The sequence below is a fragment of the Hermetia illucens genome, chromosome 4, assembly GCF_905115235.1.
Source record: "Hermetia illucens chromosome 4, iHerIll2.2.curated.20191125, whole genome shotgun sequence".
Taxonomy (NCBI): Eukaryota; Metazoa; Arthropoda; class Insecta; order Diptera; family Stratiomyidae; genus Hermetia; species Hermetia illucens.
In genome coordinates, this window is record NC_051852.1 from 159200618 (window position 1) to 159315792 (window position 115175).

At 42.8% G+C, this 115175-nt stretch overlaps 1 protein-coding gene across 3 annotated transcripts; it reads right to left on the reverse strand.

Annotated features, from left to right (window-relative positions):
- Positions 1 to 16974: 16974 nt before the first annotated feature.
- On the reverse strand, positions 16975 to 104119 carry LOC119653603 (KN motif and ankyrin repeat domain-containing protein 2). Of its 3 annotated transcripts, none has more exons than XM_038058357.1 (11): positions 103255 to 104119; positions 69186 to 69229; positions 55861 to 56084; positions 44571 to 44889; positions 40364 to 40575; positions 29694 to 31075; positions 28580 to 28978; positions 28282 to 28516; positions 18629 to 18841; positions 18366 to 18566; positions 16975 to 18306 (listed from the first exon to the last, which is right to left on the reverse strand). In XM_038058357.1, coding segments are annotated over exons 1-11 (3426 nt in total). In that variant the 5' UTR covers positions 103257 to 104119; the 3' UTR covers positions 16975 to 18111. The 3 variants fall into 3 exon arrangements, with proteins under 3 accessions (XP_037914285.1, XP_037914286.1, XP_037914287.1); XM_038058358.1 differs by lacking the exon at positions 103255 to 104119 and adding an exon at positions 85377 to 85933; XM_038058359.1 differs by lacking the exons at positions 44571 to 44889; positions 55861 to 56084; positions 69186 to 69229; positions 103255 to 104119 and adding an exon at positions 40640 to 41317.
- Between the last annotated feature and the right edge of the window lie 11056 nt (positions 104120 to 115175).

A 115175-nucleotide genomic window follows, 5' to 3' on the forward strand; every position in this document is an offset into this window, starting at 1 on the left:
TGTCGCCCTATATGGTTTCCAGTGTTGGCCGACTACAAAAGTCAATGAATAGCGCCTCATAGTAATGGGCTCGAAGATGTTACGTTGGACTAGTGGCGTCACAAACCATGATCACATCGGAGATGAGGATATAAGCGATCGATGTAGGGTTGTATCGACAGTGGAAAAATGCAGGAGAGGCATCTCCGATGATATGGTTGAAAGCTTTGCCCCTTATCCATATCAAGTAAAATTGTGCAACCGATCAAGAAGATGTTGCAAATCGTCCCCTTGACTTGCCTACCCAGACCGGACTTTCCACATAAATGTAATTTGAACTGAAATCAACATCGTCGGTCCATCTAGACTTCGTGAAAACAAATAAATCAGGTTCATTAACACTTAATACCGATATGTAACTTCGTCCTGATAAACTTTTACAACCTGTTTTTACTGTACATTAAGAGCGCATTTCCCTCCTTCTAACCCTGATATCCAACAACTGTGCCGAAGAGTAGTGCTCTCTAGTCCTTGGAAAACAGGACATTATTTCCATACTACCGCCCCCCATTTCTCCTCGCTTGCTTCAAAAGTTCTGGATGGATATATCAGCGACTGGTTAACCGCGCACTATGAGGAGCTCATACACAAAAAAGGTTTTGTAAAATATTGGTTTGCTGTTTCCAATCGATTTTATCAATTTTGTTGGTAAATGTCTAAATTCGCAGCAGAAGGTCTTTGTCATTTCCACCTATTTTTCAACCAAAAGATACTTTCAGCAAGAGTTGTCTCCATCCGCCTATCTAGAAAAGTACCTTCGTGCAAATCCTTACTAAAAATGGTAAATAAGTGAAGAGGGATGGAATTTTAAGATTATTTAAGGAATTATTTATTCATAAGAAAAATGAAAAATGCACGGCTTGAGAGAGGATCAAGAGTCAGAAAAAAAGAAAGAGCATAAACCGAGAAAAAATGATCACCGAGAAGCTCACAAATCCACGTAACACTTTCAAGTGGTTTTGAATGAAGCTATAGGACGAACCGGTATTGTTGTTCTTCATCAGCTTCGTACGAGCAAAAAGATTGACAAATATCCCAGTTCTCATTTAACGTACATTGAAAGGACATCAGTTGAGTTGTTGATCGCCAACCTCTTGACAAGTGGTTGTTTGGGGGCAGTACCACGGTTAAATGTGGATCAGCTACAGACCGTAAGACCAAGATGATCTATCTTTTGAATTTATCCGAATCAATAAGGCAGAGGCAGTAAAAACTGTGTTTCTATAACTAAGCTGCTGGTAGCTCAGTCATCAGACTTTGGATGGAATCGTCCAAAGGTAACTCTCCTCAAAGAGTCCGTTGGATTGAAAGTACAGCAAAAGTAAAGATGACACTTTTCAACCCGGTTGGAGCTGGATCCAATAAGTACCATATCGTAAGGTGCTAAGGATGGAACAGTTTGGAAGATACTCTGAAAAGCAGCGTAAATCCACAAAATATTCTCGAGCAGATGCTGTTCTCTATCTAGCGCTGTATGAACTTCTTAATAATGGAGATGCACGCGGAAGATGTAGCAAAAACGCGAAGCGGAAAACAAGGTTTCTTAAATACTTTTGGGGAGTTCCGAGAGGAAAGAGTTTTAATAGCTGTCAGTCCTACACACTGCTCCAACCTAAGGCAACAGGATAACTGAAGAAAGATTAATCTCTTGGTTTACCCTGCGTACATCATGCCGCATTCTGAGCAGGTTATTTTATAGATCCGAGTTTCCCCTTCCTTCTCCAGGATTTATCCTGGATTATAGTTTCGCTAGTATTAGATACTGTCTACTGGTTGTTGGGCCCCTCAACCAACAATTCCTCAGTATGTAGTTGTTGCCTTGAATATGATGATCTCCTAATGTATGACTGCAACCCGTTTTTTGGATGTCCATTTGGATCCAGTCATTTTGAGAAAAGGTAACATTGATGATACAGTCCTGCTACCCAAGGTTTGAATTTGTCCTCATAGCAAATCATAAAAGTACAGCACAAACACCAGCCTACGTGATGAATATGGATCCTGGCGCTAAGACTTTAAAGACTAACATTTACCCAAGTCGGCCAGCCAAAGGATAATCTCAATTGAGATCCAAATTGCCAACATAAATTATATAATAATCGAAATTTACGAAGCTTCATCCGATTTATTAGTTCCACAACGTCCATTACAAAATCAATCTACGCAATGGCCTTAATCGATTAGTTCAAATAGAGAAACATGATATACCCATGTCAGCAGATAGTCTTAGAAGTACTAAATCATATCTCCCATTTGTAATCCATAAAGGAGTCCTGCCGATTATTTTATCAGCAATCTTCGTCACATTGCTCCCACAGAATGATATAAGGATGTCGTCTGACGTATGGCTCCTTGGCTTTCTGTCTTCAGCTTAAAGATGCTGACAACCGTTTAACATATTATGCAGCTTAACGCACTCATATCACGTAGTCCAGCAGTGGCAGCATATGATTCTCCATGTTACATGGAACGTGATGAGTATCGTAGTTTTTGATTTATAGCCAGAAATAAGGAAGAAAAATTTGCACTCTTGTGACGGAAATGACCGTAATGTAGAGCTCTGTAATTAGGTAATTAACCAAGTAGCGGAAAAAGCATGAATATAAGAAAAGTTCAACTTGTTATCCAACATTCCTGGAGTTACGGACGAATGGATTCGCGGAGCCAACATGTATATAATTAGCTCTTAATTGCTGAGATATTCCCTCAAACTTTTTTCGAGTCTTTATTAATATGTAGTGGACAATTAACGCTCTGAACTTAGGCGGACTGATTGTGGACCTAGACCTCCTAAAACTCAATGCCGCCAACATAACGTAACGTAGTAGACGTTACCCTAAGCTGTTTCTGATTCTTGATTAAGAATCAACTTTTTTGGGGACTTTCTACTTTCAACAGGTTGATTGCAAATACATTACTCAGACCTGAGTAATTTGAGTATCTTGAGCCGATGCACTCAGTCAACTGTGAACTGTGCCATGTTTCCTGGTACTAGATAACCACGAAAAGCAATGAACCCTGCCTCGCAGTTATAGGAACGTGGCTGTTGCGCTAGATCAGGGCTGCAACCCGTTATGATTACATAAATGAAATATGACATTGCATCTAGCATCATTCTCACTGATGATAACTTGTTAGCCAAAATTGTCGATGGTCGGATCGTAACAGCAATGGTGGGAGATTTATGAATTTCTACAGCTTCCGCCGCCTCGCCTCTTAATTGGTGACATATTGTTCGAGTACAGAACCTGCCATAAGGGACAGGATTTCAACTGACCGACGCCGTAGGAGCAATCACACTTCACGATCAGCAGTAGATTCAGGAGTTGTCTTCTGGATGTGTGTAATAGAAGAGGTACCTTCATCGGTCTCGAAGGGGATTAACATTTGATAATCGCCTAAGTTCGCTTGTGTGTTGCACCCGCCACTTCTTGTACGATTGGAGAGCTGCAACTCCCAAGTTCAATGTCGATGACTTGCACGAACCAACTATAATACGACAGCGGAGTCGTTCTACTAACCACTGCGAGCGTTGGCGGGTGTGATGCGCTCGAACTCCGATACCGATCGAAATCACGAGAAGTTCAGCGTAGTGCATGCCGTGACAAGAGGGAGTGTACTATTGCGCTGGTCAAATAAGCGGAAGATGCCGCACATCGCAATGATTTCAGAACTGCATACCGCATCACGAAAGGGACTGCATATGGTTACATATTTTTCGATGGTCCTGTGAAGGACGTCAACAGTCAACTTCCCATCCACGATGATGAAGAGCTGATTAAGTGGAAAGAGCACTTCACCACGATTCTTAACCGTATCACATTCGGTGAAGTTCCTCCTCTCGTGGCTGAAATGGCTAGTCGCCGCATCATGCGGATACGGACTGTTCCTGCAAGTAGAAGAGAAGGCTTGACGGTCTGCCCGCAGAGTTATTTATCACTACACGTACGGTTACTGCAAATCTGCTGCTTCGATTTGTACAGAAATCTTGAGAAAGAGAGAGACATTTCAAAGAGAGTGGAAGGATTATCGTTAAGCTTCCAAAGGGGATTATCGTTAAAATTCTAAAGAAGGACACTAGTTTTGACCGTAACAATTGGAGGGGAATCTGGGTGCTCGTGCTGTCGTTGCAAATATAATAGCTACAAAAAACCTGGAACGCTTCAAAGAACATCTCGAAAGCTTGATCGACAGCAAGTAGGCTAGTTTCTGGTGCGTATGCTCTTGCATTGAACACATCAACACCTTACTGATCATTTTGGAACAGCGCGCCGAGATCTTCGCTGTACCTACACTTCATCGATTTCGAGGAAGCTTTCGTTAACGTGAACAGGAAGTATATCTGGAGTATTTTAAGCAGGAGAGCCATGCCGGAGAAATTGCTATTAACACAGCATGCTGGTTCCAAGCCTCGGTAAAGGGGGAGGATTTGAGGCAACGTACTTTGTACTACCCTCAGTAAAATAAAAATAAAATGCTGGGATCATGGAAAGAGATAAATAAAATATTGTTGGAATTATTCCACTGTACTAAATCCAACTTCATATCTCTTGGTGCACGGTCCCGCAAGGGGCCGACGAAGAAAATGCATCCAATCTCGTTAGAAACAATATGATCGTATCGAGTAACTATCCTCGGAGAAATGCTAGGGCGTCCATCACAGTCGACACGGCAGGATAGGCCTTTGTCTTGTCGAGAAATGGACAAGGGTTCTTGACGCGTGGACGGCGTTAGGACCTAAGTAAGTTATTCCGAGCAAAACAAATACGTGTCTGTACGCTAAATGTTGGCACACTAACTGGAAAAACCGATGAACTCTCAAAAGCCCTTCGGAAAAGGCGCATAGATATCAGTGCTCTGCAAGAAACCTGATGGTCTGGTGCCAAAATAATAATAATTGCCGTTGGCACAACAATCCATATTGGATCAGGGTCTTGAAGTGTATTAGAGCACTTAATTCAAGATCGTAACAGTACACTACCGGATTACAGTACCCTATAAGAGGCAATGTGGTCAGCATTGCGCTCTGCCGAGATTATTACCCTGATTTGACTCATCCACAGTTGAGTCGACCGATATCTGACATCCAGTCACGATAACAAATCTCTGTGCCACCGGTGAGATTTGAACCGCAACATTCCGCTACGACAGCCCAGCGCTCTAACCACTTGAGCCATCCGGACACATAATGCCAAAAGCTGCAACAAATAACTCTACTTTGGTAGAACACACACCTAATATAGTGTTGACATTGACATCTCAGAGGGTTTCTGTGATGCCATTGAAGAAGTCGAATAATTTGATGATCGCTGATGAAGCTCACCATTATATCAGCTGATCGTACTATTCACTTCTTCACACCGTATGCACCCCGAACAGGTCGACCTCATTCCGAGGAAAATGCAGCAATAATGCAATGCAATAATAAAACGCAAATCGATTATATTCTCATAAGACGCCAACATGCACAGCCGCTCCCTATGAGACCATCGCACCTCAGCATCGCTCGTTGATTGCTGTCTTGCGAATCAATAATATAATAATAATCGTTGGCGCAACAATCCATGTTGGATCGGGGCCTTGAAGTGTGTTAGAGCACTTCATTCAAGACCGTAACGGTACACTAGGAGGCAATGTGGTTAGCATTGCGCTCGCCCGAGATTATTACCCTGATTTGACCCAGGTACTCATTCACAGCTGAGTCGACTGGTATCCGAGTTCAAATCACGATACAAATTCCACTGCCACCAGTGAGATTTGAACCGCGACCTTCCGTACGACAGCCTTGTGCTCTAACCACTCAGCTATCCGGACACGCGAATCAAGACACCGATAAAATAGCGTGGGGAACGCCCTGGCCTTAAATTGTGGCAATTTCGTAAGAAGAAAATAGAAATGGTCTCACTAAATTAACAACAATTATGAATGAGGAAGAATCATGAAACAAAGCGGCGTCTGCAACCCTCGGAGTCACCAAGCCTGGTACATCAACCGAGATACTTGGCTTTGGAATGACAATGTTGAAATAAAGGTCCGTGAAAAAAAACGCCTTTACCACAACGACAAAAAGCTCGCCAATTGGAAAATTTATAGGAATGCCAACCGGGAAACAAAAAAATCGATCGCTGTCACCGGAGCGGTGCATTACAAAGATCTTTACGATAAACTGGACACACGGAATGACGAGATAGTTCTGTATCGAATTCCCAAAAGGCCAGGACACGAACGCACTCAGGATTTGGATCACTTTTGCTGCGTCAATGACATGAACGGTACTTTACTTACCGACCGTCGAGCTGCAACGGATAGATGATGGAAATATTTCGAGCAGATTTAAACTGAAGAATTTGTTCATCCCCCATATCCACAATCATTGCCGACATTTGGACCAGTTCCACTTGTCAGCGCGACTGAGTTAAAGTCGAAGAAACAATAAAACTAATGAAATCGAGGAAAGCCACAGGACCTGATGACGCCGCATCTGAGCTCTGGAAATCAAAGAGCTGGGACCCAACACTGTGGCTCAATGAATTCTTTAATTAGGTTATCCCGGAAGGTAGAACACCATCTGACTGGCAAGAAAGTACCACACTTCCAATATGGAAAAGAAAGCTAGTTTAGCAGAATGTTCAAATTACCTTCCGATCCGGTTACTTTCCCATACCATGAAGATTTTTCGATGCATTCATAATAACAGTATTCGCGAAATCCCTCAAATAAGCGTGAATCAAGTCGGATTTGTCAAGAACTACGGAGCTACTGACGCAATACATGCTGCACAGTTACTCATGGAAAAACACCGTGAGAAGAATCGCCCTCTTTACATTGCATTTCTGGATCTAGAGAAAGGGTTTGACCGTGTACCACATGAACTCATCTAATATGCTCTATGCCAATACTTAGTGCAAGAACTCGTGCGCTGGGTTCAATTGCTCTACCATGATCCGAAAAATAAAGTTCGAAATGTGGCGGGTGTATCAAAACGGATTCGTGTCTCTGTTGGTGTTCATCAAGGAAACGACCTCTCTCCACTCTCCTTTGTTCTTTGTTGATCGCCGTATGCAACACGGTCTCAGATTGAATCTGAATAAAACTGAGTTTTTGACGACCGATCTCATGAAATAGGCGCAAGTACAGTCAGCGGCAGTGACCTGCCCAGAACTGTGCGATTTGAATATCTCGGGAGAACTGCGTCATGAGGTTTCTTCACGCAATAGCGCAACCTGGATGAAGTGGCGTTCCACAACTGCTGTTCTTTGTGATTGACGTATTAGCAAAAGTATCAAATCTAGAATTCACAGCAATGTTGTCTGTCCTTTCGCCCTATATGGACCTGAGTGTTGGCCGACTATAAAATCCAATGAACGACATCTTGCGGTAATAGACACTAAGATGTTGCGTTGGACAAGTGGCGTGACACGTTTTAATCACATCCGAAATGAGGATATCCGCAATCGACATGGGGTTGCACCGATCGTGGAAAAACTGCGAGAGAGACGTGTTCGATGGTATGGTCACGTAGTTCGCGCCAACGATAATTCGCTTGCCAAGATTGATCCAAAGGACGACTGAACAACGGTGGCTTTATATGCTGGATTTGAAAGCCTCGCGATTGCATTCAGATCAGGCATTTGATATAACCAAATGGCGAAACCGATCACAAGGTGCCGACCCCGCTTGTGAATGGGACAAAGGCTTAAGAAAAAGAAAGAAAGAAAGAATAAACCTTGACATGAGGCACAATACTAGAAAGTTTGGTTGAAATGCTACTATTATTAAGGTAGTTATAGCTGACGAAAATTGTTTCTTTCTATCTAGCAGAGGTTCTACATATGATACTCCACATTAAAGTGAATAATTAGACGTACTTAATACGTACATATTACAGTTACAAAGAATTGTTTCACCTGTAGTGCCGGGCTTCCGGTTTTCAATTTCTCTTTAAAACGAGAATTACGCGTAGTTTTAACCGTTTGATTAAATGCATTTGTTATTTGCTGGCAATATCTGAATAAAAGGTTATTATCACGTAAAATCGGTATAGGACCATAATCGCAAACATTAAAGTTATATTATATCAACTTTGGATACGCTTGTGCTCAAAATATTGAATCCCTGTTTACATGATTCGCTTAATTTCAAGTCATTCAATCCATTAACATTCACCAGATCAAAAGTTTAGAGCTCTCTTTCAAAGAATGAATCCAAAGGATTTAACGCAACACGAGCAACTGGTCGAAGTAAAACGAGACAATTCCAGAAGCTACGCGTGGTCACGTAACGCTCCATTGAAATTCAGCTTCCAGGTCAACTCCCTCCAACTTTTTCTATCAAATCTAATTCACCTCATCACCCACCCCTTGACCTCCAATAACCTACCGCTATCGGTCCCCACCTCTTCGGAAACTGAGTTTGAATTAGATTTGGCAAAGGAGGATATTACAATAATTCCATCATGGAGGACTGTTACAATAATGTTAATGGTTCGATCAACGCAACTTTTCCAATTATAAGCTCTTAAATTCACTCTAAAGCGTAGAAGTGTTTATCAAGACGAACACTACAGAAATTGGGCAACTGTCAAAGGGCATTTGTGAAGGAGATTTACTTTGAACAGGAAAATAGACGACGACGTCAAGCGGGACATGAAACTTTCCCCATTTAGCGTACAGCTAATTGGATTTTCCGTAATTCTCCTTTTCGCAGGACAACATCTCATTTCAATATAAATTGCCGCTTTTAAACGTTTATCTATGCAAAACCAAAGTACTTTTCCCTCAAGTTTGATGTCCTTTATTGGTAATTGTTAGGTGCTAAAAATATGGCAGTTTACTTTCTGCAAGGAGAGAAAAATTATGATAAAAGTCAACTTCGAGAATAGTCACATGAAACTACAGTTATGTATCTTATAGAAAAGAATTGATTGTACAATTTTGGGGAAAAAAATGCAGATATTGAAGCAACCTACAACTACGGAAATTCGACTGTTGCCTATGCTTCTCCTCAAACTACTACTGGATACCCTTCATAAACTTACATTGAAGTTTTTCGTGACAAATCTCAGTACATTTCTGTCACACATGACCCCAACCCCAATATCCTTTAACGTATACGTTGCCCACATTACCAAAGTTGATAACAGATTGCCCAATTTCCAAACTACTTTTCCAGGAAATATTCTCAAAAAAAAAATCGACCTCTATTTGTGCCATCTCTTGATCAGTATCTTATTATGGTGAACAACCACTAGCTAAGTTTCTTAAACCGATTCGATACCCTGCGTCCTAGGTACCGGCAGCGATACTCAAACTGTGATGGATTACCCGGGATTGTTCTCGGATACTCAACTTTGGTTGCGTTCTTTAATAGGGAAATTATTTTTTAGAATTCAGCGGGAATGAAGGATATGAAAATGTGGGAAATTAACGTGTAGATGGCACGCTGCGAGTACTAAAAATATGAACGAATAAAAATTCGAATTTTGACGCTAATGAAACTTTATTCGTCTACTACCACGAACACGAAAAATTACCATTTTTTTCAAACCTCTAAATAAGAATTAAAATCAAAACAGAGAGCGTTGTCATTATAAACGACACTTTCGGTTTTGATAACATTTAATAAAACGCAGTCTTCAACTTCATAAGTCTATTTGCGTTTCTATAACCTAACGTTCTTTATAAGCTTTATATCTGACTAACTAAATCAACTATTAACTGCAAGTAGGATGCTTCAGGTATGAAAGGTTTTGTGTATTTCTTTTATAGAGACATTTGAGTGTGGATTTGTCCCATTAGTACGTAGCACGTAATATATGAATATATTATGTGAAAATATCCACTCTCAAGTGATATTGACATTCAAAGTCTTGAATTTTCAAAAATAACTTTTTTGGCGGTCGAAGGGCTGAACCAACACTAACAACTCTACTACCAAATCCTATCTCCACCTTCACGTGGTGATCGCTGGGAGTTCCTTTTTAATGAAAAACTGCAGACGGAGAAGGAACCCTACACGGAAAACCGAACTTACGAAGCCACAACAGGAGCCTCGGACTGGACGAATTACGCAACAACGAACAAGGAAAGGACAAAGGAATAACAATTTGCGCATTTTCTCATGGAACGTGCGCTCCCTGTACAGAGATGGAGCTGCCAAGCAGCTAGCCGAAACTCTGTCCCAATATAAGGCTGATGTAACAGCATTGCAGGAGATGCGTTGGACAGGGACCGGTTTCCTGGAGAAGAGCCACTACACCATATACTATAGCGGTCAACCAAAAAATGAAACCTGTTGTTATCGGCTTTGAAAACATAAGAGAACGGCTATGCACTCTACGCTTGCGAGGCAAATTCAGAAATATAAGCCTCATAAACGTTCACACCCCTACAGAAGAGACTGCAGGATGATTTCTACGAGACAATTGAGCGGACCCTCGAAGCCTGTCAGAAGTATGTAATCAAAATCGTACCGTTTTCAGGCGATACGTTGATTCCCATAGCTTACATAGGGATACCAATGATAAAGGATTGCGGATTATTCAATTAGCAGTGTCACACGAAATGCTTGTTGGAAATACCTAGTTTGCTCGGAAAGCGGTCCACAAACATACGTGGGCCTACCCAGACGGGACCACTTTCAACCAAATTGACCACGTGCTTATTGAACACCACCACCTCGCCACAGCTGTGTACATCCAGTGAACCACCTTCGGCCAGAGACCGCATTTCTTTGCAAAGCCTCTCTTGTAGGCATAGAAGGTTATACAGGCCTTGTCAACCCTCAGTTCTATCTTCAATCTCCAATTTAGTTTCGGATCCGGGATTACACCCAGATACTCTACATTGGAGGAAAGAACCATTCTTTGTTTATTCAGCATCGATGGGTCGAATTCAGCTTCCCTTACTTGGTGGTGAATATCATCAGTTCCGTTTTGGTCTGATTTTTGCCGAGTTCGCATTTTGCGGACCACAGGCACACCTTTCGCCACGCTCCTTCCACGGCCACGGCACAACCCTTAGCAGTTGCTTCTGCAGCATGACTGGCATTATGCAATCTGGACTCGGAAATTTATATACGGAGGAGCTGCTTATAGCCCAGCCGGTCTTCTGGGAAAATACGTCTGAACAAGGAGCTGTTTGTATGGCTGCCATATGTATGCCTGTGGCAGATGTTGATAATCTCCCTTGTCAGTTTTCTGAGGCTGGAAAAATCTTCATTCCACCACCGTGGCAAGAAGACTCTTCTTGCGATATTTATCAAGACACGAGACTTTAAAGGCGACAAAAAATGCCCTTTCCAGAGGCTATCTGAAGGGTTTGGGGGGGGGGGGGGACTGAACGGTATCCAACTATGATCTGAGAAGGATCTATGATCAGATACTCTCCAGTTGTCCATCCTAAGAATCACATTGTCGGTTAGTAGGGTAATATCAAGGACCTCCTCCCTACCGTCACAATTCCCCGAGCTCGGAAAATGAAAGGTTGATGTACTGCCCCTGTTACATACCGAAGGGTATGAAGTAAAAAATCAACGGATGACTCACCTCTCTCGTTGATTTGCGAGCTGCCCCAGAGCGTATGCTTTGCATTGACGACACAGCCTATCAACCGGTTGGCTTTCTTTATTGCTACGGTAGTTGTCAAATGCTGTAGTTCTTCTGTCGGAGCTGATCAGTCGTGAGCAATGTAGGTCGAGTAAATATATATATATGTTCTCCGCTCCCGCTTGCTCTAGTTTGACCACGACTAGATCGCTGGAACTAAGGTCCGGACACAGAAAAGCGTGCACAATCTTCCTTACGTCTCCGGTGCTGTGGAATAAATTATAATACTTGCTTTAGAGCCCTTTGATGGTTCGGTCGCATCCGATCCAAGGCTCAAAGCGATATCGATGTCTTTCTCTAGCAGAAAGACAAGCAAATTAGCTGAGACAAACTTTGACTGCAGATTTATCTGAGTTTCCCTCAGCATGATCTCCTTGCGTGGGAGGTTCATCAGTCTCTGTTGGAACGTCGATCTTCATCTCCTCCAACAGCTATTTAGCGCGTCGATTGGATCCAGGTCATCGTCTGGTTTTGCAGAGCGGAAAACTTTCATATTTGCGTGCCTGACTCCAAACCGCACTTTATAGTCGACTTTTTCCAGTGCCTCCAGGCACTCTACGTTTATATGAAGCAAAAAAGTTTGGTTGTTTGTCTGGGGCTCCTACTCCTTCATAACTACCCAATTGTCCATGGGAATCCTGGGGTTTTGAAGGCGCAAGGATTGGACGAGCTTGTCCCTATCAATGCAGACCTTTGGCAACCAGATGCAGCCGACCGGTCTCTTGGGAATCTCGTCGTAAGGGATGACTTTGAACTTTACCCCCTCCCAGGTATCGCTGATCTTAGCAACGCATGAACCAAGAAAGGAGGATTGGTGCTCGCAAACTGTAACGTGGAAACCACGGACCACCTGAGAAGAATCAAAGCAGGGAATGTATCCCATGTATTCGTCTTTGGCGTCCAGGAGGCCCTCAATGACCATGTCCGACAGCCTAACCTCAACGCTGGTCCACACCTCCGGCGATAGTTTGCTGCTAGCCACACGTAAATGGCTCCTGGCCACGTCGCTAAAGGGTTTCACAGTTCGTGGTTCGTCAGCTGGCTAGAAGTAGGCAGGTAAGCAGTACCTTTCTCCAGAGGTCGCTTAGCGTCGCAGTTCTTGCCCACTCTCCTCCTCTTTTGTTTTTGTTCGACCTTGTCTTGAGATCGATTGCGTTTGAAGGCGGTAGGCTTCCCCTTCTACTCATCTATAAGGCGTTTGCTGTTATATTTCTCAACATTCACCCCACTCCTCGACAGTACCGGTCTTGAGAATATACATGGCTTTCTGGTACTGGCTATTGAGAAGGACTCCAGGAGACCTTCGCTTCTTTGCCGGTTTCCGGTGACCGACGTTCTTGTCGGTTTTTACTTCTGAGGAATCCCCCGACGTCAACGTTTTCGAGTTAGGACTACTATATGTCTGCTACTCGCTCCACCCAGCTTGATGACATTCAAGCTGGAAATCACGAGTCCGTCGCTCCGGGAGGTCACTGCGGTTGGTTTCAGCACAGCAGTGCTACGGCTGGCTCCGATTGTACTGTTCTCGACGGCTACCGTCTCCTAGCTTGATGCCAGCAGCTCGTCCTTCAATGATGCGCCTGATATCACCGTCTCTTCTTCTCTTGTTAGTTTGTTATTTTGTTTTTTATTATTAATTGAACCCTTGGTCGGTCCGGGAAGAATGTCAAGCAAAACACATTCGAAAAATATTTTTTAGAATTTGCTCTAAGCACTCAATACCTTTCTTCAGCATTTCCGGATAGATGCCATAAATGCCAAATGCTTTGAAACTAACAATCAGGCCAACGAAAGACACCATCGTCACCCCGCCTAAAAAAAATATCGTCAGATCGAGGCAAATATTATTGCGAATTTGCTTTGTGGCAGACAGGAGATTGGACCATTTCTGTTTTTGACTAAAAGTGGCATGATTTCGTTGTCCAACGCACATTACTCACCTAACCGGGCGAAATTTTAAAAGTAGCCCTTAGACTGCAAAGCGTATCCCTTTTAACTCCTATTTGAGATATATATACATACAATGCAAAACTTGTTTCACGCCCTAAAATCAAAAGTTGATTCCAATGGCAAATTCCACTGGACAACGAAAAGCCGGCACCATTTCTCAGCCCAATAACCGGAGCATCCTGTTTCCCTTGATGATTGTAACCTTAAATATTGATGTATTATTTATATATATATATATATATATATATATACATATCAAGCCGAAATGCGCTTCAGCTCTCCCCTACGACTTCCCAAGACGCTCACACTCACTGTTCTGCGCCAAGTGTCCTTGAGACGACCCACTCGTCCGCCATCTTAGGAGAGTGGATTCCACTACATGGCGTAGTCCGCAATGCAGTTCCCATCCCTCCTTAAAGTGTGACCTATCCTACCTATCCTGCCACTTACGTCTTTGGATTGCAGTGCATATAAGTTCTTCGCTTGAGACAGTGTCTGGCCAGCGTACGGTGGCCATTGTCAATCGAATTAACAACATTCGAAATACGAACCCAAGGCTACCAAATGACCCGGTCTTCGACGAGAGATCAAGTCTCACAGACTCTGGATTGCTGCGTCTGCTGAAAGACAACCTCCACCGTCTTAAAACCACACCTCCCACCCGATACACATCCGTACCTGCCTGCGCTCCCAAGGAACTGGACTCGTACACCCACGTCCTGGTCAGGACGGATGCTGTCCCGAAGCCGCTTCAGCCTCCATACGAAGGCCCGTACCGTGTTCTCGAGCGAGGAGAACATTTCTTCCAGCTCCAGGTCGAGGGACACAGAAAGGCTGTCTCCTTGTCCAGCTGAAGCCCGTTTTCGCCCAAAATCAACGTCGCGTTTGCTTCGCCGAATGATGGGAAACGTAGTTCCGGGTTCAGTTGCTGGAACCCCTAGGTTTCATCTGGGGGTAGAGTGATGTGGCGCGGCATGGTTAACAACATTGGAAATTTATTTCGAATGTTGTTAATTCGAGTGACAGATGCCACCACCGGTGTCCTCCGTGGCGTAGTAACCATGGCAAACCAATTTAGATTAAGAAAAAAATAATTGAATATGATAATGAAGTTACTATCGACTGGACTGGTCGTATTATTACATTTTCTTTCTCTTGTCATTTTATTCCGTTTGCCTTAATAATAAATTTTAATTTTGTAACATATTATTTAAGTAATTTCAATTACCTATAAGACGTTGGAAGCTGCAGAGATCCAAGAACCTCCCAACATTACCGTTGCGGTCGCCAAGACCGTGTTTCCTACATCATATGTCCGAGCAAAGCGTTGTCAGATCCCACTTTAGCATTCAGATCACCCATTACGATCATAACATCACCTCTAAAAAGCTTCCCCTGAACTAAACGTAGTAGCTCGTAGAATACATCCTTTTCCACTATATCGAAGTCTCCGCTGGTGTGTTGCATTTTACAATTGTGTTGCGTCTTAAGCTGGACCGAAATCTTGCAGTTAGAAGTCTGTCAGAAACCGGCGCCAGGAACAACCTGATACCGCATTCCCGTCTGCTACTACTTAGCTTCCCAGACTCCCACCATCTTGCATCAGATCATATGCAAATTCCGCTCAAATTGGAGAAACCGAGCATTCAGAGGGCCCTCGCTACCATTATCGAGGAGCTTGCGTGCAGTCCAAAAATCAATCATAGTCCGTTTTTGATAACCAATGATCGTTACCGTAAGGTCAGTTCCTATTGGAGGCATTGTTGACGTTTTGATAGCAGTAGAGTTTCAAAAATTGCAAGTTGCTAGTCAACAAATTATATCCTTTTTAGCCGCCTCTTACGACAAGAAATACTTTTAGTGTATTCTTAAGCCCATGAGGCTATGGGCCTTCCTGAAGAGAGCATTCATAAGGCCTTCTTTTTCTTCTTCAGCCTTTGGTCCCATTCAGAAGGGAGATTGGCTCGCCTTGATCGAGCGCGTCATTTTGTTCTGCGGCTCCCTCACATTTTTTTTCACAATCGGTCCAACCCACATCAATCGCGAATGTCTTCATTTAGAATGTTATCTTCTTCTTTTTCTTCAGCCTTTGTCCCGTTCACAAGCAGGGTCGGCTCGTCGTGATCGGCTTCGCCATTTGGCTCTATCGAATGCCTGATCTGGGTGCAATCTCGAGGCTTTCAAATCCCCATCCAGCGTATCAAGCCACCGTTGCTTAGGTCTGCCTTTTGGTCGTTTACCATCGACTTCGATGTTCAGACCAATCTTGGGAAGTGAATTCTCGTTTGCACGAATTGCGTGACCATACCATCGAAGACGCCTCTCTCGCATCTTTTCCACGATCGGTGCAACCCCATAACGATCGCGGATATCCTCATTTCGGATGTGATCTAAACGTGTGACGCCACTAGTCCAACGTAGCATCTTCGTCTCCATTACCGCAAGACGCCGTTCATTGTCTTTTATAGTCGGCCAACACTCAGAACCATAGATAGCGACTGGACAGACGACATTGCGGTAAATTTTAGATTTGAGACGTTCGTTGATACGTCGATCACAAAGGACACCAGTTGTGGAACGCCACTTCATCCAGGTTGCGTCAATGCGTGAAGCAATTTCATAACGCAGTTCTCCATTGGCTGATAGCGTTGACCCGAGGTATTTAAATCGCTCAGTTCTGGGCAGATCACTGCCGCTGACAGTGATTGTGCCTGTTTCATGGGGATCGGTCGTCAAAAATTCAGTTTTGTTTAAATTCAATCTGAGACCGTGTTGCATGAGGCGATCATTCCATTTTTGAACAAGTTGCTCGAGATCATTTTTGCTATCAGATGCTAGGAAAACATCATCTGCATAAAGCAGTGTGTAGGGCGCTGGACGTTGGATATCCCGTGTGACGGTGTCCATAACAAGAACAAAGAGGTGAGAGGGCACTTTAGAATGTTATCATGGCGTGTTAAACCATTACTCCAATGCAACATCTTCGTCTACATTATCTCGAGACGATGTTCGTTGTCTTTTGTGGTTGGTCAACAGTCAGAACCATGGAGGGCGACAGAGCGGACGACACCGCAGTTAATTTTAGGTTTGAGACGTTCGTTCATTCGTCGATCAAAAAGAAGACCATTTGTAGAACGCCGTTTCATCCTGGTTAGGCTAATGCGTGAAGGAATTTCACATCACAGTTCTCCATTGGCTGATAGCATTGACCCAAGACCCGGCTTGATTCATTATTTGAACAATCTTACGAACACGGTTGTCAAGAATGAGGTCAAAAATCTTTATGCTATGGTACAGTAACCGGATCGGACGATAGTTTGAACATTGGTGATAGTGACCCTAAATATTAAAGTATAATTTTCGAAATAAAAAAGACCAAATTTCAATTATATCCACTCATTCTATTATTTCAAATCTTCCTACGATTCAAACTTATAAATGTGTGCTAACAAGATAATGTCCATTTCGATAATGATTAGATACACTCTAGCCTCCATGTAAAACTAGGTGCACACAATTACGAAATATGTAAATAATTTCCCAACGATATGTTCCTAGACACTCCAAAAATCTCTATCAATTGTAGTAAATAATTTTTTACATTTTTTTTTATCTTTTTCAAAACATAACAGCGTTCACAATTTCTACATCTTACTTTCATTTACGGGTTACAGGGGTAAAGGCACAGTCTAAGTTTCTTTTACAAGTGACATAAGTACTTCTTCTAAAATTCATAAAAAAACGAACACGAAACTTTCAAGTCAATAAACTCATTATGTACAAGATACAACCATGTTTACAATTTGCCTGTTTTGCGGAGATATCCTTGTGAACTTTCAAGGAGGTTTCCATCCTACAAAACAGGCACTGGTCATTACGCTAATAGTATACAATACAGGGCAAAAAATTTGCGCAGGGAATCAATCAGTAAGTAAAAGTCTGAAATTAGTTCGTGTTGTCATTTTGTCCTTCTGCAATATGACGCTGATATGGAATGTTCTGCATTTCGATTAATGTTAGTTCGTAAATGCACAAAAGTGTGTCGTAAGTCCGATAGTTTGCCTAACACTCTAGTGACTACCCCAATCTGAGGTCTGATATGATACAAAATTTTATTTGCCTTTAAGAGCAAGCCATGAGGGTCACTGCGGGAGTCACTGAGGAATTAGGCCTGTGCTCAGTGCTCAGTTTCAAAGATATCCCTAAATTCAATTGTAACAAAAAGATTGTTAGAAGACGTATACATCCTTGGCTTAGTTCGTTCCCTGAGACGGCAGTCGTTCTAAGCCTCGTTAATGCAAATAATCCTCCTTCCTTCTAAACTACATGAGGAACAGCGAGTTCTTTCAACTAATTGACCGAAAGGTTCTCAACGTCCTGATATGCCTCAAACGGACATCATTCCAAGCAAACAGATGCAAGGTTACTTTCATCTAAATTTTCAAAATCTGAGCACTGAGCTCTTTTTCCGTAGCAACGTACTGAAACCATGTTTCGAATTCTTATAATATTGATCCCTATTTTTGTTGATTTGGAGGACTCTGCTGTTGTTGGCTCTGCTGTTTCGGTGTCCTAGGAATTGCAGCAGGCGACCGAGGAGGTTCTGCACGACTAGGCATTTTGCTTCGTAGCATTTGTTCGTGAACATATAAAAGTAGGCCAATATCACGATGCTGTGCTTGCCACGCAATTTTAAATGCCGTACTGCCATCCTGCAAAAGGAAACAAACTCAAATCCTGATTTAACTCCTTAAAATTGACCAAAACTTACAACATCCTGAATCAAAGAATCACAATCAGGCTGTGATAGCAGATGCTTAACAATATCAATTCTCCCGTGCTCCGCGGCGCACATCAGGGCCGTGCTACCATCCTCATCCTGAATGTTGATATCAGCACCAGCTGCCAAGAGCATCTCCACCATGTCCAAATTTCCATGTGATACTGCAAGCATGAGGGCAGTTTGGCAGTGCTGGAAAAATGAAAGATACAAGATGCATTATTGGTAACAAAAAGGAAGATATCGGGGCTCACTTTTTTCGCTCGTATGTTGACGTCAGCCATTTGAAATAATCGTTGTACGACCGTTCGATGTGCCGAGTTCTTTAACTTAGCTAAAGAAACTAGCATGACCGATGTGTATCCCGCATTATTCATCTGATTTACATCGCAAACCTTTGAATCTAACAGTATGGATACAACATCGAAATTGCCATGAGAAACTGCATAATGCATTGCGGTGTTACCCTGGAATGGAAGAAAAAGGGTTAATATCACGAAATATCCAAACAGAAGTGTTTTGCAATAATGTTTGTAAACTATCTTAAGTTAGAAAAGGAAAACGACATGCACTATCCACTTTTTTTTCTTTTTTAGCTTGTTGCATCCCTGGTTCAACAACACATCTTTGCATCCATCACCGCGAGGCGCAGTTCATCGTCTTTGATAGTCGGCCAGCACTTAGAACTATAGAGGCCGATTGAGCGCATGGCCTGCGGTAAATTTTAGGTTCCAAACACTCGTTGGCCTGTGGTAAATTTTAGGTTCCAAACACTCGTCGATGGTAAAAAACTCCAGTTATGGGACGTCACTTCATCCAAGTTGCACCAATGCGTGAAGAAATTTTATAATGCAGCTCACCAGTTCAGCATTGATCCCAGCTATTCAAATGACTCAATTCTTGGCAGGTCGCTGCGACAGCTGACAGTGATAATACCTGTTCTATCCGGATCGGTTGTCAAAATTTCTGTTTTATTCAAAATTAGTCTGAGACCTTCTTGCATGAGGCGACCATTCCACTTTTGGACAAATTGCTCGAGACCAGCGCCTGGAAAATATAATCTGCATATTTCGGTGTATAGGCTATCAGACATTGGATGTCCCGTGGGACCCATAAGAAAAACAGGGAGAAGCAACAACAGGCCAGGCAACAGAGACACCTAGCAGTTTGGTATCGCTGCAACACTTCGAACTATTCTCTTCGGATCGTGGTAAAGGAATTTAACCCAGCGCACATATTCCTCTGGCACTAGGTGTTGCCGCTGAACATTGCATTTGAGTACAAAGAAAGCTTTATCCGGGACAGAGGCAACCCATCAGACGCTGCCTCACATCGCCCTCGGAGCAGCCTGACCGAAAGTGGACAACAAGTCAGCTCTTCTTTCTTGCACCATCTACCCCATCACGTCGTGAGCAGTTGCAGTCCTATGCATGTTTGCTTGCAGGAAGTGGATCATGGTGCTTTTCACTTTCTGTAACTCTTCTTTCAAGGCCTGGGAACGCCCATAACTGGGAACACGAGCCACATTTTCTATCTGCAGACCGCGGTCCTTTTCAAGGGTACAACACTTCGCCGATTCACAAGTTTTTGCTTTGTGTCCGGGTTCCCAACATTTGTAACACAAAATGCTTCTGTCCTGCCCTTGCATGCTCCTGCTATATACCCGTACCCCCAGCACTTAAAACAAGCGGATTGGAATTGCCCTTCGCCTTATTCTTCAAATAATCTACCCGTTGGCTCGCTGTTTTCTCAGGGACAGTGACAATGGCCAATTTTCGTCCTCTGGAGTCAGGCAGACGTAACTCCCACCTTGGTTGTTCACATCTGGGTAATCCCTTTTTATCGGCTCCTTCATCTCTTCCGTATTAGTGAGACAACCCGGATCCCTTACCACTGCTTTATTGCGTAGAATGATCTGGACTATCTCGCAGAATGTACTCTTCTTATCGGTGTTCGAGTCAAGCTCAACAAATATATCCCCGGTTCGAGTGCATCGGATTGATTTGACCGCGGTTTGTTCCTTGTAACTAATGTCTTACAAATAAGTTGATATCCAGCAACTTCCCCAAAAATGGAATGACTCGACGGAATTTGAGTGTAGCACAATTTTCGAGAATTGACCTCAATTAAATAGGCCCTATTATTGCCAGTGCCAGATGTGCCGGACATCGCTCCTTTTCTTACAACCGCAAACACGACAAGGGTGCAGATTATCATCATCATCATCAACGGCGCAACAACCGGTATCCGGTCTAGGCCTGCCTTAATAAGGAACTCCAGACATCCCGGTTTTGCGCCGAGGTCCACCAATTCGATATCCCTAAAAGCTGTCTGGCGTCCTGGCTCACGCCATCGCTCCATCTTAGGCAGGGTCTGCCTCGTCTTCTTTTCCTACCATAGATATTGCCCTTATAGACTTTCCGGGTGGGATCATCTTCATCCATACGGATTAAGTGACCCGCCCACCGTAACCTATTGAGCCGGATTTTATCCACAACCGGACGGTCATGGTATCGCTCATAGATTTTGTCATTGTGTAGGCTACGGAATCGTCCATCCTCATGTAGGGGGCCAAAAATTCTTCGGAGGATTCTTCTCTCGAACGCGGCCAAGAGTTCGCAATTTTTCTTGCTAAGAACCCAAGTTTCCGAGGAATACATGAGGACTGGCAAGATCATAGTCTTGTACAGTAAGAGCTTTGACCCTATGGTGAGACGTTTCGAGCGGAACAGTCTTTGTAAGCTGAAGTAGGCTCTGTTGGCTGACAACAACCGTGCGCGGATTTCATCATCGTAGTTGTTATCGGTTGTGATTTTCGACCCTAGATAAGAGAAATTGTCAACGGTCTCAAAGTTGTATTCCCCTATCCTTATTCTTGTTCGTGTTTGACCAGTGCGGTTTGATGTTGTTGGTTGATTCGTCTTCGGTGCTGACGTTGCCACCATGTATTTTGTCTTGCCTTCATTGATGTGCAGCCCAAGATCTCGCGCCGCCTGCTCGATCTGGATGAAGGCAGTTTGAACGTCTCGGGTGGTTCTTCCCATGATGTCAATATCGTCAGCATAGGCCAGTAGTTGGGTGGACTTGAAGAGGATCGTACCTCTTGCATTCACCTCAGCATCACGGATCACCTTCTCGAGGGCCAGGTTAAAGAGGACGCATGATAGCGCATCCCCTTGTCGTAGACCGTTGTTGATGTCGAATGGTCTTGAGAGTGATCCTGCTGCTTTTATCTGGCCTCGCACATTGGTCAGGGTCAGCCTAGTCAGTCTTATTAATTTCGTCGGGATACCGAATTCCCTCATGGCCGTGTACAGTTTTACCCTGGTTATGCTATCATAGGCGGCTTTAAAGTCGATGAACAGATGGTGCAACTGTTGTCCATATTCCAACAGTTTTTCCATCGCTTGCCGCAGAGAGAAAATCTGATCTGTTGCTGATTTGCCTGGAGTGAAGCCTCTTTGGTATGGGCCAATGATGTTCTGGGCGTATGGGGCTATCCGGCCTAGCAAGATAGTGGAGAATATCTTATAGATGGTACTCAGCAACGTGATACCTCTATAATTGCTGCACTGTGTGATATCTCCCTTTTTATGTGTGAGACAGATTATGCCTCGCTGCCAATCGTCAGGCATTGATTCGCTGTCCCATACCTTGAGCACAAGTTGATGAACCACTTGGTGTAACTGGTCGCCTCCATATTTAACCAATTCGGCTGTAATTCCATCGGCTCCTGGCGACTTATGATTTTTTAGCCGATGAATTGCACGGACTGTTTCTCCTAAACAGATTATATCCAACTTAAAGCCGCCAGTTTTTGAAGCCTAAGCCAGGCTAAAACTAAATTTTTTGCTTGGGACATGAGAGATCCTAAGTCTACATCTACTTGATGTTGGATTGGTCCAGATGGAGAGCAACTTATTCTCGCTTGTCCGGTCCACAGACCCCTCATTTCAGAGAGGCAGAGGCAACCCATCAGACGCTGCCCAGGATCCCTCATATGCTAAACAAAAAATTTAATTCGCACCCTTGTTGTGTTTGCCATGGTATAAAAAGGAGCGATTTTCATTTGTTCCCAGGGCAGATGTGAGGCAGCGTCAGGTTGGTTGCCTCTAGCCTGGATCAAACCGTTAGTCATCTTTATTTCTATTTATTGAATACTTGAGTGCTATGTCCGTGGACCAAAAAAACAAGAATAAATTGCTCTCCATTTGGTCTGGTCCAACATCAAGTATATGTGGACATAGCAGATGAGTTTGTGTGGCACATTGTCAGACGCCTCCTCTAGAAGCAGAAAAGCAAAGTAGGTACTCCCCCAGAACCCACAGCATGCAGCTGCGTTAGTCCTCCATAAGGCAATTGAAGAACTCACTAAAACACAGTGTTGGGTTTAACTGTTCATGGCTTGTCAGTTTTTGACAAAGCCAAGTATTTCGTTTGATGGACTTACCTAGCTTAGTGCTCCCCAAAATTATGGACCATGTTTTTAGTTTGATTCAATGTTTCTACGACGTCCATAATGGTCGGCAATCGCGTAATCTTTTCTAACGAAATCACCACCATTTAATTGGCGCTAGTGCTAATTCTTTATGTTGTTTTAATAGTAGTATGATTGGCAAGACAACAATCAAGGGCCAATGTTAAAGCGCGGTGGTCTCATAGGTCTCGGTTTCGTAGTCAGCAGCGATTAGAAATGCCACAGAATAAAAGGTTGGCAATAAATTGTTTCATAGGGGTATAATGGGACGGTTCAGTGGACTTAACGAAACCGATAACTATAGTCAAAAATTAACTGCCTACGTCAACAGTAAACGGTAAACAGTTAACAGCCATCCACTCCACCCACTTTGATACATACAGAAAGGAACATCAAGATGGCTAAAGTCAACCGAAATTATCATATTCTCACCGAAAAAAAGGTCTACAATATACTAGGGTAGCGGGAGTAATTCTATGGTGCGAAATACCTCTCCTTACACCATAATAAAGAGAAAACCTTAGGCAAATTCGGGGTCACATTAAAACTACACACGGAAATACTGTGTGAATTCCAAGCAGTAAGGGAGATACCTGAGATCACAGTTGATGGTCTACTGGGAAATGACTTCCCTTCTGCACACTCTAATGCAGAGGGTCCTCTGCGACAACTGGTATTCCCAAGAACTAGGACCACTGTTGATTTATCCAAGTACCACTCGAGCAAGTAGATTCGGCATGTTGCACTCTGGAGAGGTAGGATTCCAACGACCCGAAAATATCACGCAGGTGCGGCACTCCTAGGAATGCCATTGTCTGGCTACATGTATGCTAATGCGCAGGCCAGACGACCCGTGGATACCCGTGGCTATACGAAGAACACCCAGAAATTAAACCAAATATGGTGGACGGGAAAAGTAGTTTATTTACGGTGCAGGGCTCCTGAAATCCAGTATCGACGGTTTTTGGGAGTGGGCAAGCGGGCTCCCGGCCGTCGATATCCAGCTACCGCAATGCCGCAGTAGTGGGAAACTTGGCTACTTTGTAATCGGAAATGAGATCTCCACCGGATCCTTTTCGCAAAAACTCAAAGCTTGGAAAGTCGCCACCGACGGCAACATTACCCCTAGGCAGTCGGGATTCGTCGCAGGTTTCAGAAAGGAAATTGGATATTCCCCGGATCGACACAATTACTGGTGCTGTAAAAGACGATCATTGAAGGCAGCAAACTGCAACAGCGTTTCTTTCACTAGGAGAACTCTGTGAGTTCATCAAGGTGAGGCAGAGTATCCACCAAAACATCGGGGCTTTGACACGGAGCATTAAATTGTCCTATATGAGGGCGGTGGAGGGGAAAACTCCTAAACGTCTGGTGTCAAAACCACGCGAGAGACCCAGGTGACGCCTCCTCAGCATAAGGTAGATGAGAATGATTGCAAATGGAGCAGGGGTGGAATAAGTGCCTAACAAACGGCCCAGAAGAAAAAAGCCCCTTCGCTGAAGAAAGCTGAGCCGGCGAAAATCCCAGGTAGTTTTTCGATTGCGGCACCAACTTTGACAAAAAGGGAAGAGCCTAGAGCCCATAAACTCGAAGAATGTACAAAGGTGGGCGGCAAAAAGTTATAGAAGGAGAAAAAAAAGATTCGTCCGGAAATAATCATTATTTCCAAGAAAGGAGATATGCCTATGCCGATATCCTTCGGAAAGTCAAAGCTGATCCAGAATTGGCAGACCTGGGCGGTAGTGTGAGTCATATCAGGCGCACGCAAAAGAGGGGATCTGTTGCTTGAGCTAAACAAATCCTGCGAAAAGACAATGGATAGTTTCCGCGATCAGGTGGAAAAGGTACTAGGTAAGCATGCAGACGTGAAATCTCGAAAGCAGCAGATAGTTATCGAGTGCAAAGGCAAAGACAAGGTCACATCACGAAACGATATCTGTGCTGTGCTAAGGGAACAATTCAACCTTAGCGGAATAGAAGAAAGTACTATCAAAAGGATGCAGAGGGCATATGGAGGCCTAGATTTCGGTTACTTTGCAGCAGCCTGTACTAGTGAGCACGATAGGTCGAAAAGGTACAGGAAGTGTGAAGAAAAGTGGCACTTTATCATAGACTGCAATGAAGACCCACAAAGCAAAGGGAAAATGGGAGTAAACGACCAGAACGTTGCAGGTGGTGGCAGCTGCCCGGCATATAGAAGGGAGCTGCATCGTAAGATTAAATAAGGTTGATACAAGTCAACCTCAACCATTGCCAGGCAGCTTAAGACTTGCTCTCGCAAATCATCCCAGATTCGAATGTGGACATGGCGGTGATATGTGAACCTCACCGAAATTGCGTTAGTGCTACGTAAGTGAAAAAATCACCGGCAAACGCTGTGATATGGGCATGTGGACGGCAAGCCATTCAAGAAACAATGGCATTCCTGAGAGCCGGCTTTGTACGGGCAAAAGTCAACGACGTCCGTATCTACAGTTGTTTGCTCCACCTAGCGCAAAATTGTTGCACAATATGAGAAGATGCTAAACAGCTTGATAGTGGACGCTAAAGACACAGACCCCAAAATCATTGCCGGTGATTTCAATGCGCGGGCCTTGGACTGGGGATCAAATCATGCTTGCAACCTTCGCGGAGCTGGACATAGTACTAGCCAACGTTGGATGAATGCCCACCTTCCGAGGCAGAGGGCTAGGTTCAATCTCGATCTGACTTACCTCAGTACCTCATTGGCGAAAGGGATGATCCGGCGGGTGAGTGAACACTTCACCCACAGTGACCATCAGGACATCTTTGTCAACATCAGGGACGGGGAAAAACCAAGATAGATGGATGGTCCATTGGAGTGTTCGAGGTAGAGAAATGTCTGGCAGTTTTAGAAGGAGGTAACGACCCGAAGGGAAGAGCATTAGAAAAAGTGAGCCAGTTATGTCAGCGGGTAACTGAGGCATGCGACGGAAGTTCCACCACAGTAGAAGACCAAACTATTGATGGAACCAAGAAATCTTGCCCGTGAGAGCATGGTCTCTGCGAGCGAAGAGGCTTTGCCAAACAACTAGAGGGAAGCCAAAACATTGGCAGTCGAAGAAGGAATACCGCGATCTTCGACGTAGCCTTAAGAAGGCTATACGGGATACTAAGCGGAATTGCTACAGCAGTTGCGCCTTGAGGCAAATATGAACCCGTGGGGCACTGCTTACAAGGTTGTAATGAACAATATTCGTGAAGAAAAATCACCTCAGGTGACGTGCGCACAAATTTTATTCAAAATAATCGAAATCCTTTTCCCACAAGAGGAATAAAGTGGACTTCAACCAATGGTTCAACAGGACGTCTTCTCAATCCCCGGGATGACCGAGAAGGAACTACGAGAGATCTGTGGACGAATTGTAGATAATAGGGCTCCGGGATTGGACGGGATTCCGAGCAGAGCCCTGAAGTTGGCTGTTAAAACCTACTCCGCATCGCTCATAAGTACAATTGAATCGTGCATGGTCGAGGAAGTGTTTCCCGTTCAGTGGAAAAAGCAGAGGTTTGCTCTGCTACCGAAGCCTTGGACACTGTAGGGAAGATATTGGAGATGTTGATATACAACAGGCTGCTTCCGTTCATCGAGCTAGCGGGTGGCCTATCGAAGTGGCAGTATGGGTTTCGCAGAGCGCGGTCCACGGCCGATGCCATTGCAAGGGTCGTAGACTGGGCCGGGAGGCGTCGGTCACTGTGCTGCGCGGGGGTGACGCTGGATGTCAGAAATGCCTTTAACTCAGCCAACTGAAGTTCGATTAAGGGCACCCTGGCTAAACTGAGTATCCCTGATTGCTTAGCTTGGATAATCGAGATTTACCTCTCGGAGAGACTTCTTTGGTACGTGACGGACGGCGGGCCGAAGGAATATGTTGTGACAGCAGGTGTTCCCCAAGGCTCCGTATTGAGGCTCTTGCTGTGGAACATAATGTATAACGGACGGCTCGGCCTGCGCGTGCCAAAGGAAACAACATTGATTGGTTTTGCAGACTACCTGGCAGTGGTAGTAGTTGCGAAACACCACCAGGACGTGGAACTGAATGCAAAGGAAACCATTCATGCATCAAAGCATGGCGGAAGATAAGACGGAGGCGGTCCTTATGTCCAATCGCAGCAAAAACTGTTAAAATCCGGGTTGGTAATCACGAGGACGTTTCATCGATAGATCATTAGATACCTGGGGGTAATGGTCGATGGACTATGCGCGCGAAAAGGCAGCAAAGGCTAACTCATTTCCAGCAAGGATGATGCCTAATATTGGAGGGCCAAAATCTAGTCACTGGCTGCTTATCGCAGGCGTTGTGAAATCCATCCTGTTATTCGCGGCTCCTGTGGGCGTGCGCCCTGGATAACACAGTGAACCAGGGAAGAGTAAATTCGGTATACCGGCCAATCGCGCTGAAGGAGTGCAGTGTTCCCTTGGATCTTCTAGCGAATTAGGCACACTGTCCCTACCGGAGAAGGAGGGTGAATCCGACCGAAGTGACTGCGAGCTTCCGAAAAGCCACTAGGAAGGAGCTATCCAGGAGATGTCAGCCAGCCCGCTTGACCCACACATTGATCCCGTGTATTAAGAGATGGATCTAGCGAAAACAAGGTGAATTGAATTACCACTAAAGACAGTTTTTTACGGGAAACGGTGGATAAACGAAGTACTTGAATCGCTTCGGATTGGATGAGTCCCTAGACTGTCTCGGATGCGCCGCTACACCCCTCAACGTAGTTATCGGACCCCATAATTTAGTTGAGCATATGTTGAGCTTCGCAGCAAATTAGAGTGCAACAGTAACTGCGATACAGGAAAAGCTGCAGGAACTGGGACGAGCCCGGAAAGCGCAACAGACACGCGACTTAGTTGTGCTGGTGTATATCAGAGCTTTTCCCGCGAAGTAACACTTGACGGTGGTCCCGCGGGGATATGGGTGGAGAAATAGGGGTGGTTTTAGTGAGTGAGAATCCCACACACTGCAGCAACCCGGCGCAGCAGCATCTTTTTAAGATTTCCACCTCCACCCATTAAAACAAAAAAAAAATAATAGCCCATCATGGGGGCAGCAAGAGGGCTTACTATCCAGAGGAAAGACAGGGAATGACAAAGGACAAGTACGAAGGCAAGGGAGAACATAACATCTTGTAGCTGCTTTCGGTCTGAAGAGTTGCCTCTACCCTGGATGAGTCGTCCTTTTTTGAATAAATTGTGGATTAGTTCACTAATCGTTTCGACAGAAAAGAAATCACTCGCTCTTTTACAATAATATCGAAATTTCTGATAATGTCCTTAATAAACTTCCCTCTCTAAAACTTCTGATTGGTAAATGCACTCAATGCCACTACAACGGAGGGTTCACATTGGAATGACCTCCTCATTGAATTTGATCGCCTAAGACAACATATAAGCTTGATACTTACATTTCCATCCTTCAAATTAACAATATACTTGAGCAAGCCATTGGAGAACTCCTCGAAGCAATCCAAATAATCCTCAACATCCAGTGGATTAGCACTATCCGTACTGGATATTTGAAACCATTCCCGCTGAACAATTCCGTTGGCATTCTTCAAATTACTCTGCTTCGTGGAGGATTTCTGCAGGGAATCGTTGATCACTTTCATAGCTGCTCGCATTTCCTTCGAAGGCGTCACTCTGCAAATGGCATCAGATTATAAGATATCGATAAACTTTCCGAAAATCAAAGAGATTACTAACTTATTTCGCGGTGCTGAAGTTGATGTCGCTATCTGCGTGAGAAGCATATTATTATGACTAGAGGATGCTGCCACGGCACAGCTAATGGTTGGCTGGGTGTCTTCCTTGACGTCGTCCTCTTCGACACTTTCACCCCCATTCAGGTTTGGCTTGGGGTCGGCGGTGTCTTGTTTCCATGACGTTGTCGGTGACGACAGCGAAACCGTCACTTCACCCGGCGGCGGCGGTAGTTCCTTTTGACCAGCACCAACCGAGGTTCCACTGCCGAGTGACTCATCACCTATACCACCGGTGCGACTGTTGCGTTCGGTGTTCTGTTTGCTGGAAATACCTGTTGGTCCTCGGAGTGCACTAATCGAATCCAGGCTGCTTGAAAGGGATCTCGATGGCGGCGTCACACTAAAAAAGGATACAATGAAACACAGATTTCCCGACAAATACATGCTTAGTGAAAAGCAGTTCCAAACGTACATAATTGAACGGGATTGCCCAATTTTTCTAAGCACAAAAGAAATGACCACAACAAAAACTTTCTACACTCCCTCGACAATTTATTGCGGCGACATTGAATTAAGGTCATACCCACTCGCGGGTGGTCAATTACTACACAATGACGGCGACAATATTATAAATCGAATATGTACGTGAGCAAACCATAAGGAAAAGTGTCCGATGCCTGTACACATGTGAAATACTCCAAACATCTGACTGAGATTTCCCCTACGTCATTCATCTAGGAAAACGCGTATCACGATACAACACCTCAACATGTACAGCTCAACCAAGGACGACACAGGCCTATGACTTGAGATTTTCCCGCCTTGTAATGATTTATTGTCGGGACACAGCGCATGCGAGGAAATTACGACCCCTTTCAGAGAAGTCACCCTAATAAGAATTGTTTTGGTTTTTGTCTTAGTCATTCAGAGATTGGATTTTCATAGGGTGGTTGTGAAAACGTGAAAATCCGGAAAATTCACATATTTCATAGAGCAATCTTTCCCTGTCCCCGTTTAAAATTTAAGTAGGGAAAAATCCTTCTACTGTGAATTGTGACAAGTAGCACCCTCTCTTGATGAATAAAAAGGATCAAAGCAAACTTCCAACAACTTACCTGGCTGAACGACGTTCACCCACAGGACTAGGACTAGGCGACTGTTGAACCGTGTATGTGTTCTGCCGCATGAACTTCTTTCGAACTGGACGTGGACTGGTTAGTGTCGTGGGTCGAGGTATCCTGGAGTGCTCGACGGAGCTACCCAATGTTGGTGATCCGAGCACTTTTGAGAATTCCTTCGCAAGATTCTTTATAGCGTCCTTGCATGAATCACAGTAATTGTCAGCACAAGCTATTGATATGTGCGGCTTTATAACATCACCGCAACCAACATCTTTATGCGAAACCTTATCCGTGTTCGAGGACATATGTTGTAACCTTGCTGGCGGAAGGGTATTGGTTCCATAGTCCTTTGTACGAATTTGATCAGTATTCGATGCTTGGTTATACGTTATAACCTTTTCCGGTATGATTTTATCAGTGTTAGTAAAGTGGTCAACTAGTTGAATCAAACCAAGAGTATCCGTAGTTTTCTGGGCGCTATCCGCGAAATGTTGGCAAGACTTTGTTGCGTAAGTTGGAACGTTCTGAACCCCCACGGAATCTGTAGCAACCGAGCTTTGCACGGCAGCATGCTTTGTAGATATTTGATACTGAGTTCCGATCGTTTTTCGTTTTATATTAAGCTTTTCAGTCTCTCCAAGATGGAATGACAGGCTTCGCGGTGGCATGTCCATTTGCTTCAGTGATAGATATTGCTTCGATTCCTCACTGTCAGGACCACATGCGACTGTTCTTCTTGGCACTCCGCATCTTTCACATAAAATATCAGTTGTTTTATGCTCGGATGATCCAACAGTTCGAGTTTCAGGCTTATGAAGAGCATAGGCATCCTTTCGCATCGGAGTAATCATGGAAGCTTGTTCCTTCGTTGGAGGTTTCTCCACAGTCGCTTGTGTTGAGCAGGTTTTCTTTTCAGGTTGTGCCTTCGGTACCATTTGTGTTCCAATCGAAACTAAGTTCCTATGTTTCTCCTTTCGCTTTCTCACTTCGTATTCAACAATAGACTTTTTGAGTATATCGTCAAGCTGACTCCTCGTGAAGATATCATCATGAATACTATCGGTCATCGTTGGATTAACTCCGATTGATCGTACCATTGTTGGGCTGACCAATGTCCCCACATCTTTAGTGTGTTGCGTACACATGATACCAACATCTCGCTTCAGTGTTTTCTTTGTCGTAAGCTCCGATTGGGAGTGTGACCGGATTCTGGATCCGAGACTCTCCAAGGCTACCGGGCTAATTCGTTGTGGCGTGAATGATATTACCTGAATCATTTTCTGACTAGATGATGCAGCTGAGGGTGATGTTGCCTCGTCTTTACGAAGTTGAATTTGTAATTGACGCTTCTCTTCTTTCAGAGTCGATAACTGCTTCTGTTGGCAAAAGATAGGAAATAAATGCTTTTTACATTAAAAATCAACGAAAATACGCCAAAAGTAAGTCAGACGCAGTGGTAACTACAATAGTATATTTAAATAAGGACAAATGATTACAAGATCAAATCATATCGCTAAACACTAATCTAAGCTAAGTCTATCGCAGGTAATATGTAACAGAACGGGGATCCACAAGAGTGACTTTGGAAGTGTTCAACTTAACTAGGTGTTGTGCTTTCACCTCTAACAGGTCCGGCAGATTATAAACCAATTCCTAAAAGGCAGGCAGTCCGAGCTCCAGCCTTCACAGAACCTGGAAGTCTCAGCGATATAGCTGAACGTACTCAAGGCGCTCCCTCAATTTTAATCTCATCTCTCTTTCGGATGATATCAAGCAAAACATCTACTACAGGAAAACCCTACAGCGGTGACTATTTAGAAATAGATATGCTCCGGAGAACTCCTTAGTAAAGAACGAGACCCATGATCTCGATACTTCAATCCGTAAAAGGATTTTGATCTTTATACTAACCATCTCCATCACCGCCTCTCTAACATTGAGCTGAACTCAGAGACATACAGGACACTCAAGCAAATATCACGGTGGTTTGGCACAACTACCAGCTGTCATGAGATCCTTCCACAAAACGTAACACCGCCTAAAAAATCAAACATCCTTGCGAACCACTTCATAGCCCACCACTTCACTCTTCACGTGCTTGAACAAAGCTTTGAAGCTGGAATCGATACTTAATGTAATGTCATGAGATAATTCAAGAAAACGTAGCCCCGCCTAAAAAAGTAAACATCCTTGCAAACCACTTCATAGTCCACCACTGCATATGCTTCATCAAAACTTTGAAGCTGAAATCAATGCATTAATTAACTCTCTTTGATCCGCGCAGTCCTCGAACAATTAGCCAGACGGGACTGTTTCAATACCCCAAATAGACTTACTAGTTCAATCCCACCAAGATGGTCACAATTTCGATCAAACAGAACAAGAGCAAAAAGTCAACCGGGTTTGACAAAATCCCTTCCATAATCCTTAAAAATGCTATGTATCCATCAGTCCTTTTCTATTGATATTATTCAACCATTGTTTGCTGAAAGTCCATTTCCTTCGAACTAAAAGTGTTCTCAAATCACATTCATCTAGAAGATAGACGGAAACCTTTTCTCCCGGATAGCTACAGGGCTCTCTCAACACTTTCAACCCATGCCAAAATTTTCGGGCGGATCGTCAAATCAATGATCAACTCTATCCCAAACTTCCAGTTCGCCAACTGAACGGGTTGTTTGCTTCAGCATGAACCCTCTTAATCCTGAAAACCAACGTGCTGCCGAGAATTAACCGCAAGACACCCAAAATAGCCTGCCTTCTTGACATAAGAAAATCGTTTGACCCCTCATGGCAATACGGACTCGTTTATAAGCTAAGCAGCATCTTTAGGCATTCATCCATCGCCACCATTGCAGGCTAATCTTTAGCTCTCTAGAATAGGATGACGGCAATTCCAACTAAAAGTTCGAAAGCAACATCTTCTCCGCCTATCCAGTTGGAATACCACGGGAGCCAGTCCTCTCCGCAACCTTTTTCTCCCTTTTCCCAATTCAATTCAATTCAACCCAATCAAGATCCTCCAATATACCGATGAGCTAATTGTTTACACTATCACAAGGGACATAAACCTTGTCAGTAGGTCTTGCTTAAACCAAGTTATCTACGTTGATTTTCCACCATTGTACTGGCATATTCAACAACGACGAAACATCCAAAACATGAAACACGATACCTTTCTGACCGGATATGTGGTCAAATTCATTCAAAGTTGTCTGTCATCCCCCAATCCATTAGTTGCTGAGTATCTGCGGATTGAAATCTGCGAGGAAACCCACCTCGGCTCGAACCAATTCCTCCAAATCCTCCTTCCTGTAAATGTCAAAATCGTCATTTCGACAAGGAAGACAGAGTAGTCCTCTGTACAGGTTGTCCAATACATTCTTCTATCCAAGATAAAGTCTCACGCCGTTCATGAAGCTCCTTCCCTCCTTAATTCTATTATCGTGCATATTATTTGGTATACCAAGTCTAGCGTCGCGTCATGTTTATCTATTGGCTAGTATCGCGAGCAAACCACTGTGGTCCTGCTAGCATCGAATGAAGTATGGCTAGCTAACATGACACCTTCTTCTTTTTTGGTTTATTCACACTAGTAGATCCGTTTTTCCTATTCCTCCTAACTCCGCGTCCCGTCTCACAAAATAGGTGGATTTGCAAGCACAATTGTCGGGAGATGCCGAGGTAGGAAGGCGGGCCCAAAGGATCCCGTCATATTAATATCTTGAATCCTCAGTGTATCTTTAAGCCTCGATCACGGATCAGCTTTCGCTGAAGCAGTGATTTTTTTGTTTTCCCAATTACTTCCAGGTATATTCCTTCTTTTATCTTTTTTATTCAATTTCACATTCCGATGGGCTCCCAACGCATCATGCATATTACTCGCAGGTTTTGTACATGAAGTTAAAAGGACTTATGTTTTCAAAAGAATCGGATCACATTCCCGAGCCTAGGTAACACAAAGTAGCAATGAGAAACTTCAGCGGAACTGTAACGCAAAATCAATGAAATGAAGTCAAAGGCACGTGAAGCTTAGCCGGGAACAAAAATAAGACAGCTAAGTAGCGTTGCACTTATGTGCTGACGGACCTGCACGGCCAAGGACGCATTACGGTCCTGTATGGACAATCAAATATCGATTACGCAAAACTTGCAGCGTCTCAGTCAGCAGACGAAAAGCTCAAATTGCAACACCAAGGAAACACAGGGCTTCGATTAAAGCAATTCTAGGTTCCAGAGGGCAGCTGCAAGCCTGCAAGCTATGGTGTGATGTATTTACTGGTACCATCCGACCATACATTACTCACCCATTCCGAAAAACCGTTTTCAATAACTTAAACTACGTATCCCACCCAGGAACAAACGCCACCGTTAAACTGGTAACAGAGAGGTATAGTCGGCTATCTGCTAAAACTGATTACAGGAATTGGACGCGTGGCTGCATATCATGTGACTGCTCCAGTCGGGACCTTTGTGCCTCAATCATCTAAATTCGAGCACGCTCATCAGGATCTTATCATTATGCCTTATTGCGAGGGGCAACACTACTGCATGACCATAGTGGACCGTTTCTCACGTTGGCCGGAAGTAACACCAACCCTCGATCAAGAAGGCATCACAGTTGCCAGAGCATTCCTTGACGCATGGATCTCCAGGTTCGGCATAACACTTCGGATCACCACAGATTGGCACAACTACAACAGAAACGGTATATGGTCAGCATTGCGCGACGAAACCGGGCAGATGGGTTAGATTTCCTGGTCATCACAAGGCAGACCAGAACAATAACAAAACCACAGGTTCACACCTAGAGTCACGACAGAGCCAGCTGAACCCTCCTTACAATCAATCACTAGCAGGGGAGTGCTGTGGCGGTGTTTGCAAACACTTGTCTCCATGGAACGTGCGCTCCCTATACAGACCGAATGCCGTTCAGCAGCTGTCCCAAAAAAAGGGCTGATGTAACAGCGCTGCAAGAGATGCGTTGGACAGGGACCGGTTTCCTGGAGAAAAGCTACAACACCAGATATTACAGTGGCCATCCAGTAAACCATGTGCACGGAGTAGGTTTCTTAGTCAGCCAAAAAATGAAACCTGTTGTTATCGGCTTTGAAAACAATTTGCGAGGCAAATTTAGAAATATAAGCCACATGAACGTTCACGCCCCTACAGAAAAGACTGCAGAATCGGAGAAGGATACCTTCTACGAGGCAGTTGAGCGGACCCTCGAAGTCTGCCACAAATATGATATCAAAATCATACTTGAAGATTTTAACAGCCAAGTAGGGACGTTGTCCGTATTCAGGCGACACGCCGCCACCCATAGCTCACATGGGGATACCAGTGATAACGGACTGCAGATTATTCAGTTAGCAGTATCGCACGAAATGGTTGGAAGTACCCAGTTTGCGCGGAAATCGGTCTAAAAATATACGTCAGCCTCTCCAGACGGAACCACTCTAAACCAAATTGACCACGTGCTGATTGAACGCCGCCACCTTTCAGCCTCTGACAATCAGGTAAGTGAATACTGAAGCCATTAACAACACTGCCCTCTGTAACACCTGTAAGAGATCCAGGAGATGGAGCATCGACAAATGATCTTCACATTCACCTGAACAACGTAATCATAAATACGACCACGAAAATACTTGGCCCCAGCCGCGAAAAGAGTCGGAAGGGCTGGTTTGACGATGAATTTAAGCTAGCAACGGAACGGAAGAATGCTGCATACCGAGTAATGTTACATTCTCAAAGAACGTGGGCACGCGCGGAGACTTATCACGAACTCCGGTGAACGCAGAAGTGACTTCACAGACGTAAAAGGAAACCTGGGAGAACCAATAGGTCTGTGAACTAGAAAAGTACAGGGAGCAACCGAACCAGACACGGAAGTTTCACCAACAAGTCAGCAGGATGAAGCCTTATACACCTCGATGCTCATCTTGCCGAGACAAAGAGGGAAATCTGATTTCCGACAGAATGGACATATTGAAGCGATGGGTTGAGTACTTTGATGAAGTGCTCAACAACGAAAATATCGGCGAGTTTGAGGTCCCGCCAACTAAAGACGACGGACAAATATTGCCACCACCAACTATAGAAGAAACAGTCCGTACAATCCACCGGCTTAAAAACCATAAGTCGCCAGGAGCCGATGGAATTACAGCCGAATTGGTTAAATATGGAGGCGACCAATTACATCAAGCGGTTCATCAGCTGATGCTCAAAGTATGGGACAGCGAATCAATGCCTGACGACTAGCAACGTGGCATTATCTGTCTCATATATAAAAAGGGGGATATCACGCAATGCAGCAATTATAGAGGTATCATATTGCTGAGTATCATCTATAAGATATTCTCCGCTGTCTTGTTAAGCCGGATAGTCCCTACGGCCAGAACATCATTGGCCCATCCACTCCAGGCAAATCAGCAACAGATCAGATTTGGATCAGATAGAAAAACTGTTGGAATATGGACATAAGTTGCACCATCTTTACATCGACTTTAAAAGCGCCTATGACAGCATAGCCAGAGTAAAACTGAGAGAATTTCGTATCCCGACGAAATTGATAAGACTGACTAGGCTGAACCTGCCCAATGTAAAAGGCCAGATCAAAGCAACAGGATCACTCTCGAGACTATTCACCATCAACAACGGTCTAAGACAAGGGGATGCCCTATCATGCGTCCTCTTTAAGCTGGCCCTGGAGAAAGTGATCCGCGATGCAGATGTTAATGCAAGAGGCACCATCCTCTTCAAATCCACCCAACTACTGGAATACACTGACGATATGGACAACTGTACAGTCTACCTTCATCCAGATCAAGCGGACGGCGCGAGATCTTGGGCAGCACATTAATGAAGGCGAAACGAAATACATGGTGGCAAGTCACGGCCAAAAACCAAAGAACGAACAACATCGAATTGCGCTGGCCAAACGAAAACGATAAACAATAGGAGACTACAACTTTGAGACCGTTGAAAACGCTCCTATCTAGGGTCGAAAATCACAACCGATAACAACTATGACGATGAAATCCGCGTACGGTTGTTGGCTGGCATTTCAGTTTACAAACACTGTTTCGCTCAAAAAGTCTCACCATAGGGTCAAAGACTATGATCTTGCCAGTCCGTAAGTACTCCTCGGAGACCTGGGTTCCTAACAACAAAAATTGCGAAGTGTTGCCGCGTTCGACGACGGTCTAGTTGTGGACAAAACCCGGCTCAACAGGTTGCGGTGGGCGGGTCACTTAATATGTACGGATGTGAATGATCCAGCCCGGAAAGTCTATAAGAGCAATATCTATGGTAGAAAAAAAAGACGTGGCGACCCTGTCTCAGATGAAGCAATGGCGTATGCCAGACAGCTTTTAGGGATATCGAATTGGTGGACCTCGGCGCAAACCCGGAATGTCTGAAGTTCTTTCCTAAAGCAGACCTAGACCGGATGCGCCATTCCCCAATAGAAGACCAAACTACTCACCGAGCCAGAAGAGCGGCTCAGAGGACGGTAGGCAAAAGCGACCAAGACTGCTATTATGAAGAAACCAGTAAAACCCTCAAGTTCGTCATTAAACGAAGCAAGAGGGAATGCTCAGTTCGGAAGCGGACGTAAATCCGTGGAAGAGCACCTATAGAATCGTGATGAGGCGATTAAAAAGCACTTCATCTCTACAGATTACGTGTCCTTCTCCCTTGTTGAAAATCATCCAAGAATAATTTCTTCCTTCCAGAAAACTTTTTTTTTTTTGCGCGTACACGGAGGTGGAAAATCTTAGAAAGACACGTCCGCCGCAGCTCCGCCGCCCGAACGACGGAACTACAGCGGGCGCGTGTGGGATTCACACCCACTAAAAACCGCCCCCGGTCTCTCCAGCCCCAGCCCCGCGGGACCACCATTGAGGTATTACTTGGCGGGGTAGGTTTGCTCTCGGGCACTTATCCTTCTCCTATTTGCAGCTTTCCTCCTTATTTGTTCCTTCAGCAACTCCTCCTGCATTTGGATGATTGCGGAGCCAACCGCAAGCCACTTCTCCTCGGACTCCAGCATCTCAGTAACCAAGCTCTCCGGGGTCCCGCTCCTGCCCAGCACCTGGTTTAAGCTCCTTCTCTCCATCGCAAATCATGGGCAGTGAAACATCACATGCTCTGGATCCTCCGGTATGCCATCGCATCTGGGTCAGTTCGGAGAATCATCCAACCCAAAGCGGTGCAGATACTGCCTGTAGCAACCACCGTGCCCTGTGAGGAACTGGGTAATGTGGTAGTTGGTCTCCCCATGTTTTCGCTCAAGCCACACCCTAATGTTGGGAATGAGCCTGTGCGTCCACCGACCTTTCGCAGACTCGTCCCATCTGCGTTGCCAGAGATCAAGCGACTCTGACCTTGCCGCATTTCTACGCTGTGCATGCCCCTCCATATGTCTTGCATTGTACAGGACACTCATTTCTTTGGCCAGAATGTCAACCGGGATCATGCCTGCCACCACCAATACTGCCTCATCTGATGTGGTTCTAAAAGCACTGCAAACCCTCAAAGCCATCCGCCGGTAAACAGAGTTCACCTGCTTCCGTCTCTGAGAGCCTGCAAGCGCCTCTGCCCACACAGGCGACGAGTAGAGCAGGATGGAGCGCACCACTCCGGCTAGCACCAACCTCCGACAATGTTTCGGCCCACTAATATTTGCCAACGTTTTTGCACGTGCCGTGGTGGCACTGGCTGCCTTTTGGCATGCATACTCTAGGTGCTCCCTAAAACTCAATTTGGTGTCAATTATTACTCCCAGGTATTTGATAGCCGACTTTGATACGACCGTATGTCCACCGACCTCCACTTTTACAGTGTTATTTTTCCTGCGTTTTGTTATTAAGGCCGTTTCCGTTTTCGCACCCGCCAAAGTCAGCCCGGCCTTTTCTAGCCAGGACTTTACCGCTCTCACTGTTTCTGTTGCGTAAACCTCCACATCTTCTGAGTGTTTTGCTGCAACAACCACAGCTAGGTCATCAGCAAAGCCGACAATCGTAGTCCCCTCTGGGACGGGAAGAGCAAGCACCCCATTATACATGATATTCTACAACAGGAGACCAAGTACCGATCCCTGTGGTATCCCGGCTGTGACAATGTACTCTTTGGGGCCCTCATCCGTCCCGTATCAGAGAGTCCTCTCTGAGAGGTAGTTTTCCACCAAATTCGCTAAGTATCCGGGGACACCTATGTCAGCCAACGCCCGTTTAATTCTATTCCAGTTGGCCTAGTTGAATGCGTTTTTGACATCCAACGCCACCACGGCACAGCAGCCGCCAGAAATCAGTGCACCTTTTGCCAGGTTTACCACCATGCCAATTACGTCCACCGTAAAGTGGGCGCGTCGGAAACCAAACTGGCGTTCCGACAAACCATTGCTGGCTTCGACAATGGGTAGGAGTCTATTGTAGATGACTCTCTCCATCATCTTCCCCATTGTATCCAACAGGCAGATAGGACGCTAAGACGCTGGGTTTCCAGGTGGCTTGCCAGGCTTCGGAAGCAACACCAACTTTTGCTTTTTCCACTGGGCAGGGAATATTCCTTCTTTTAGGCACGCCTCGAAGGTGTTGGCGAAAAGTTCGGGCCTAGTCTTCACTGCCAGTTTCAAAGCTCGGTTGGGGATGCCATCCAAACCTGGGGCCTTGTTGTCACCGAACCTACCACATATTTCCCGCAGCTCCTCCACAGTTACAGGCGGAATTATGCCGTCATTTAGCTAGACAAAAATTTGCTTTCCCCTATTTTCGTGGTGAGGGAACAGAGTGGTAACAATCTGTTTCAGGAGGCGCGGGCAGGTCATCTGGGGTGATTTCCGAAGCCTTTTCATCACCACTCCGTAAGCCTCGCCCCAAGGGTTTATGTCGGCATGGTCGCACAGCTGTTTGAAGCAGTTCCTTCAGCGAACTCTGAATGTAACGGTAATACCGCCAGTGACCAGTGAAGGAGCTGCTTTATATATAATGCAAAGTCTATCTCCTCTTTATCACAGACGAAGAACCTCGAGAGAAATAGATCTCTAAATAGAAGCCAAGAGCTTCGGGAACATTCGGGGAAGGGTCGGTGGACACACATGCTCATCCCTGCCATAAAGAAGTGGCTGAAGAGACGGGACGGTGAGATTAATTAGAAAAGACTCTAGAAGAGGCGCTGATACCAGAAAATATGGTGCGAAGAATGCTAACATGTCAGGAAGACTGGGACGCGATCAAACTGCGAAAGACCGAGGGGAGGAGACGAAATTATTTTCTCTGCGTATGGAAATACTTCTTGTTATAAATGGGGTATGGGGTCAACAAAATCTACCAAAATGTACATTCTAGATATGCTTGGCCCACATCTAGACAATGTTTATAAGGCAATTAGGAATCCAAAGAAATATAGACTTCGGGCAAAAATTGATATTTACTCATCATGTTCCCTCTCCTTTATCATTATTTAGACACACAAAATAAAGACCAAAATTGCGATAAACCAGAACACAACTTGCATTTATCAAATTCTGGGATAATCTTGACATTATCGCCTTAACAGCTACCCCAAATTTGGCACTGGCCTTATCAGAGCCAACAAAATATTTGTGTTGAAATTGTTATGATTGCACTGAATGACTAGTTAGTTCTGCATAGTCTTACCTTGAGCACAGGGATTAGTTTCACTTGTTCTTCCAAATCTTTCATGCGTCTTAGGCTGATGGCCATTTGATCCCTAATACTGTAAAGAGTATTAGGGCTCAAATCGACCGCATTGCTACGTATGAATTCGATTTCGTCCTTTGCGTCCAAGGTTGGCGGAGTTTTGTCGTGGCTCGCTGATCGTTGACTGCTCTCCGCTGAGACGCATGATTCTGAAAAGGAAATCATTTTGAGTAATAGTTCCATGATTTGAAGGGATGGGGGTGGGATACTAACTTATTTGAAATTTCGATTTAAGTCGTTTCATTATTCTATTCATTGCGAAAAAGTCGTTGTAAATTAAAGTAAAGGTTGTTAGTCTAGGATCTAGAACGGCAGATAGTGCTGTACGTCATCGCAACATTTCGGAAATATTGCCAAAAAAATTTTGGCAAATTTCAAAAACAAAAAAAAAGATTGCGAAAAGTCAATTTTGAGACATGGTTGCACGAAACAATGTTATGCTACTACTAGCTTGCTTGCACTCGAAAGCTAGTCAACCGCACTCACGCAATGATCTTATCGCGCTTTTTGATAAGGTCTGAAAGCCTTTTTGGCAGCTTTAAAAACGTTATCAATAAAATACGTATGTCGTTTTCGTTAATAACAATTAAAAGTCGAATAAAACTTTTTGAAAAAAATAAATCAAACAAAGATAGCACAATCGCAAACCGTCAATGTCGGCGCCTCGGAAAGTATTTTCCCTTCCAAACGTCGCGATCGTGTTCGTTAGTTTCGCGCGAGTTAGTAAATAAATCGATTTTCTTCACGCTATCTTGTAGATTACGACGAAGAATCTGTTTATTTAAATTTTAGATTTTTTTTTCCCCTTTTTTGTTTTAAATTTTTATCACTTTCTCATTATCGCTGTGCATTCGTTTTTGCTCTCTAAAACTACGTGCGAAGTCGATTGTGCTATGGCTAACGTGAAACTGTTTGCATGTGAAGCTTGTCCGAGTTTTCCTCGCCGTTGAAGAAAATCAAGAAAAAAATTATTAAATTTTCCCCATCTTTTAACTCTGCACCTAGTGTTCAACAAACCAAAATAACTAAAGCGTGTAAATAAATATATATCTGTATCTTATGAGTGAATTTATTTCGGGTGAAAGATTTTTCATTGTCGATTTTCGCAATTTATTATGCCTAAGTGTGTCCTGAAAAAATTAGGCACTCGAAATGCTATAAGAAAATCTAATGTGAAGCCGGAAAATGTTGTGCTAATGTAACCCAGAAACGGTATAAATTGGCAAAATTCAAAAATATCCCGTCTTCGCTTTATGTGAGCTCTTAAAATAGATTTCTGTTGGATGAATATCTGGCAAGTGGTTGAAGATGAAAACCATAAGAATATAGGAGAAAGTGGTCAAACATGAAGAAAATTACACAGGTCCAACTTGAGGGCACTTAATTAAATATGGGAAAACATATGTTACGTATGTAACCTGAACTGAGCGATTCAAATTCGTTAATTTATTGAAACGAGGAGCACGAACAGAGGGCATCAGCAACAACTACATCCCCCCTATCCCCACTTGGCTTTAACCAGCAATGCATGGATAATACAGTATTATCTTGACAAATTCGCTGCTTGGGCTCCCAAGCCCTTTGTAAGTCTGTCAACTTTCAGTATCAGATTTATTTTTATGAGAAAAATCTTTCAATCAGTGTGTAATCTCATGAGAAAATCTGAGTATCTTACGATCTTCCCCTACTTACATAAGTACTTCTTCACTTGAAAACGCCCAGCCTACCTTATATTATTGCATATAAACGATGCAATTAGCGTCTTCAAAGATATAATGAAAGAAATATGGGGTGACTCCCGACCATAGGATAAGATTATGTTTCAAAAGAAACTGCCAACTAATTTAGAATAATATCATGGGATTCGCTCCATGGAAGTGGAAATGGTTATGAAGATTGAATTGACATGTTTATATTTTTCCTAGGGAAATAGAATGGGAAAATATCAACTTGTGCAGTCTTACGAGGGAACTGCAATAATGAAGACTCATTAGAATACGATTATGCTCAAAATGGCTATGCAAATGCCCTTTGACTTTCGTTTAATTGCATGCAATTAATTTTAGATAATAAAAAGTAATGCAATTACTTTACGATCATGTGAAACGCTGGGGATACAATTAACTTTATAAGTGGAAAGCGCAGATTCAGATCCATATTTAATAATTTCGAATCCATCATCATCAACGGTGCAGCAACCGGTATCCAGTCTAGGCCTGCCTTAATAAGGAACTCCGGACACCACGGTTTTGGGCCAAGATCCACCAATTCGTTCCATCTCAGGTAGGGTTTGCCTCGTCTTCTTTTTCTACCAAAGATATTGACTTTATAGACTTTCCGGGTGGGATCATCCTCATCCATACGGATTAAGTGACCCGCCCACCGTAACCTATTGGGCCGAATTTTATCCATAATTTGACGGTCATGGTATCACTCATAGATTTCGTCGTTATGTATGCTACGGAATTGTCCATCCTCATGCAGGGGGCCAAAAATTCTTCGGAGGATCCTTCTTTCGAACACGGCCAAGAATTTGCAATTTTTCTTGCTAAGAACCCAGGTCTCCGAGGAATACATGAGGACTGACAAGATCATAGTCTTGTACAGTAAGAAGCCTTTCTCTAAATCCCTGCATGCCTACCTCAAATCCAAAGAAACCGCCCTCCACGAGGTAATTGGCACGGTTGAACGATCGCTGCAGTACAAGCAATATACCCTCGCCGCCTTCTTGGATATAGAGGGAGCTTTTAACAACGTCAGTACCAACGCCATCAAGGAAGCCTTGACCGGTATTCGATTGGAGGGATATCTCACGCATGGGATTATATCCATGCTAAGTACCAGGGTAATCCAGTCCGATTTGGGAGGCAACCACTTGACCAGCGCTGTGAACAGAGGCACGCCCCAGGGTGGCGCCATCTCACCGGTGCTCTGGTTAATAGCAATGGGCAAATTTTACATACATTGGACAGCAGCGGGGTGAAGGTGATGGCGTATGACGACGACTTTGTAATATTAATATCAGGAATGTTTTTGTCCATAATGAACGACATCATAGAAGGAGCGTTGCGAAAGGTGTGCCTGTGAGCTGCAAGATGCAGACTCAGCACAAACCCAACCAAAACGCAACTGATGCTGTTCACCACCAAGACAAGGATACCTGAATTCCATCTACCACGGCTGAATGAACAAAGATTGGTTCTTTCCTCTAATGTAAAGCATGTGGATGTAATCCTGGATCTTAAGCTAAATTGGAGATTGAAGATAGAACTGAGGGTTAAGAAGGCCTGTATAGCCTTCTATGCCTGTAAGAGAACCTTTGCGAAGAAATGGGGTCTCCGGCCGAGGATGGTTCTCTGGATGTACACCGCTGTAGTGCGTCCGATCCTCACGTACGGATCTATTGCATTGTGGCAGGCTTTGAAGAAGAAATACAATAGAACGAAGCTTAATAGGATTCAGAGAACCGCGTGTGCGGGTGCTACGGGGGCTCTGCAGTCCTGCCCGGCAGATGCTCTCAATGTACTCCTGCATCTCCTCCCCCTAGACCTCCACATCAAATATATTGCAGCGTGCAGTGCCGTCAGACTACGTGAGTCCGGATCCTGGGCAACGAAGTCCTATGGCCACAGCAACATTCTAGATGAAATACCTCGGGAAATCTGGGCATCCCCACGGACTATGCCAACTAATTTAGAATAATATCATGGGATTCGCTCCATGGAAGTGGAAATGGTTATGAAGATTGAATTGACATGTTTATATTTTTCCTAGGGAAATAGAATGGAAAAATAACAATTTGTGCAGTCTTAAGGGGGAACTGCAATAATGAAGACTCATTAGAATACGATTATACTCAAAATAGCTATGCAAATGCCCTTTGACTTTCGTTTAATTGCATGCAATTAATTTTAGATCAACGAAAGCAATCGCTTTACGACCATGTGAAACGCCTCGGATACAATTAGCATTCTAAGTGGACAATGCGGATTTAGATACATATTTGATACCTTCTCTAATAATTTTAAAGATAGCAAATTCTATGCAGAACTCATGAAATCAGCAAAACTACTTCACTCTTCTTAATTCTACTGAAAATATCTTATCCAAGCACAATACACCTGAAAAACATTAATAATCTCACCTGCAGGGTCAAAATATCGATTTTTCCAATCCGTATCTGAAAGCTTAATTTTCGACTTTTTCTTAGTGCGTTCGAGCGTCCTTTCAAAGTCACTGACTACTTCGTCAAGTGCGTCACGCACAAAGGCCGTTGCCTCGATTGCGCTGTGTGCGCTATGTGTAGATGCTGGTGACGCAGCTGCTGATTTTAACGCCAGGCCAGCAGTGGGTGATTCATCGTATGGGAAACAGGAGGGAAAATCGGAAAATATGTCTCTTGCATTTCGATGTGGAACAGCTGCTATCACCCTCGGAGAATCCGGCTCATATTCGTTCTGGACCTGTGGATTCACGGGAGAAACCATTAAAATTACTACATCGCTGTTGGGCTGAAAATAATATAGAAAACAAGCAATCGATGGAGAGTTTTTCCCCCAATTTTCTTTTCCTAAGGCATGTTCAAGCAATGAACAAGTTGAAAAATTTATATTTCATTACAAAATGGCCAATTGATATAGTCACTTACCATCATAAGTATACTACCTACAAGTAACGAATATCAGACCTCAATAAACACTTTTCCCGGAATTTTCATATTAGGATATCCCCCATATTCCAAAGACTAAGTTCATGAAAATTGCAGGAAAATTTCAACGTACAATTAACGCAAAACCTACTTAATTCAGATACATAGTTCAAAAATAATCGAAATCCTTCTACGTTTTATGACCATCTTAAACTGGAAAATTCGCATTTTCCCTTTAGCTTCTTTGAATCTTTCACTCAAAGGAACGAAATTTCGCGGTCTGAATAGCAAATTTAAAAAGAATTTCTGTTGCAGCTGTTGTATAGTCTAAACGCACCATAAAAACCATGCGGTGGTGCAGATACTAATGATGGAGATAAATTAAGAAAATGCTTTGAACCATATTAACTTCACGTAATACCAGACGTGATATGAAGCATTAGGGAAGTCTATATATGTAGAACACTTTTCTTTTTCAAATTTTTATTATCCTTCTATACGTTGACATTATGGGAGTGCCTGTAAATGTGGCAGAAACACAAGATTGTCTAGCGGTAATAAAAGATATTTTCTTGGGTATGAAGGAGGATCCCTTATCTTATACATATGAGATAGCTGTGCGAATTTCCCACTACCTAGCGCCTTTTATCATATCCAACGTCCCATTTCCAATCCACAAAATTCCTTCGCAACTCTGCCTTAATAAAAATTACCATATTTTCGGGAAATACTTTGAAGAATTATTCAAATTTTTCTTTTCAATTTCTTAATCAAAACCTGTCACCCACCCGTGAAATCCCCCATACCCTAAATCCCTTCTTAATCATTACATAGTTATCATTTTAAAACATAAAATTATCATTACTTATTCACCCTCGCAATGTTATGTACTTTTTATTGCTAGCATACAATAGAATGCATTTTTAACCAGCGAATCCATACCGACAATAGACTGCTTACTTACGGACTGCTTTTTGATTTTAATTTTATTTTTGAATAGTATGTTACCTTTAAAAATGGTCACTTATATGTAGTTTGGCTTATCCAGCGTTTACCCTGTGAGATAAGGCTTACGAATACACATAAAGTCTTCCCTGCTTGTCGTAAGAGTCAACTAAAAGCGATAGAAATTAGTAGCCACTCGCCTGCAAATCTTAAAACTTTATTGCTACCGAAACGTCATCAACGCCTGGAATAGTGACTGACCTCCCGCCGAAGACCTTTCGCTATCGAGAATGGACTATGATTGGTTTCTGGAATGTGCGCACGCTCCTCGACAATGGTAGCGAGGATCCTCAGAATGCTCGCTTTCTCCAACTTGAGCGTTAATTCCAGCGATATAAACTGGAGATTCTCGGCCTAAGCATAGTAAGATGGTGGAACTTTGGAGAGAACTCCTTCTTTTCCTTCCTTCTTTTCTCACACTTAGGGCAATGTGCTTTTGTACTCTGAAAAGCCATGTGGTAGCAAACGCGAATCCGGTGTCGGGTTATTTCGGATATCTACTGAAAGGCGCGCTCTCTTGACTCGGGGGACGGTTTCTGAAAGACTTCTAACTGCAAGACTTCGGTCCGGGTTAAGGAGTATCACAATCCTACAATATTATGCACCAACGAAAACTTCCGATATAGTGGAGAAGGATGCTTTCTACAAGCAATTAAACGTGGTTCGGGGCAAGCTTCCTAAAGGTGACATTGTGATCGTGATGGGTGATCAGAATGCCAAGGTGGGCTCCCAAAACACTTTGTTCAGCCATTTGATGCAAAAACACGGTTTTGATGACAGGAATGATAATGGTGGGAGGTTCCTGGATTTCTGCAACTTTCACCGCCTCGTAATTGGTGGCCCATTGTTAGAGCACAGAGCCTGGCTTAAGGTCAGTTGGGCTTCAACTGCCCGACGCTGTACGAGCAATCAGATCGACCACTTCGCGATCAACAGTAGATTTAGGAGTTGTCTTCTGAATGTGCGTAACAAGAGAGGTTTTGTCATCGGCCTCGAAAGGGATCACCACCGGACGGTCACTTATGTTCGTTTGCGTGTTTTTTTCGCCAATTCTCGCAGGTTTGAGAGGCTGCGACCTTCCCCAACATCGATCACTTGTACGACCAGCTGTCGCTCGACAGTGGGGAAGCTATCTTGCTAATCTGGAAATAAATTATGTGCTAGTGGTCTTTCTGTGTTGCTATAGTGAAAGTGAACTCTACTGTTAATTAAAAACTCCAAGCTTCCATCAATACCTGTTTGCGTTGTGTCATCGGAGTACGCTGGCCTGACACTCAGCTTTGGAACTAAGGATCTCAGTCTCCGTGATTGTAGAAAATTACAGAAACTCAGATCATAAAATGGAATGACCGCATTATTAACTAAAACTAACAGTTGCGGCGGGTTACTGCCTGAAAATATTATTATTATTGGGCCGCCATTAAAAATGCTTTTTCTCGGATGGTACACAGGTCGCCGGCTACGTCCCAAAAGAGCGTCATAAGATCTGGCAGACTGCGGAATCGTGGAAGCGGATCGATGAATATATTGAGTTGAAGGTTCTACTGACTCCGATACCCAGCAAAGTCTCCAGAAGTTCAGCATAGTATACGTCGTGGCAAGAAAGAATTTGCGCTGATCAAGGAAGCAGAGTATGCCGCAGATCGCAATGATTTTAGAACTACTACTGCATCACGAAACAGTTTGGATATAATCGCAAATCTCTCGTTGGTCCTGCGAAGGAAGTCAACGGTCAATTTCTCATTTAAGATGATGAACAACTGAAGAGGTGGAAAGAACACTTCACTACGGTTCCTAACTGTATCACATGCAGTGAGGTTTCTCCTCGTCTGGATGAAATGGCTAGTCACTATAGCATACGGATTATTCCTCCCAGCTGAAGAGAAACCACTTCGACTATCAATGCACTCAAAAGGGGTAAAGCAGCTGGGCTTGATGGTCTCCCCGCAGATTGATTTGTCACTGCACCTGCAGTTACTGCAGATCTTTTACTTCCACTCGTACGGAAGACTTGGGAAATAGAGACCTTTCCCAGATAGTGGATGAAGGGAATGATCGTTAAGATTTCAAAGAAGTGGACCCGTTTTAAGTGGGACAATTGGAGGGGTATCTGCCTGCTCACTGCCATTGCAAAGATAATGGCTAAAATAACACTTGAACGTATCAAAGAGAATCTCGAAACCTTGACCGACAGAAAGCAGGTTGTTTCCACCTTCCTCCTGCATTGACCGCATCAACACCCTACGGATCATTTTGGAACACTGCCCCAAAGTTAATCTTCGCTGCCCCTAGATTTCGAGAAAGCTTAAGATAACATGAATAGGCAGGGCATCTGGAGTGCTCTACTTTGGAGAGGCATTCCGGAAAACACTGATCGCTATTATCAGAGCAGCATATGATGGCATAAAAAGTCACGTGCTGTGCCGAGCTAAAATTTCGGAGAATTTTGAGGTCCTAAGCGGAATCCGCCAGGGCTGCATCCTGCCACCGATATTATTTCTTCTTGTTACCCATGACGTTCTTCATGCTGCCTTGTCTGGAGGACGAGGAGAAATTCAATGCACGATGACATCTTTCCTCAAACACCTTGACTACGCTGATGACATATGTTTGCTGTTTGCTAACTATCTCATCGTTGACAATAGTTTCCTCCCCCTAATCGTTCCGTCCAAATCGTTGGCGTCGTCGGACTCTCCGTGTATAGTCATCGTCGAGTCTATCGCTCGCTGATGCACCCTCGTAATTGGACTACATTTCTTCAGAAGCCTGAAGCCAGAAGCTTGGCATCATTTTGACGGCGTTTCTTTTCAGTAACCAATTGAAAACCGCCCGATGAATTTATTCTGAGTGCACTCCTTGACTAAAGGGATCAGCCTATAGGTCCACTGGTCCAGTTTCATGTTTAGCGTTCTTCATTTCCAATCCTACGGATTTAAACTTTCCGTTACGAAACCTGACATCATCGCAGCATGTTCGAATTCTAAACTGAATTTCAACAACTTTACGAGTTCCAGTGAATTCATAGAGAAGAACCCCCTTTTTTAATCGCACTTAATTATGTAACATTTAATTACACCTGAACCATGTATATAACCGACGCGTATCGTTCGAGCTCTGAAACTGGATCAACTCGAAAGGCGCTATCCTGCTAAAGGGAAAACGATGCGAATCCTTTGCTAGGAAACTGCGTTGTCACTTTGATATCAAACTTGATAGCATAGCTGCCCTAAATCGTTATTAGGTTTTATTTGTTTCCTACGAACTCTCAAGCACAAATCATCTAGTAGTTTAGGCCTAATCAAGCCGAAGCAAAATCAATTTTTGTTTTGGGATTGAAGTAGCCAGTCAGTCATCCACTTGCTGCAGCAGACCAAATGGGCCAGCGTCCTAAAACAGTGACCCCCAGCCCCGACTTTGCTTAATAGTCTTGTAAGAAAAAGGAGAACGGGGGAAGGGTAGTTTCCCCTGATGTGAACCACATATATATGACACTCGAAATGGCCACCTTTTTATTTCAGACTTAAATTGAATAAAAACTTCCATCTAAATAGGGGAACCTGGAATAGGTTCTAAATATTATAATAAATTATATTTTATACCTGCCTAACATAGTATGCTGGTCCCAAGCCCAGGTAAAGGAGGAGGGTTTGAGGCAACGTACTCTGTACTATCCTCAGTAAAACAAAAATAAAATGCTGAGATCAGGGAAAGAGATAAATAGAGTATAGTTGGAGTTATTCTACTATGCTAAATCCTACCTGATCTCTCTTGGTGACAGGCCCCGCGACAGGTCGACCAAGAAAATGCATAGAATGTCGTTACAAACATGATGATCGGATTAAGTCAGAGGCCTCGGAGAAATGCTAGGGCGTCCACCTCAGTCGACGCGGCAGGACGGGCCCCGGTCCTGTCGAGAAATGGGCAAGGGTTCTTGACGCATAAACGGCGTCAGGACGTAAGCAAGTTAGTCCGCATACAACGAACAAAACAAATACGTGTCTGCACGCTAAATGTTGGTACCCTAACTGGAAAGACCGAGGAACTCGCAAGAGCCCTTCGGAAAAGGTGCATTGACATCTGCGCTCTCCAAGAGACCCGATGGTCTGGTTCCAAAAGCTGCGACATTGAACGTGAACGCGGTAAAAATGGCTACAAACTTCTCTATTTTGGTAACCCACACACTCAATATGGTGTTGGCATTGCTATCTCAGAGGGTTTCCGTGATGCCATTAAAGAAGTCGAACGATTTGATGATTGGCTGATGAAGCTCACCATTATATCAGCTGATCGCACTATTCACTTCTTCACCGCGTATGCACCACAGACAGGCCGACCTGATGCCGAGAAAGATGCCTTCTGGCAACTTCTCGATGAAAAGACTTGTCACGTGCCTGCTGACGATTACATAATCATTGCCGGCGACCTTAATGGTCATGTGGGTGAAAAGGCAGACGGTAACAGGTGCCATGGGGGAAAGGGGTTCGGAGCGCGCAACGATGTTGGCGAGCGTATAATCGATTTTGCGGACACCCATGACCTTGTACTTATGAGTACATGGTTCATCAAACGATTGTCTCATCTTCCCACATTTTATAGTGGGAACAATAAAACGCAAATCGACTATATTCTCATAAGACGTCAACATTTTACCACTGTCACTGATTGCAAAGTCGTTCCCTATGAGACCATCGCACCTCAACATCGGCCGTTGATTGCTGTCCTGCGAATTAAGCCACCGATAAAACGGCGTGAGGAACGCACTGGCCCGCCGCGCATTAAATGGTGGCGATTTGGTGAGAAGAACGAAGAAACGGTCTCACTCATACGATTGCCAACCATTACGAATGTGGAAGAATCATGGAACCAAATGAAAGACACGATCCACAAAGCGGCCTCTGCAACCCTCGGGGTCACCAAGCCGGGTAAGCGGTACATCAACCGAGATACTTGGCTTTGGAATGATGATGTTGAAATGAAGGTCCATGAAAAGAAACGCCTCTACCACAAATTTCTCGACGATAAAACGCCTGCTAATTGGCAAATTTATAAGAATGCCAACCGGGAAGCAAAGAGAGCGGTCGCTGTCACCCGAGCGAACCATTTCCAAAATCTTTACGATAAACTGGACACTCGGGATGGCGAGAGAGATCTGTATCGACTTGCTAAAAGCCGTGATGAACGCACACAGGATATCGAACACTTCTGTTGTGTTAATGACAAGAACGGTACTTTGCTTACTGATCGTCGAGCCGCGACGGATAGATGGCGAGAATACTTCGAGCAGATTTCAACTGAAGAATTTGCTCATCCTCCACTTCCACAATCATTGCCGACATTTGGAGCAGTTCCACCAGTCAGCGCAACTGAAGTCGAGGAGGCAATAAAACAAATGAAATCGGGGAAAGCAACAGGACCTGACGACATCGCATCTGAGCTCTGGAAAGCAAAGAGCTGGGACCCAACACTGTGGCTGAGTGAATTCTTTAACCGGGTTATTCAGGAAGGAAGAACACCATCTGACTGGCAAGAAAGTACCACTGTTCCAATATGGAAAAAGAAAGGTAGCCCAGCAGAATGTTCAAATTACTGTCCGATCCGGTTACTTTCCCATACCATGAAGATTTTTGAACGCATTCTTGACAACCGTATTCGCGAATTCGTTGAAATAACCGTGAATCAAGCCGGATTTGTCAAGAACTGCGGAACTACTGACGCAATACACGCTGCGCGGTTACTCATGGAGAAACACCGTGAGAAGCATCGCCCTCTTTACATTGCCTTTCTGGATCTAGAGAAAGCGTTTGACCGTGTACCACACGAACTCATCTGGTATGCTTTACGACAACACTTCGTGCCAGAAGAACTCGTGCGCTGGGTTCAATTGCTCTACCACGATCCGAAAAGTAAAGTTCGAAGTATGGCGGGTGTATCAAAACCGCTTCGTGTCTCTGTTGGAGTTCATCAAGGAAGTGCCCTCTCACCACTCCTCTTTGTCCTCGTTATGGACACCGTCACACGGGATATCCAACGTCCAGCGCCCTACACACTGGTTTATGCAGATGATGTTTTCCTAGCATCTGATAGCAAAAATGATCTCGAGCAACTTGTTCAAAAATGGAATGATCGCCTCATGCAACACGGTCTCAGATTGAATTTAAACAAAACTGAATTTTTGACGACCGATCCCCATGAAACAGGCACAATCACTGTCAGCGGCAGTGATCTGCCCAGATCTGAGCGATTTAAATACCTCGGGCAACGCTATCAGCCAATGGAGAGCTGCGTTATGAAATTGCTTCACGCATTAACGCAACCTGGATGAAGTGGCGTTCCACAACTGGTGTCCTTTGTGATCGACGTATCAACGAACGTCTCAAATCTAAAATTTACCGCAATGTTGTCCGTCCAGTCGCTCTCTATGGTTCTGAGTGTTGGCCGACCATAAAAGACAATGAACGGCGTCTCGCGGTAATGGAGACGAAGATGCTACGTTGGACTAGTGGCGTCACACGTTTAGATCACATCCGAAATGAGGATATCCGCGATCGTTATGCGAGAGAGGCGTCTTCGATGGTATGGTCACACAATTCGTGCAAACGAGAATTCACTTGCAAAGATTGGTCTGAACATCAAAGTCGATGGTAAACGACCAAAGGGCAGACCTAAACAACGGTGGCTTGATACGCTGGATGGGGATTTGAAAGCCTCGAGATTGCATCCAGATCAGGCATTCGATAGAGCCAAATGGCGAAGCCGATCACGACGAGCCGACCCCGCTTGTGAACGGGACAAAGGCTGAAGAAAAAGAAAGATATTTTATACCTGCCTCTTCCAAATGATACTTTAATTTTTATTTTTTATTTTAAAAAATATTTTTTTAGCTCTTTTAGTAATGTACAGTTGATGGGGGTTTTTACCTAATACTAGCACAAAGAGCGAGTTAGACTTAGGCAAAATAGAACCGCTTTCGTTGTGGTGATTGGTGGTAAGTTATTACGAAAATCTGCTGATATGCCCCTCCCCCTTCGCATAATTAGGTACGCATTCAGAATGATATATTTATGCATAGCCAAAACCAGACCGTGCGAGGCTTTCAGGATACCTAGTGAAGAATATAGATATAATATCCGTAGCTGGAAATATTCGTCTTCTATAGATCCGATGCTGACAGACTGTCAAAGACGAAGAATGACGCCTCGCGTTAATGGAAATTAAGGTATTATGTTCACATAACAAGCCAAACGAGGACATCCGTGATCGATATGGGGTTGTACTGATCGTGGAAAATTTACGAGAGAGGCATCTTCGATGGTATAGATATATAGTTCAATCAAAACTCATTAACTAAGGTTGGTTGACGCATCGAACTTAATGGAGATTGTCCTTCTTTTCCACTCATTGACCCGGTCCGACTTCGCCCAACCTGAGAATTGAAGTATCGGTCCTTCAAGTTAAGTGGAATCACTCTGCACTCTGCAACAACTTTCCACTGTTTCCACTGTTGCAATAAGGATGAGTCGCAGAGCGCTTCATAATTAAATTTATCTCACTGCAGTGTAAATTTTGTGGATCTTTATCAGTTGAGGAAAAATGAAAGTACTCTACAAAGAATCATCGCAAATTCGCTGAAGCTGGTGAACGCAGTCCATCATATATTTGTCAGAGCGCAAACTCGGAATGCTTCAATTGGTCTGAAAACAAAAAAACACCTTTACGGACAAACCTGAAGCTAAAATTTCTGTAAGTATTTTATCTTACATATTTGAGACAAATGCAGCTAGCTTGAAGCATGGTTTTATGTATTATTCTGAAATTTTCTCTCCATTCATATGAATGGAGGGTGCAACGTTTTTTTCACAGAATGTGGCTATGTCATCAAGTGATCAAATGAAAGGACTCAATTAGTGCTTTTCGAAACTGGTCCCAAACTTGATATCAGGTGAAATTGAGGGCTCAAAACATGACCCTCAAAGAGTGTAACAGACCTCGTTCTCAGAACCTACCTAACCGAAAAATCTGAAAAAAAAACTCTTCAGACGCTACCTCACTTTTGCGCTGGAAGCAGGACGAAACCGTTACTCCTTTTTTGGTTTTTGAATGCTTGAGTGCCCCATACTAGGGATCCGTGGACCAAAAAGTGTAGGAGTAAGTTGCTCCCCATCACGTGGATGTGGACCTTCATATCCTAAACAATTACCCAGCTTTAGTTTAGTTTAGACTCAAACAACTGGCGGTTTAACTTTAATATAATTCGCAACCTTGTCGTGCCTTTGTGATTATATAAAGGAGCGTTTTTCCACCTGTTGCCACTTTCGGCCACGCTGCTCCCAGGGCAGAGGTGAGGCAGCATCTGAAGAGTTGCCTCTGCCCTGGAAAGAACCGTTACTCCGTTTTTGTTTTTGTTTTGGTTTTTCAAGGATCTATTTTCAGAAAGTACCCAACCCAATTACCTTAATAAAAATTAAGGTGATCCATACATATGATATCTAGGCTCCGGAATACTCTCCGTTACGATATCTGCTAAAATAAAGTTATTAACAATACGTGATAGGTTTTAATATGAAGCAGAATTCTGGAAAATTTGAGGGAAATCCTATCATTACTAACAAAATTATATTAGTTCGAAGTTTGCCTCTTTCGCTACAATATAGAAATGGAATCATCGTGTACCCAAATATTCTTACATAAAAATTAACAAAACCTTTTTTACCTGAAACGCCGTGCTTCCGATTTTCGATTAGTTATATAATAGGTTATTTAAGAAGGTAGACATGGTAACTTTAGTAGGGCTTTTAACAGGATACTGCTCCCTAAACTACCGCATGGGAAAAATCGGGTTGTTGGTCTCGATTATATGTCTGTAGCCAATGTGAGGGAGGGAGAAGGAGACCGCCCTATATTTCATGCACAACTGCCAGACCCCCAGACCTTAGACTAAGTAAACCTGTAAAGGTTTTCTTCAACCAGGAATCTATACACTCTTTGCCTTTGAAGGACGTTCTCAAATTCGCAGAAGCTGATGAACACCGTTTATATCAAGTTTTTCAAAGTGGCAATTGCTTCCGAATTCGGAATACTATAATTTTTTTATGGAGGTATTATACAGACAAAATCTAAATTAAATTGATCTGAAAACATGAAAAAACTTCACAAAAAGAAAGGCATGAAGCTAAAATTTCTAAAATTTGTATGTTATTTCAGATAAATGTAGCTAACTTAGCGCATGGTTTTAAGTTTTTTATAGCAATTTTCTAATATGCTAATACGAACTTTTCCAGCCTGGATCATGAATCCCTGAAGAAGCCTCTTGGACCTGCTATTATTAGTGCAAATCATATTATTTTTGCACGTCTTCGTGAGTTTCAAAGCCGATCCCATTGAAAATTTCTCCGATCGATATGGCATTCATTGGCATTGCCCGATTCCACTTGAATTAAGTTTGTATGGTAGAGCTGAACATGGCCATAATTTATATATTTTTCATTCATGAACGATATTTTGTGTAATAATACGCGCTAATGTGCAATTAAATGCAGATTGATATTTGCAATTTATAAATTAGTTTTCCATGATCACAAAAATCGCTTTCGTACTCGAAAGGAGGATATTTTTTTGGGTGAATTGAACCTCTTGTCTTTATTTATGTGGCATGTCTGTTATTTAGAAAACAGATTCTACCAGAGGTTAATCTGTGCTCACACAATAATCACTATTTTAAATTTAGGGACTGTGTAATACATACAATATCTATCATGCATAGATATGTAGAAATTTATCTTACCTCTTTAACTGGATGCACTTTTTCCGTTGGTTGCCATTGATAAAAATCTTCCAGACCAAGCATCACCTCCAATGACTTACGAGATCGGCGCTTGTCTCTGCGCAAAAGTTGCTCCTTGGAAGGTTTCCAATTTGCCAGAGACTCGCAATATTGGATGAAGTCCAGATCGATATGATAGCCATAAGGGCAACAATTGCATCTTTGGAGATTCGGGTAGAGATATCCTGAAGAGAATAAGATATTCGATTAGATTCGCGACTTTTAAACTGGAGAACTTTCACTTTCATTGAATACTCTAAAAATCTAATCTAAAACTATAATTAATATTTTTAAAGGAAAATTTGGTGTGCTAAACTATTGTTATCTTAAAATTTTACGAAAATTTCAGTTTTCCAATAACTTCCGGATGTACTTTGTTGTCAATTGTACTCAATATGACTATTTTTTATTTTCATAGTACAATTTCAGCTATCTGTATGTACACAAGATCCACCAATAATATAATGGGTTGGTCTCCTACGTCAAATACTTTTTTCAAACACATCTGCAATTTCAGATACTGAAACAATGCAGAGTAAACAATAACGTAGCAATGTCACTATATGATCTGAATATTAAATTGAAATCTAAATTATGCATTCACTGCGGTTCCATTCCTGGCCTTCAGAATTTTAAGATATAGTATATTCAGTATAGCCGCTGAGAAAAAGAAAGTTTTCATCACTAAAATGAACAGTTATGGATAGATTTTCAGACGAATAAAAAAAGCTAGCATGTCTGCTATTATCAAGTAACTATCATATTCGGGGGAAATATATATGCCATGAACCACATTCACCCAGGGCACATAGGAAATGTATTTCTTGTATTGTAAATTTAGAAGATAAAAATTAATTTCGAAAGATATCGAGCGGACAAGCTGGCTATACAACACAACGTAACTAGCGCTAATAATAATGGTAGACAGATCCAACTTAATAGTAGAGTTAAATTTAACCTCGAAGAAGGAAGATATCACTTTTGTCCTGCTGTTTGCTAGAACTGCAACCCCCTGGAAACAAATATGTAACCGTGGTGCATAGTTATCAAATGACCAAACTTGACATTTGATAATAAATGGCAATGAATCAGCTCCTTAAAACGAGGGGTAATATGTTTGTCATTTCCGCAAGTGAAGAAATAAAATCAGATGAGTTACCTTTTACGCTTTCTAATTCGAATTTTCGCTCATGATTTTGTGGAGGTATTTTTCCTGTGATTGCATGATGCACACGAAACTGAACAACATGAAATAGGCATAGTGTGGGCGAATGAAAAACCTACTCAAATATTAGTTCAAATATCCAAAAATGATCATTAACCTTTTTTGTTGGTATTTGCTTATGCATTACATTACAAGTCGAATGCTGCGAGAGCAGTTGATGATATGGCCTGAAATTCTGGATGTATTCGCGGAAAGTACCGCAGATTACTTTTCGGAGAAAAAAAAAGCTTGTATCTGTTAAATTTGAGGAATTGTTGGACAACGATTACGAAGTTGAGTTAGTTTACACTGCAGCCAGCGAAGACGATTTTCATTGTTTTTCTAGCACTTTTTGTGATTCCGGGAGGAAAAGTCTTAAACCATGAAAGGCCCATTGGTACTTTTCTTTGTGGATCTGTGAGAATTTTCAATGAGAAGGCTGTTAAATTCGTAGAGTTGCCCATATTATCCGGATTCTTCAAGTGCTGATTTCTTACGAAGGAAGATATGGGGAGACTAAGGAATGCCAGAACAGCGAGGTTGGGTTAAATGTCGCACAAAATTTGGAGCTGCAACGGAGGACCAACAAAGAAATCGAAATTAGCATGTCTTCGGACAATAAGTATATTTTTCCTTATTTTTGTTTTACTATACTTGGGATTCATATATGTTGATTGCGTCTTTTCGCCGAAGACGCAAAAAAGATTTCCAGATCCAGTAATATACAATTTCTACTCTACACAAATAGCTACTACGTAAAGTGGATGAATGGATCTAGATACAAGATTTTGTGATCAAATAATTCTTCTATCTTCAAATTTATCACTTTTCGTGTCTTGGCCGTTCGCTTATCTATTAATCGAATCATCTGGATTTGTTTTCATGTTTCAAGGAAGGAATTTTATGCAAATCTTGTGAACTTGTGACTTGTATTATCAGCATTATTCGATTTCAAAAGAAGCGAATTATTAAGCTTTCTAAATCTACCAATAATTGGGGGAAGGTAATCAGTTTTCATTTTAAACACACATATATTATAACAACCCCAAGAACTCCTTCTTTCTATTCCTACTCGTAACTACCACAAACTCGCACTAAATAAGGGGTATCCTTCCTTTCTGGTCGCCTGGCGAGGAAGGGTAGATACCCCTTATGCTGCGCCTCCTCGTATGAGGCAGAAAAAACATCCATTGAACCTATCCTCTCGACCACAAGTTTTCCCGGCTCCACTCCATTTCTTTTATTTGAGCTTGGCGTCCGTTTCGGTTCTAAAATTACGCAATATTTAGCATTTCAGGTTCGATACACTAAAGCATACATGAAATTTTCGTTAACGACATTTGAATGACTAAAGCGCCCTTCATACCTACGTGGGTGGTAAAGTTTCTTCTGATGCATCGCCGTTTGGCTATTATGAATTGGGCAGATCGGTTGGATATCAGGAAGAAAAGGAGCAACAGATACTTGAATGTAGGCAACAGAAGAAACGAAGCAATGCAAAAGAAAATGATTCATGGATCTCAAAGAGGGAAAGCCAATGGGGCCTCAATGGCCCTCTCGAACAGATATGCTAAATTCAATAAAATTCCATGCACGTTTAACGTACTTGCAAAGGGTAGTATAGGGCAAAACGTAGATTGGTACCCACGATGGAGCATAAAACCTGAGAAACGCCTGCTGAACCAACACCAACAACTCTACTACCAAACCCTATCTTCACCTCCACGTGGTGATCGCTTGGAGTTCTTTCTTTATGAAAAACTGCAGACGGAGAAGGATGAAGGCGACTCTTCCGCGCCTAAAAACAGGACAAAATGTACCAACTGGTCCTCCGGGTTGGGGGTTGGATAGGGCTGACAACCCTACACGGAAAACCAATGTTACGAAGCCACGGAAGGAGGCTCGGACAGGATGGATTTCAAAACGACGAACCCGACAACGACAGAGGAGACTGCAGAGTCGGAGAAGGATACCTTCTACGAGGCAGTTGAGCGAACCCTTGAAGCCTGTCCCAAGTATTACATCGAAATCAGATTTCAACAGTAAAGTAGGGACGGTGCCCGTATTCAGGCGATACGTCGACTTCCATAGCTTACATAGGGATACCAATGATACGGCCACAAAGATACTTGGCCCCAGCCGCAAAATAAGTCGGAACGTTTGACGACGAATATAAGCTAGCTACGGAACGGAAAAATGCCCCATACCAAGTAATGTTGCATTCTCAAACTCTCAACGCGGGCTCGCGCAGAGACTTATCACGAACTCCGGCGAGCGGAGAAGCGACTTCACATACGGAAAAAGGAAACCTGGGAGATCCAATAAATCTGTGAACTAGAAAAGTACAGGGAGCAACCGCACGAGGCGCGCAAGTTTTACGAGCAGGTCAGCAGGATGAAGCCTTACAGACCTCGATGCTCATCCTGTCGAGACAAAGAGGGAAATCTGATTTCCGACAGAATGGGCATATTAGAGCGATGGGTTGAGTAGTTTAATGAACTACTGAACAACCAGAACATCGGCGAGTTGGAGGTAGCGCCAACTAAAGACGACGGACAAATATTGTCACCACCAAGTGTAGGAGAAACAGTCCATGCAATTCATCGGCTTAAAAATTATAAGTCGCCAGGAACCGATGGAATTAAGTAAATATGGAGGCGACCAGTCATACCAACTGGTTCATCAACTTATGCTCCAGGTGTAAGACAGTGAATCGAATGCCTGATGACTGACAAAGAGGCATTATCTGTCCCATACATAAAAAGGGAGATATCACACAGTGTAGCATAGAGGTATCAAGTGGCTGAGTACCATCTATAAGTATTATCCGCTATCTTGCTAGGCTAGGCCATACGCCCAGAACATCATTGGCCCATACCAAAGAGGCTTCACTCCAGGCAAATCAGCAACAGATCAGATTTTCTCTCTGCAGCAAGCGATGGAAAAACTGTTGGAATATGGACACCAGTTGCACCATCTATTCATCGACTTTAAAGCCGCCAGGATAAAACTGTACACGGCCATGAGAGAATTCGGTAATCCGACGAAATTGGTAAGACTGACTAGGCTGACCCTGACCAATGTGCGAGGCCAGATAAAAGCAGCAGGATCACTCTCAATACCATTTGATATCAACAGGACGATTAAATCCGCGCACAGTTGTTGGCAGCCAACAGAGCCTATTTCAGCTTACAAAAAATGTTCCATTCGAAACGTCAAAAATAAGAAGGCGCCTGGACCCGATGATATCTTGGCAGAAGTATATAAACTGGTGTTTCACGCTCGAAGGTGATAAAATAGTTTAGTTTAAGAGAAGGGAGATCCGCAGGCGATGCTATCATTGAAGTTGTAGATACTTATTATCGAGATGGGACATCAATCGTTGATCTCGGCGACTAGTGCTGCTTGTAACGCTTGATGTCAGAAATACCTTTAAATCCTTAAAATTGCGTGTATACTAGGCAAATTAATGTCACGTACTGGGTTACCTCTTGCGGATATTGAGGGATATACCTGAGGACCGCTCCCTGACTATGAGACGCTGAAGAACCAGAGCTGGATGGAGATCACGTCAAGGGTAACACAAGGACGCATCCTACTGGAACTTTAAAACGCATCTGATGATAGCTTGCTGCGGCTCGACACACCAGAAGAGTCGATGCTGGTCGGTTATACAGGGTCTGTTGCGACATTTTTTGCTGGATGCACTGTTGAACTGACCCGAAGCAGACTTGGCAATAAAACATGGGAATATGGTTTCAGCTTCACGCTGGAGAGAACCAAAGTACTCATCCTGATCAAAAAGAGAACCTCGACCCTGTGCCTTGTGTCAATCGGCGAATTGATTATAGAGTCAATGAATGGTTAAATACCTTGGATCGACATTCGACCCGAAAATACACTTTTTTGAGCAAATCAAAGCTGCAGCGATTAAAGCCGTAGCTAGAGGCTCTGCCTTAAGTCAGCTAATAGCAAATTTTGGAGTCCGTACGTTTTAGTCAATACCGCGGAGATTTGGGCTACAGACAGAGGAACACGCATAGCTTTCACTCCGGGCAAGGATCTTCTCTCTAGAGTCCTAATTAATCGTGTGGTTATGGTATTTATCACCACGATTTGGAAAGGAGGTGGGTTAAGAGGGACCTCCTTCTTTCCCTCCTACTGCTTCCGAAGAAGTAGAAAATTCAACCATCGCCTTAGCTAGCACCGTAGCCTACGAGTCTGCACTTAGATGTAGGCGAATCGAACAGTCAACAGCAATCAACTCGCGGGAAGTTTCATCATTCAAATCACTTAAATTCATGATATCCATGATAGTTTCAGCAATAAACTTTTGCAACGGAAGGTCGTGGCTTAAGTCTCTGAGATAAATCAGAGTATTATCTCTCTATTCTGACCATATTACCCTTAACGATTCAATGCCTAGGTTCCTATTGTATGCACCATCGACTATTATTGCTGGTAAGAAATATCGTTTCAAGCTAGGTTCCTATCATACAACTACTTACAAAAAGAATCGAAAAGGCTTTCACATCACTGTATATCTCAAAGATTTTATTAGCTTCCGATCCGCCTACCAGTATTTCCTTTAGTTCTGGATGTAGATATCATTTATCTTAAATATACGATTACACTAATTGTTTTAAACTGTTAGATATCCTCTATTCAGACGTAAACAAATTATATTTTATTTCCTTGGAAAATATGACATTTATCTTAAATTTTAGAAAATTTATCTGTAGATATCCAAAACGAAACCGTGTCAACGCCTCCTATTAGAAACTCCCGTAATCATTTTGCAACCTACACAGCAAAATGCATTACAAGTTGGTTCTATTAATTTTCTATGGCGAGCAAAGAGCAATGACACAGAACCGAACAATCTTAGTGCAACCTACGTTTCAGTTCACAGCTTGCGTAGTTCTGGTCATAACAAGTTGCATGTAATATATGAAGTGTTTTATGTAGGCCATTATTGCCCCCAACTAGCAGTGCCATGCGGCTATAAACAATCTATTTCGTTGCGGTTTAACGTAGTTTGGATGTAGCGCGAAAACCATGTAAACAAATGTGAACCATAATAATAATGAATGAGGTTTTGTTTTACACAACATTTAAATAAAGACATTATTTGATGGATTCTACTACATCGAACAGATCCTTATTAGTTTAGTTGTTCAATGTCTAGAATACTAAAGTACATATCTCAGTACTTTGAATTAACAAAGATACAGTTAGCGGTCTATCATAGAACGATATACTTGAAAACACTCTGATCCCATATATGTATAATACGAGTACCTCCCACTTGAAACTTCTAAGTGAACCTGGGTTTGTACATGCTTATATATACAGTATCCAAACATTTGAATGAAAGATGACTAGAGCACATGATGATAGACAATAATTTTAATATAAAAAGCTACGTCATTATTACAAAGCATTAGTATGCATGCTAACTGCAAACCGTAAAAATAGTACACGAATGACGCAGGTAAGATGATTCTGTAATACTCTTAACAATTCAAACGCAACGCCGCCAGCGGACAGGTGTATTTTCTCTTATCAACCAGTATGCCCTATGAATCCTAGTTTTAGAATACGTTCAAGGGTATTCCTTGCATTTCTTAAAAGGTCCCACAAAGGGGTAGAAATTTGAGCGCTTGTAACATGCAAATTTCGAAACTTGATTGCTACGGAAACATCAACGAAAGCAAACATCAACCCGCCCAAGAATATTGATAAACACTGAAACACCATAAAATATGCTTTTATCATACATCTGATGCTGATAAAGTTGTCAGCCAAACTACGTCCCAAAAAAGACGTTACAAGACCTGGCTGACTGCGAACGTAAAGAGCTGAAAATTTTCTTGATAGCTGGAAACGGGGGTATCGTACTCCGTGACAAAAGATATGCTACTACTACTCTTATGTTAGAGAATCATCACAGAAGAGCCTCCAAGTGGTCCTAAGCCCTTCGTTGGTCCTGTAAGAGATCAAGCTCTGACGTTATACATGTCAATTGCGGGGATTACAGTATCATCCGCAAATACAGCAATCGTGGCATATTATTTTGCAGGATATCTCTAGTAACAAAGTAGAGTGTCGGATCAAGGATACTTCCTTGAGGGACGCCTAATGAAATTTTTCTAATGTCCGAATAGCAGTTTCCACAACGTACTCTGGAGAGTCTATTTACCACATATGCTTTAAGGATTGCAAAATATTATCTCGGGAAAATCTTTACCCAGTTTGACGTCAAAGATTCTGCGGTAAACCTCACCGAAAGCTTGAGTAAAGTCCCAGAAAGCCGTCGTTGCTGCCGTCTACTGTCCGGACCAGTCCCTCGATACCCACAATTTCAACGAATTCCATCTTTTTGCACTTCCCAACCAAGAGCACAAGGTAAAGCCTGGTATCTGATAATAGGTGGTTTGATGCACGGTCGAACCAGAATAGGGAAAGAGTCCACCGTCTCCTAACAAACGCCCATCCAAGCATAAACCGGTCCCACTTTAGCCCAGCCCTTACTACTCTACTATCACTCATATTACTGTTAACCCATCCTAATATATATCCTTTCCTGGAAATATTAGCGACATTAGCGACCACGATGCGGCATGGTATCTAACGACATCATCGACTGAACAGTTCGCCAGTACACTGAAGTAATTCAACGAGTATGCAATGAACTGATTCCAACCCGTAACCTTATCTTTCTCTCCAATGATAAAATTGACGATATCAAATTCAAAAAGACCCTTTGGCGGAGACTATTTAGAAATAGATGTTCTCCGCAGTCCTCTCACTTCAGTGAAGAAATCCGCAACCTTGACAGGTTCATCCCCCAAAAAATTTGAACCTTTACTTATCAACTACCTCCACAAATGCCTTTCCAACATCGAATTGAGCCCTGGCACGTTCAAGGCAATCAGAAAAACTTATCCTCCTCTGGAACTTGGTAGGATCATGTTCTATATTATAGCCCACATTGCTGCAAAATTTCGTGGTACGCTTTCTTCAGAGTTTTTGGTAGTTTCTGAGAATGGGTCCGTTAAAGAAATGATCACTTTCAACCCCCGGAATCCCCATCTTTTCGACAAATGTCAAAACTAAGACCGGCTTCGGAAAATACTAACCGAGACCTTTTATTTAATACCCCAGACGACCATATTTGGTGAAAAAAATGTACCCCCCTTTCACATGCATGGGGGTCCCTTAAATTCGACGCAGAATGATGTAACTCACTGTATGCGCACAAAACATGTGTACAAAACATTGAAAGAGTTATTGGGAGAACTGAGTCCAGTTTTCGCAAAGCCTTCTGATTCTCGGATTCCTATATATCTGTTTGGTAGAAGAGGTCTTCTACACAGATGTCTTGAAAGCAGAGCAGGGTTCTGGAGCAAAAGTATACTCATCGAATGAAAACGAGAAATGGGGTTTTCTCTTGGGACAATATTCAACGGTGCTTCTTAATCTTGTTGCTCTGGATTTGAATCCCAGTCGTTATGGGTGTTTGTCTTTGTCTCGCTACTGTGAGCGTGTGTTTATCCTGTCGTAAAGCAGAAAGACTTGCAAGAGTCTTATAGTCATTCTGACTAGTCATAAGTCACTAGCTGGGCATATGTTCAGAATAGGACTTCTTAAAAATAATACGTATCCATCCTGGGAAAGCGGGATCGACGGAACATTTTTATAGGAGTGTCCAGCCTATAGACGCATCAGACATAAGTTTTTTGGCGTTGATATGCTCCAACTGCAGCGGGTAGTATCGCATCCACTAACGGAACTCCTGCAATACACAAACGAATCGAGTACAATGGACCACATCCTTACAATGGAGTACATCCTTATAAGGAAAGCACCATGAAAGAGTCTGCAGAGCCCTTCGTTGATCCTGTAAGAGACGAAGCTCTGAAGATACATGTGTCAATTGCGCTCTTGCGAGCTGTCAAAAGTCTTTGACATAATGGGAAGTAGATAGTTAGAACGATATTAGGTGACTTATTGCAGTGGATTCCCTTCGTGCAACTGCGGTTTCGGAAGGCGTTTGATAATATTCCACATACAGTAATCAGTGCCCTTCTCGGCAGTTAGCTTCTGAAGCAATATTGTGTTGGTTGCATTTTTGAATGCACTAATGTTATTTTTTAAGATGATTACTCAACTTGTTGAAGGTTTCTTTGTCAGGCAAGAACCGTGTCGAGTGTCATTTCTTCCGCATTTCTTTTTCACAATCAGCAAAACATTGGCGGGATATGTTATGAGGATGTAGACTTTGTCGTAGTATGTACTCCTCCATTGATCGCTGAATACCAGCAACAAATTTCTCCAACTCGATGTCGATGTGAAGCACCTTGATTTTATTTGCACTGAATTTACCTCATTTTGCCTATGATTTTTTCACTAAGAGTAGGAAGCACTGTAGTATGATTTGAAGAGCAGTGATCACTGCTTTCTATTTAAACATGGTTTTTTTTTGCTACAAACAATGTAATGAAACTTACGAGATTTCGATGATCAAATGACCATTCCAAATGGTCAAAATGACTTAGAGGGAAAAGCTATCCCAAAACCTAAAAGAAATTGGCTAAATGGACCGTAAAGGTCTGCCCGCAAATGCTGAAGCTTCATCAAAGCACTCGGTTGACATGTTCTCGAACCCCTCTGTGCTAACGAGGCTCGAGAATATCGGAGGGGGGAGATCCTTTAAGTGGTTCCATCCCTCACGTGTCATTACGTGCGCGTCGAGCCGTCTTTTTAAGGTTTTGTGTGAAACAAAACCTTATTAGAATCGAGACGGTGTCTGTCTGTCCGTCTGTCTGTCTGTCTGTCTGTCTGTCTGTCTGTCACACCCGATTTATTCGGAAACGGCCAGACCGATTGTCACGAAAATTGGTAACAGTATGTAATCTGGTGATCCCTTTACATGCAGTAAGTGGCGCCATCTTGTGTTAAGTTTAAGGGGGGCTCCCCGTACATGTGAATGGAGGGTACAAATTTTTTTTTCACAGAATGTAGCCATGTGGGGTATCAAATGAAAGGTCTCAATTAGTACTTTTCGAATCTGGTTCAGTATTTGATATTAGATGAAACATAGGGGAGTGAGGGTTCAAAATATGACCCACAAAAAGTGTAACAGGTCTCGTTCTCAGAACCTATCCAACCGAAAAATCTGAAAAAAATCACAGTGGTGCATCTCTTCGAAATCTAGGCCTCAAAATATATCCGGTTCCGATATCTGCACAAATAAAGTTAATAATAGTATATTTCCACATTTAAGAAATTTACCCGGCACCCCCCTTATGTTCATCCCAGAAGTACAAAATTTGGCATGCGTGTAATGAAGAATATGATGCACAGTTTGGTAAAGTTTGAAGAAAATCCAGCTATTATTAACAAAGTTATAGGGGGTGAAACTTTACAATTTTTTGTGAATTTCGTTCACTCTACAACCCGCATGACGTCATCATCACATATCAATTCGTCAATATCACAACGAAATGAGTTCTTACGAATTGGGTCGCAGACAATTATTTTGTTTTAGTTTTTTAGTTATTTGTTGACCAGACATGTGTGTATGTAGGTATATAATATATGCGTGCTAATGAACTTTGCGGGTAGTGCCTAATTCAGTTAGATATAAGACGTAAATCGGAAATATGGGTACGATAAATTTAGATACGTGCATATATGTGTACAGTAGGTAATTGGCAGTTTGTTTGTTTAGGGTGAGCGTGATATCTATGGCTCTAATATGTACGTATGTCTCGTAGTTTGGAAAAATATGAAGGATTATGTTGGATTTGTAACTATATACGGACAGAAAAATGTGCGTCTCTTACATAAGATGAACACAAAACCTTTATACCCGAAGCGCGAGCTTCCGGTATTCCGACTTGTTTTTTATTTTCCAAGTTTAGCTCGCGTTCTGTTCTAACTCGTTACACCGTCGCGAATTCTGTTGTTGTTTGTGGTTTTCAAATCCGGTTCCGATCCATGTATCGGCACAGACACGTTAATTTTGTATAATAACAAGTGAGGGACAGAAGCACTCACTCTTCTTCATTTGAAGAACAACACTCGAATGGTCGTTGCCGACATACATCGGTACGTTGGAAAGAGTTGAATAAAATTTGCGTGTTCGATTCATGCAGTTCATTGACAATAATGGGCAACAGCTTCCTTATGTCATCTTTGAAAATCTTTTTCTTTTTCTTCAGCCTTTGTCCCGTTTCGCCATTTGATTCTATCAGCTACCTGATCTGGATTCAGTCACGAGGATTTTAAGTCCCCACCCAACGTATCAAGCCAACATTGTCTCGAGCGGCCTTCAACCATCGACTTCGATGTTCAGATCAATCTTGACAAGTGAATTCTCGTTAGCGAATTACGTGACCATACCATCGAAGATCGGATGTAATCAAAACGTGTCACGCCACTAGTCCAACGCAACATCTCCGTCTCCATTACCGCAATACGTCATTCATTGTATTTTATAGTCGGCTAAGATATCATCTTTAAAAATATGTGAAGTTAATTAAATAAATCAATAAACTCAATTCACCTGGAGTCGACGATGTCCCAGCAGAGCTAATAAAACTCGGAGACGAAAGACTTCATATATAGGTTCATTAATTGGTTGACAGTACAGGAAATTCAACTCCCAGCGCGGGAAACACACCCAAGAAAACCATGCAAGGCCCATCGACATACCAATGCATTAACTACATGGGTCGCGAGCCAGTTAGCTACCGATTCCCTACCCCTTAGCCACTTGATTTACTCCTTTTGCATCCAGTAGTAGAGCAACATACAAGAAAGGAAATATCATGAAGCGCATCAAGTAAAGAGTAAGTTAGTACAGGTGAGCATAGTCTATAAGATATTCCCCAGTATATATTTCAATAGGAAAGCCCCATACACCCCGAATATCGTTAACCCATATCAACACGAATTTACCCCAGGAGACTCAGGAACTAATCAAATGTGTTCCCTATGCCAGTTACAGTTTCATCGACTTTAGAGCATCCTATGCTAGCCTAGACCGCCTGGTCATTGAACTATAATAGAGAGACCCATTAACTTGGCATTGCAAAAGTGATTTGAGACCCAGGAGTGAATATAAGAGCTACAAACTTTATCAAAGTCACCCAATTGCTGGTCTATGTTAATGATATTCATAGAATGTATAGGAACGAACGTGCCTTTGTAGATTGGGCAGGCGGCACATTTTAGACTACGTATCATCGAAAACAAGACCAAATTTATGATGGCACCACCAGCATCGAAAACACCCGTGAGATAATCATTTAAAGAGAGGAACATCCAACTTTGAAAAATTCCGCACACGTCTGTTGGTAGTCAATGGATCCCACTGTAATTTATCAAAATCCTTTAGCTCAAAATGTTACTTTATAGAGTCAAAGCCCTTATTGGACAAGACCATAATGTCCCTAGTCCTCATATATTTTTTTAAAGAAACAAAATTGCGAATTCTTAGCTGCATTCAAGAGGAACATCTATATAACGACGAAATCTCTGGACAATAGACTCATAAGTAAAATCAGGCTCAACCGTCTAAGAAGGGCGGATTACTTAATCCGACTGGATGAAGAAGACCATATCTGCAATGTTTATGAAGACAATATTAATGGGCAGGCCCTGGACAATATTAATAAGGCAGGCCCTGTCGTCAGTGGAACGTCTTCCAGGACATCAAGAATTTGTTAGGAGTAACCGGGCCCGGACCCAGGCCAGCTATCGCGTCATTCATGATGATAAAATAGACTTGGTGGTGGCACAGGAATTAAATCGTTATCTGCATTCCCCTTTTAATGAAATTTCTAATTATAAATGATCACCGAACGTCTATGAAAGTGCCGATAATGGTTTACATATAAAAGCAGACTTCGAGAAAGTCGTTATAGAGACGCCAATCAACTTTAATAAGGAAGACTTATTCGGCAAATCTATATAGCGAGGTTTAGAAAGGTCGATCTTTTTGACGACCCCATACGACGCATATTAAAACACCCACAAAAACCATGTCATCTGAAGAATTCATCTCACTTACCATTGTCGTCTGGATACTGTTGTCGGTTCCGCATGACTACAGACCTGCAAAAATAAATTCGAAACATAATTAAAATTGCATTTGTTATTCGATTCGCGAGTATCTATTAGTTCAAACAGCTTATGCAGCTCAACCGAGATGGAATAATAAACACATGCATATTAACTATACAAGACCCATTTGTTTTGAATCAGATACTGGGAAACCTCAAAACCAAAACCAAGTACAGATATTTGTGGCTATACCCACGAGCAATATTATTTAGTCATAATCATAAAGTGCCGACGCAACAGAAAGTTATCGGCAGTGATTGATAGTCCCAATACTTGCAATATCATTTAATAGTTGTGGGAGTGCTTTTGGGATCGAATCTTTTATAACATACGATGGAGTTTTATGACCGGATTTCTACTTAAATAACAAAATTGATGACATGGTTCAATTTGATATCTTTTTGATATATGTACGTATGTAAGGTAATATGATCTTTTCAGTATTCAGACAGCAGACAAAAAGCAAGTCGGAAAACCGGAAGCTAGACCCTTCAGGTACGAAAGGATTCGTGTATTTCTTAGTACGTAGCACGTAATATATGCATATATTATGTGATAGTATCTACTTTCAGATGATATTGACATTGATATCTTGAATTTTCAAAGAAGCAACAACTTTGACGTATTAGAAATTTGTTAGTAATAGTATGACTTCCACCAAACTTGGTAAGATCGTGCTCTATATCATAGCCTACATCACTGCACGTGGTGCTAGGATAAACTTAAAGGGGGTTTACAGTCAATTACTATAAATAATGGTAATATACTATTATTAAATTTATTTGAACAGATATCAGTATGGAAGGTATTGCGGAGCCCAGGCACCATATAGTAGCAGCCTCCTGATTTCAAATTTTTCGGGTCGGTAGTTTCTGAGAATGGCCCTCTTAAAGAAATGATTACTTTCAACCCCCGCACTCCCCACTTTTCCAACAAATGTCAAAACTAAGACCAGATTCGAAAAGTACTAATTGAGACCTTTCATTTGATATCCCACATGACTATATTTGGTGAAAAAAAACTTCAGACCCCTTTTGCATGTATGGGGAGCCCCCCCACCTTAAATTCGTGTGAGCGTTCACAGTTCCCACCTTTCTACTAAATTTAGTGTCAATCACTATAACCGTCTCCGAGAAAAATGCTTGTGACGGACAGGCAGACAGCCCTGGCGAGCATGATGCCGGACGTGAAAAGGCCACGGCATACCTCTAGGTTGCTTATAGCCAGGATGTGGCCTCAATCATGCTCTATACGACCCCAGTTTTGAGGGAGGCATTGCGGATGTCAGTTAACATTAACAAACTAAGTGCAGTATGCAGGAGGTCAGCCTTGAAGATATGCTCTTACCTTCAGGACTGTCTCAGATAATGCAGCATTCGTCATCTCTGGAATGATGCCAATTGACATCTTGGCAGATGAGATGGCGAACATATACAATGCGAAGCCAATCTCTTCCTTATTACCGACGAAGAACGCTGAGAGGGAGAGATCCATAAATAGATGGCAAGAGCAGTGGGAACGCTCGCCAAAGGGTCGGTGGACTCACAGGCTCATTCCTGCCATCAAGGAGTGGTTGGAGAGACGACACGGTGAGATTAATTTTAATCTCACCCAGTTTCTCACGGGGCATGGAGGATATCGGCAATACCTGCACAGGTTTAAATTAGAGATGTCACCCGACTGTCCAAATTGCAATGGAGTCCCAGAGGACCCAGAGCATGTATTCTTCCACTGTCCGAGATTTGTGGAAGAAAGGAGGAAACTAGAGGACACTCTAGGAGAGGTGTTGGTACCAGAAAATCTGGTGCCGAAAATGCTAGCACATCAAGAAAGTTGGGATGCGGTCAACTCCAAGATCGCATCTATCCAGACCAAACTACGAAAGGCAGAGGCGATATAATAAGGTTTTGTTTTACACAAATCCTAGAATTTTACTATAAATGCTCCGAAAACGCACCTATCGAGAGGCATGCAATGCAGAGATGCTTCAGCACTCCTCTGAGTTGTTGCCGATGCTATTTGAAAGGTGCATTCCTCGGACCAAAAGCTATATCAAGAAATCATCTCAGTATGCTTTTGTCAACTGCAATATCGTGGAAATTATGTATCCGTTGAAGAACTACGAAAAATCTTGAATAGGTGCTACATGTCTCGCTTTGATAATACTAGAGAGACCACGTTTATGTCTTGTATATCGTCATTCTCATTCTCTTCCCATGTAAATTACCTTCCTTGGAGACAACTAAGAGGGGACAACTATCCCAAGACTCCAAAAAGATGGCGAAATTGACCATGTAGGTCCGGTCGCAAATACTGAAACTCTATCGAAGTGCTCAACACGTGCACGCTTCTGGTCTAGTCAGATTCGGGAATGTGCGGGATGCCCTTCAAACACTTCAATCCTACACGTGTCATTTTATAAAAATTTATATGTCCTTTCTGATGCGTGAATCTGCACCAGATCCTGAAAAATGAACAAACGGAGGGACTCAAGCAACCTATCGAAATGTCATCAATCTAAACCTGAAAATGAAAATAAGAAAATGACGGCTCGGCCGCGCGCGTGTAGCCGTAAAACTTCGGACCCAGGTAACGCAATCGAAAAAGAGGGTCTACTAGGGATCGCATCCTCGAACGATGTTTCCCCTGCCTCGGATGTGTTGTGAGGTGCGGCCTGCGCTGTTTCCTCCCTGTCTTGACATCCTCAGGCCATTTTGTTTATTTTTCAGGATCCGGTCCAGACCCACGCACCGGAAAGGAGTCCTGAATTTTGGTATAATAACACGTAAGGGATAGAATTGCTCCCACCGTCCCCTATTTCCCGAGCCTGGCTAGCACAGAAGCGTATTTGCGACCGGACGAGTTAGCTCCAGCCTGACGACGAAACTCTCAGCATTTTTTTAAGAAAAGCAGGTATTTGCCCAAAAGGAGTTGTCCATACACTAAGAGGGAGGAGTAAATTACTATTCAAAACGAGTGCGGCCTGCCATCAGGATCACTTAATCCTCAAACATTAAGTAATCGAAATCTTGTCTTCTTGGAGATCCTTACTATCCTCTGCAGGCTTTTAAAAATCGAATCCGACTTGACAAGTGCTCAATAGGTATTTTTGACCCAAAAGAAGCAATTTTCTAGATACAGGGCCATAGAGAGAAAATCGCTTACTATCTCCCCCATATGCCAATTTATATTAATTGGACAATGTTATCCCCAAAGTTATTTCATTTCTTTTACCACGTTTCGTGGTAGTGACTCTTAATTTGGTTTTTTTCTGCTTTTAGAATCTGTCCTCACGTGAATACAGCAAATCTTCAAGATGTTCTGTAACTATATCCAGCGTTATTCTCTACCAAGACTTGAAGATTGTTCAAATTACAGAGCCTTGTGGGACAGTCACGAACACAAAATTTCCCTTCAGTTCAGCATCAGTTTCATGCCGGAGTCATCTTTCCTTGGGATAATTGTTGAAAAAAATTTAATTTGAAAAGTCTGCAGGTCGGCAATCGTTACCCACTTCAGGATTTTCCTCATGGTCCTTAAAAGGTGCGTGTGTGGAGTAATGAGAAGATGACTCACCTGAAGTTTTACCAGTCATAGGTGCCAACACAAGCTTCTACCACTCCCATAATGTTGGGAAACCCTCCTCTTCAATGCATTCCGCACAATTCGGTGAATTTGTTTTGCATTGTCTTTGCTGCAAACTTCAATGCCTTTTTACGTTCGGGTTCGAAGGTTGGTTTCTCCCTATCTTACCGCAAGTCCCAAGCAGCCCTTCCTTCATTACTATGGGAGCTACTATTAGATATTTCCTCTTACGGCAGTCATGATCCCTCCCTTTCTGATTCAACAAACGATGCTATTACAACTCTCTGATGTCCCACCAAAAACTTACATTCGTTCCTAAGCAGAGCCCCTTCAAGGCTTTTCGTAGATTTATCCTTTCCTTTAGGCAGTAATCCAGCTCAATGACTGAATGAAGCTGACCGGTTAAGCAATTCACTATCCTATCAGAAGTTGGGTTTTATGTTTTATCATCTCAACATTGAGATCGGCAGGCAACCGAACCATGTTTTCGAACTCTATCAAAATTGGACTAACAGGAGCGAAGCAAATATAAACCCATAAACCGAGCACCATGGCTACCTCAAAACTACCTCCTGTAATCCCGTATGGATTTGCCGCCGTATACCCGCGTTGTGGTTCCACCAGTCTAATCCATAATCCACATACATCATTGTAAAGATTCCTACAGATTTCACTTTGAAAGTTGTCTGGGAAGCGGCACTTCAAAAATTGGGGTGAGTTCAAGACAACTACACGTAGCAGAACCATCTCCTGGCGCATTGCTTGAATTGGTATGGTGGTAGAAAAGCATTACACATGTTCCATATTCTTCGATCATTTGTACGTGAAAAATTTGGCCCATTTACTCTGGTGTTAGGGTCGTGTATGTAATGTAATGCATTGGTGTGCAGCCAAGTTTTTGCGAGTATATGGCTGCATGTGTGGCATTCAGCAGCTATTTATGGCTTGCCACATGAATGGGAAACTCACACAAGAAAACCCGCCATCGACACATTGGGGAAAATGAAGGGAGGACTCTTCTATAATACCAAAGAATATATCTAATTTTATTAAAGTGTATATTCCAGGGGCCCTTGGGTTGGGGTCGATGATTGGAGAGTGGAAAAAGAGAGTCGTCAGGGGCTAGAGTTTTCTCGGGGGTTCAAGGCAAATTTCAATTAAGAAAGAGATAATAGGCGGACCCCCAAAATCTTTACCCTAGACCTATTTTTTAGTATGGCTTTCATTTTTTTTGCTCCCAGGTTGAATCAAACCCTTCCCTCCTTCGTATCATCGGGCCTGTCTCGCTATACAGTATATGTATATCCTTGCGTATGTTCAAAATTCAACTCCAATCACCCTACGAATTTCAAATCATTTTTCAGTCATTGATAAGCTTCTCGATCAAGCGTATCCTCTGCCCACGAATAACTCAAATTAGCTCCAGCTAATGAATGACAACTGCAGTGCATTTACAATATATTTCCCCCCGAATTCCAAACCAGTGTCAACAATATTGTCGAGAAAAACAAGCAACAACACTACCAAATTCTTGAAAATCTCATTTATCAACGGCGGTTACGAAACTGGAATGGGATTCGGAAAGTCTTCCAACAGCTCATTAAAAACTTAAAAGAAAGTATCAATCATTCTATCTTTCCGAATACTGGAATCGTTGCCTATATCTCTAACTTAATGCACCGGAGGCTCTTAGATATAAGATTCAAATGCACCGGGCACACGTTACTTTATGCAATAACATGGAAATTTATTTTTGGGACTTTCTTCGGATTTTTCTTTTTCAGTTTTAATTCTGTCGCATGTCTAGCGATGGATGTGCATCAAGGGACTGATGCAAGAAGATACAGCCGTAAATCATGTTCGTGTCATATTTACGGATGAATAAATTCAGAGCCTAAAAAAGGACAGGATACGAATTGCTGCCAACGCACTGATATCGAAGTATGAAGCTGGATCGCATGGCGGATACTGAGAAAATGCATCGGATTGGTTGCTAGTCGTGCAACAAACGATATTTTTTGCTTTAAAGTGTTGAAATCTTTTCCGTAATTAGAAAAGTGATGGAGGTAATTTCAGGGATTTCGAAGTAGCAGTTTCTGTCATTTTAAGGAATTAATATGTATTTACTCGTAGCCTCTTTGATAAATACAGAGCATTGAACTTCTTTATTGATCAATCAAATTGGCCATATTGCGATCAGCGGTAGATGTAGGATCTGTCCTATGGATACACAAAACAAATTCCACCATTTATGAAGTTATTGACTAGTCAGTCAGGAAAGGGAGGCAAACAAAGTTGCACAGACGTCCGATCATATGTCATAACCTGCAATCCCCCCAAGCAGTATGATATATGCTGGGCTGTGAAGAGAAAATCCGAACGCTAAAAACTCGGACAAGAAGGGTAAAAATTATAATATATATAATTATAATATCCGCCGAAGCCGGTCCCAAGCCCGGTTGTGAAAGGAGGAGGGATGGATAACTTCAGTCTGAATGGCTGTACGCCACCACAGCGTCTCAGGGGGTAGGTGAGGAAAGTGCAGGAACTTTGCAGTCTTGCAGATTACTCACTAAGGAAGCTATCTACATACCTGGCAGCTAGGGATAAAATGCACCACCAAAAATGAGAAGAAGGAGAAATTTGAGGTCCGGTACGGATAACCGGCGGGAGTCGTCTGACTTGGTGACTGGGTCGGGCTCTCGTAATGGACAGCACGGCGTCGAAACCGCTAGTCGTGGGGCGGTTCGACGTCTAGGCGCCACGACGACCAGGACAGCGACAGCTCCGCCTGCTGCAGCTGTTTCGCCACAATCTGTGGCGACCACTTCAGCAGGTTCACGTAGGAAGCGGATGAAATGGACTGAAGAAATGAACCTCTTCATCATCCGCTCCTACTACGAAATAACGGCGGGGGCGGGTACAACATCTTACCGTCCCTTGTTGCACCAGAGATTCATCGAGCGTTTCCCGCAATTCGCGCACGTGATTGTGCAACGAGTCGCAGACCAGTACCGCTTCATTACTCGCAGCGACACAATCCCGGCCACCATCAGGGAACGTGTTCGACTTGAAGTCATCGGGGAAACTGGTGACCGAGAGTCGATGGGGGCAGAGGCGGCGGCATCAACAACACCACGCCGCACTGCAGGCAACAGGTTCAGTACTCGCCGAAGCACTCTTCTCCACCGTCCAGCTGAGGTTTCCGCTGAGGTTCGGGACGAATTCCAAAGAGCGTGTATAGAATTCTCGGATATGGATCCTTTGCATAGACCAGGTATTCCCAGGCTCTATGCATCTCCAGCAACTCCGGGAATTCTATCTCAAATCAATGATGAGATTGCATCTCGACTGTGTGCTGATATGTCGCTGCTGCAACTACAATCACTTGTGTATTGTGGTGCAGTTGCGGCTATCAGATTGCACGGTCAGAAGATTCGCTTTCGCGTTATTGGTTTGAGTGACAAAAGAGATCCACCATGGAAAATTTGTCTGGAACGTCGGCGGGACTCACTAAGGCAGGACATTGCTAGACTGATTCAGATCAGCACTGGCAATGCCAGCCAACGGGTGAGAAATAAAGTGCAGAGGGTTTACCGGAACTATGCCATCCCCTGTGAGACACCCGTAGTTGAAATTCTGGACACACTAAAACAGAAACTTTCTGTCATATGCAGTCGGTTACGGCGGTATGGCGAAAGTTATTCCAGACGTGTCCAGAATGCAACATACGCGAGGAACCAGCAGAGCTTTTTCAGATCTCTCAACGAATCCCAACAGAGCGCCCAGACAATACAGTTCTCGGTGACGGAAGCGAAAGAGTATTGGAGTGGACTTTGGGGGTTACCTGCCCAGCATGCTGAGCATGCTGAGTGGATCACCGTCGAAAGCACCCGCCATGCCAATACACCTGGCATGAATTTCGCGGATGTTACCGAAGAGGAAGTTCGACGAGCCATAAACATCTCGAAGAACTGGAGGGGCCCAGGTCTGGATCGGGTGCAGAATTTCTGGTATAAGAAATTTACCAGCGTACACAGTCGGTTGGCACGCAGTATAAATGAGGTCATGAGTCGGCCGGAGGAATTTCCACCTTTCCTCACTGCGGGGATTACCTACCTTATCCCTAAGAAGGACACGGTGCAGGACCCCGCAGACACAAGACCGATCACTTGCTTACCAACCCTCTATAATTCATATAATTCATCACGTCCATTATTAGTGGAAGGATCAATGCGCACCTCGAGACCAACAACATTCTGTCCGAGGAGCAGAAGGGCTGCCGAGTTGGGTCAAGGGGTTGCAAAGAGCAACTCATTATCGACTCGGTAGTTGTAGGACAAGCAACTAGAGGTCAAAGAAACCTCTTCAGTTGCTATATAAATTATGCCAAGGCTTTTGATAGCGTTCCGCATACCTGGCTAATCGACATCCTACATCTGTATCGCATTCATTCGAAACTAATAAAGTTTTTGGCGACAGTCATGGAAGGGTGGCATACCACCTTATCGGTGCGTACATCTGAGGGTGCTAATACCTCAGAGCCCATCCGTATACGGAGGGGGGATTCATTGAGTCCTCTTTGGTTTTGTATGGCACTGAACCCCCTTTCACGGCTACTGAATGATGCTAGAGGGCATGGTTTTGCAATAAAATATGGCCTACGTGCTAAGTGCGAACTGACACACTTGATGTACCTAGATGACATCAAGCTGTATGCTGGTACTGACAACCATCTCAGAAGTCTGTTACGAATAATAGACATGTTCAGCCGTGATGTTCGGATGGAGTTTGGATTAGACAAATGTCGAATCCAAGCCATCCGCAAAGGTCATCACGAGCCACATGCCGGACATAGCATTGGTGACCTCGACATCGAAGCTATGACCGAGACAGACTTCTACAAGTACCTAGGAATTCTGCAAGGAACCCATGCTCGAGTTGGTGATCTGAAGGAAGCTCTGCTGTCCGAATTCCTGCGACGTATAAAGCTGGTGCTGAAATCGCATCTCTCGGAGAAGAATAAAGTAAGCGCGTTGAATGTATTCGCTATCCCTTCACTGGCTTATGCATTCGGAATATTGCCGTGGACGAAGACTGACCTGGAAAACGTCCAGCGGCGGATACGGACAACTATGTCTAAATTCCGAATGCATCACCCAAAGTCTGCCGTGGAGCGGATGAACCTGCCTCGTGACATCGGAGGTAGGGGCGTGGTTGACGTGGCGTCACAACATCATCGCCAAGTCGACTCGCTGCGCGCTTACTTTCACAGCAAAGAGCAGGCGAGTCCCTTGCATGCGGCTGTCTGTAAGGCAGACTGTGGACTGACTCCACTTAACTTGAAGGATCGATCTTTCAATTCTCTGAGTGGAGTGAAGTCCGACCAAGAGCGGATCGATGAATGGAAGTCGAAGGCAATGCACGGTAAACACGTGAATTGTCTTTGGCAGCCATTTGTCGATTTGCATCTGTCGAACAGATGGCTGTGTGCTGGGGAGCTCTTTGCTGAGACGGAGGGGTTCATGTGTGCCATTCAGGATGGCGTGGTCGCCACCCGAGCTTATAAAAAGCTCATCATGAAAGAACGGGTGGAGAACGACCAGTGCAGAATGTGTGGTTCGGCGTTAGAGACGTTGGACCATCTCATTTCTGGCTGTACTGTTATGGCACCGGTGCAATACATCACCAGGCATAATGCTGTATGTAAAGTTATCCATCAAAACCTTGCATACAAGCATGGGCTGATCACGGGGACATGTCCGGTTTACCGATATGAGCCGCAAGCAGTACTTGATAGTTCTGCTTACAGCATGTATTGGGACCGGCAAGTTCTGACTGATCGCCATACCGCACACAACAAGCCTAACGTACTGTTAGTTGACAAGACGGGTCGCTCCGCGTATATTATTGATGTTACTATCCCCCATAATAGCAACATTGAACGGAAATACGTGGAGAAGAAGGTGAACTATGAGCCATTGGCTCGGGAAATCAAAGAAATTTGGCGTCTCGAGCGGGTGATTGTAGTTCCCATAATATTGTCAGCTACAGGTATTGTACCTAAATCCCTCACGGCTTCCCTTGATGTCCTGGGACTTTCGCACAGTCTGGTTCAAACCATGCAGAAGTACACCATTCTGCATACGTGCTCGATGTTGCGGGGAGTACTCGACGGATTCTCCCACTGACCTACCACCGGCCACCACCACCAGTGCCCCTACCTAAGTAGGTAGGGTCGTCCGAGCCTAAATGCTTGGCACTTAGTGCTAGTATTAGGTAAAATCCGGCATTTGCCGAGATTGTGATAACTCGGAAATAATAATCTGGGATGAAATTCTATTCCAGAACCTCGAAAAAACCCGAGAAGGATCCGCCCCTCCCTTTTCCACTCCCGTGTTGTCAAGTCTATGTGAATGCAGCATGCTGGTCCCAAGGTTAGGTAAAAAAAAGGTTGAGCGAACGCATCTAATGCAATCCTTCGTAAAATTTGCAGAGATCAAAGAAACTGTAGGTATATCCTCAAAGAAGCTGAAATAACTTCACCATAACTGATCAAATCTATTCGCTACAAAAATCAACAAAACTTCGAACTGATTCTCCAGGCTAACGTTCGTCGATGGGCCAAGTCTACATGCTTTCTACATCTTTGCCATCGCAAAAGGACATGGACATCACTGAACGGCCGGACCTTCAATCAAATCGACCACGTAAACGAAAGACTGTGATTCTTATTTATTAAAAACTCGCTGCCGGTGTCATATATCTGCTCATGAAAAAAAAAACCAAAATTCATCAGGTTAGAAGAGAATCCTGCTTAGTGCGCTTCGAGAGGTACCGCCTTGGCTTCTGAAAGGACGATATTCAGATTAAGCAGTTTGCTTTACTGGTATTGCCGAGGAAGATAGTATACTACAACGCATTCAAAACTGATAAGAGTCATGGCCTATATGCCACGTTTTTCCATTTGACGAAACGGATCAACATATACGGCACTCGCCTTATGATTTTATGTATATTTCTGGAGGTAGAATTTAATACGGAAATCAAGGATTTGAGCAAGAAACATCCGATCACAAAAAGGTTACAAAATCTACATCCACTCATTGACCAGTAAGATCAGCTTAGGGTTTGGCACAGACTGCGGAATGCAGATATCTCCAACGGTCACTCACATCCAATCCTTTTACTAAGTGAGTACTATGTCACCCAGGAAAACATAGGGGAGGTGTATCAAAACACGTTGCTTGACACACCTGAATGATCCACAATTATATGACGGTATGGCATTGGATTATCAGCGACCAGAGGGTTGAAAGTTGGAAGTTGATTCCAGTTGCTACATCGCGTTATGGAGGTCTTTGGGAAGCCTGGGGAATGGGAATGCATGCCCAATGAAACGGTGGCCATTCATTGGGGAGTTTACTAACATTCTCTACTATATTGAGGCATGCTTAGATTCTAGGCCGATCGTTTTACTCCTCAATAATCAAGAAGAGATTGAAGCCTTAACTCTTCCATTTTTTAATTCAACCACCGATTAATAAGCTCCCGGAGAACAATCTCTCGCAGTGCGAAGCTTTATTAACACTGTGAGAAAGTAAAAGCGAAACATCAAACCTTCTGGAGAAGATGGTCTCAGGAGTACGTACTTCATCAGTAGTTTGAGTGCTAGGGTCAAATTCGATCACTTGATGAAGTGGCCATTGGCGCATATCTGCAAGATCCAACCTGAGAACGACGGTGTAGCTCGACCTGTTACAGTCCAATATCACGGATCCTTGAAGAAACAAATGGGCACGGTGAACTTGTGTCCCCTACGGGTTCAAGTTCCAAATCGGCAAGACGTGACGCGATACCTGTCAAACGAAAGCTTGCAACACTGCCACCGACAACCTAAGCTAACATTCAATGCACATTGTAGCGCGGCGAGAACCCCTGTCAGAGCGAAGAAATGCAGCTATGATGAAAAATCAGCACATTGCATATGCCTAAGAAGAACAGACATTTCGACAAGACTCTGTGGAGCATTGACAATGACATTCTGGCAAACAACATCAGAAGAGCATTTCAAGTAGTGAAAACATTCAAACATGAAAATAGGGACTAACGGTTTCGTCCAGGGCAGAGGCCATGCCCAAACGAGGAATCCGTGAACCATAAAACGTGAGAGTAAGTTGCTCTCCATTTAGTCCGATCCAACATCAAGTGGATGTGGACTTAGGATCCCTCACTATCCTAAACAATAATTCAAACATGGTTTTCAAGCAAAAACTGGCCTCTGTAGGGACAAGGATGGAGGCGCAATCAGCGGGAGTGATGGGTGTCGGACTTCTTGGAACTAAAGCAAGTTTATGAGAAACAACGCAGAAATTTTCTTTGGGGCATAAATACTTCAAGACTATAATTGACCGCTCATCCATGGAAGAGGTGGGTATTGCAACCTAAGTAACGCACTGGGCATTCAGAGCGTACCGTGAGAACTCCTGGCTATTATGAAATGTTGACATCTGTTATATATCTGAAGACTTCAAACAGGTCTAAGACGGCATTAATCAGCACTGGACCACCACTAGAGAAAATAACTCCTCCAACTGATGTCACCATTTGCCATGTAACGAGCTGAATTAACCGAAACGGATCGGTTGTATTCTTCATAAAAATAAGATCCCCTGATCCCATTTCAGAGGTAGAAATGTGCCTCGTCTGAAAAGAAAATGACGGCGTCCCGCGGGAGTACAGCAAGCATGTTTTCAGAAGCAAGTTGTCTGGCTTCATAATTACGTTCCGGCAATTCATGGACAACTCCTATTTTCTAAGGGTGCATATGAAGATTTTAATGAGTGGAACGCCTGGAAATGTCAAGAATGTTTGACTGTCTCACTATAGATCGCCAGGGAGACCCTTCAACGGCAACCCGAACCCGATCAATGTTTTTTGGAGTAGTGGTGGTGCTCAGATGCACCTTTCTGATTGACGACACATTTCCACTAGTCCCGAATGCATTCACCCAGGAAACAATTCAATTTCGATCGGAGATACGACCGCAGGGGGCAATTTTGAACCTTAAATGGAAGGGACGTTGCACGTGGATGATTGAATGCGCATTTTCTAAATAGGTTTTCAGACTACTCCATGTTGGCGACTGAATGAGGTCACAACAAACCTCCCATCTTCCTCTGTCAAATGATACCACTCCCACCACTCACATCCGCTGTAAGAGGAATGCCTCCACTCTCAAATCACTCTGTCTATGGCGCTTTACTGTATATATTTTGATTTATTATTAAACAGCTTCCGTGCAATTCGCAATGATGCCTTTTAAGATAGCGGAACCTTGTGAGGGCGACTTTTTCCTGCAAATGATGAAATATTGGTGGACCAAAAAATCTGACGATCTGATCTTCTACCGAAAATTGCTGAGATTTAAGACCCTTTTCAATGACTCGCAATGTTAAGAATTTGGCAGTCTTGTATTGGCAAGGATTAAATCCCCGCCAACGAAATGCTGGCACATTGGGAATGACAAAATTACCAGCCCTGCTATACCCCGATGGATCCATTATGCCAAAGGGCATCATTGTGGACAACACTCAACTCAACTTCAATGACAGAGCAACTGTATCACTCCTCTGTGCAAAGACCAAGATGAAACGATTGAAAGCTAAGGTGATTCTGTGAAGCTAGGGTTTAAGGGTGCCTTATTGCTAGCAGAGCTTATGCATCTTGTAATGTTAACGATGCATCTAAACATATCCGTTGTGCACTACTGGTCCAACTCCACGATCGCATTAGTGTGGATAAAAAAGGAGCTGTCGCAGCTGGACGAACACATCCCAAACCGTGTTGGTAGCATCAGGTGAAAATAGAATCCGGCCAACTGCACTTCGAGCGACATTACACCGGCTAAGACAGAACATTGCTATTGATGAATACAATTTTGAAAACGACAACTTTATATATCAAGAAAGTAAGATTAAAAAGGGCCCAAATGAATCTGACGAAATGAGTACAAGAATTCACCTGAAGGGCTGCGTCAGTTACTACAATAAATTGTATGAAATCTATGGTGAGCCACAAGGTTCGACCATGATGTGACTAGAAAGCCTCCATCCAGCAAAGTGTATAAATAGCGAGAATACCCAAAAGGGTATGAAAGACTTTGTGTATTTCTTTTATAAAGACATTTGATTGTGAATTTGTCCCATTAGTATCTAGTGCATAATATATGCATATATTATGTGAGAATATCCACTTTTGCGTGATATTGATATGCAAGGTTTTGAATAGTGCGTTTTCCACCTAACTTGGCAGGATCATGCTCTATATTATAGCCTAAGCAGCAAAATTTCGTGGTTCTAGGATAAATTTAAGGGGGGTTCTGCAGCTAATTGAAAAAATTATAGTAATATACTATTATTAACTTCACTTGAATAGATATCAGTTTGGGGGGTATTTCGGATCCTAGGCACCATAGCATTTCGATTTTTTTCAGATTTTTTGTTTGGGTAGTTTCTGAGAATGGGACCATTAAAGAAATTATCACTTTCGACCCCACACACTCCCCACCTTTCCATCAAATAGTCCATATGACTATATTTGGTGGAAAAAAATGAACACCTCCCTTTTGCATATATGCCCCCCCCCCCTCCTTAAATACGACGTAAAAGCATGTAACTCACTTTATGCGTGAGCGTTCATAGTCCCACCTTTCTCCCAAATTTGGTGTCAATCGCTATAACCATCTCCGAAAAAAATGCGTGTGACGGACAGACAGAGGGACAGTAAACCGATTTTAATAAGGTTTTGTTGCACAAAAACTTAAAAAGGAACTATCGCAGCTAGACAGCCACAAACCGGGTTGATAACATTAGGTCAAAATAGAATCCGGTCAACTCTACTTCGAGCGACATTACACCTGCTACGTTATTGAAACGTCAGCTAGGGGCGCAAGGGGCGAGGGAGGAGGGCATCACGTACAATAATAAGTTGTCCGAAATCTATGGTGAACCACAAGGTTCTACCATGATGTGACTACAGAGCCTCCATTCAGCTGGTCATCTAAAGTGTATAATGGCGCGAGGGTATTCAAAGGCAAAATTGACAAGTAGGTCAGTAGGAAAACTAGGGAAGACATATTAATACGCAGTGGACGCCAACCATGAAATTCTATTAAGTGTAAACAAATTGGAGGACACATTCACTGGACCGAAAGAGCTGGAGACAAATGTTGAAGGAACCCCAGGCTTGAAATGGGGAGGTGTTAGGGAGCAGTTAATGGAAATCGTAACCTTGTTTTTGTTGAGTTTACACTTTCCATCAAACTTTCCATTATGATCCTTTATAGTTAGGAAAAAAGTAATATACTATTATATGGAATTTGGAAAATATAGTAATTTACTATTATTAATTTGATTTCAGGGGATATGGGAATAGGGAGAATTTTGAAGCCTAGAATTCTGGGACTGTCCATAAAATAAGTGAGCACTTTCTGATTTCTTTACTCCCCCTTACAACTTATGCCAAAACTAAGACCTGCTTCTAACGATACTGTTAATCTAATCAGCTCACGATTGTTTAATGCCCCACATGGCTATATTCATGTATCCTCTCCTTTTGCATGTAGGCCCTTGAACTCAACGTAAGTTGATTTTATTCACTGCATGTGTGAGGTGAGGTATAATGCTTTCTGATCAAAGTGTATGTGACAGAGAAACAGTGAACGGACATTAACAAAGTTTTGTTTTTTACAAAGCCCTAAAAAACGCTTACTAAAGAGAAACGCCATCGGGTAAAATATAGCTGACAAATCACTCAGACTTACCGGGCGCACTGGGAGAATTCAATCACCGCGAGCAGCGAATTCAAAACTGGTGAAGGTGTTCAGAAAAAGTTCTGAAAGCCAAGGTCCAACTTTAGTCATAGCCCAACCAATAATTAAGAAGAGATAGCACTTCATGTCACGGAAGAGCATAAAAGCAAAAAGCCGGAGTTCCCTCCAACTGACATCACCACTTGAATCATTCGGTTTGCAGGATTATGTCAACTTCTCCGTGCAACCCATTATTATAAAACGGGAGCGAAAATTTTACAGAAAATGCTTCCACGGACATGACATGGAATGAACTTCATTTACTTAGCTTTGTACAAATAACTCAGAAAGTCGTGAGGAAAGATGAAGTTCACCACCGCAAGAATGAATTATGATAGGTCTTTATCCAATTAGCTAATTAAGAAACTTGTTTGCACTGATGAAGGGAACAAGTGGTTCCCGAAATATCGGTATTTGCAAGAATAAATACCCACACCAACGAATAAGAAACAACAAGTTTTATTATTTCAATTAATTAAGTTCGCTGATACCAATGGTATATGAATGTCTGCACAAGCATAGATTGACCCCATTCACCACTTTGAACTCTGTTACATACGTACATCAAGCTACTCAATATATTACACTGAAACTAATCAACGCTCCAAGCAATATAAAAAAATTATCTTCATTTGGCACAGAAACCTTTTTTAAATTACGAAATTTATAAAAGTAACATACTTGCTTCATCTGCTGTCGTTCCTAATCCCAACAAAAACCAGGTTATATTTGAACACCTAACCGCATCACGGGTTATCACTTCACCATTATTTTATACCAGATATCTATCTGGCTCATATTCAAAAAATAATAACTAGAATTCACCATCACAAACACAAGATAATATATTCACGAAACCAGGTAAACTACGTTTAAAACGTAATTAATATGCAAAAGATGAGAATAAGATTCTCGAGTAATTTATGATCTTTGAACGTTGAACGCCGTATAATGTTAAAGTTTTACAGAATAAGTAGTTTTTCACGATGATCTCATGTACACACATGCTGTTACCGCCTCATTGTAGCGTTCCCATGGCTTACTAAATTAACTGCTGATAACGACAAACAACCACTACCACCAAAAGACGATCAATAATTTCTACTTAATAATTTTATTGGCAACAGAACGATCGATTTCCCTTATCGGAAGACGACAGAACACTCATTTGCATATCGGTGGAAAATGGTTTAATGAAAAACAATACCAAACTGATAGTATCACATTCAAGGCGGTTTCCGGACGTACAGGTGCAAATCTGATACAACCTATATAGCTGGTAAAAACATGCGATCCCCAACTACTGATAATGGCATTCTCGTGATAAGATAAGAGAGGCAAAAATTTCAGTGACGAAATTCCCAGTGCAGTGCGTATGAAAGCTGCGTAAGATGAACAATTTTAGCAATGGAGAATTATGTTCAAAAAAGATAGGCCACTGTAGCACTTTCAAAAACCAATCTTTTGTTGTTTTTGCTGAAAAAGTACCTCAACGCCTTAAAAATACTAGGTCTGAGACAGGTATCTAAATATTTCTATTTTGAATTTTGGCGCAACCCCTTTTAGTACGATACGAACCTACTAAAATTTCCACGCCTTTTTCAAGTTGACTAGACTCATAACTCGAACAAATCTCAACCGATTGACTTGAAATTTTAACTATATATTTATATTATATTTATAATTACATTCTACAGGAGAAAATACAGTATTATTGCGATACGATGCATAGTATTTTTTATAAATAATTTTCGAGCGATTGTTATCGAAAATTTTGAATTCTTTCTTTTTTAAAAGCGCTCCGTTTTTGCAAAAATTGTGGGCAAAGGCAAATCATCAGATGGTGCCTCTCCTTTGCCCTGGGAGAAGTGTGATCGAAAGTGGCTAAAGAAGATACTCAGTCAATATTTTATACATTATACAAACATGACATGAGTGCGAATTATATTCAAGTGAAAAACGCCATGTGTTCAAGCAAGTCTAAACTAGGCCGACTTGAAGTTTTTGTTAGTTTGACTCCTAATCGGTCCGGTCCGTCGTTCAGTCGGGGCGGGCTGAAAACTTCCTCAATTCTCAAACTCAATTAACATATATATATCGATTTATCATTAAAAAGCCTTCGTGCAACTCGCAATGATTCCCTTTAAGATAATGAAACCTTATGAGGGCGACTTTCGTCCAACAATGATGAAAAATGATCCACTAAGAAAACTGACAAACAAATGCCTTCTACCGAGTATTTCTATGATTTACGATCCTCTTCAATGGCTCGCATCGATGACAATTACAACAAAAATTTTGATGGAAAGAACTTGGCAGTCAGGTATTGCTGAGATGAAGTTCTCTCAGACGAAATTCTGGCTCATAGGGAATGCCGAAGTTACCAATCCTGCAATTCCCCGATGGATCCATTATGCCGAAGGGCATCATTGCGAACTCTACTCTACTCAACTTCAGTGATAGAACAACTACATCACTGCTCTGCGCAAAGACCAAGATGAAACAATTGGAAGCTAAGCTGGTCCTCCAAAACTAGGGTTTAAGGGTGCCTTATCGCTAGCAAAGCTTATGCGTCTCGTAACGTCATCAATACAACTAAACAGGCATTGCCGAAGAAGGCAGTATACTAGAACAAAAGTCTACAGTTATCGAAAATTTTGAATCCTTTTTTTTAAAGCCTTCCGTTTTTGCAAAAACTGACATATCGGAAAAAAATGTATTGTTCTCCGCAAATTAAAGCTGTGTAGTTGCAGTTTTCGTTTGTATTACTTGCAAAAAAAATTTTATTTATATGTACAATAGAGAAATAGACCAAACAAGGAGTAGGCAAGATGCGGGCCCAGTAAGCTCTAAAAAACAGCATTATTCCAGTGCAACTCCATAATAATGGCGATATATACCATTCTGCCGTAGTACTTGACAATTGCGTGACAATTCGAACACCATCAATTCCTTCTCACCTACAATAATCGAAGCCATCAATCTTACCTCGGCAATTTTTTTCATCAGTAGTGGCATTTCTATTACGCCCAATCGCCCAACACCGACCCATTCCTAGTAGCAACTTCCGATATCAGTGACCAGTACTCATCAACCGCGACGAAAGATTCGAAACCTATTTCATCAAATCAATTCGCTAACGTTAATCTATCCCATCTTTCTACCATATACAATTCATACAAGACCTCTTCATCCAACCACACTTCCGTGCCAATCCACTTTGATAGACCATTTTGGAGGGAATAGTGCCATCCAAAAACAAATCATCTGATCTAGACAAAATGTAAACAATAGTCAAAAAGAAACAGTACTTCCCCATACTATCTTACACCACTACTTGATACGCTGGATGGGGATTTAAAAGCCTCCAGATCAGGCATTCCATAGAGCCAAATGGCGAAACCGATCACGACAAGCCGACCTCGCTTGTGAACTCAAGGAAGCACTCCACCCCACTGCTTTGTTGTCCTGTAGGAAGCCTGACTGAAAACTTGTCGGGTTAATGCTTATTGCATCCACTCGGCGATCTCTCATATCCTCATCCTTCCGATATCAGACAAAATATTAACTGTGAGATTCCGGTCCAGAATGGAGGACATCTCCAAATTGAGACTTCCGATGCAGAAGAGAACGATAACATCTTATTCGGATATGTGAAGAAAAAACACGTTCTTGGGAACTCTAATGACTATGGTGAGAAATTTACTGCTTTCTGCAGCTTCAACCACTTCATGATTGATAGCACACTAATCGAGCACAGACTCTCTCATAAACGCAAACTGGTTTGAACTAACCTGCAACATGCGTGCGATCATATCGATAAAATCGTTATTAGTTGTACAAAGAACACTGGGATCAGCCTCGAATGAGATCTTCACCTCACGTTCTCTTGCCTGTTGTATCCATGGCTTCTCACAAAGAGCAAGAATCATCGTACCTCCACACAGTGCACCTTGAAAAACCTTCGTTCGACAGTGGGAAAAATATTATACATTGCTGACCGCACAACAGACAAATTGAATAGCTCACCGGAGAACATTGATGATCCTTGGAATACCTTCGAAGCTACTCTTCTTTTTCGTGCATGTGAATCAATCCATAATATTTGATTGACTTCCAAAATTTGGAAGTGGGTTAGCGAGGGTAGGAAACTAAGGTTTTCTTTGCCGCTGCAAGTTGAGGCGAACGTGATACGCTTGAGCTCCGAAACCCGAACAAATCTCGGGAAGTGTAGAGTTGCCTACCCCATGGCAGAATTCTCTATTCTGAACATTAGAATACCAAGCATTGAAGCCATACTTCTAACCGCACTAAAGTACTTTTTTAGAAGTCTCCTGAAAAATTTCTCTCAGTACAATTTGAAGTGTTGCTTCAGGTATGCCAGGTATAGCCAGTCAGAACGCCCACAATACTTCAGCACATCTTCCTGTTTTCGGCAGGATAAAAAAACTACATAAAGACGAAATCTATGAGCGATATCACAACCGTCTGATTGTGGATAAAATCCGGCTCAACAGGTTGCGGTAGGCGGGTCACTTAATCCATATGGATGAGGATGATCTAGCCCGGAAAGTTTATAAGGGCAATATCAATGGTAGAAAAAGAAGACGAGGCAGACCCTGCCTAAGATGGAGCGATGGCGTAGGCCAGGACGCCAGACAGCTTTTAGTGATATCGGATTGGTGAACCTCGGCGCAAAACCGGGATGTTTGGAGTTCCTTATTAAGGCAGGCCTAGACCGGATACCGGTTGTTGCGCCGTTGATGCTGATGAAAAAACTTTGATGTGTCCAGCAGGATTTAGACTCCACCACTGGTTTTTATTGGAAGCCTGTTTCCAGTTTTTGATAGTAGCTTTAGTTAGTGCTACTGACAAACCAATGCTAGTTCCAGTCCTGACAAATTGAACCCTCTTTTACTAAGGCCTTCGAAATTTTATTTCCCTCTACACCACAATAATCAGGTACCTAGAGTAGTTCCGCGAAATTAAATCTTCAAATGGAGTTCAAACTGTTTTTAAATTCATAAATTTAGTTCAACTAACTCAGGAGATGTGTAGGGGGAGCTATTATTGAAAGCCTACGGAACTTTCGCCAGCTGTCTACTGTTTGGTAGGTGGGGAGTTAAAAGAGGGGGAAGGGCAGCTAGATAAATAGGATTTCTTATGGAGCACAGTGGTAGCAGGAAGCGAAAAGATGGCAATTACCCACGAAATACCACCAACACAACATCCTACCTCTTCTACCTATTGCTACCGAAATGATGGAACGAGCCACTCAAACAGGTCCAAAGTGGAAAGCTATAAAGGGCGGAAAGAGTAGCAGAGAAGGAATGGAGGATGCTATTGTAAAGCTTCCAACACCGAAAAAAGTAGAATCTCCAAAGTGCCAGTAACGGAAGGAATGCCACGTTTGGATTTCAGATCGGGTTTCCAAATGAAATTCCAGAAGATGGGAGCAAATGTTTGGACAGCTATGATGTCAAAACAGCAAGTAAAACTAAGGAAGCCCGTCCGGATGTGATTGTTAAACAGAACAGAGGTGAACTTTCTAGCGCTGAAATTCTGCGGAAGGTCAAAGAGGATTCGATGCTAGGTAGCATGGGAGACGATGTCACAATGAGTAGAAGATCGTAGACAGAAAAACTGCTCCTGGAGCTTCGGAAAGACGCAGGATGACAGGACACTTAACTACCAGAACTTGATCAGAAGATCCTTAGGCAGTGTAATGTAAAGGGCCTTGACGAAATTACTACGAAGAATGACATATGGAGGGAACTAGTGCGACAAACTTACGCGAAGCATACGATGGCACCCAAACGCCATTCGTCAGTTGTTTGGGCAAATAAGTTGCTGGAAACTGGCAAAATCAAGATCGGATGAGTTGTCTTTAGGATTCGGGAGAAAACATCTGCTGCTATGTGTTTTAAATGTCTGGAGTACGGTCATATAGCCAGGTCCTGCAGAAGCAAGCACGATAGGTCTGACCGATGCCGGCGGTGTGATAAAAGCAACATGGCACGTAATTGTGAGAAAGATCCTGAATGCGGCGATGCCACTTTTGATGACAAGGGCTACGCTGCAGAAAGCGGAGAATGCCTAGGAGGGCGAGTTTAGTGTAATGGAGACCAAGTGAATGAGGCATTTGAGAGACGTAAAGTCTTGTTGGATGGAATGGTAGAGTTCAAAGTTGTTTGACAAGAAAATGTTTGCTAAAGCATTTAAGGAAAGTTAGCCAACAATAGGTACAGAGATAGAAAAATCTGAGTAAATTATCAGAAATGTGGTCGAATCCTGTGATGCTTCTATGTGAAGGCGCAGATATAACGACCACAAATTACCGAAACCGTAGTGGAATGACGAAATCAGGCAACTGTCAACGATGAGCAGGAAACTGAACACAGAAACGCGAGGTACAAAATTAGTCGGAGAGAGCTGCGTAAGGCAATCCGTGAGGGTAATCGCAATTGCTGTAAAAAGTTGTGCGAAGAGGCAAACATAAACCCGTGAGGAGACCAAGTTGAAAACAGGACCCCGCAGATCAAATTTCCAGTTTTATTGAGAAGAATAGTGACTGCTCTGTTTCCACTGCAAAGCAAATACACCACTGCGACCGAAAGAAACCATCCCCCTAAGAATATCCCAAGAATGACCAAGGATGATCCTACCATTGCCTGCGAAAAGTGAGGGGCTAAAACGCAGCTGGGTTGGACAGAAGTCCTAACGTTTCGTATGGGACAGTATGTATGACAGTAGAGTCCAAGCCTTTCATCAAATACCTAAGGAATATGCTGGATCATCGATTGGCCTTTAAGGAACCCTTGAGCTACGCGGGTGAGAAAGTAGGCAAAATTGTAGCTGCGTTAACTAGCATGATGTCAAATCACCGAGGACGTTGTTGTTAGTCCGAGTGTGCTTACTCATTCTATTGTACGTAGCACCAGTTTGGGCAAAGGCCCCAACGTTTAGGCGTATAGGAGGAAACCATCTTCAGTATCCCCTGAGACCGTTAAAAATTACTAGCAGATTCCGAACAACATCGGATAAGGCAATTTTCGTAGTTGTGGGAATGGTTAACATTGATATTTTGGCTGAGGAAATGCGAAGACATCTCGAAAGCACGCGGTGACTATAATGCCGAAAATCAACGACGGAAGAAGAGAACACGCATAATCAGGATGTGGCAGGAACGTTGGTATCATTCTCACACTGAGAGGTGGACGCATAGATTCATTCCAGATGCCCAGCCTTGGATTATGCGCAGCTGTAAAGATATCCATTATCACTTGGCTCAGTTTCTGACTGGGAATGATTGAAACTGCAGGTATTTACATGGTTTTGGATAGAAAGATTCTCCCTTTGTCCCAAATGTCTAAATGAATACGAGGACCCGGAGCACATACTCTTCGTGTGCCGATGATTTGCTAGTAAAAGGGAACAGCTTGAACTTGTCTTGAGGAGACCCTTACAAGTTGAGACGATCATTCCGCAAAAGCTCGAATTCCAAGATGTAAGGAATGCAGTTGGCGGCACAATAAGCCTTTTTTAGGAAGAGCCTAGAAGGATATAACGCTTAAGAAAAAGCGGCAGGGAAGGACCATTTCTCACTTTTCTAGAAAACCTTAAAAATCGCGCCGAAAGAAAAACGTGGCATTCCCGATTTTAAGATAGCTAAAGTATACCAATGGAAAGCCAATCCCAAAGAAGCCTTCCAGAAATGCTTTCAATCCATACCATGATGAGATAAATACATCTTTCGCCAAAGAGAGCACTTTGCAGGAAATTAAGTCAAATTTATAACAAACTTATTACTCTGCTTCCAGAAAAAGTTATTCGCCGTATGTTTGATACCGCCTTGTATGTATAAGAAACTCATTAGCAGCAACGTTCTAAACAACATAAAATATTTGTCATTGAATGAATTTATGAATCATGTTTTTTAGTTATTCAAATATTGAATCTTGTTGACTAAAATTTACACCTTTGGTTATCATCTAAATTGTGCGAAACTACGCATATATGAAAACTAGTTGGTGTCACATAATTTGAATTTGAAGAACAATCTATTAAGACCGAAGACATATTGATGAGCGCCAACAAACCAAAGTATAATCCGCTAAAGATGTTTGCAAGCAAAACATGTTTTTTCAATATTTACACGTTCGATTCATAACTACGAAATTATTGGTGGGGAAAAGGTGAGGTCAATGATGTTTTTTCCGTCCAAAAACAATGACGTAATCTAAATCACATAAGAAACAAGCCCCGTCAAGAACGATTTCAACTAATGGTTTTCCTCAATGAATTGTCGGCGGTATTCAATTCGACCCACTAATGAACACTATAAGCTACCACTTCGAAAACGTGATGCCAATCACAGCCCATTAGTCGAGCAATCATCTTCACAGAATCCGCGTACGCAGTCGATTGATTGATCGTTTGAACGAATCTTAAAGATAGTTAGATGCGCTTCCAGGGGCTTAAAGTTCCAAGACACCTTGACGTTAGTGCTACGATCACTGGTGTGGATACTATGGTGATGTGATATTGTAAAAATGTCACGAACCCATGCAAAACACCGTAAACCGTTTTGGTGAAGTTGCTCATTGATGTAATAGGCATGCATTTGATGATAATCTTTGATAATGATGAAATAAATGGATACGAGAAGTGTTTGCGTTTAGATACATAGTCAAGCAAATGCTGGTGCAAATGGTGTTTTTGCCTATTTGTAACTCAGCCGTCACTCAGTGCATACAAATGATGCCATTATGAGGATTTGCTTCACCGATTTCTATGCAATGTCTTGTTATTTTGCAATATTTTGGAATTTATCTACATTGGAACATGCAACATAAATATAATGAAAAACCATGGCAATCTGAATCATTCAAAATAGGTGCACCGAAATATTTGTATGTAAAGACACCCAAATTTGATTTATATTCTACTAACGGACGGATTGGACTTGTGATCATCTAATCCTTTTCCGGACCGAAAGGTGCCTATTATAATCCAGCCTAATCGCCTGATGGGTATTTGTGTCTACCTTTATTCTTAGCCCACTGTTGACGGCTTATTGTGTGTGTGTGTGTTTGAGAGGGGGGAGACGCAAAGCCTCAGCACTCAAACTCTAATGGCCCATTGTACTCGATTCCCCCGTCTAAAAAAATATCCCGGATTGGATGTGATGCTACCCAATGCTGTTGTAGCACATCACACATCACACCAAAAATCTGATGTCTCACGCGACCATAGGCGGGGCCTCAGAAAATGTCCCGTGGATTCCGCTTCTTCATTACAGGAAGGACACGTATCATCTTGCAGAATTCCTATTCTGAACCCATATCCAGCTAGTGAATTATGGGCGGTCAGAATGCCTGCAATACTTCTGCAAGTCTTCCTGCTTTTCGGCAGGATAAACTTTGTCGTATATTTGTTTGGTTCTGACAGGAAAAATTTAGTGTATTTAGTAGCATTAAGGTTCAGCCACATGTCATTATGTTATGTTTTTGTTATGGTTGTTCTCAGTTTTTGATAACGGCATTAGCCAATAATACTGACACCCCAATTACTGGTTCCGGTCCTATCACGGGAGGAATTGAGCCCTCTCTTGCAAAAGCATCCGGGATTTCACACCACAATGACCGGGTACCTAAAGTAGTTCCACCATATTGAATCTAGAAACAGAGTTCAATCGGTTTCTACATTTCCTGAACGATTTTTGAAGTGATCACAATACTAGTCAACGCCCTCAATGCAGCTGGACTATCGCTTTGTATATATATCGCGTTGTATATTGTGCAGAGGGAAAAGCTCATTTCTCGTTTTTATTCAAAAAGTAGACTCCAGCTCAAGAACCCTGTTCTGGTTTTGAGCCATCGGTGCCGAAGACGTCAGTATATCCTGACATGCATTCTTCTGGTTCGTCACAGTTTTCTCTTCGTTTCAAAATAACTTCATATCTTCTAACAAACAGATGTGTGGGGATCTGAGAATCAGAAGGTATTGCGAGAAATGGATCCACATCTCCCAATAACTCTTCCAATGCTCCTTGTTCCCACCTCCACTGTTTCCCCATAGACCTAATTAAGTTAGTCTATGAGTTGCTCTCAATACAGTACTCTGAATAAACAAATCCAAGGGCTGCAAATTGAGTAATGCATTCAGAGCTGCGCCGGATACCCAGACACACAGTTATTTGCAGTGTGGCTAGTTTACAGCGAAAACTCTTTTGTTTCACCTTCACCCACCTCACAACGGATGCATTACTACCTGAGGCCTAAGCCCCATGTCGAGGCAAATGTCCGCCTACAGAGCCCATAAGCTATGAGAGTTTGCAGTTCGCATAGTAGTGAGTCGATCTACATACTCCACAGAAGTGGCGATAACACACCTTCTTGAGGGCAGCCTTTCGTCGCTTCCGTTGTTAGGTAACGATCAATACCCACGTCAGCAACAATCTCTGCGTTAGCATAGTGTAGATCCACTTAATTAAAGTTTCATCAACACCATACCCTCTGGGACGTCAAATCACGATACAAATTCCACTGCCACCAGTGAGATTTGAACCGCGGCCATCCGTATGACAACCCTCTTCTCTAACCACTCAGCTATCCGAACACTTGCCATAGTCGAATGCGCCTTCAATATCCACGAACAGCCTCATCGCGTACTCGCTTTTCAGAGCTGCTTCCTCTATATTTGAAACCAAAAAGTGAAGAGCAGACTCACAGGACTTTTCACGTTGGTAAGCATGTTGGTTTTCATTTAGTGAGTGCGACCTTAGCGCCTTCTCGCGAATGTGCCGCTCAACCACCCGCTCCAGACATTTCGGCGAAAATGATGTTAAGCTGATTTGCCTGAAGTTCTTTCGATTTGAATAGTCATATTTCCCAGGCTTACTACTCTGGGAAGATAGCATCCTTGCCAGGTGCTTTGAAGTGATCAAACGGCAGTATAGCAGCTCTAGCCTTTTCATTGGTAACAACCGATCTCGCAGTGTACCAATTCACCTTGCAACAGCTTCATGTTGAAACGTTTGCCAATCCCCTTCCTCCCACTTCTGCGACCTGTTCTGCCGGGTGGGACTCAACTCTGGAGGTCGTGAAAGTACCATCCGATTTCTTGCAGTCTTCCAGTTCCCCACAATTTACTCTAAAGGAGTCTTGTTTCGAACGTTTTACAAACCTCTTTTATTCACGCTGTGTGTCCCGGATTTTAACCAGTCTTGATCCTTATTGCTTTTACAAGCACGATTTAGAAGTCGTTTGATTGATTTTCTGAGTCTTGGCAGTTTTTGGTTTCACCATGGAACCTAGCTACCGCGTTGGCCTCGGGAAACAGAACGAGCCTCATCAAACCATTCTAAAAGTGTGCGATTTACAGCTCCCAATTAATCTCCATCGCCAAAGGCTTCGTCGCCAAGAAGTTCATTGAATTTTGTCCATCCGTTTTCCCATGATTCCGTCTTTATATTACAGACTGTTCGCCTGCAATAGTCGGACTAAATTCTAAGTAATGGTGATCTGAGAGTGACACTTCATCCAGAACTCGGCAGTTTCTAACCAACTCGAACTTTGAAGTGCAGATTGTTAGGTCAATTACTTCACTTCTTCTTGGCCCCACGGACATAGAGGCGGACCCTACGTTCGTGGTCATCAGACCAGCTGAAATGATGACCATTGTCAACTACGAGTTGAGATATGTTCAATAAAGCCGAAAGAAAGGCTAATTTTGACCATTAAGATCCGCAGGTCGAATAAAATAGCGGTCATTCTACGCTTGCCTGTCTTTTGCTACCAAGCCTATTGAAGGAACTCACCCACTGGAACCGACACGACATGGCAGATTGGCTGACCAATGCCTTTCTGATGTGTGAGGCAAACACAAATATTTGTTTGATGTAGTAAAAGATTTGTCTGATATCAGACACAGATATTTGCCTGACACAAAGACAATATTTGTCTGAAACAGACATTTATGCGGAAAAGACATTTGCCTGACACCGATACAGATACAATTATCTGCCTGATATCTCAAAATTCCTAGACATTTATCTGTCTGTTGTCTGAGGTAGCTGAGGCATTTGCCTATGCCATGCAGAAGTAAATAACATGAAGCCCTTGCAAATACACCTGGCAATATGCATGCCTTGCAAATACACCTGGCAATATTCTGTCGTATCGTGTCGTTCCGGTGGTTCGACTTCTTCGGTGCTTCGTCTCCTCATACGCCATTTATAAAGATTCACACGTCTTCCGTCTACCGTAGGGAAAACAAATGGAAATCCACCGTTTAAATATCACAAGCAAAGTGAAAATCGTACGGACAGTAGAGATAGAATACTCAAATTGAAAAAACAAAATCTAATCAGTTCTACGCGCATGTCAACAGTTCTAATTGAGACCCGAATGTGGCTATTGAGGAAGAGGAAATATATGATAGATTGCATACGATCCGACCCAGCCTCAGCATGTGCTACCTGAAATATATCCTTGCATTTGATCCCCAACATATATTCAACGTAGAAGGATATCACCCACTGCATGTCTGGGCGTTCACAATTCCCACCTTCTCGCCAAAGTTCGTGTCAACCGGTATAGCCATTTCTGAGAAAAGTGTGTGTGACAGACAGACAGATATTGAACCGATTTTAATAAGGTTTTGTTTTGCAAACAAATTTTATTTTTTAAATGCCGAATAATGAGTTTCTATTCCTCATTCCTCATTGTCTGACAAAAACTAACTGAGGATGAGGAAAACTGGTCCTCGAAATACCGGTATATGAGGAATAAAAATTCATTATTCGGCATTAAAAAAGTCGCCCTTTTTAAGGTTTTGTGTAAACGCAAAACCTTATTAAAATCGGTTTACCGTCTGTCTGCCTGTCTGTCTGTCTTTCCGTCTGTCTGTCTGTCTGTCTGTCTGCCTGTCTGTCTGTCTTTCCGTCACACGCATTGACACCAAATTTGGTAGAAAGATGGGAACTGTGAACGCTCATACATACAGTGAGTTACATCCTTTTACGTTGAATTTAAGGGGGGGGGTCCCCATACATGCAAAAGGGGGGTGTACAATTTTTTTTCATCAAATATAGTCATGTGGGGTATCAAATTAAAGGTTTCGATTAGTACTTTCCAATTAGTACTTGGCTCCGAAATACCTTTCATACCGATATCTGTTCAAAGAAAATTAATAATAGTATATTACTATAATTTTTTGAAGTTGGCTGGAAACCCCCCTTAAATTCATCCTAGCGGCACGAAATTCTGCAGTGATGTAGGCTATAATGTAGAGCATGATCATACCAAGTTTGATGGAAATCGCACTATTACTAACAAATTTATAATACGTCGAAGTTGTTGCTTCTTTGAAAATTGAAGACTATCAATGTCAATATCACCCGAAAGTGGACATATGCATATATTACGTGCTACGTACTAAGAAATACACAAAACCTTTCGTACCTGAAGCGTCCAGCTTCCGGTTTCCCGACTTGTTTTATTATGAGAGTGTGAGAGTTTTTCAAGCCAGTGTTCTTTTTATGCTACTATCTGGAATGTGACGGTTACTTTTCCTCAAAAAACCTAAGCTTTCGTCCAAACCTGTCAATCTCCAAAGATACCTATAAACATGATGATCAGAATACAAAATTGACGGTTGATAGGTCATACACTAAGAAAAAACGAAAAATCCATTATTGGCTACGTCATACAATTCATTATCCCAAATGATAACAAGTCGGGAAACCAGAAGCTACACCCTTCAGGTATGAAACATCTTGTTTATTTCTTATATAAAAACGTTTGAGTGGACATTTATCCCATTAGTAGAGCAGAGTCGCGAAAGGGTTGGCAGGAGTCATAAACAGGTCGTTTGACATACCGCATCATTCCAGACATTCGAAGGTAGATTAAACGAAGTTGCGGGCAATTAAACAACAAGTTAACGCAGTTCTTAAGTGGACATGGAAGCTATCGTTATTATCTACGCCGATTTAGTCACGATGAATCACAATCTTGCTCAAGATGCGGTAACATGGCCGAGAATGTGAAGCATGTAGTATTTGATTGCTCCAGGTATACCGCGTACCAAACAGGATTGGAGCTGGTCGCTGACAGGCGTTTAACACCCGAAAATATTATGAAGCTCATGCTGAAGTCAATGAAGGCTTGAAACCAGATTCTAAAGCAAATGAAAGCTATTCACCGACAGCTTAGGCAGGAAGAATTGCGACGAAATCAAGAAAGGGAGAAAACCATAATGAGTTATTATAAAAACTGATCCAGCACCGCGAAGCAATACTTTATAGCAGTTCCGTAGGGAGAGTGGAGCAAGAAGGAGGTGGTTTTAGTGGCTAGAAGCCTGAAATAACTGCATGGCAGCAGCCAGCAGTAGCTTTTCAACCTTTGCACATTCATCTTCATCAACGGCGCAACAACCGGTATCCGGTCTAGGCCTCCCTTAATAAGGAACTCCAGACATCCCGGTTTTGCGCCGAGGTCCACCAATTCGATATCCCTAAAAGCTGTCTGGCATCCTGATCTACGCCATCGCTACATCTTAGGCAGGGTCTGCCTCGTCTTCTTTTCCTACCATAGATATTGCCCTATAGACTTTCCGGGTGGGATCATCCTCATCCATACGGATTAAGTGATCCGCCCACCGTAACCTATTGAGCCGGATTTTATCCACAACCGGACAGTCATGGTATCGCCCATAGATTTCGTCATTGTGTAGGCTACGGAATCGTCCATCCTCATATAGGGGGCCAAAAATTCTTCGGAGGATTCTTCTCTCGAACGCGGCCAGGAGTTCGCAATTTTTCTTCCTAAGAACCCAAGTTTCCGAGGAATACATGAGGACTGGCAAGATCATAGTCTTATACAGTAAGAGCTTTGACCCTATGGTGAGACATTTCGAGCGGAACAGTTTTTGTAAGCTGAAATAGGCTCTGTTGGCTGACAACAACCGTGCGCGGATTTCATCATCGTAGCTGTTATCGGTTGAGATTTTCGACCCTAGATAGATATCCTTATTCTTCCTGTTTGACCAGTGCGGTTTAATGTTGTTGGTTGATTCGTCTTCGGTGCTGACGTTGCCACCATATATTTTGTCTTGCCTTCATTGATGTGCAGCCCAAGGTCTCGCGCCGCCTACTCGATCTGGATGAAGGCAGTTTATACATCTCGGGTGGTTCTTCCCATGATGTCGATATCGTCAGCATAGGCCAGTAGTTGGGTGGACTTAAAGAGGATCGTACCTCTTGCATTTATCTCAGCATCACGGATCACTTTCTCGAGGGCCAGCTTAAAAAGGACGCATGATAGGGCATCCCCTTTTGCACCTTCCATCGATAAAAAAACAGATAGACAAGTAAACTGATTTTAATAAGGTTTTTTTGTACATAAAACCGTAACTAGTGGGTCGCTCTAGAAATAATGAAAGAAGAAAATTTCTTTGATAATAATTCCCACTTTATGAAATCCGTAATTGTATGATGCTATCATGTCAACTACTATCATTTTAATATGAAGAAAACCATCCATGTTATTAAAAAAAAAAAAATGGGTTGTACTCTACTTAAAAATCAGTCAAAAAATTGGTTAATATTCAATTCAATATTCAGGGAACATTCATTAAAAGAAATATTTCATGGACACTTTTAACAGCAAACTTCCTACTAACTTAGCCTCAAATCCAGTCATTCACCCGTTACAATCTATCTGCATGCACGCTAATTGAACATTTTAATCTGGTTGACCTTATTATCAATACGCACATATTCGTGCATGTAAATAGCGAAGAGTGTTAAGTAAAATGATGGCAAAAAAGATGAATTTTGAACACAACACGATACCCAATGTGAGGTAATAGAAAAAAGTATCTAAATATTATATAAAAGTTATGAAGAGTTTGAATAGAGAGCCACGTCGAAATCATTTATTTGGGGATTAGCTTAAACCACTAAATAGCCAGAAAGTAGTAGAAAAAAGTTGTTAGTAGGCGGAGATGACCTTGTGAGGCGAGGGTTTTTATAATAGACATTTCAATCAATTCAATGAAAGACTGATTAGCACAATGAAAAGCAAAAGATTACATAATGAAAATCAGGTTTTCATTCATAGTTTCGTAGTTGTAGTTTCTTGAATGAACGCCACATGAATTTTCATAGAAATATTCAACTTGAAACTGAACATCTTAAATCCAAGATAATTATTCACTATCAATCATTTCGTTACAATTTTCGAAATACACTTCTTAAAATGAAAGATTTTAGAAATAACAAACAGGGAATATGTAGATGCATCGAAGATAGTATTGAAAGTGATCCACTTTGCTACTTCTTCTGCTGTTCAGTCACGTACAAACGAAGAACTTTGCAGTCGAGTCACATTTATCGCATTTATCATAATTTGCTTCTCCGATCATCTCCATATTGAAAATAAGTAATTGTATCACGTCTGTGCCCCCAATTTTAACATACATATGTGATTCAATTTTTCCAGTCTTACTGCATTGAGAAATCTGGAAGCTCCTCTATCCGTACGCTCACTATACTCTACTTTCCCTTGTTAAACTAAGTTTTTCAATTTTTTTTCAAGCATTTTATAGGTATTCAGTTATCCTGATTATATAAGTTAGAAGACTGTATCTTTGTCGTCTAATACGCTGAATTCAGTATAAAGGACAGAATACAAATATTTATACTAAAGAAGGCCAAAATCGTAATAATCCATAAATCCATACCCATTGATGAAGCGTGCAGATTTTAAGCTGTGCCGACCTGAGGTTGCCCCGGTCGCACCAGGGGCAAGAGATGCTTGGCAAGGTCACACGTATCGACCAGTGGAACTGAAGCAGCCATCCGGTTAACACCTAACCTAAAATTCGTTAAACTTGTAAAATTCCTTTTCGCTTAAATAAAACCGTTGTTGTTACTTTTTCAAGTGCTGAGTTTTTTCATTGTTGGCGTATGCTCAAAAGCACATTCGTGACCCCGCTACGGTTACGATTTGCATTTAAGAGTGCCAAATAGCAATTTCTACGACGCCGACGAAGGCCACGCCCCCGCTGCTTCAAGGGCACTTAGCCTCTTTTGCTGAGGGAAATGCAATTACGCTCAAGCTACCCCAAAGTAAGCCAGATCAACCAACCAGCAACCATATTACCAGCGACGCAACGCGATTCGACAGAGTTGTAGCCGAGTTAAATATGTCAATTCTGGCCCACGTGGCGGATATTTTGGAGACACCGCGCGACACTGATAGAACCCAGGCTTAAGCAAAAACTTCTCACCGTGTTTGGCGTCATCGAAGACGAGAGGACACGCCAACTCGACCACCGCCCATCGCAAGTCCTGCAGCGCCCTGCAGTGCACCGCCGAGGGAGATCCGTGCACGTGAAATCGCCTCCCGCCCAAAATCCGCGCCATCGTAGTCGCTAACTACGAAGATAACCTGGAGAGGTTAGCTATCACCGCAGATCGCGTTGCTAGCGTCTCCGTGCTAAATGCCATATCGAACATATAAAACGACACTAGCTCGCAGCCTGTTCCCGTCGTAGCCTACAATTCGTTAAACATGTTAAATTCCTATTCGCTTAAATAAAACTGTTGTTGTTACTTTTCAAGTGCTGAGTTTTTTCAGCATTGGCGTATGCCGTACCTAAGGACTCGAGAGCACAAAGCTAAATACAAAACTAATCCTCTTGTATTATTGAAACAAACTCTAAATTCAAGTTCAAGGTTAAGAGGAGCGAATATCAGTTTGCCAGAAAATTTCGTTAATAATATTCAAAGCCAAAGCATTCAAGATTTGCTGCTTGCAGCGGCTTTTGTGATTAGCATTTTCGTAACCCATTCTGCATTCTAATACTAACGATTTCTTAAATTAATAAATCTATAGAGGAATGTGAACGGGAAGCCAATATTAATCGTAGATTTTTATTCATTCAAATTTTATATCGTTACGCCTATTACGACCATGCAGTAAAAGGTATACTGATGACCCGTAAAAAAGTGTCCTTTCCAAAGCTTCAATCCACAAACATATTGAATGGAAGAAGTATATCCCAAAACCTCTGCATTGAAATCTATACCTCGATCCCAGTACCTAATGAGCAAGTATTGCGATCAATGCTCGTGCAAATATCACGCTTAATGGATTGTTGACCAGCACGATCGTATATGGCATGGGTAATGTTAATTCAACTGATTAACATTGTTAGCCGGCAGGTGTAATTTAAATCAACTCTATGCCGATATCGCATCGTTTTCTTTACTCAAACTATTCGCAGTCATTACGCAATAACCACTACGAATTCCAAAAAGAGTTGGAAACCCATTTCAATCTTTATGATATCATGGCATCACACTAAACCAACCGGTTTTCGCAAAATGGAATATATGCGATCGCCTACTGGATCACAACTAAGGTGTGTGTTTCCACACATTTCCACGAACTGTGTAAATATAGAACTGAAAGAAATTCTTTACGGAACGGTTGCAATATTAAGATATTGTAGGGAAGCAAAATTGTAAGTTAAAGTTTGTACTCACATCTTAAGACGGGCTCCTTGCAGTATTCCAAGAGTTTAAGATACTTTTTTTCACAATGAAAACTTGCACTGAACGATCTGAATATAATTTGGAAAAACTACATTCCACTAATATTATTCATTGCGTGATCAAAACACCGTCACTAACGCACGATTTAGCACCTTCGAAACACTAAGCACCGATTTATTAAACTTTCATGATCATGTTGAAGTCCGAACGGCCGGTGTGATCACTCCAGATGCAGAGGCCTTTTCAGAGTGATTTTCAGTCACCATATGCTGAAGGTACTGCATGGCTCTCATAAAAGATACAACATTTGAATACCTGTCCTAACACATTAACAACGTCGCAACGAAGGAAAGGTCGTTGAGGAAGCCCTTCCAGTTACTGCTGCCACCGAGCATGTTTTGCTTCTTTTCACAAGTCACTCGCAGCATCTGCAGCAGCGAAGATCTCCACGGTACACTGTGCGCACATGCCGTATACTGTAGTTCATCAACAAGATCACTTCAGCATCTATTTTAGGCAAAAAGTGCAAGATGTGACGATACTCGCATACTTTCTGGTAAAATCTCTTGGAAGTCGCATCCACCGAGGCTGGCAACTGGATTCCGTATAAATCTCTTAATTACTAAGGCGGCCGAATCGAAGATGCATTTCGAGAACTACAAAGCACAATATGTATCTGAATACATACGTCCAGACGACAAATTCCACATACTGATTGCGAACTTGGTAAACACGATCAAAAATCACCAGCCCGAATCTTCGAACCCAAAACAAAAGTAACCAGCATGATGAAAACTATAGTCTGCAGAAGAATCTATACTACATGAGATACGACTAAAGCGATAGTCAGATACTGACTGTTACAAAGCTTGTGTACGAGCAGAGTTAGCCTCAACCGCCAGTAAAGTTTATCTTCAGATCAACCGAATCTCAAGTTTTGCTTCGACTTGAACCTGGACACTCAGCAGCACGACAAATATACATTCAGCTATTTTGATAGGGGAGCGCCGCCGTGGACTCCAATAATTCAAGACTTTTCTGCATGGAAACCCACATTCTTATGAGATGCGCAGTATCCCCAATTCAACTAAGTCTAGGTTCAAACATCCAGAATGAAAAAGAGTAAACTTACTAGCCCGTAAGAGTGCACCCTTGATGGTGGACAAAACCCCCAAAAAAATGTAATATGGTTAAAAGTAATTAGCATTATTAGTAATGGGCGAACTTACATACATACATAGCTAGGACTATGAGAACATGCCAACCAGCATCCTTGAAAATCCTTTGAAATAATAAACACTTCCTTCTTCTATTTGCTAGTGTTAATTTATTGATCTTGCAAACACCGATATTTCGGGAACCACTTGTTCCCTTCATCAGTGCTAACAAGTTTATGATGAGGATGATCCAGCCCGGAAAGTCTGTAAGGGCAATATCTATGGTAGAAAAAGAAGGCGAGACAGACCCTGCCTAAGATGGAGCGATGGCGTAGGTCAGGACGTCAGACAGCTTTTAGGGATATCGAATTGGTGGACATCGGCGCAAAACCGGGATGTCTTATTAAGGGAGGCCTAGACCGGATACCGGTTGTTGCGCCGTTGATGATGAATAAATTAACACTAACGAATAGCAAGCAAGTTTTTATTATTTCAGATAATTTAATCGCTAGAAATACGGCGTAATTACACTCAGACTTAAAAATCAACTCCGACTGTCTTTCATCTTTGCATCCAGATGCAGGCAAAGAGGGCATTTTTCAGAATGTTCGAAGATGTCAGCGATGCAGAGAACAGCATCAACCGAAAGAAGATTGACATTATCTAAGCTGTTTACTGGCCAACTTACTTGCACACAGAGTCACCATCATCATGGAGTTAAATACCGTTATGAGATTCCCAAAACGACTGACAGAAGGTAGTAGTAACATACTGTTCAAACCAGCAACTGATATACCAACGGATCGCTTACAGCGGGGCCAAGCGAGCACAGAGGGGATTAATCCAAGGAAAAGCTGCTTTCAACCCATGGATAAGCATGCCACTAAATTTCAGGCGGAAATATGCATGGATTGGTATGTCTACTTTAGTCTTCAAAGGAACTACAGAACATTACGATGCAACCATGGTAAAATAAATTCACTTGGCTCATACAATATCACATCACTTTTTTTTAGGAAAATAATATCAGAAACATCACATTTCATTGCCGTAATTCTACATGTGATACTGTATTACCGATATCACATATTACACTCGACAGCCAATATTATCAAATATTACTTATCACCAGAATGATATTCGCCCTGCAGTTATCACATTCATAGCGTATAATGAATGGCAGCGTAAAGCAATTATGAATGAATCCAAAAAATAATACCGTATGCCATATAGTAAAATATTTGCAAGGAAAAGGGAATCATGATTCCTGCGAAGGAGCATTAGTTATCACTTAGTATACAGATATGCATCCCACACAAACATCAACAAATAATATTTTGAAGCCATAGCTAATCAAGGAAGCAAGGAATCATACACTAACAGATTCGAAAGCAATGGTCGCAATAAGAAGAACAGTATGGTGCATCGAACAATACATTCAAGTATTCCTCGGTGATGTTAAGTAATAGTTTTTAATAGGATATCACATCTGCATGGACATTACAAAACATTACTTATCACTTCTCTACTTTGTGGTGATGCGGTGATATTGATATGTTAAGTGATGTTGTGAAGTTTGGATCGCGTTCTACGATATGATATGACACTTTATGGTGATATCGCTTTTGGAATGTTACACATATCACCTACCCGTCTCTACCATAAACAATTCGGAAAAGTTTTGTATTCATATGAATTATATAAGAAACTCTCTATGCAAGATTTTCCATTCGTACATAACTAAGAATACAAAATATTCCGTCATATTTTGCCAAACTATAAGATACACATATGTACATACATATCAACGACATAACTACTGCGTTAATCCTAAATATATAAACATTGTCTACTACCGTATGTACGTATATTTACATACACATGTCTACGTCGAGTAATTGACACTGATATACAAATGACTTAAAAAAAGCCAAAATAAAAAAGAACACTTAAACGTTCCCATGAGCCCCGCCGTTCATATCATCATCAACGGCGCAACAACCGGTATCTGGTCTAGGCCCGCTTTAATAAGGAACTGCAGGCACCCCGGTTTTGCGCTGAGGTCCACCAATTCGATATCACTAAAAGCTGTTTGGCGTCCTGACCGACGCTATCACTCGATCTCAGGGAGGGTTTGCCTCGTCTTCTTTTTCTACCATAGATATTGCCCTTTCGACTTTCCGTGCTAGATCATCCTCATCCATACGGATTAAGTGACCCGCCCACCGCAACCTGTTGAGCCGGATTTTATCCATGACCAGACGATTGTGGTATCGCTCTAAGATTTCGTCGTTATATAGCTACGGGATCGTCCATCCTCATGTAGGGGGCCAGAAATTCTTCTTTGCATCAAAGTGTGTAAGACTTCATCCTGCTGACTTTTTGGTAAAACTTCCGCGCCTGGTGCGGTTCTTGCCTGTACTTTTCGAGTTCAAAGACCTCTTGGTCCCCCAGGCTTCCTTTTTCCGTCTGTCAATTCGCTTCTTCGCCCGACGAAGTTCGTGATGAGTCTCCGCGCGTGCCTACGTTCTTTAAGAATGCAAAATTACTCACTACGCAGCATTCTTCCGTTTCGTTGGTAGCTTACATTCATCGTCGAACCAGCCGTTCCCACTCCTTTTACGGCTAACGTTTTGCCGATAACGTTCTTCAGGTGATTATGTAGATCATTTGTTGATGCTCCACCTCAAGGATCTCTGTTTACTGCGGTTATTGCGGCATCCATTTCCTTCTTATAGGTGTTTCGGAGAGCTGTGCTGTAGATAGCTTCAGTGCAAACTCTCACCTGATCGTCAGGGGGAATTCTGGGTGGTGGAGTTGTTCGAGCTCGGAGCACCATGCCAATGAGATAGTGATCCGAGTCCCACCTATATGTTTTGACATTCATCAAGGCTAAGAGGTGGCGGCGTTCGATCGATCGTTGAAAGTGGTCCCGTCTGGAGAGGCCCACGTTTGTTTGTGGACCGCTTTCCGCCCAAACCAGGTACTTCCAACAACCATTTCGAATGACACGGCTAATTGAATAATACGCAGTCCGTTATCATTGGTATCCCTGTGTAAGTTATAGGAGCCGACGTATCACCTGAATATGGGCTCCGTCCCTACTTGACATTAAAATCCCCAAGTATGATTTTGATATCATACATGGAATAGGCTTCGAGGGTTCGTTCTACTGCCTCGTAGAATCCTATCCTTCTCCGATTCTGCAGTCTCCATTGTAGGGGCGTGGACGTTAATGAGACTTATATTTCAAAATGTCCCTCGCAAGAGCAGAGTGCATAGCCGTTCGCTTATGTTTTCAGGTTTCATTTTTTAGCTGACTAAGAAACCTACTCCGACATGATGGTCACTATAATATATGGTGTTAATGGCTTTTCTCCAGGAAATCGGTCCCTGTCCAACGCATCTCCTGCAACGCTGTTACATCAGCCCTATATTGGGACAAGGTATCTGCTAGCTGCTTGGCAGCTCCATCTCTGTACAGGGAGAGCACGTTCCATGAGAAAATGCGGACATCGTTATTCCGTTGTCGTTACTGGGTTCTCGTTGTGTTCCAGTACGAGGCTCCTTTCGTGGCTTCGTAACAAATTGTTTTCCGTGTAGGGTTGTCAGCTTTACCCAACCCCCAACCTGGAGGACCATTTGGTACAATTTTTCCCTTTTTCATGCGCAGGAGACTCGCCTTCATCCTTCTCTGTCCGCAGCTTTTCGTTAAGAGAGAGCTCCCAGCGGTCACCACTTGGAGGTAGAGATAGGTTTTGTTAGTAGAGCTGTTGATGTTGTATTTCCCACGTTTTATGTTCCATCGTGGGTACCAAACCACGATTCGCCTTGGAACCTATACTAGCCTTTGACCACCTGATGTCACCAGAAAATGCGGTGCGGAGGATGCTGATATGCCAGGAATATTCGGATGCAATCAACTCTTTGAAAGGATCAGCACAGTCCAATTATTAAAGGTTTCAACCTCCGGAATTTTTTTTTTTTCGAAATAACCGTAGAAGTCGATTAAATGGTCGATTCTAAGCATGGTTCCATGGAGCAGGAGGTTACCGGAGTGATTTTAGTGGGTAAAACTCCCATATACTGACGTGTCCAGGTTAGTGTTTTTTGCCAAAGATAACTACTTACTTCAAAGATGAGCAGGAAGCCCATTTTCTCTTACAATTACTCAAAATGCCTCACGCTTCACATGTCATAGCGTGAAAACTGTGGCATTTTCTGAATCTGGGCCTGCTCCCGGTTCTAACGAGGTATCGCCCGCAGATTTTGCATCCATTTTTGAAAGTTTTCACGACTCGGGGGTTGTGGAAATTTTCAATTTTCCTCGATTTTGGCCAGGTCCTCTGGACGTCGATTTGTCGCAACATCTCGCGTTTCCGGTCCCGTAGAGAGAAAAATCCGACATTTTCTGAATCCGGGCCGCCTCCCCACCGCAATATCTTGCGTTTCCCGTGTCGGATCGAGAAAACTATGGCATTTTCTGAATCTGGGCCGCTTCCTCGTTCGAACGAGGTATCCCCCGCAGCAATCTGACAATTTTGCATTTTTGCCCATATTTCAAAATTTTTCCGACCCCAGGGGTAGTGGAAATTTTCAATTTTGCTCGATTTCGGCCAACCCCTCCGGCCGTCGTTTTGCGCAATATCTTGGATTTCCGATGTCATTGCGTGAAGACTGTGGCATTTTCTGAATGTGGGCCGTCTCCCCATTCGAACGAGGTGGTACCTCGAACCATTCGAACGAGGCGGTACCTCGTTCCCGCCCGCGGCAATCCAGCGATTTTGCATTTTTGCCTATTTTCAATTTTGCTCGATTTCGGCCAGCCCCTTCGGCCGTCGATTTCTCGCAATATCTTGCGTTTTCGGTGTCGTAGAGTGATAACTGTGGTATTTTTTGAATCTGAGCCGCCACCTCGTTCGAACGAGTTTTCGCCTGCAGCAATCTAGCGATTTTGCATTTTTGCCCATTTTTGAAAATTGTTACGACTCGAGGGTCAGGGAAATTCTCAATTTTCCTTGATTTCGGCCGTCGATTTGTCGCAATATCACGCGCTTCCCGTGCGGTAGAGTGAAAACTATCATATTTTCTGAATCTGGGCCGCCTCCCCGTTCGAACGAGGTATCGCCCGTAGCAATCCGACTATTTTGCATTTGTGCCCATTTTTGAAAGTTTTTACGACCCGGAGGTCGTGGAAATCTTCAATTTTCCTCGATTTCGTCCAGCCCCTCCGGCCGGCGATTTTTCACAATACCTCGCGTTTCCAGTGTCGTAGCGTGGAAACTTTGCCATTTTCTGTATTTGGGCCGCCTCCCCCTCCGAACGAGGTGAAGGGTCTTGGAAATTTTCAATTTTCCTCGATTTTGGCCAGGTCCTTCAGCCGTTAATTTTTCGCAATATCTCGCGTTTTCGGTGTCATAACATGAAAATTCTTGCATTTTCCTAATCTTGGCCGCCTCCCCATTCGATCGAAGTATCGCCCGCAGCAATTCAGAGATTTCACATTTTCCCCAATTTTTTAAAATTTTTACGACCGGGGGTCGTGGATATTCCTAATTGTCCTCGATTTCAGCCAGCCCCTCCAGCCGTCGATTTTCGCAATATTTCTCGTTTCACGTGTCGGATTGTGAAAACTCTGCCATTTTCTGAATTTGGCCCGCCCTCCCGTTCGAACGAGGTATCGCCCGCAGCGACTCAGGGATTTTGCATTTTTGCCCATTTTTGGAAAATTTTCACGAGGGTTGTGGAAATTTTCAATTTTGCTCGATTTCGGCCAGCTTACCCTCGGGTTTTCGCAATATCTCACGTTTTCGGTGTCATACCGTGAATATTCTTGCATTTTCCGAATCTGTGTGACCATGACTGAGAATTAAAAATATTTTCTTCTTAACAAACCGTTTTTACAGCTCCGACCCTTTTTCTCTATTAATCTTAAATGCAAGTTTGAATACTTTTGCCATTAATAAAAATTTGGTATTTTAGTAAGAAAATGCATGGAAATATTTGGAAAACGACTTCTTATACTTGCTCGTTATACCGGAGGCATAATTCCGTGCTTCGTCCATGTTCTCTTACAATTTTGATGCTATTTTAAAGATAAGATATAATGAAATCTACTCGAAACAGATCCTTTCCGAGACTCAGAGACATGCATCTACATAATTAGTCCTCTTCGGTCAAAAGTCTCCAATCCAATGGTATTTGAATCAAGGAAACCGTGATAAATCCGATAAGGTTAACTAATTGTGTTAGTATCTTTCACGATCAACTGAAGACAACAAAGGACCAACTTTCCGCAAAAAGATCATGCAGTCGCATAATCAGTTCCAATGCTCCTCTGTCCATCTTTATGGATTCCGATATGGTCCAAGACTGGTCTGCTTCACCCAAACAGCAAGGAGTCGACCATTAACAGATCGTCTCGAAATTGATGTCGTCCGTTTTGTATGTCATGACTCTTGTTTAGAAAAATATGCACCTACCCTCTCAAGGCATAGATTTTTACGACCGTGCAACACTAAAGGTTTACGGATTAGTTCTAGGTATGCGCACAAACATTCCTCCATATATACATACTGAATGACATGGATAGTGCGAAGACAGGTATATTTTTAGACTGGAAACTCATATTCGAAAAAGATCGCTCTGGCGCATTCCAAAATTATATTAGTGAAATTTATAGCTATTGTCGTTCCAGCCGCGACCAGTTTCTTGAGAATATCCAAGAAACCCGAAATAGCCCTTTATCGATGCATTCAATCTTCGGACGTCCTACATATAAGCGCCATCAGATAAAATACTTTTTAATGGATTGCTGCCGCTGTTTGCTTTGAAACCAGTGCCAGGCCGAGAAGCAGTACATCGGCTAATCATGATATTCAAAAGTAAATTATAATATGAACTACCCGCATGCGGCGCTTATACTCGTATAAATTACTTTTCTAAATTTATAGATGTTTATTATTTCTAGAGATATTTTCTTTCGCCAATTTTTTCGGTAGAACTGATCGTTCTTCACTGAATGTAGTAGACATTTTTATTGTATTATAGAAAAAATATCAAATCCACTGAGCAATCTATTCAAGTAAGTAATTAGCGTTAGAAAATTTTTCAAAACGTACTTCTGAAGTATCTTTTATAATGTCTACTTGTTATAATAAAAAGGACGGAAAAGTTGGCGGGTTTTATGTTAGTGTTCGGAGTCAAACGGTGCACTGGGAATATAGCTCACTGGGGCCAACCTATCTCTCTTTCAGAGTGAGTTTTCTCTCCTCTAAGGTGATGTGTGGCTCTCCAGGGACCAAGACTCTAGTCTGCCAAGACTGCTAATGAGTGGTAATAGCCACACCCTGTGCGAGGTGACCCCACTATTAACAAACCCTTACGGATCTGGAGAGTCGAAAAACACCTCCCCCAATGCAGGGTATCATGCGAACCGTGCCCATTGGATAGTTTGCAGTCGGAGGAAATTCACTGCATTCGAACAGAGCCTCACTGATAGCTAGTAGCCTCTCAGTGAGTAAGTTTGACCTTACCGTGCTCCGGGGGCTATGGCCCGGCGGACCTTCTAACCCCCATACTCGTGGGAATCAAATAAATAATGTTACAAACATAAAGGAAATAAAGAAAACTAGAACCAAACAACCGGGACCCCGTACCGCAAACAACGTAGCTAACCAGGAGGATGAACATCTCCGAAATACTGAAAGTCAGGCGATTACACCTAAGAAGGGAGAAGTTGTGCCGTTGATCCAGTAGATCCGAGGTCAACATTTTTATACTGCAAGGACAAAAACCAACAAAGACTACTGCTGAAAAAGCAGGAACAAGCAAAAACACGTCTGACCTTAATATATCAGACGTCAGGGAGGAGACAGGTCTAAGTGTCGCAGATGCTAAATGATACTTGCCTTATCTGAAGGAAGGCTGAAACCAGAATAGACCCTTAAGAACCCTCAGAACATACCTAGGCCATCTTTATCGAAGAAAGCGAGCAGCAGCGGGGATTAGCCTGCATGAAGGGAATGCTCCCAAAAAACCCAGATCTGAACCCAAGAGAAGAAAAAACCCGGGCAGGAATCACGAAGCCCGATATTAGCTATGCGAGTCAAGGGCATTCGACCGGCCATACTGTCAACAATGTTTTCCGAGCAAATTCTCACTCGTGAGGAGCAGGAAACTATCGAAAGACACATATATTTTAAATTACATCATCAGGCAGATGTGCAAGGGATAGACTGCGAAACTTTTGTTCCCCGGGATACGCTTTCGACCAGGTCAGTTACTGGTGGATTTCGTGATGGAAGACACCGCAAAGTGGCGTAGGACCATAGTTCCTAAATTGTCCGGCTGGAAAGGAGCAGAACTGTTAACATGCGCTGGAGATGATATACCAGGAGCACACATGGTAATAATGTTTCTCCCGAAAGTCGCAACAAAAAAGACGGAAAATCTCCTGGACCTTCTAATCGCTTAGAATGTGAATATCTATACTCGATTATGGAGAGTCTTCAAAATCAAGGTGGAGGCAAGGGTGGACTCCTCACGATTGGGGTAGATGACCGATCCCTGGAGGCAATAAAACGTTGGAGTTATCATACCAATGCTGCCCAGTGAAGAGCAGAAACTGAACGAGCTTGACCTAATTCTTCCAGGGCTTAGAGTGGACAGCGACGGGTTGGAAAGCGCCATGTCGGAGGAGGAGAGCCATACTCCGACACTGGAGAAGAGCTCCAAACAATAACGGACCCAATACCTAGCACTAAGATAGCCCCGAGAAACCTCTACCATGCGAAAGCTGCACCTGCGGTAATTATAAGGGCAAGTTCCATGGAGAAATTTGGAATAATGCTGGTTCAGAAGCCCTGAGTGTACCGGGGGCAGATTCGCGGTCTGTAAGGAGGAAGTATGCAGATAATTTGGGACCCCTCGTGTGAAAAACCAAGAGTTTGCATTGGAAGCCGGGAGGAGCACTGGAGAAGCAGTCGTGGCATCGGGGTACTTCCCAGGAGACGAAATCCGGGTTCCACCGGAGCTAGTCGCTAAATTAGTGAAGTACTGTGAAAAGAGCGCGTTACTACTTCTCCTTGGCTGCGATGCCAACGCTCATCACGAAGTCTAGGGAAGCAGTGGCACCAATCGAAGAGGTAAGTAACTTCTTGAATTTATTCTTAGCAATAATTTGTAAATATATAACACAACTAAACTGGTATGGAAATGCCTTGAGAGACTGAATACGCTTGGCTCGTCCAACCAGGTCTGGATGCTCTGAGTTCCAGGCTGTGTCGGGTTGGAAGTCAATGAGGTAGCGTACCATTCAACTTTCCGAGTTATTTTAGGCAAGAAACTTCTCCGGAATAAACAAGTAGAGATAAAGATGAAACGACCTCTCACAGCTTATGGGCTATGTAAGCAAACCTGTTCCTCATGCGACAAGGGGACTTTGCCCTCAGGTAGTAATTTGGATATATGTTGCTATCATTAGGCCGATGTTCGCTTATGTGTGGTGTAACAAGGTGTAACAAAAGAGTTTTCGCTGTAAACTAGCCACACTGCAAAGAACCGATGTCATGACCCAGACATCCGGCGCAGCTCCAAATACATTATTCAATTTTCAGCCCTTGGATTTGTTTATTCAGAGCACTAGGATGAGAACAGCTCATAGACTAATTTGATTTGATCTATAGGGAAATAATGGACGTGGGGGGCACAGAACATTGGAAGAGCTATTGGGAGAACTGAATCCAGTTTTCGCAATGCATTCTGATTCTTGGATCCCCATACATCTGTTTGATAAAACCATGGAGTTATCTTTAAACGAAGAGAAAACTGGGACTAACCAGAAGAATGCGTATCAGGATGTAATAACGTCTTCTAAACCGATGGCTCAAAAACTAAACAGGATTCTGGAGCATGAGTCTATCTCTCGAAAAAAAATGAAAAGGGTGCTTTTCCCTTGGGATGAAACGTATACATCCTGTAATGAGGAAGCGTACCTAGGATCGCACATCCACAAACGGAAATCCTACGATACATAAACGAATCCGGGATATTCCGTTCGACAGGGGAATCGAGTACAATGGCCCACTAGGGTCTGACTGCTCGCACGTTTTGCCTCCCCCTCCCCCAAACACGTATGCGCACACATCAGGACAAAGCATCAGCGGCTAAATTCTCTTGACCAAACATATGTTGAATGTCTGATGTGAACTGGCTTATAAGGGGTAAGTAACGCAGTTGGCGAGGAAACGCTTTATTGAGCTGCCGTACTACAGAAATTAGAGGCTTATGGTCGGTGAATAAGGTGAATGGCCTGCCTTCAAGGAGAGACGGATCATACCCCCTGTAATTCCATTGAGCGGATCTGAATTGTTTTGAGAAGAAACCCATCTAGTGAAGAACAGCCCCTACTGCGATGTCTGAGACATCGACGAACATGACTAGGAATGCTTCCTGTTGAGGGGATGTCAATATTGTTACGTGGAGCAGCTATTGCTTAGTGGTTACAGAAACTCGGACGCCTTCTGGAGACCACACAACTTCCCACAATTCTTTGGTTTAAAGACTAGACGTTATTTAGGCCCTGGTGGTGAGCGGCTTTAGACAGGAAACAACGGTAGTAGCTTACCACGCCCAAGAAATTCGATCGCTTGCATTTTGTCTGGGTTAGGATATCTGCTGTCAGGAGTGATGGAATGGCCTAGAAATTTTACCTGCTGGTGAAGAAATCTACGTTTTTCAACGTTTAGAACTAAC

Bases quoted from the DNA above. Each gene is read 5' to 3' on its own strand.
- LOC119653603 (XM_038058357.1), bottom strand. The intron at 56,085-69,185 runs GTAAGTGAGATG...TATTCTCTTCAG, and splicing joins ACAGTATCCAGACGACAATG to GATATCTCTACCCGAATCTC. The intron at 44,890-55,860 runs GTAAGATAAATT...GTGAATCCACAG, and splicing joins AAGTGCATCCAGTTAAAGAG to GTCCAGAACGAATATGAGCC.